Consider the following 144,179-nt stretch of genomic DNA (forward strand, 5'->3'; position numbering starts at 1 on the left):
GTAAATTAAGTTGGAAGTTGATCATTAATGATTAATGATCACTGATTCTGAATGGTAATACTTCCAACAGTGTGGTTTTCCAGAGAAATAACTTGCAAAGCCGCAGATAATGCTCCCAATTACTGGCGCAGCCCACCCTTAGCAATAAGGTTGCCACGGAAACAGCAGAACTCTGATTGGGTGAGAGAGAAGGGGCGAGAATGAAAGGGAGATGGGGGCAATTTACAGCAGTTTGGTTGGTTTTGGTTTTTGGGTTTTTTTTTGTTTTTTTTTTTTAATAAATCAACTAGAATTTGTTTAAATAGTTTTGGGTTCTTTTTTTTTTTTTTTTTTTTTTTTTTTTTTTTTTTTTTTTTTTTTTGCTAGGGAAGAACCATAGCCTTTGCCTGCAGGCTTTGGGGTTTTTTGTTGTTGTTGTTGGTTGGGGTTTTTTTTTGCACAGGACAGTAAGCTGAGGTCTGACTCAAACACCCAGTGTGGAAAAAAATCTAAGTGATGTGAGCCCAGTCTATGGTTTTTTTCCTCCAAAATGTTTTGAAGGAGAAATATATAGTCATGGCTCTTTTTAATGACACTGATGGAAACTTCAATGCCTTTCAATATTTCTATCAGCTATGTGATGATTCTCCCTTGAAATCACAGGAGCATGTAACTGAGCTTTGTGTGCAGGTATATCAGAGACACAGAGGAAGACAGAATATGATGTATTTAAGTATGTACAAATAGAAGAGATAAAGTTATTTAGAAATTTTTTTCATTGAAATAGCTACATACCTTAAGAAGGTTAGATCCTAATGCTTTTTAGCTTGTCTTGATGTTATCTTGCTTGTCTGTAACTACATCATCGGAGGTTGTCTCACATAAATAAAGCTGGATTAGGCTGATTAATACACGGATAAGAGATTTCTGGTATATATCTAGCTCTTGCAAAGAAAGCTGGTATTTTCCCTTCTCAATTAACTAATCAAGAGAATAAATGTCCCCACAGGATATTAGAAATCTTTGTACTACTGAAATGCTATCTTTTTACGTGACCATTTAATATCACAAATTGACCATTTGTGATATTAAAGATTCTGCAAGATGTTTTACTAAAGCAGAGCATTAACACTTGTGTCTATCGTATTACAATGTGAGGAATAGCATCCTATTTGCTGATCGCTTAATGCTGCATCATAGTGAAGTTAATTGTTTAGGGCATGTAAAAAGGAACGTCAACTACAATAGCCCTATGGCTACTTTTTGTGTAATGCAATTAAAACTCATAGCAGCATCTATATTTAAGTTTGTCTGACATATTCACTGTTTCTTACAACTTAGCTAACCCAAATTCAGTTTGGAATTTTTTTTCCAAAGTCATTGTCTTTCTCATGCTCATTTTTTTAAAATTCAGTTTAGTCCACAAGCAATTTTACTGCCACTGGGCAGAAGCTGTTGAAATGCAAATAGTCTTTCAGCAGAATTTTAACAGTTTCTAGCACTTGTTTGAATAGAATACATGTTTAACCACAGTATGTTACTGGAACTAGATATTTTTGCCAATTCTTATTATATGATTAATATTTCTCTAAATATGGGTCACTGAAAGTCACCTTTTTTGCATTCAGGAGAGTTTCTTACTACAGGTCATGGAACTTAGCATTTGTGCTGCCTGTGCTTCCTCTTTATGGTGATCAAACCATATTACCTAGTCTAGCTTGTGTATCGACGTCTCCTACCTTTGCATCTGCAGCAATTTAAATCCTTTTAAACCTCATCCAACAATGGAACCCAAAATGTAGTTTCTCCCCTTTCCTCCCTTTAATTCTGCCCCCCGCCCCCCCCCCCCCAGTTTCCTTTTTTTTTTTTTCCCTACCCTTTGCTGTTTATAAAACTTACTTGCTTCTGAAATATGGACTTCAGAGGTAGTTAAAATACAGCAGGAAAAAAGGTGGCAGCTAAGGGTGAGCCTCTGAGAGCTACTTGGAGGGAGAAAGGGAAGAACCGTCACATGAGACGGAGACTGCATCAGGGTGAGAGGAGGATCCATGAGAAAACAGAACTGAAAAAAAACCACAGAGGAAAGAAATCCAAAAAAGAGGGAATTGTCAGAGATGCCAAAATTACCAGTAGTCCATGAGAAATGCTATACGTTGTCAGAGGCAGCGTACTCCCCCTCACTGTGTATGTGTTGCTAGGCTTATGTATTATTTTGCATTTAGCAACACTGAATTTCCACCTGCCATTTCATTACTGACTCAACAACTAACTCCTTGTTCCATGGCCATTTATTACTCATGGTGGCAGTGTCTGGCTCATATCCCTGCAAAAGGAAAAGAAAAAGGCTCATTTTCAACTTGGATCCACTTTAGTAGCTGACCTAGCATAGGTACAGATAAGGAGATTGGAAAGAGCGAGCAGTTTGAATGTCTCGCTGTCAGTAGTGCTATCATGATAGTTGTAACAAGCTTGTTTAAGGCTAGCATGGTGTAGTCAGTGTGCAAGCTACAGGAATGTTGTTGGAAATGCCTAGAATTAACTAGATCCTAATTGTAATTGCAGTTTATGCCCATTACATGGCCTCCTAATTTCACTCATTATTTCCTGGAGTTGGATTTGAACCTGTTGCCTGCAGGGCAAAATTACCTGCCTTTTCTAGTCTCAAGAACTATAGAAGACAAGGTTTTAAAATGTTCAGTTCTCTCAATTTAGGGCCAGATTTGTCAAGGAGACCAGACACTGAAATGAGCACCAGATTTCAAGCACTGGGTAATTCAGCGGCTATTATTCCTTTGCAACATCTAATGTCAGGTTTCCAGGAGAGCCCAACATCCATCGGGTGTCTTAGTAGCGTTTCTGTGTCCAGTGAAGCAGTGTCAGAAATGAGTCCTTTCGCTGGTGCTCTGGGGAGCTTTTCTCCCCTTAGCTTTCCCTCTGCCTCTCTTTCAGTGGACTGACGGTCATACTGTTTTTAAACATCTACTCTGCTAATAGGGTAAGTAAGTATATGTGGGTTTTTTTTCCAGCAGCTGTTGGTTTTGGTTTGTTGGGGTGGGGGGTGGGGTTTTTTTTGCTTGTTTGTTTGGTTTTTTTGCATCGGGGGTGTCTGAAGGCAGACCCGTAAGACCTGTGAATCTGCTGGTGCACGCAGAGAGCAATCGAACATGAAACAAAACGCGCACATTCACGCTCCCATCCTGGCTGTCAGTGAACCGTCCGAATGAACACGTCGGGGAGACACCCAGAGCCGACCCCCGCCGTCTTCGTCACCTGCCCCCCCCCCCCCCCGCGGGCAGCCCGTGCATTTCTCCGGCAGCAGCCCCTCGCCCTCGGGGGGCTTTGCGACCCCCCCCCCCCCCCCCCCCCCCCCGCGCCTGCTCGGGCACCGGCTGCCTTTCCCGCTGCTGCCGCAGGAGAGGTGCCGCCTGTGCGCGGAATGGGATCTTCCACTATCGAGCGAGGCTTTGCTGAATGAGTCATCAGAGCCGGCTGGTATTGGCTGGGCTGGTGAGCACCCAAGGGATTGCCTGGCAGAGGCTGCGAGGCCTCGCTTCATTCACAGAAACGTGGGGATGCTAGCCAGCCCTTTCATTCACAGGCACAGAATCTCATTCACATTTTGCAGTTTCGCTAGCCGCTCCTAATGAAGAGAGCCGTTGGGGAGCAATAGGGTTTTCTGGGCAGTAGAGACACGTAAAAATAGCCTATGGTGTGTATATTTGCTGTTGCTATGCTAGGAGGACGAAGAGAGGAATGAATGCTGTGTGGATGCTGTAGCAGGTTCGCAGTGTGGTGGTGAAAGGCTATTCTGCAGATCTCTAGAAACCTGCTTTTACACTGACTAGGACATTGCCATTGCTCATCACTGCTGGGATAAGAGGTGCTGACTTAATTTAATGTGTCATGAATATACTAATTAAATACCTGCGTTGGAGCTGGCTGTTTCACTGTATTTGCACTTTGTGTACTGCAGCTTTTAGTCATGGGAGAGGGAAGGAATTCCGCAGGATTTTTTCCTTTAAATTGTGCTGCGGTTAGTCATTCGTTTAAAAAATAACTTTGCACTATGCAACTTCTCTGGTCTGAATTTGTTTATAATGCAGCGTATTGTCCTATATCCAAAAGATATTTTTCAAAGAAGATCAATTTATAGGAAAGAGCCATATGGCTTGTGATGGGCATTGTGTATCACAATGCTGTACACATTTTGTATTTTTCAAAAAAAAATGTAGGAGAAATGAAATATCTGTTTTCTGCATGTTTTGCTACTTCTCAGATAAAGTGTTTGTGGCTGACATTTGTGCTTAATAAGACCTGGTGCATTTTTTTTGTTTTTTTTTCACTGCAGGATGTCAGTTTGCTGCTACCTGGATTTTAGAATATTCTTCTTCTAGGGGTTTTTTTTTCAGTTTTTCAGAATTAAACCAAACATTGCAGTGAATTGAAGACCCTCTTCATGTTTTTCTTCGGAGTGAGTATCAGTGGTGAAAGAAAAAACATCTGTTAAGCCTGTTGTTGGACATCAGAAAAATACTTTTCTTCACACATAGGTACTTACATAATTCCTTCATTAAAATAGAAGGTTGTTGTGGAGTAACAGGGGAGAAGGATTTCTTTCTCTGTCAAAAATGGGATGTAACACTTTCCGTGAGAGACAGCATTGACATAAAGGCACTTGTAAAGTCGGTTAGGCTGCTTTTGTGGAAGAAAATGTGTATATTCTTTAGTTCTGTCATCTGTTCTGAAAACCTTCAAGGTGTCTGTGTTTTGGGGGGGGGCGGAGGGGGGAGAGGGGGAGAGTATATATGTGTAAAATTTATACAGATATTTGCTATCTAATTGTGACTTCTTTATAGATTCACAAATATGTGAGGTGGAAGAACATTTAAACAGAAGAATAAAGTGTAGTGTTTCGTAAAGGCTGTTAATTCAGTTTTAAAGGTAATTGCCTTTGGTACCAAAAGGGGGGTGGTGGTGGTGAAGAATTAAAGGTTGGAAGGAAATATGTGTTTGAGAAGATAGGAAAAGGAAATTTGAGAATTGATTGGTGCTAGTGTGCTGTAAGTGGGTGGATGGGTTTTTTTAGTCTTTTTTTTTTTTTTTTTTTTTTTTTTTTTTTTTTTGCTACAGGAAGTGATTTGCAGTGTTCACTGAGCCTTTTGTTGAAAAGGGTCCTTCTCATTTGTGTGAGTCATGCTTTTGCTGTGAGCGAGTTGGCAGCTCTAAGCAGGACTGGGATCTCTGTCACAGAAAACTGTTACTTCACCCAACCTTAACGGGGAACCATAAGAAATTTCTTAAAAATATATCTTTTTTTGTTCTTCCTTATACTCTTTTCTTTTTTACCCCCAAATCCTATTATCCATCCATGTTGTTATGAATCGCCTGCTATGTTAGCACAGGCATCTCCTGCGTTGGCATCAGATTTGCCAGAACATATGCAGGAAACCAGATAGAAGGGCATGCTTCAACGTACCAAGTATAACCGCTTCAGGAATGATTCAGTGACATCAGTTGATGATCTTATTCACAATTTGTCCATGAACAGCAAGGTCTCAGCAGTTGCCACGACTTCAACAACACCTTCATACCTGGTCTCGCCAGAGGTTCTCCGCAAGGACCAAGAAGATGGACCCACCACCCTGTGCACCCTCATCCATAAAGTGTCCCACTTGAAACTCTCTAACACGGGCAGCCTTTTGGGTATCAAAAACCTCTCCTCTGCAGTAAAGGAGCTTGCTGTGTCCAAGTTGCAGGGAAGCTCAGGTGCTTCTAGCTCAGCAGCAGGGGCTTCAGACAACACATGTAACCTTGTCTCTGCCACTTCGTGTTCTCAGCAGGACACCAGCAAGATGAGCATGGGGAAAAAAACACGGTCAGAGGAGACACACCCGGGAGGTGAAGACTGGAATCAAAGTAGCAGCTTTGTCAGTAAACCCTCTCGAGGATGGCTGCACTCGAGTGAGAAGATCCTGGGACCTGGTGTGACGTACATTGTGAAGGTTGGTCTGATTTCTTCCATTCTCTGTTTTTATCAATGAAAAAATCTCTGCTGGTTTTGATGACAGGCTAGACAGGCTGAAAGGATCTCTATTTGTATATTCCTTTTTTTGTGCATAATGCATGGTATGTAAATACAGGAAGGCAGGGTTGGGAAGCTGTGCTAATTTGTCAAATTAGAGCGAACCTGCAAATAGGTTCTTTGTCAGATAATGTTCTACAGCTGTGTAAAAATACTGTTCCTAAGCTAAAAGCTGGTTTTCTTACTTTCGGGGTTGGGGTTTTTTTCCTTCTTCTGAAATTCGGTTTTCAGTGTTATCTGGCATACTGTATATATCATGGATACATAGGCTTTCAATATGTCTGGTGCAATATACAGGAGGAAAGAAGGACTGCTTGATGTGTGAAGAACTGTTAATCTTGCATGATACTTCAGTTTGAAAATACCTCTAAGGACATGTGTGTTTTTAAAGTGAAATTATATTTGAAATCTTAGAGCAGTAAGGCACAGAGTGCAATTCTTACCATGTTCCACAAATAGAAATACTGTTGTGGGTAGAGCAGGAAAATGCAGCTTGTTTTACATAATGAGAATTCAGCCACCTTAAATGTTACTGCTCTTTTCAGTTTGTTGATACAGCATGTCAAAGAGCAGAGAATCCTAAGATTACAAGGTAATATTTCCATATGCTTTTAAAGTATTTTGAAATGACCTATTAAATTAGAGCCTTTGAGAGAAGGGTATGTGCAATTTTTTTTTGTGGTCAGGAAAGATGCTGGTTACACCTTTCAGCACAGTGTGCAGAAAGTATAAAAATAACATTATTGTCTAGAATTTGTTCTTCAGTCACCATGTTTTATTTGCCAAGTGGCTTTTGCATCTTAAGTGTTAAACTCTTTTGTGGCAGACTATTAATAGAGGTCTATTTTTAATCTCATCTTATTTTGGGTATAAAAGTCACATTGTGACTTTACATCAGGATGCTTTAAAACTGAGTAACAGCCTTGTTGCTTAACTCTCTCCAGTTTTTCTCAAGTCTCATTATCAAAAGCAGAGTGCATATTTAACAGTTGGAGCACTAGGAAGCAGTTTTCGTTTCTTTCTGTTAGTGGTGATGGTAGATTTTGCAAGTGATGGTAGACTGAGTAAGTTGGCCAATTCAGAGCATTATTGAAATTCTACTGTCTTTTTTAGTACTCTGAAATTCACTGGATCTACAAAAGAGTCAGTGCTACCTTTCAGAACACAGACTGCTGCTCTGTTACTCTTCGAGAAGTGTCGTGGTAAAAATAACCCACTGATGCTAGATATAGTGGTGTTGAGACGCTGTTGTTCTTTTGCACGGAAATATTCTGGTTAACGGAAGGTCATTTACCATTTTCCCATTAGCTCAGGGAACTCAACTATTTTATTTTTTATTTTGCTTAGGATGTTGTAAGTAGACAGATAATGACTATGAAAATTCACTGCTGCTGTTTGTTTTACCTGAAGTGATCATTATGAAGCAGAACAAACACAGTATTCATTTTCTTAATTTTTTCAGAGGTTGACCTTCTGTATCCTAGAGGAAGGCGATATCCTTGAATTGAAAAGAGAATTAAAATTAAATAGAAGTGGACTTACATTTGAAGTTAGTAATTAACCCATATCTAACACTGATAGTAGAACAAATACTTTAATTAGCACAGCTGGTGTCAAATACATGAAAGTGTATTTATATACATTTTGTGTGTCAGAATTTTCAAAATAAATCATTAGCACTATACAACTTACATTTTAGGTGTTTGTTAATGTCATTAAAATGTATGGAATCTAGATTATTGTTTCTGTTAAAAAAATACGGTGATATCTTTAACTTCATGCTCTCTGGCATATAGAGTCATAGAACAGTGCTCTAACTGTAAAAACAAAGATTAAAAATAAATATCAAAATTGGTGGTTAATGGATGAAAACAAACTGGTCCTGGTTAGTTCATAATTTGCCTGTTCATTAAGTATCTCAGAATTTTCCTCAGCAACTGCAGCATTCATATAGATAAGAATAGAAGTGCAGTTCCCACATCATTAAACATTGTTAGTTCCCAGGGCTTTTATACATTCAGACCATCAAATCAATACATAGATAATGTACACTGAAGGGAAACATTCCTTGGATACCTCATGGCTATATTGACTATCTGGGGGACTTGTACCATGTTTAATTAGTACCATATGCCTTGCAGAAAATTCCACATGCCATTAGTTAAATGAGACAAAAATTAGATTTGTTATTAACCAGCAAAGCTTTTATCATTTTGTGTGTAAATGTGCACTGGGTTACTCTTTTCTCATTAATTCACATTCAAAACATGAAATTATCTATGGGACAGGGTAAACTGTAACCACTGGCCAGTTTGATAACTCACATTGGAATCTTCTGAAGTAAGAGACACAAAGTTCCTATATGCAATGTATGACAAATCTGTAACTTTACTGCTGTCCCCATGTTTTCACGTATTACCCATTTTTTAAATGGGCAGTGTAACTCTGATGCTTAAAAATGGATGTAGGATTGTGGCAAACAGGAACTGTGTTCTGATCTTCATGGTCTGCTGTGATGGAATTATTTTCAGCCATAAAAATACTGGCATTTTCTGTATTTTTTTCTCCCTGTGGATTTCACATTGCATTTTAATCTATTATTTTAACAGCAAAATTTTCACAAAAACAAAAATATTTTTGTAACAAATCGGACAATGACCATAGCCGTATTAGGGACATTAAGTAGCGAGGTACTAATATTTTACTGAACACCACTGCTGAACAGTTTAACAGATTATGGATTAATGAAAAAAAATTAAATCGTTTGCTGTGATGGAAGTCATTGAAGAGCTCAGCCTTTTCCCCACAGAGGGAGTGATTACTATAGGGAGTGATTATAAGTGTTCATGTTGTCAGAAAAACAAATACATGTAATAAAAAAGTGTAAAACTGTGTAATGGAACAGTAGTTAAATGTTTCAGTGAAATCTGTTTCCAATGATAAATGTTTACTTATGAGTTTTAGTTGGGTAATGGCATAAACGTTTTGGGTTTTGTTACATTTAATTAAGAGCACAATCAACAGGCAAGAGGCGAATGTATGTCTGTCTAGGTGACTCGTGGTTGGGTTTTGTAACAAGTGTTGATGAGCTTAAAAGGCTGTTTCTCAGAAGTTAAAAACTAAATAATCTGAAAGTACTATAGCATAATTTTATATCCCTGTGTACAGTATATCTGGAAGAGCTAATGAGCTGTAAAACCACAACAGTGGTATGGAACAGACCTGGGCAAATCTAGTGTTAAGAAACAGGTATAAAGATAGTATCTGAGAGATAGGAAGGAAAAAGAACTTCATCTAAAAGAAGCACCGCAAGCCAGGCAAATAATATTTCAGTGAGCAGCACATTAGATAATTTGCTGTAATATTAATAATTTAAATAGTATAATCCTAACTACAATTATTTCTTTAACATTTTAACACTTATATGTCTTGGGAGGGGATAACAGCGTTTTACATCTGATGAGGAAAATAGACATCTTCCGTGAAGCTGTTCAAACATATCACCGAGTAAAGGCTTCAGTTCTGCAAACATTTCTGCATGACACTATTTATGGGAACATTCTCATTGAAATAATTGAGGCTACTCCTGTATGCTGGAAGTTAAGTATGTGCTAAAGGATGAACTGAATTGCAGTGTTGCATGCTCTTATTGCATCCTTTTATTTTGTACTATAGTATTCCCTTCGGTGTATATGTAGGGCAGCTGTGATTTTAGCAGATCTCTGCAAGTAGACACAGAATTTACAAAATTACTTTTCTCTTTAGTGGCTAAGCCAGACTGTGAAGCACAGCCTTAAATGGAGCTAACATGGTGGAAACTGCAACATATGCGGCCTTCCCCTAGAAGACTTCAGGGCTCTTTGGAAAAACGTTTCTCTTTTTTCCTTTCTGTGCTAACTAGAATTGATTTGTTGCTAGTTTCACGTAGGAGCAAGATACCAATGCTTTGTGGCTTTGTGGTGGTACCGTTTGCCTAGCTGTTTGAAAGGTATCCAGCGTAGCCTGTAAGAAAAAAAAAGAGGGTTTCTTGCTTCCTTCTTACCTCTTTAAACAGACATAAAGTAAAATTTACAATCTACCTGTTTAAAAAAAAAATATTAAAAAAAAATATATTAATGTTACAGCAAGACTTGTTAGTTTCTCTTTTTGGTCAATGTTAAATTTCTCTTCATGATAGAAGAATTTGTGCAAGGTTTGTTTGTTTGTTTTCCTTTTTAAATCAGATTTAAATTCTGCTTCTGTCAGTCAAGCTGCTGTAGCGTTAATGGTTAATCACTCATAGTTTGACATGGCCTGAGTAAAACCATACTCGGTAGGATTTCGTGCATGTGATTCTAATAATAAGGAACACAGTCTCAAAGTGTCCTGCTGTAATGAGGTTTGCATGTTTAAGAAGCGGGTTGTGTGTTTCGGCCATATGGTGATAATAAGGACTGAATATTGATCTGTTAGTTCAGAGTCTGCTATCCTCAACCCAAGTACCCAAACAGTGTTAGACAGAGCTTAAAGACTCATGAAACTGGCTTATCACCGTGGATTTTAAAGCTGCATGCATGCACGTTAGGGGATAGAGAAGGAAGTGACAAAGACAGCATTGGTTAATCCCTCCTAGTATGCCATATTCCTTTGCAATCAGTTAGTATTCTTCGCATTTTCTTTCACTGTTGTTTGGGCTATGAAAAAAAGATATTGGTGCCTGTTGCTCTGTCAAAAACCTATTTTTTGAGCTCCATGGATCTGAAACACTGTGGGTCTGTTTTACAGCCCACTGATAGGAAAAGAGCATTTCTCACAGAAATTAAATCAAATTCTATAGGAAGAAATCATACAGTAGAGTCTTTAATTATGATATTATTCTAATTACATAACTCAAATACTATTACTGTACATTTGCACACCTTTCATAGAAAGCAAAGCATGTAATGATTTCAGTGCTAAAGGATTCAACTCTCAGCATGAATGTCTGTTCTGCAGTACATTTGGAGTGTTTGCAAAATGCCTTGGAAGCTTTGGCATAAATTCCACACCTAGGGTTATTTAATAAGTGACACAATTTGGGCACTATTAATGTTGATTTAAATAGGTAAAGTCAGAACTGTTTTCGTTTAAAGCAAAAATTATACAATCCTGCTAGTTATTTACAGCTTTAAAATCCACTGTTGAATTTAGCTGGTTGGTTTAGGAGGTAAAACTGCATTCAGCCAGAATTCCTTCTCTGTTTTTCCTTGGAAATTGATTTATTGGTTTCTTTACTTGTCTTCAGATAATGATTACGGTAAGAATACCATGTGCCCAAAGTAAATATCTGCTGCTACAAACATAAAGAAAACACACACATGAATCGAGATCTTGAGGGAAAACCAATGCCTTTCTTGGCTGCTGGAGACAAGGCACTCCTTTGTCCCAGTGACAGGGCATTCCTTTGTCCCCTAGCCACATAACCCATTGAGGAACCTTGTCTCCACTAACACACTAGCTATACTTGTGCTACAGCCTGGCTTCATTTTATGGTAGAAAGTTGCAGTGAATGCACAAAGTATCAATATTAAATTTTCACATTGTTTGCAATGGGAAAAAATGCAGATCTGCCCCGGGACCATGCCGGAGACAACAAGCCTTCCCAGCTACTGACACTCTTTCAGTGTGATTGCTCCCCTAAGCAATGAAACCAATTCCATAGTCATAGGGGAAGAGGGGATCAGTATTGCTTCTCGGTAGCTCTACATAGTCATGCAATATTCATATTTCATTTGATTCTATACATTTATGATAAAATGCGATGCAGCTCTACCTTTGGCTGCTCCAGGCAGGTCTGAGGCAGAGACTGTCCATTTAAGTTGTGATGGAAATAATGATGGGACTCAATGCAACCACATTTCCAGTCATCACTGGCTTTCAGAGGGGGATTCGATGCAATTCAGTAAGGGTAAGCTAGAATGTTTGTTTAATAAGTGATAGATATTCCCCTAGATTTTTCAAATAAGTTTTCAAAGGGCCAGGAAAGTTTTCAGTCTCAAAATGTTGACTCAGACAATCCAAGTCACAGCTAAAAGTTTACAGACTGAAAAAAGCCCTTTGAAATTAGACAGGAATGGCAAGCAAAAAGATAAAAGGTAAAAATAAACAGGTTATAAAGAGGTGCAAAGAAAATGATGTGAGGTAAACAGAAAAAGCTGTCTAGGCCTTTTTTTCCACAGCGCCATCACATTATATTTGTTGATACTGAATTTTTTGTCTTTTTATCTCAGAACAAACCCTGAAATTTGAGACATAAGTTGACCAAATACCTGAAATAATAAGGACAAGACTGAAAGAGAGATATTTCATCTTAAGATGTTGTCTTAACTTGCTCAGCACCATTTCCGTCTTTCTGGATATGTTGTTGTACTAATGTGCCTTTATTCCCATTTTTGGCTCTTACTAGCACAGGAATTATACAAGGGAGTCCGTGTCTCATTGGACACCAGCATCCTGACTGACATTTGACACTGTATACCTCTGATGAAGTAATTATCAGAAACAGTATTTTTTTTTCTTAGAGACAAGCTGCTTTAACTAACCACAGGACATTTTAAAAGTACCCTGAACTTCCCAAGAAATTACAATGTTTCAGAAATACCACCTTTGCCACCAAAAGCAGGGACCATGTTTTGTCGCCACATGTTGAGCGCAGATGCTACAGTGTCATTCTTTTTTACTTATTTTTTCTAAATGCGGAGCAGGAATGAAGAGAGAAGGCCAGGTAAATAAACTGTGCAGAGTCTCCTTCTGAAAGGAAAGGATTAAGTGTGAAGCTGCGCTGCACACACCACAATAAACTGTTAAAAACATATCAGCCAAGTGTTTGGAATCTACCCAAAGTCTTTTCTTGGGTCAGAGACAGAAACTATGAAGGCAGTCCCCAGTATGGTCCTCCTGTTCCTAGATGACTGTTATCCTTAACAACACTCAGGCATGATAAAAACCTTCAGAATTAATGAGCTTTACAAGGGCCTGGTATGAAATCAAGCTGCACTGGCAGATGCATTGAACCTGTTTCTCTTACAGCACTTCAGCAGCATTAAGAAGGCAATGAAGTCTGGCTCACTCTACTCTAGGACTAATAATAATATTAATAAACCCTAGTTCCTATGGAAGACTCGTTGTTAATAGATCCACATGCTCTACAAATTGATGTTTGTTTACAACCTTTAATACAAAGTACTATTTAATGCAAAGTATCAATCTTTCGATTTTACTGAAGAGGAAATAAAGATGTAGAGGATTTAAGTAATTTGCTTGAGGGTGTCTCCAGGAAATGATTTACAGAGGTGAGACTTACACAACACCCAAGTGCAGTGCTCTTCCACCAGACCCAGCTGCTCTGTAAAGTTGCTAGAGTGAAGGTCTGCTGCTGTAAAAGGTCTCTAGCTGGCTAGGCAGAATAAGCAAATCGGAAAATATCTTTTCAGTTTGCAAACTGAGTGCCTTTAAGACAGAAATTAGAGTAGAAATTTTGGAGGGACAGAAAGACAGCCTTTCCCAGGTCAGCAGATGCTACCTTTGAATCATGGTCTTCTGTGATGCACTTGTAATAGTTGTCAAAGGTCACCGAGCACACAGTGCATGCAACAGCGGACAGGGAAAATAGAAGTTTCACTATGAAATGCATACCTAAAAATGTTTTGTAAAAAACAATAAATTGTTTATAAGCTCAAAGTTCATATGATGTATGAATGTTTTGCAGGATCAGAGTTTTGGCGAATACCCTGGATACAGTGAGATACAAGATAGGTTTTGTTCATCTTAGAAACTTAGTCTGGTATATGTTGTGAGGCTGAAGTGAGCAATATTTATGAATGCATTTTTTTTAGATCAGCATTACGAATTGCAATTCAGGTTGCTCAGTGATAGGCAGAAAGAGTAGTAAATTATGAAGACGTCTGAAGAAGTAGAACTGATACGCAGCCTGTAGAGTTAGGTGCAGCAGACTTTTCAAGTTGAAACAAGATTGAGAGTACTTAAAATACTCTTATTTATGTAGTGTAGATTACCTGTATTTGAGACTCTTCTGTAACCATTCGTTACAGTACTAGTTACACTGGATAAATAGCCTGAACATGAAGCAAGCCAACTCTGGAAGAGAAAACTTAAAATAGTGATTGTTGAATATGTATCTTTCTGTCATTTTGAACCTTTTGTGAATCAATTTTATAGTCATAAAATAAGCAGAAAGCACTAACTAAATAGAAATGTTATATGAACCCACTCCTGCAATATATTGATTTCTGCCAAGGAGCTGGACAAACAGGGATGCTCAGCGTGGGAGCACAAGCTGGGAGCTGTGGGTGCCCATCCTGCTTTTGGGCAGTGGTGGTGGGGAGGGGTCCCAAGCCCACCAGAGCTGCTCTGCTGGGATTCTTCATGGCCTTTACACTGCAAGAAGACATTTGAGAGATTTTTTTCATGCTTGAAATCCATCCTGGGACATCTCTCACCTTATTCCTCTGTTCTGCACGTTGGAGGTCATCTTTTGGGCATTCTTACTGTGAACATAAGTGACTATAGCTTAAGCATAAGAAGGTAGAGGTTGATAAAGATTAAGGAAAAGGATGTGTTTTAATGGCTGGACTCTTGTGATGAAGACCAGAGATACATGTGGCATTCATATAAAAAAGGACTCCTTCTCCCTCCCTGTGTGTTTTGGATTTTCAGTGTTAAGAGTGACAGGTCCTTCCTAAATCACACCTCCAAATGTACAATTTCAAAAGTGTAGCCATATAGCATTTCAGATACTTAGCATAGGTTTATATTCGGCATAGTGGAAGAGCACCTGTTAGATCTTCCATCTTCTGGGTCTGTGCTTTAATAATACTCCTCATCAAGCAGTTCTACTTAATGACTGAGGTAGTATAAGTTCTTTAATAACTAGTTATATTTACAGTGTCCGTATTTACAGTTTCAAATGTCTAATTATAATTTTCAGCTATTGAAGCATAATGTTTTGGCTGCAGAAGCTTTTGCATGTTTGTGTTAAAGGAATTCTGATGCAGAACATAAGCTGCTAGAACTAATCTGCATGGTGCTTTAAGGGGGAATATATCTTAGTGGATATTCAAGGTAGCAGGCAAAACAGTCTGGAAAGTGTTCAATGAATTAAAGTATGCCACTGTGAAAATGAAACAATTAATCTGTGATACTGCAGTGCATAAGTGGTTCACACCAATTAATATCACACTGCAATAATTGCATTCATCTGGTATTATATATTTTTTAAATTAAACCTCAAAAGTATAGAACTACAGATTTTTCCAATTGTAGTCTTTTTTAAAGAAAACTTTTGGCACATACAAAAAATTGAGGCATAATGCAGAATGTGTTTACATTTAAAATAATAGTATAAATCATTGACCAATGTGTGCACTTCCGATTCTAGCATTTCTGAGTTTTTGCATGCAAAACCATACATCTGTAAAGTAAGAACGTAAGAAATATTGTACATACAAAACTACTGATATGGGATTTTTGTGCAATCTTGTGAAAGCCCAGTCCATTTAGCATCTGTACTGTGTGAATATTTTTTGAGCATGATGTTGGCAATCTTATTGCATCCACATACGAGTGAGAAATAAGAAAAAGGTATTTTCTTTGAAGATGTGTTGTTTTCAGCCCCATTTGAGATGTAGATTAGAAAATTGTCAGAAGCAAAATTTGTTTCCCAGTGGTATCTTTCCCCTTACTAGCAAGAAATGAGACCTTAGAGTTGACTTAAGAAATTGCTTTTCGAGATAAGATAAAATATATTCTTCTTCCACTAGCTGAATCCTTCGACTTTTTTTTTTTTTTTTTAGGGGTTCTGAATCCTTACCATATGATTTGATTGTGAGATGCTGCTGGAATGCTTTCACAGGGGACAAATGTAAAACCACTATTAATATCTAGTGAGAATTGTCGATGTGTCCCAAATAGAATGGATTCTTCTTTTCTTATGGAGGTTTATGGTATAGACTTTTAAATTGTTTTCTTACTGGTAAGATGCCCCATATTCTTCGGTTGTGTGGAGATTTCTACAGCTATTCCTGTCTGCAACTCTGATACCAGAAAAATAGAAAAAATCCAGTTTATTCCAGTAAAATCAAGTGAAAATGCATTCTATCAACAGAGGGAAACTATACTCTGAAATATGGTGAAAATATTGCATGTAGTCCCACAGCTTTTCTACAGATGCCTTCTCTCCCCAGCAACTGATAATATTTAGTCACGTAAGGTCTTCATCATACTTCACAGATGTGTTAACAGACATGGAAACTATTGCTTAGTATTGCTCTACCTTCTGTCCTGATATCGGTGGCACATAAGTATATTTTCTTTTGCAAATGCTGTGCTCTCTCTGTGCCTCATCACCAGCAAGATTTGGAGCTTCATATTTTCTCCAAGGTCTCTTTGGTTATATGAATCCCTAGCTACTGAAGAAGAACTTTACAGGTTTTCTGATCTCTGTGGGAGAAAAAGGAGTAACTTGTTTTCATCTTTTTCAGCGTATTGGCAAATCTTGCTATCTTTTTATGTATAATCAAATTTGCCAGTTTGTTAATAGAAATACACAGCTGCCTGCCGAAACTTTAAAATAGTTATAAATATTTATATACTGTGTTTCAAAAATAATAAAAATTGATCTTTTTTTAGACTTAAGGATTCTTGATAAGCATTCTTAATAACAGTGGCACTGTATCTTTGTGCATGCTTGAAGTAAATATATAGGATTTCAAGGTCAGTGTATATATAAAAATACATACATGCATATACATAATATATCTAAAATAAAAGTAGGTATATATAACTAAAAATTATTTTTTGTCATGTTAAAGTGGATTGATTCTTTTTTATCATTTAAGCAGCTCAGTGCAAGGAAGGCATGTGAAATAGAACAATATAGTTGCCTGCCTTTGTTTAGAAGATGATTTTTCTACTGGTAGTGGGTTAGACTTAGGATGAATTTATTTAGATGAAAAAGTTTCTCAGCCTTTCACTATTAATTAGTCAATGCTAGGCACTTTGTTTTATAGCTGATCCCAGAATCCCTTTGGAAGTTAGTCTTGTTTTACTTATGACTGAAAGCCTTTATGAAAATCTTCAGGAAATTCACTGTAAAAGGATTTACATGATGAAAGCTAGACGTCTAGCAAATATGCAGTGACTCACAGTCATGCAGTGAAAATTTTAAAACGTGACCTTTCTTTTTGTTATTTTGTACTCTCGATGCTGAATAAACACTGTTTCTGTTTGGTGCAGTGAATCAAAATATATCAAGGCACAGATACACAGAGAAGTCTTACTTCCCTGCAGACTCTTATGAAAATGTTTTATAACTCTACTATGATAATTAGATCAAAAGCTTATGCAGGTTACCTCTTTTACCAAAATAGTTTAATAGCGTAATTTTAGCAGCATTCCTGTTACTGAAAATCCAAGCGTTCAGTTAAAAAAATAAAATAGAGAAGCAATACCTTGTAAACATCATAAGTAGCCAAAATAGCGTTGAATTATACTAAAAATAATGTGTCAATTAGCGAATCAAAGTATATAAATCATAGAAGTAATTTCTGGGAGGTACTGATCTCATGCACAAAATACATATGTTTGCCTCCTAAATCCCTTATTATTACAGTTGTGCACACCCGAGCCTTGTGTTCAAATAGGATAAAGCAGTTAGTTGAAAGAGTAAGCTAATGTTCACCAGTTGAGAATTGTTAAAGTCTGCATATATAGGAATATTTGAAATATTTTTATACTACAGAAGCCAGTTATTGTACAAGAGGACATAGGAAAGAGCTAGGTGTTGGCCAAAACTGGAGGTATTCTTGGGAGAACTGTGTTCTCCTCTCACCTGTTATTGAAGAAGCAAACCACCTATTTCCAAGAGAAGTGCAATAGACAGTCATATCCATCACCATTTGTACTAGTTCAGAAGCTTTGTTGGTTTACTTGTCTCACAGAACAATTTGTGATGATAAATTTACAGCTGAAGGGTCAAGGCTTATCTATAGTTAAACCCCGAAGAAGACTTGGATTTAGATTTTCTGTTCCACTTCTATTCGATCAATCCTTACTTAGAGTTTTCTGTCTGGATTAGAACATGCATTCTTTAATGAGAAAAAAAACCTTTGGGGGAAATATTGATTCACTGTAAAGCTCTATACATGATTACTTACTGGTGTAAAAATTACCGACTGCAGAAGTATGAAAGCACAGAAGAGTGCCTGTCTGTTTTTCACGGCAGCATATGTTTATGACACATTTTTGGTGTTACATTCTGACAATGTCTAAATATAGGGCCTTTTCCTCATTCAGAACAAGGCTGCCAGTGTTTCTTTCATGCAGGATTGCTGCTCCCTCAAGCAGGTGTGCTGTTGTGCAGATGCTGGGGAAGCATGGGACAGAGGTACAGAGCGGCTCCCTCAGCATATGCGAGTAGACCACAGTCATCAGGTACCCTTGGAGATCTGCTTCTTCCAGTAGTCCTGAAGATGTGTCTTGCCCCAAGGGGAGGGAAGGGCAGGAGACTATGGCATGGCTGGGAGTGTAACACTCATGTTAGGTGAGATCTCAATATCATGTTACTTGATAGTGAAGCAGAGCATTTAAAAGCAAATATTTATATCCCAAACTACCAGACGAACTGAAATCTCTAGCAGCTGACTTAAGGTTCTGTGACTACTGCTCATACAAATTTATTTCTCTCTGAATATCCAGTCTTGCTTCTGCCCACAGCTTTTTCTAATATTGTAACTCACCCTACATTAGAAATGTCATGGAACTAATCTTCCATTCCATCCCTCTCCTTAAAATATCCAGGTACACTGACATAAATCTGCACGGTTGTGTGCATGCAGGACCTTCTTCCCACTGCGCTATCTGCTCAGTCGATGGTAGCCAGCATTTGCCAAAGGCTGCCTTTTCTGCTCCTTGATGAGTGCTTTGTGTGATCAGCAACACCTGCCGTGAAAGGGTGTCCTGCAGACTTCTGTTGTGTCAGAATTTGGGTGGGGTGTTTGCCACAGCGATGTCAGGACAACATACAGCGGTTCTCCACCTACCAGGAAAAGGTTGCCTGAGGTTGGCAAACACCCTCTCGGCACTGGGCAGCTGTTAAGGTTAAAAAAACCCAACCAAACAAAAAAAAGTTTATTGCACATTAGAGTGCAGGTCTTCAGAAAATGCTGACTTTTTGATGAGACAGAAAATTACCTCCCTATAGTGCTACTTTTTGTTCTGGTTTGGCTTCGGAAGTCATTCCTGCTCTCCAGTGAGCTAACTGACTGTTGAGTCCAGAAAGATTTACTGAGCTGCCACCAAGACCTATGTCCCAGTCAGGTAGCTGAACCACATTCTTAGGTCAGTGACTAGCATCATATGTATAAAGTCCCTTTACATATACTCTTTTTCAGTATTTAAATACTTATTCAAAAGATTTCAAGTGTAAACTCAGCCTTAGGAGCTTCCCACAGTCTTAGGTCCTCATAACTGCTCATGACATCAGCTCATATCCTACCTCATCTTGCTTTACTGATGGAATATGCATGACAGCTTCAGTCTTTGCTATGTAGAGATGTCTTCAGAGTACCCCTTCTTCTAAAGTGATCTTTTTATTCAATGTGAATTCAAAACATAGGCTGCCTCCATATTTAGCCTGACTAAATGAACTGTTTACCTGTTTTGTAAAGGTTTGAAAGTCTTTCTGGGAATGGGTGAGAGGATTTATGCTTTTCAAGCTGCTGCATATGCACAGCGTATTTTATATCAGTACTACTGGAAACAAAATTTTATACAAACTTACATGAGTGCTGTAAATACCGGTCAGTGTGAACTGTTGTTAAAGGCTAAGCATTATTTAGCAAATGATTGCAATTAAAGGTAACTGTGCGTAAGATGATAGCCCCTGAAGAAGCTTGCTGAGTTTGTGGGTAACATGCAATGCATCCCCACCGTTATTTAGCACACTCTCCTTCTTTCCCTTCCTTCTTTCCTTTTCGTTTTGCTCTGCTAACGGGCGAATCTAGGTGAAAAAGAACTCGGGAAGGTCTGTTTTCTGTGTCTGGGCCATTTGTTGTCATCAGGATGAGGAGCCACTCTTTCATATTAGGAGGACTCACACAACTACCTGGATGCAGAGCCATGCCTCCAGACCCTCTCTGCCTTTCACACAAATCTGATGAGCTAGTTTGGTACAGGGGTGTACACACTACGTCAGATTCCTTCTTGTGGAGGCTTTATGTCCTCCTTGTATAGGCTGCATGAGGATAAATTTGTCTGCAAAAATGCCAAGCAGTTATGTTTCCTCCTGAAGATGTGGAAGGAAAGGTCCTCCTGCCACATGCCAATATCTTTACAGCCTTCTGTGGAAGTGCTTTACCATAGGGTAAGGGATTTTGCTATGGGTAACTGAAAGTATAATTACGTATTTTGAATCCTAGGTATAATCTCTACTCAGTTTATCTTAAAAAATAGCAAGGACTGTATTGCTACTGTATTTCTTCAGACAGCTTTTTGTCAATGACTTCTTTCGGCCTCTGTTAGTGCATGGATAATATGACTGGCAGACTGGCAACTGCCAATCAGAGGGTTATTTTGTGGATTGGCAAGGATTTTGTATCGCCAGATGTGCCTGAAGTATTTCAGAAAAATGTATTTTTTTCTCTTAACATAAGAGTTTAGTGTTTTTGTGAATTTATAATGCTTCTAAGATTCCACTGTCTTCACAAAATTAATGAATATACTGCTACAGGATACTATGTAGTTTAATCAAATACATATAACTATGCTATGACCTCCTTATGAAGTAAAGAAGCAAATGTATGTTGTGATAAGCTATCTTAACTTTTTATGATGTTTTCCTGCTGATTAGCTGAGTTAAGTAATTTGTGGTGCATGTCTCAGTCAAATTAGTAAGGTATTCAAGGTAATAAATAAATGTTCAGATAAAGCAGAATTTTAAAAATTAGGAAATATTGTGGCTTTTATTATTTTTCTTTTACTTAGTTTATTTTATTAAAGGGAACACCTTCTGATTACAGTTCCTTGTTAATTACCAATTCTACAGTCTCTGGCTATGACTTGGGTTGCTTTTGTGCTTTTTTCTTCTCCTTTTCGTGCATCAGTATGGATATTAAAAATCCTGACTGCGTCCACAGTTACTTGTGGACAAACTTACTATCTTGAAGTCAAGTCCTGGGCTGCTACTATGTTTGTATTATGCCCTGCTTGGTAGGGTGTATCTGGGCTTGAATCTTAATATGATTTATGGTAGATGGCAAACTTGAAAATAAGTCGTAAGTATTGTGGAACATTATGGAACTCTCAGTGCTCATTTCAGAAGCCCCTTTGGCTGTTAATGATGATATCTGAAGTTAGAAGGAACTGTCATTTTGATGCATAAATAAATGCATGTTGCAATAGAAGCAATATAATCTGAATTTGAAATAAAAGCTCTTATTTTTAAATAAGGGAGTCCTCAACTGGAATTAAGTAGCATTAGTCAATTCATACTAACTACTCATTTACTTTAAGGGTATACTCTAATTCTGGACTAGCTCTTTGGCCAACAAGAATAAAATGCAAAACAACAACAACCCCACAAAAGCGAACAAAGAACACCCCCCCCCCCCAAAAGAAAAAAAAAAAAAGAAAAGAAATAATGAAATATAGGCATATGACTTGAGATACACATGAGGAGCAGATGCAGCAAGTAAAAAGATGCTCACTTTTTCACTTGCCAAGTAAAAGCACAGCCTAAGCCTGTGGGTGAGAAACTTGCAGTGAATTGACCAGTTTATTACAGGTTATCTTATAATATGCTTCAGAGATTTCTATTTTCAAAAATTAGGTCTACATACACCACCCAAAACCCCATGAATCTGAATCTATTTTTTGAGCCTCCTAGGCTATTATCAACAGCTATGTAACGTTAGTGCAGATTTCAGATACATCGATATTTGAAGGCACTAGCTAATTTTTGGCTAACAACGCAAGTGCATGTCTGTTTACTGATGTAACCATGTTATCTCTTACCTAACTTGCACAAGGCTATGTGTGTTGCAGGTACAATCTGCAATGTTGTGAACTACTCAGATTTGATGATGGTCATCCAGTTACACAGATTAAAACCAGTCTAGCTTAATGTACTAAGAATACCCATGCAGTTTTGGTGAGCTAATGATACTCCAGTAGTTCAGACTCAGAAATTAGGAGTCCTTATTTTGTTTGAGAGTAGGTGATGGGCAGATATTCTTGCTACCCATGTTCAGGGCAGACACTCATCTGCTATTAGATATGCATATGCCACTCAAGCATTCAAGCATTTGTCACTCCAAGGTTGGACCGCTGCAGTGCTGTATGGGGCTACATCTTGCTACATTTTTATAAAAACATTTGTTGCTGTTGTTACTACTAGCTTCTGAGTCAAACAATGGAATATTTCTTCCAGTAACTTGGTGTTTTGAAGAGCTTGTTAGGAAACACTGAACAAGGTTGTTCATATTCATGGAGCAAAAAGGCACATCTGACAGTGACTACCCTCATTTGCCTTTTCTCTTCACTCCAAGCACATGAATGCACTCAGCGCTCATGTGTTGAGCTGTCTGTTTCTGACAAATGTTGGGAGAACTCAATACCCTTTCTTGCACAGCATACAGTAAAAATTTTTAGTTGTTAAACAAGAATTTTCTGACTGAGTCACAGAGAAGACAGAGGTACTTTCGGGAATATGGAAAAATCTTCACCTATGGGATGAACCAGAAACTTGGGTTATATATGGCCACCTCTTACATATACCTGGAAGAATTGTAGCTAATAAGGATGTTGGAACCTCATGCAATGACAGAGGTATGGTCCTAGGAGTTTGTGGCACTCTGCGTTTAGATTTATACGAGCTTCCTGCAAGGTGCTGTTTAGCATGCAAAGTGCTACTTATGAATCTAAAACTTCTGAATGGGAAGGTATTCATTCATATGAAAGACTTTTTCCTTGGGGCATTCAATGAAGGTATACAAGCTGGAAACTCATTCAAATATCAGAAAGTAGACAGAAGGCAGAACGTTACCTGAGAGAGCTTGGAACTGGTAGTCCCAAATCTTCCTACTTCAAGGTGGGCTGCGCCTCGGTATATTTGTTTCCTGAGAAATGTGAGGGAGGATGGTAGTGGGAGCTCATAAGTATCACAGTGCACAGTAGATGATTGGTTAGAATATACATTAAGTGCTGGGTGAAGAGGAGCTTTTTTAGAAGTAGACTGTTTTATAACTATAATTTAAATGTTTCATAGAATGCCTAAAGCAAAAGATAGCATTTCTTTTTAATCAGGATATTTATTTGTTGAAATAAATGAATAATTTATTTACTTGCTATCTTGGTTGTATGTCTCCTTTCTGTGGATCCTTGTCAGGATGTACTTCAAATGGATATTTTTAGAGAGCAATGTTGGTCTTGGGGAATAATTGAAGCATAGAAGTAGGTGAGTTATATGTCCCTGTAGTTGGCCTTTGGACCTTTTGAATGTCAGTTTTTATAGTAATTTCGTTACTTGCAAACATGCCGTGGTGATTAAGTGTTCACATCTTTTATCCCAGAAAATCAGTTGCCATCTTTGCCTTGATCAGTCAGGAATACTGCAAACCTTACTATGTTGTGTTCAACTGTCTCTGTGCTATACATAAAACAAGTACAGGGTAATTTTTCCATCTGACCTTCCTTCAGTCTGGTTTTGTCTCCACTTTTGTTGATGCAGATCAGGTAGTATGACTCAAAGGAGTCTAAATGCACGCCTTCTAAGTATGCTTATGGGTATTTGTCTAATTATTTGTGTGTTTATTTTGAGTGACTTGTGTGCACATGTGTTTGTGTATTTATTTGCACGCCTGCATGTACTTGTCAAACTACCTTCCAGAGTTTGCTTCTAAAATGTTGGATCTGGTTCTCAAACTTGTACAACTACTTTGCTTTAAAAGACTTGTGGCAAGTGTAGATAGGAGAAAGAACAAATGCAATCCAAGAGTGTTTTAGTATTGAGTGGTCTAAATGAACAGGTTGATGAAATAATGAAAACCAAGTATTCCAGTAACAAAAAATCACAGGGGTACCTTTGAACAGTTATACCATTTACAGCTTATTTAATTATAAAAATATCTCATATGAAATAAATATTTGGGAAAATTTATCTATAAAAGCATCCTACAAATAAAACAAAATGACACAAAAAGAGTACAGCAAAACATCTTTCATTGCTGTATATTGGCATAAGTTAACTGACTTCAGCTGATTATCTCAATTGATGTTTAACGAACTTCATCCCCAAGCAAATCAAATCACCCTCTGAGATCTTAAAAATAGAGTTAATGGCTCAACTTCCTGCATCAGAGCATGAAAATCTTGTTCTAGATGCTTTAAATACTCAGGCAGAAGTATATGTAAAATAGGAATCTACTTCTAATAAGATATGAGGGTTACCTAATTTTGCAATGATAGAGGAGTGATGATAATCTAAACAGCTTGAGAGTATGACCCTTAGTTTGAAAGCTTGATATGCCAGGATCTCTATAGAGAAGACATTTTCCATGAGGATTTTACAAGCTTTTCAAATATATAAGATTGCAGGAGATTTCTAAAAAATCCTAGGAAATCCACCCTTCCCAGAAACTGTGGGCTATTATAATCCAAGTTTCAGCAATTTAATGAATAGGAGTCACCTGATATTCTAGTTCATTTTGTTCAGTGTTGTAATGACTTCAAAACATTTGATAGCAATAAATTAAAAAATCATGGACATGGGAAAACAAACTAGATACTCCCTCGGCTTGTAAACAGTTTGTCACATGCACATTTCTATAGAAAAAGCATTGTTGAAACTCTAGATAGTACAGTTACTGGTGTAATGATTCTCTAATTAAAAGACCATTTTTTCAGTATAAATAAAATTCCCAAACAGACAGAAAATAGTGGCCTCACTTGATTTTTTGCACCAGTTTCATACCCAAATAGATTGCATTATGTATCTGTAGCTGAGAATAAATATAAAAACTGATATAAGACTAATATAAAAGCTGATATAACCCCACAATACTAGAATAGCATTATCGGGCTCATTATGTAAAGACTCATCCCTGTCTCCCCTGACTTTCAAAAGTCAGGTATGTGGTTGAATACTTAACCTACATGCAAGATACTGCCATGGGATATGCCAGTCATGGGTCAGTTTGTACAAAGCCACTATCCAATTATCTGACAAGAGCTGTAGCTGCATGTAGGCTTTAGCACCTGTAAATTATGCCCACTTTTGGAAGCAAGTCTAGAAGATTCACCTGAGTTTTTCTCAATCCTGTGATAGATACTGTTATACTTTAACATATTTTCTAATGGTACTCCCTCTTTTTCATAGAGATGCAGGGCAGAAATCTGGGTCAATAAGTCCAGTCTTTTCCTAGTTACTAGCTAACCTTCATGTCATTCCTCTCTTGAATGACCCTGTTGAAGCCATCTCCCAGCATGGGTTATTAGTATATTTTGTTAGCATTTTCCTATATCTTTATAGTAGTGTCATTAATGAAAATACTAAATCCCATCTATCCCTGAGCTGGTTATTAAGGAATCCTCTTCGGATTGCTGGTGCTCTTTTCATCTCGCCCTGCTATAATTTACCTTTTTTGTTCTAATGAGGCTTAGTTCTCTCCCTCTTAAATATGATTTTCATGCTGATCAGTGCTAGATGAATTTGCTTTACCACACTTCCTTTTTCATTAATATTATTTTTTACTTTGATTAGCTTTGTATCTAAAATGGAACATTTAAGATAGAGGAAAATTAAAAAGCACATCAACACATTATGAACTAGGTATATTACGGTGATTAGATTAAATGTAAAAAGATATGTTGAACCAAACTTGAGACTTAAATGAAATAAAATGTTTATGGAATAAATCTGTGACATACAAGAACGTAATCATAAAAACCTACCTGACACATAGGATAAATCAAATGTAAAAATAAGAATTGTACAATGCCTTTTAATGATTAGCTGCATTTTCTCCCAGAACTCAAGAATAATTATAATATCTTTTCCAACTGTTTCTTTTTCCTTACAGTACTTGGGGTGCATAGAAGTCTTACGCTCAATGAGATCTCTTGACTTCAGCACTAGAACACAGATTGCAAGGTAAGACTTTGTGAAAGTATGGTTTTTAAAGTAACTTCTGAATTGCGTCCCCACAGTGGAGAGGCCAAGAAGATGGCAAAACACGTAGTAAATAATTTTTTGATACCATATGTCCACCTTTTAATTTTGCTTTTAAGGTAAATCTCTTAGCTGGTATTAATATAGCTCCAACAGGGCTTAAGGAATATTTTCTTCATGGTCTTTTGCTGTGCCAGGAATTGCTTTAGAAATTTTTTGCCTGTTTGTTATGCCAAATAAGGCACTTATCTTGGTACCAATCTCATGACATTTAAGCCACTGAGAATTACAATATTCTTAAAATCTACAATGCATTTGTCAAAATTAGTCTAGGGAGCTGGTTTGGAGCAGCATTTTTATAGTTTTTTGTAGTAATTTCTTATGAAAAGATGTCAGATTACAAACTGGCTGTACAAAGGATATAAATGAAAATATATCACCACAATGGTACCAGAGACAAATGAAGAGTGTTGTCTTTTCCAGACTGTATGTAAGAAGCTTGTATTAGGTTCTTATTACAATTCTTTTAAACCTGTCACAGTATTTTTGCAAGAGCTACATAAGTACAGCACTGTCCCCAAGGAGTGTCCATGAATAATTTTTTTTCTAGAAGAGTATTTTCTGAGAACTATAGGAAATAGTGTTTTGCAAGCATCTTCGCTTCAAAAGCTGAGCTCATTGATTACAGAGGACTGTAGCACTGACATCTTCTAGCAACTGGAGACCATGTTTTCAAATTCTGGCATTGAAATAATGAAGTAATCCTTTCCAAAGGAACACACATAAAGTGGTATGACTGGATACAGTGCTTGCATTTCACCTCTTTGAGGTGTCTTACAGTTGCTGATGGTCTACCATAAACCGTTTGTCATACCATAGAGAGCTAAGTATTTGTTTTATTAAATGAGAAAAATTACTTATTTTTACGCTTGGATGCTGGTCGTATGGTATATGCATTGACTTTGAGTTACACTTGCGTATAGCAGCTTTGAATTGGAGCCCGTAAGTCGTTACAAAATGTTAATCATTAATTTGTCAAGATACTGCGTTGATGAGAGGTGTAAAAGCACAAGGACACGTAAATAACAGAATTCAGGTTTTTAGGCAATGTGGACTATGGAGATATCTGAGAATTTTACTACTGTACTTTTTTAAACTCATCGTGTACATTTCTCTGGTATTTGCAGCAGTGACCTTTTAAAATGATTTCATGTCTAAGAAGGCTTGTAGTTCTAATGCAGGTGGCACATTTGTGTTTACCACTTGGAAGTTAAATCATACTGGCTTATGAAACAGTTGTGATAAGTTATTGTTTTTGTATTCTATACCTGAAGGTGAACTGAATTCGGCTTTATTTTTCTGCACGGTCTCTTTCACTACATGTCTTCATTGGAACAGTGTTACACTTTTCTTATTACCTAGCTTAAAGGCACAATTCTGCCATTAATACTTAGGCATGTTTGCTGATCTAAAGCAATATGGTCTGCACAAACAAAGTATCTTTATCTTATAGTTCTTTCAATACAAAAGTGAATCTTGGCTTTTACTGTGAAACAGATCTGGGATTATATTTTTTTTCTGTTGAAGTTATAGCATATTTGACTACATGGTGGGCATTTTCTTGGCTCATCTTCCTCTGACCACATCTAAAGTACATGATATTTTTTCAAGGAGGAAGCTGTATCTTCCTGTTTTGCTTCTTATTTTGCATTTGCAATTTTCTGTTTATCATAAACCAATGAAGACTCATCATTCTGATCATGAAGTTCCTGATCTAAAACTTTTTTGAAAGTAGGAGTTTTTAGGTGATTTTTGAATCAGGATCTAGCATCTTAATCTGCATTTCGTTAACTCATCTGCCTCTAGAAATCCTCATGTCTTAAGTACCCACATGTTTTGACATCTAGCATTTCACATACAAGCCTATTCTTTATTAAGAAAATATTATAAAGGAATTATTAAAATTCACATTTGCTGATTAACTTGCTTGTGTGCATTAAGAAACATAACATAGGCCTTAAGGTATGCACTGAATTAATAAGGCTGATGTTCTGATATTACAGGCACCAATTCCCTTTTAAGAAGACAGCCGGCACCAAATGGTCTGTGCAGCCCTTTGATTACAAATAAAATAAAAGCACCTGAAAGTTACATTTATGTCTACTATGTCATACATTTATATTTAGGTATGTCCATTGCTGATTTCTCTGCAGCCTACCACCAGTAAGAAAACTGTCCATGTAATGTCATGGCTGGTGATGGAGTGTGACTGAGTCTTGGGTCTGTAGATTTAGTAAAGTTAACTGTGCCTGCTCCAGCTGAGGAACCTAGAACCACAGCTGCAGTAAAGCTTCTCTGTGCGTGGGGCTGTGTAAACTTCTCTGTGCTGTTTCCCACAACTGGAGAAACACATGTCAAGGCAGCTCTGATCCCTTTCTGACCCATAACTTTATAAATTGATCCTACTGCATGCTTCACACCTGTTTAATCTGTTATTTTTTCCAAGACCTTGCAAAACCAGTCATAGGAGAAAGTGATCTGTCTTGGGCCAATATGACTTCTGGTATTATGTGGTATTTACTAAATATGATTAAAAAACAGAAAAGATGAGCCAAGTTACCTGATTTAGCGTGGAAGTCTGGATGCATCTCTTCCTAATAAAGACACATACAAAGCACTTACTCCCTCTCTAGCACTGCATCACATCCCTGTCCCTGCGTGCTTTCTTACCTTTGCTTTTTCTCCACATTGCAGAGCTCAAACATAGGAAGTCAGCCATTAGGAATCCTACATTTGCCTTATTTCTGACTTCCAGTTATTGCGTATGTCATTTTACCTTTCTGCTAGCCTTGAGAAGGAACAAAACCCCAAAGTAAGACGAGCAGCACCAATTCCTAGAAGAAAAATCTTCTGTGGCTCAGTCATGGGAGGGAGAGTTGTGTAGTCTCTGGCTCTGCTGCAAACTTTGGGCGGTATTTTGGAGAAACCATTAGCCTCAGTCACAGACAACTGTGATTAAATGAATTAGTGCTTGTAAAGGGCACTTAAATTGTTGGGTGAACATTTAGAAATTACTTAAAAATTGGGCTAAGATTTCCAGTTATCTAGTGGATTAGACACCCATTTTAAAAAAGTAAATGGGAAATGTTGTCCAGATATTTTGCATGGCTTTGAAAATCACAGCTGTTATAATTAATACATTAGGAAAGCATGTACATCATTGTGTATGTATGGACCAGTCTGACAAATGAAGAACTGTGACTTCAACTCCAGGAACTGGATTGAAGCCCCAGTGTAAACAGTTTGGCCAGTGGTCTTTCCTTTCTTGTCAGACATGTGAAAAATCAACCTGTGCCATCTAACGCTGTTGTACCTGGCCTATAACTTGTTTTTGGTTTGCTTTTTCACTTTTTGTAAATTAAAATGCTAAAACTTGCAGCAATACATTTATCTTCATGTGAAAGCAGTGAGCAAGCACTTTCACTTGTCATACTCCTCATCAGATCTTAACAATCTTGGTGGTGCCTGACAAAAGGTATTGTTCACCTAATTTTGGATCTGATTTGAGGAAAAATGAACAGCTATGTACAATTTATAACAGATTTCCCCCTTTATCATTTCACATTTGAAGTCTCAAGATTCTTTCACTACAGGAGAAGTAGGAGAACTAGAGTAGTATTAATCAGCTGTACTGTATTTATTCTTTTCTGTAATGAATGTAATGTCATGTGAATTCTTGAGCAAATAAATGGATGTGCAAGCCAAGGGTCAGCAGTTATGCATAATGATAAATAAAAGCCAGATGAATCCACATGTTGCATCATTAATTATCCAGTGACAATTCTTGTAACACTTGTGAAGTCAAGATCACTTTCTTGGGCAGCAAGACGAACAGAAGCATTTCATTTTCAACATAGTGGAGGAACAGGAGGACTAGCAGGCGAGACTACTGAGCTAACTGCAGGTGACAAGTGGTCCTAAGTTCTTCTGAAACCTACCATCATCGTCACAGAAAGGGGCCACTCTTAAACTTGTGTGGCCAGGCCCTTTGTGCCCTCAGGCTGTTTATTAAAAAAAATTAAATAAATCAGGTAAAATTATTTTGCAACACGTGCAGCATTTGCAGTTCATATAGTATGTTTGTGTGCTTATTGTTAAATCTGTTATAGTGTAGTGAGTCTTCACTACTGTGTTGTATGCATGAGTATAGTTATGCACTGGTTTGAATTAGAATAATGTTGCATGCACTGTTTGTCCTACAGCAGTGTCTGGACTAAAAGGCTGCATGTTCCTTGGTATTTAATTGAATGCAATCAGTTTACTGCACGCAGCTTCAGAAAGTCACACCTCCACATGCTGAGTAAAACATTATACTGCATGCTGTGTTAATAGCAAGTAGATCAGAGGACTGAAATACTTTGTATCAGCAGTGGACCTGAATCCAGACTCTGATCCCAATCCTCTCCATGAACTCTGTGGGGCTGAACAATTTGAAAGAGATTCCTCTCCAGATCTGGGGCCTGAACTTTATTAATCTTGAAAACCAAATCCATCTACATCCATATCCCAAGCTTCTGGAGGGGAGATGGTGGAAATCCAGATTTAGAGCTGGGTTTGAGTCCAGTGCTAAACAGTATGAATGAAGTTCAGTTGACGTAGTGTTTATTTCAACCACATCTGTATTCTTTGCAGAAATTCACTGTCAGCAAGCATCACTGAAAGAAGGACGGAAGACATTGAAAAGGAAGAATGTTTCCCCTGTGATTTTTGAAGGCGGATAGGTAATGTATTATCTGCAGTGAATTCTGTATTCAGTCTTCTCCTTAATGTGCTTTCTTGCTTGGGAGGTGAGTGTGGTTCACCCCTGCTTTCTGCTGTATGGACTCTGGATGTGGGGTAGTGCTTAGGGGGCGGCAGAACACGCATACCCACACCACCATCTGGATACACAGCTGTATGCAGGAAGGGGTGTGAACAAGAATCCTCTTTCCTTGTGCACAGTTACTTCAGGGCCAAAGCTCTGGGAAGCATGAGCTGCTGACTACTACTCAGTTCAGCAGGAAGCAGGATTCTCGAAAGTGAGTGGGGACATCCTTATAATTCATACCGCACACCTCTAAGTGGGGCAATGAAAGCTATAGTGCCTGATACTGTCAGAGGATAATTTACATTTGCTAGTTTAGCTATCATTAGCACTGAAATGGGTTAGAATAAATAGGATTTTGTATGCTTAACATTGAAATCTTTCACTTCAATGTAGTATTAGTGGGGAAAATGTTAGCTAGTATTTGGATTAATTCAACTAATATATGGTAATGCAAAGCCTGAGTGCGAGTAGTTAATTGAGCTTCCCCATTCCACTTGCCTTTGTGAGAAAGCAAAGAGCCTCTCAGGGGGAGGGGAAGGTGGACAGTTGAAAGTCAAATGGTCAGGGAAGCAGTTACGGGTATAGCTGTACCCTGCATTTTGAGAAAGCTGGTGACTCCACGTGGTTCTGCAGAAGCAGAAAGACCAAGGCAGAGTGGGCTTAACATGTTTTAAATGCAAGTTGCAATGCAAAGTTAGCAACTGCCTAGCACCTTGGAAACAGAGATGCTTTCAAGTTCTTCTGGTAATAGCACCTAGCCGCTTGATCACACAGAGAAAATAAGGAATTTGAGTGTCTTTCTTATGTCCAGACAGTTCATCACCACTGGATGGTCTTTTTTGGCAAATACAGCTTGTATATTTATAAAATGTCATATATCTTATGGTGTTATTCAAAAGGGCAGTGTTAGAACTTTAATTCTCTAATAAAAAAGAGGTTTTGTAAGATACCTATCTCCAAAGTCCTTTTTTGGGCATGAAGACAATTAGTGGTTACAGGAAAATATTCGCTAGACTGAATTTTTTCATTTTGCTTTTGTAAGGTTTCCTATGCCTTCCTTTGAAATACGTGCTATGGGCTACTCTTTGAGAGAGAAGATGCTATAGCAAATGACCTGAGTCTGGACTGAGTTTGGAGGTTACTATGATCCTGATTTAGCAACAGAAGACAGTTTTCATTTCTCTCTCTCCATCTCCCTGACCACTATTAGGATAAACAGCTAGAGACCAGGCTGAGTGGAAAATACCCTGAAGGTCACAAAAGAAGTTAAAGGATTGAGCTATCTGACAGATCTAAACCTTCAAGTACATTTTTCTTTAGTTTTTTGGTATCATTGACCTTGTTCTTGACAGATGGAGGGTTGTGCAGAAGGAAGGCTTTTGTAGGTGTGCGTTCAACACCAAGGTTTTCTATACCCCCATTTTATGTTCATAAAAGCTGCAACCAGTATCTTAAGGGGTTTCCTCTTTGAAAAGTACCCCAAATTTTGGACCAAGATTGTCAGAGTCTAAGTTACGGTTAACTGCAGGTGTCTATGGCTGTGTTCTCAGCAGTGGAGGAGCGGCTGTATACCTCTGTGGCATTGCCTGTTGGGGCATACATTTGCCATAGCTGTAAAGAAAAAATGTGTATGTTTGCTCCAGTTTTGCCAAGCACAAATGTGACTGTCTGTGCATGCAGAGTGAAGAGATGCATCTAAATAAGATGTGGTACTGGATAATCACTCTAGTTTTCTAAAAATAAGACCATTGTTCAGGACTACTGTATTAGAAGTCATCATCAAAATCAGGTAGATTTCTGTTACTGATGAATGAAACAGAGTTAATAAAACTTACTTGTATGTTATAAAAGAAGGTACAGATTGTACTGAAATTGCAAATATTCCTTAAAGTTAGATGATCTATAAATACTGAGAACAGAGCTGTCATTGAGCATAGCAATGGATGAAAAGTTTCTTTGGCAGTAAAAGCAAAAGAGTCCTCTCAAGTGCATTGACTTCTGTTAGCAGATTGATGTAGGTCTCATACTGAAGCTGTAGGAGCACAAGAATAACAACCATTGGATAGATTGCATACTACATATCTAATAGCATGTGGTACTCTATGTCTAACAGTTGTCAAAGCCAACTCTTATACTGTATAAAGTTTATTCAATAAACCAAAAATGAAGTTGGCCAGCTTCCTTTCATTTTCTGCTTGTAGATTTTCTACACGTGAAAAAACTCCGTTTCAAGAAACAAAAGGAGGAGCGGAAGGGAAGAAAAGGAGGGATCATCATCTCCTTGCTCCGCGAGTGACAACAACTTGCGTGCCACATCTGCTGATGTCGTCTTATTCCACAAACCTTTTCTTCCAGGCTTTCTGTCACTTGTGCGGTCAGGACAGGCTTCACTTCAGTCAGGCTGGTGTGACAAATGGCATCGCTGGGTCTCTGCGCTCCTTCCTGGGGGGGCTCCTCTGCAGGGGTTCTCCCTGCATGGTGCTCTGAATTCGTGACAGTAGGTGCATCCACGCCACGCAGTTGCCTCCCCTTCCTGTCCATAGTCTATGTTCTGTTTTCCTCAGCTACTTCTCCAGCCTTACATCTTCCAGACATGGTCAATTTACCAGTTGATGTTTAAAATTCCGTAAACAGTAATATACTGCCTTAGTCTTCAGAGCCAGCGAATATCCCCTGTGCTACTTCAGATAGCACACGCACATTTTGACTGTTTTGCAAATGAACAAATAATATTTCAATTATTAAATGTATTTCTAAAAGTGTATTTTTGGTCTCTGTTTTTTATTTTTATATTCAGTGTAGACTTTGTTTCTCCTCAGCAAATACTGGTACAACACTTGGTAATGATTTATAAATTATTAAAAAAAAAATAGCAGGACTATAATACTGTTAAGAAATAACTGGGAGCCTTCTGTACAATTCTTCTAGACAGTCATGCTTTCATTTACAAAGTCCATCTTTTGGTGTCTGTTTTTTTTAACCTGTGCTTTGGACATGGCAAAGATAAACTTGGGAACTGTAGGATACTAGAAGACATTAACAAGAGAATATTGGTAGGTTTTAAGTATTCTCATACAAAACATTTCAGGCTTAAAAACTAGTCACAGTTTCTCATCTCAATATTTGAGATGGCTATACTTTTTCCAAATATGTTGAGAAAATCTGTGCAATTTGTATGTGCTGTCATTTTCCTGAAATGTGAGTTCCAGAATTCTGTTTTTTAATCAATTAAATCATATTAATTAAAACCAGCAACAACAAAACCTAGCATCACAGCCAAAAAAATCTTTGAAACCACAAGAAGGGAGGGTATTTTCATGTGATGGTGTTTCATAGAGGAACAGATTTGAGCTTCCTGAGTGGGCTACTTTATATAACAGTCAGAGTAAAATATGACTAAAGCTATGAAAAATATCAGGTCATTAGCCTTTTTAATGGAACAAAATGGCAATGTAAAATGTCTTTTTTTCTATCTCAGAGAGAAAAATTCTGCTTTAAAGCAGAAGAGGTCAGCCTCAGAAAATGCATGTTGGTAATTTTTCACTGGATACATTTGCGTGCTGAAATTATATTCAAGATACACAACATGTTTTGTGCCAAGAAAATGACTCCACAGTATGACCATCTGCAAAGCAGAAAATACTCTTGGACAGATTTGGAACTCAGCATGTGGTCCCTACTGCAGACAGTGCAGTAGCTAATTTTACAAGAGATCAAGATAACTCTACACTGGTATTTATCTGAGCCTAGCTAATGAAACAGCATGTGGCTTAGAAAGGTGTAATATGCGTCTGTGTCGAATAACTTTCTTATTGGAAAGGAAGCAAATGTAGTCACCTCTAACTTTTCCAGACTCTGTGCAATTGTTTAGCCGTGCAGATATGTCCAGAACTTCTGCTTTTGCCTTCCTTAGACAAGCATTTGCATGCACAAGTCAGGAAATGGCACTCTCAACCTAGCAGCAGTATCTATTTCTGGGCTTGATTTGTGGCTCAGGTGTTGTGCTGCAGAGGCATTTGCAAAATTGATTTGCTGCAAAAAAAAAGATTACATCTGCCCTGTGTGCCTGGCAATTCAAGCCAGAAAGAAGTCTTTAGGATGTCTTTGCCACATCACCAGGCTATTTGTGTAAAGACCCCTCCAAAAATGATCTAGAATATTCTGAACAGAGAGATCCGGGAACCTTCCCCAGGAAAAAGTGCATGTCAGTGTGGTGGCAGATGCTCAACCATCCTTTTTCTTCTTGTTTTCATCAGGTACTTCTTTAAGACTCCCTAACTCCCAGGTGGGAAAAGAGCTGTGCCTTTTGTTTCAGGTACAAAAAGAGTTGCTGCCAGGTCACTCTGACCTTGCCTAGGCAGAATTGCTCTATGAATATCTTTTCTGAAGTTTGCAACATTTTCACCAAAAGCATTGGTAACTTAAACCCTGCAGTTGCTTGAGTACATTTAGTATTCACAGAGTTTCAAAAACCACAGTTAAAAGAATTGCCAAGTTCAGACGTCCTGCCTCATCTGACACGTATGTCAACAAGCCGTCACCTTTCTCAGGTCCTTCCCCCCACTTCCAGTCTTTCTGCAGACTTTGGGAACACCGGGTTCAGTAACACTTGAGATATTTTGCTAAAAGGAAGACAGGTAGTTGGAAAATCTGTAGCATTTTGTTACTGAGGGAGAGGATGTATATCCTAGCTTTTCAGCTGCTTGGTTCTTTCCCCACTCTGCCGAAGCAGGGTGTACAAACAGCAACGCAGGCAGTCTTGCCAGCTCTCAGCCCTGGGCTTCAGCCTTTTCAGCAGGTGCATTTCCTCTTCTACGCTCAAGTGGCAGTTTTGATCAACAAGGTCCTTGAGTTAGATGGGTCTATTAAATAACATGCTTTATGTCTGATTGTTAGGAGCTGGCTGGCAGAAGAGGTAATAGCAAAACCACTACAAATTCCAGCCCTGCACCAGAAAAATAACAAGCTTATTAATGTTTTTTTGCCAGGTGCGGTAGGCTAAAAATTGCCTTTTCTTCCTACCTGCTCCATGTTGCTGCTAGAGAGAGAAGATGGTGGAGGCAAACAGGAAGAAAAAGGAGTTAGAGGTGAATTTATCCTCACAGTTCGTACCTCTGAAACACAAATCCCTTTTGTGAGAGGCAAAATCTATGAGGGGTCTCAAGTGAAAGAGACAAGGGCTGCCACAGGCCTGGACTCCCCACCCCATTGCCTCCAAGGGATTTGGTTCAGTACAAGAAAGAGATGGGAAACCACAGGTTTGAGCCCAGTAGCAAGGCTGAGGGGGATGGCAATGTATTAACATCATGTCTGTTTGCTTTTCCTGAGTCAAAGAAAAGCATTTTTGGTGAAGAAGAAGAATATTACTTTTTCCTGATTACATTTTCAGGAGTAACCTATGTCTCAGTATCGTGATGATCACTGTGTGTGATGCTTGCTGTGCTGTATTTCTAAGATGCATCAGGGCTGCTCTTTTAAACCAGATGATTTTTACTTGCTCTGTAAGAAAAGTTAGTAACTACTTTCAACTATAACACTTGTTTGGAGTCAAAGCAGCACTGTGGTAAATGTGAGAACTAAATGCAAGCGCTGAACTGTGAAATGGAGTGCGGTTGTGGCTGTGATGGTCTGAGGGCATATGCAAGGCAGGGTTTGTAGCAGCAGGTGATTTTATTAAATGAGCAGATGTAGCTGGGGAACAAAAAAAAGAAAAAGACAAGCTATGGAAGAAACAAGCTCTCCTTTAGACCTGAAGAAAGGATTGTGTGCCTGAAAGCTTTTTTGACTATCTCTTGCTGTAAATCTCACGCTTCTTCAGAATGACATGACTTTGAACCTGCTGCAAGGCCTGTTCCACCCCCGCAACCACCTACCCTCAAAAAATAATAAATTAATACAATTCTTTCAGGTGATTCAAACTTTGGATTGGGCCTTAGGTAAACGCACCCAAGGCATAACTATATAGTTATTACTGATTGCAATCGGATAAATCTGTGACATTTACTGAGCCATTATATGTTGAATGCTGATACGTATATGACGTTTCTCTCCCGACTTACTTGTTGATCCTGTGAATTCACCTAATGCACCTAATATCATCCTGCACATGGCATAAAATTAAAACAATTTATGTTTTTATCAAGGTGATGTTTTTAGGTTTTGACTATTTTGACTGTTCTTCAGCTTGTGGATCATTGTCTCCCATTCTGTATATTTTTTTGCATAAGATACATGCTATTTGCATGTTTTTAGGTATAAATATAATGTGCTGTTAGTCTCAATCCATATTTAAAGCAGTTAAACCAGGTTAGGAGCCGTCTTTACTGGTAGCTGTGCAATGGTTCTGTGTTACAGTATCAACAGGACAGGTCTGTTACAGCTGTGTAGCTAATGGTCACAGGAGGGTCTCTGTGTGCATGGGAGCAAATTCTAAATACTGACCAGACTGACTATTCAGATAATAAGTTGTTAAAGACTGAAAGGATCTATAGAAGTTGTTTGTAGTAGTATGATTTCAAGAGTTTTTGTAGTATACGGTTACTGTCCTATGAGAGAGAATGAATTCAAATTCATTTTCAACAGGCATTTCTTTCATTCAACTTAAGTGTGGTGGGAAGAATGAAAGCAATATTAGAAAACTGAAGCAAAATGTTAATGGCATTAATTTTGCTTACAATATATGACACAGGGCCACAAATAGATTATTCAGATCATATTGAAAAAATATAAGTAAGTTAAATTTTTTTACGTCACATGTGTTGTATACAACGTGCATATTACCAGGAATATTTTAGGGTTTTGCTGTTACCTAAAGCCAGGTGGTTTTGCTCTGACTGGAAAAGCGCATAGTATAGTAGTGAGAAAAAATGGTAGTTACTACCCTTTACATTAAAAGAAACATTTTAAAAAAAGGTGTAAAGCAATGTTGATTAAAGACATGTCTTATGATCAGATTCCTCATGGCTTAATAAGGTACAAAAATGAGACTTGGAAGAAGGTATTAAGAAATATACTCTAATTTGCAGTAAGAAAAGGTCTTTTTAATAGAGTGAGAAAACATTTTTATCCTTTGTAGTTTTCAAGATACTCTTCCTTACACTAACATTGACTATTTACTATCTTCTGCTTCACTCTGAAATAATCTAAGTTTGAATGGCACCTGTTTTAGCCTTGAGAAGAGAGCTAACTGACCCACTAACTATCCTTACTTGTGAACAGAAATATGGTATGAAGCTGTTCTCTCCCAGTGCATTTTGAGTATAATGAAGAAACCCACACATACATTTGCCATAAAGCTTTTTTCTGTCTCTTCAGGGAAGCTATCAGTCGTGTTTGTGAAGCCATGCATGGTGCCAAAGGAGCCTTCAAGAAACGAAAGGTATTTTTCTTTTCTTGTAGTGCAGTTGACAGTATTTTCTTAGTTCAACACAGATGAGACCAGGCACAGCAGGCAGGTGACTTTAAAGCAGCTTTGAGAATTGCAGATCATTAATCATTTAAAGTATTGGTTGTTTTCACCTGCTGTATGTTGCTTCTTGCCCTTTTGGTCAGGATCTGCTTTTATAGGCATCTAGAAGTATGAGTACATCTAGGAAAAAGATTGTGGCTTGCCTTTATGTTCCTACTGTAGAAACTCCCTCTTCCTTTTCTTTCTCTTGTAGATTGCAGGCAGAAGGATTAAAACAAACAAAAAGGGATGCCTTTTCATAAAATGCATGAGTACATTGTGGAAATAGGTGCTGGAAGCTATTGCAGAAGCCAAAAATATATGTAGTTTTGAAAGTGATTAGATCTGTTCTTGGAGCATAGCTCTACTGGTGACATTTAATGAGTTTGGAAATGCCTGATTTCTGGAAATGGAGAGAACGTACCAGCTGATCCTCTGTTTCCTATGCTCTTTCCATAATCACCTGTGGCCAATGCTCAGTGGCCAGCACTGATGGTGGGTCCAGTGGGTGTTGGCCTGACAGGGTTATTACCTTGCTTTTATTCTTATTTTTGTGGTAGGAGTTAGGATCTGCAGGCAAGGAGTGGAGGAAGCCTTGGCTTGGCTCCCGTACTCATGGCTCTCAACAGTCTTGCACTGCTGGCTCTTCCAGGGGCCTGCTAGCAAAGCTGGGCTTTAATGCTAACTCTAAGGGAAGGAGCACAGAAAGCAGTTCATTCTAGCCCTTGTATGTGTTGTTGGGTGCAGGAGGAGAAGGGCAGGTGAAGGAAAAGGTCTGCCTGCTTCCCCAGCTGCTCCACCATCTAGGCAGGATCCCAGCAGAAAGGGATGGGATGAAATGCCACTTGTCTGCAACGGAGAATCTTCCCGTGATAAAAAAAGGCATATGTGACAACATATGTCACAGAGTAATTGGAAATTGTTGCAGAAATTAAGGTTGTGGTTTCCCCACCACTACCACCAAATTTATCTCATTGGCATTTCTAGGTTCTCTGGCTTTTGTTTTTAAACTTGAAAGTAAAGTGGAAAATATCTTTTTCCTTGGAAAGCAAAATGATGCAAAGTATCATTGGAAACGGAGGTTAAACAGAGTCCCAGGTGCCTAGTGAGACACCTTGCTGTATTACTGGGTTTAGAAGCAATGTTGCTTATCAACTATTGAAAAGAAATAGTGTTTTTAAAATAAGTGTAGTGGCTAAGAACAATATTTGCCCAGCAACAGAATTTCAGATAAATGTTGAAGACAGGTATCTTTTGCCAGCCTGTACTTTCACCATGTTTTTTCCACTAGTAGCTTATGAATTTGGTTAAGATGACATGCACTTCTTGAGGGCAAGTTTTCATGCTTTACCCATGCTGTGGGCAGGTGATCGTTAGGCATGAGCTGGGAATCACGAAGGCTTAAGGAAAGAAGAGAAGCAAGCAAGAATATTCAAAAGGGCTTGTTTTAAATAGAAATTAATAAAGTACTAGCTCTGTAACATGACAAAATATTGCAGCCCAAATGTTACATAAGAGCAGTATGTAGGTAGTGTGTTTTTAATCAATTAAACAGAAGGAAAAGAAGTTAAAACTGAATATATGTAGGCTTAAAGGAGTTAAGAAGCACAAGTGTCTCCATCCTGCTAGGGACAATGCTTTCCAAGCTTCCAGGCAGCTTAGGACAAATGCAAATACAGTGGCAGAAGAACACTGCCTCCCGTCACAGCTTTGCTTTTATATCCTAATGACCAGCGTAAATATTCACCAGTGCAAGTACAGCAAGTGGAAGGACTTGATCTGTTATGGCTGGGCAGCCTGATTTTCTACAGGCTGTGGTTACCTGAATCAGGCTGCTGCCATGCAGCAGTGTGGTTCCATGTAGCTGTCAAAGGTGAGAAGTTTGTAAATTTTGCTTTGGCAGCATAACTTGCATTGCTATAAAATCTTCTAACATCTAGTAAAAGGCCTACAAAAGTTATCAATATTATTACATCCTCTTTATTACATTGCAACACTTTGTACTTATTCTCTGAGTTAGGAGGAATCTTTAGCTGCATGTTGTACCCCAGCATATAGAGGTTTTAGTCTATGTCTGGGCTTTTACGTACTGCTGAGAAGTTTACAAGCATAATGACACTGTGTATCCCCTTTTGTGAGCATCCCATGAGTGTCACTGGAGTCCCACTTTACATGTGGGAAGGGGGTAGAGCGGTCAGTAGATGGAGAGCAAACAACAGATTTCTCTTCATGAGTTGAAGCTGTTTTTACAGAATAGGAACATGCCATTTTAAGATACTGACCTAAGGCATTCATCTTAGTCTGCTCACTTGGTCTCACTTGGTGAAGATGAGACTTCGCCATCTCACAAACTCCCTATTTTCTTAGGTCAAAAGTGGATGAATACCTGCCTAGCTGCTGCTATTATCATTATCATCATCATCATCATCATCATTATTATCAGTAATGATAATACTAGTAGTACTAGTATAAATAAAAAATTATCTCCAGAGGAAAACAGCTGTTGCAATGAAATGATCTTTGAAAAGTCAGCAACTTTTTAGAAACCTTTACGATAACAGCTAATCCTGCATACAATGAAGGTCATCCCAATTAAACAGAGAACAAAAATGTGTTTTTTCCTCCCATCTCACAGCCACCAAGCAAAGTTCTTTCTAGCATCTTGGGAAAGAGCAATCTTCAGTTTGCAGGAATGAGCATAATGCTGAATATCTCCACCACCAGCTTAAACCTAATGACTCCTGATACAAAACAGGTGAGTGTAACTGCCATATTAATTTGTGAGGCTTTTGATGAACAGCCTACTGCACAATTATTTGTTGTCTGCCAAAATACTGAGTTGCTCAAAGTTACTATTCCTTAGTAATAACTACAAAATGAAGGAAAACAGGATATAAAGCATAGTAGGAGTCATTGTTTATTCCTGTATTCAACACAGCTTTGATAGATTATTTTCTTCTTGCCATGTTTCAGGTAGCTTGGTTTTGCTCTTAAAAGACCTACGACGCGAAATGGCATTTTCTGGTTGTGGGAGTTCTTGTTGGGTACAACTACAAACTTTCAGAGTGTTAAGGGATGCATTTGGAGTAAGTAACTACAGGACTGAATGTGCATCCTGAATTTTCTTGTCGTTCTTACTATTTAGAGCCTTAAAGGGAAATCTGTTCCTGAGGTACTGCTAAAAATACAGCCTCAGGGATTTTGCACTGCAATGTAATGCCAGTCTTATAGAGATACAAGGCAGCCTTTTTCAAGCAGCCCATTTTTTCTTCTTCATTGTGCTGAAGGTACAGACAGACTTCGGGGAATCACTGCAGTGGATTGTGAGTGATGTATGAGATAAGAAAAATCCTTGCTCAGGGTATATATAAAGAGAAAGTAGACAGACATGCATAGTTACTGCTGTGCTCTTTGCTGTGAGGCACATACTGTGTTAGGGCATGCAACTTTCTGCCCAGATACAGCTAGAGAGAGAGAAAAAAAAAAATAATCCTGCTTTCCTTAGAAGCCTCAGGATTAAAGAATAAGGAAGAATACATACATTGTCTATTCAAAAGCTTGCTGTTTATTATTATGTTTTCATTGATTTATCTTAATTCTTAAGCTTATTTAGAAAATATCATAATCTTCTGCAGTGAGCACTGAGACTGTGGGAGCAGCATTATGGCTGGTTGCAGCAGTTTGGAGCCTTATATGGAATATACACAGCAGTGTTTTTCATAAGGACAATTGCCCCAGGTCAGAAGCATAGGAACTGGATGTTAATTAGATCTACCATGAAAGTGCCAAACCCTGAAAGTTGCCTTGTCTTCAGCTGACGTCATGGTAGAAATGGAGTTATACTGATTTATCCCAGGGAAGAATCCTCCCCAGATATTTTGCCTTTTCTCTGAGTCGACAAAACTGTTTATCTTCCTCTCACATCATTCTTTTTGAGATAGACTTGGTTTGGGTGCTGCAGGCCTAGGAAATGTCTGGTTTCTCAGAGATCCCCAGTCTGTCTATGGTCTCTATTGTTCCTTATTTGTGCTAAGCATTTGATTTGAAAGGAAGCATGGCCCAACAGTTTTGCCCTTTGAGGCTGCGCGCAGGAAGATGGCTGTGAACTTCTGTAATAGCCTCTTCTTCTCAGAGGAGCTGGAAGGAAAGAAAAGACAAGACAGTGTTGTTGGCCCTTGGGGCAGCAAGAAAGCAATTGCATGGATCCCTGCACAGCAGTTTTATGAATATGTTAAGCAGGCATGGGTGGAAGATAATTTTCTTTTGTTTTGTTTATTTGTTTAAAATGCAGATTTGGATAGACTGAAATGTGTCTAAACTATGTGCCAACATTAGTGAATTGTTTCATTTTAAGCAATGCAAGGCATTGGTAATTTGCTATGCTTTGTTTCAGTATTTGGGGGGGAATACCCCTACCTCAACCTAAACTAAAATGTTTAGCCGTGGAATTAAAAAAAAAAAAAAAAAAAAGTGTCTGACTTGAACTGATGGTTTCAAGCACTTTTCAGTTTTCTTAACATTTGGAAAAATAAGTTTTGAGGCAATCTGAAATATTTTTTGGGTTTTTTTTATGATGCCGAACTAAAAGAGTAGGTTATTTGCACAATTTGAGATAGTGACAATATTAAATGTGTAACAAATCCTCACTAGTTCGTCTCTGTTGTTAGGATCACTTCTTCTTTATGGGAAAAAGAGAAGGAAATCCTCCCTGATGAGTAACGGAATGATGGTTCACCACTGAACACTTAAAAATTAACCACATCTTCAGAGGCTGCTGTGGGACAAGCAGGAGTATTGAAAATGAAGCAGTCTTTACATGAAAGAAGCACTACAAATAGTTGTCAACTCTCGCTGACTTAGTGAAGCAGCAAGATTCAGGGAAACTCATGCTGGGCTTTTTTCTTTCTAAGGGAGATAGGAAAGTTCAGGTCTTTAAGATGCAAGATGGGGAAAACAGCCCAGAGAATATCTTTTTAGCCTCATTTTTCCCCAAAATTGTTTTCTGAAATACCTGGTACCCTCTTCAAAGTGAGCAATTAAGATCCAAATTACTATTATCACTTGCTCTGAGGCACTAAATAAGGGGCCTGTCCTGTACCAGACAAATTCCTTGGCATGGTTTCTGTGACTCAAATGATCAAGTGAAATTTTCTTTCAAATGACCTTTTCTTTCTTGGTTGTAACACGATTTCATTATTAAAAGATTTCATAAGTTAAATCTCAGAATAGCAATGGAGCAGAGCTGTTCTCCTTGTGTTAGAAGTTCACGACAATTTGTCTCTTCCCAGAGAAATATCATATTAGTTCAAATTGTACATAAGCAAATTGATTTTCAAATGCCCTGGAGTATGCCTGAGATTTTGCCCACAATGCTACATTTCAGCTGGACTCAAAATTCTGTTTGCATGTTGCAAACATGTTGGTGTTTGAAACAAAAAATGACACAGTAGGTATTGAAAGCAATATTAGGATCCTTAGCTGGTGTGTGGATTAGCATGATTTCATTGATTCCACCAGAGTGGCATCAGCAGAAAAGTATTTTGATGAATAGGACCCTTTGCTCCGTTCATCACTATCTGTAATAAAGAAAGTGAGCTTTAGCAGATTAAAATTTCTCCAAAGATACTGTATGACAGATCTATATGATTTACTGGAGTTCTGAGCACATATAGCAATTTTGCTGTGTCCTGCTAGGTTTTAAAGAACACGAGAATAGATACATTCATCCTTAAGTTTGTTTATATTATCATGCTACTCTTTGCACTTCTTGTAGGTGAAATGCAGAGGTCATTTTGATCTTGATTTTGGATTTTCACCCCTATACAAACCAAAAAAGAAATCAAAAGGGTATACTGTAAGAAAACCCACTGACTCACACTTATTCTTTGTGATCCATACAGATCATAGCGAATCACCATATGCAGTCTATTTCCTTTGCATCTGGAGGTGATCCGGTAAGCATTTCTTTAAAGCTTTCCCCCACATAGATATTGCTTTATGAGGACAGTGTGACAAAATTTATTGCACAGCTTACTGAAAGAAAAATATAAGCGCAATAGCTCCTGTTTCTTGTTTCATAAATTCTTCTTGATTGTTGCCATCAAACTCTTCTTGAGGGAAACGACTGACAAGCAGTCATAAATCCTCCTCTTTGAATGACTGAAACAAAAAGTATCAAAGGGCTGTGAGCATTCATATAATAACTGATAAGCAGGGCTCTGTTTTTCAGAGTAATGTAGTACAGTCATATGGGTATTGTGTGAATTGTTGTCCTGATTGTTTTTTATTTTGTACTTTTTATGGTAATAGACTATGTTGCAGTTATATTTATAGCAATGCATGCATTTATTTTTTTTTTTCTTTTTGTCTTTAAGCCTGCATTGAGAAGACTGTGCTAAATACTGCCTTCAGATATATTTGCTACACTCAATGCAGCCTGAAGACTGGCTTTCAGGAAAAGCCCAGATCTTTCCTTCTTGTTTTGCAAAGCTTTCAGATACACCTACACGTTTGGTTCATTTAGATCAAAGGGCAGAGACCTGCTTGTGCTTTTCCCTGTTTTTATAAGCAGTCCATCCAAAGGCATATTAAATGTGTTTAAAAAGTATTTGTCACCCAGGAAGCAATGGGAGAATTGTAAAACAGGGACATTGCTCACCTCTTACCTTAGACGTTTGTAAGCTTTTAAGCCTAGACTAATTGAATGAGTCTGCCTTTTCCTCCATCATATGATTATCTGTCATTTATCAGACGTGTACTACAGGTAAGGCAATTTCTAGCCTGCTTTGTAAGTTAGTTCTCCCAGTTCAGCTCTCTTAGGTTGAAGATCCTTTCTCTGTTCATTTCACTATCCTCAGAAAACATAAAGGCAAACTTCAGTCTTAGTGTAGCTGTGCTGAGCTCAGTTCAGTTCCAGAAGGGAAAAGGACACCGTATCATAATAATTTGGGGAACAAAAAATGGATCAACAGCAGTTTTGAAATAGAACAGATTGCAATGGATGCTGTAAATGAACAATTCCTAAAGTGGGCAGAAGAGTGATTAGCACAGTTCCCTGCCTCCGTAAGAAGATTCTTCACTCTCCATCTGCCATCCCAAATGCTAAGTCCTGGAAACACCATTGCACGCTGCCCACTGATAGAGTGATTTACCAGGAAAGAGGAGAGGAGCAGCAGTAGAGATTGGATTTGGAGTAAACAAGCTCTTCCAAATGTTTTAGAGAGGTAAAAATCATGCTACTGAGTCAGTGAGCTACCCGAGAAATAAAATTGTATGGTATAAGGGAGCCTGCAAGAGACAGTGAAATTATAAAGTTGTATTCCCAATAAGACTGCTGCATGATGATCTCATTCTGGAGATGGAGAGGGTAGGTATGAGTATCTAATGATGTTCTACAGGCTTGTCTCAGTGTGTTAGTATCTGACACAATTTTAAATCAAAAGCTTGTTCATAAAGCAGGTGGTTCCTTTGTCCTGCATGCACACGGAAGAAGACAAGGTGCAAGGATATGATTTAAGGCATAACTTTATTAACCCATCTGAGGGTCATCCAGACATAACTTTCATCAGCCCTTGATGATTTCCACTTGGTGGAGGACTGCTACCACCAAACCATATCCCCCAAACACAGCTGGGCACCAGCTGATTTTTTTTTAAATCACATGAGATTTAAAATGGAGGGAGAAAGGCCATACTAAACTAGGAACCCAGATCTATGCCCACGTTTCTTCAGGAAATACTTCCCTTATTTTGACTTTTGAAATTTGGTTCTAAATAGAAGTAAGACAGCCCCCCCCTTCTCACCGCATCCACTTTTATGCTCTGGATATCTGCCACACATCAGCGCCAGCAATTAGCTTTGCAAATTTCCTCCCACTCCCTAAGTGTTAATTACCTTCATCATTCAAAATATATCCACTGGAGAAGTGTTCCACAGTCTTGGAGAACAGCTTGAATACCATATATATTTTTGCAATATTCCCCTTTGCAATGAGTCAGACAGTTTCTGGCTGTGTCAGTACACGGGAGCTTAAAAATCTCTCCACCAAATCCTTTTACCCACCATTTCAGAATAATTTTTAGTTCACTTCCAAGTCTGTGTTCTGGATCTGCTTTAGCTCTCTTCAGCCCCTCCTTATGATACACTAAACAATTTTCATCCATAGTCATTTCAGGTAGCTGTTTCCAGGCTGCTAGACAAGACATCTGTTTTTGAAGATGCCTGCTGAAATTTCAGAGAGGCAGATCTCATAGGGTCTAATAAGGCAGGTCTCTCAGAGGTTCCTGAAGGCAGTAGTTTTTCAGTTTCAGCCCTGCCTCCAAATTGTAGCACCACAATGCTATTTCTTTGAGGTGAAAATTATAGCTTATTCATACTTGTCTTCAGTCCTTGAATATCAGGGACCACTTTGCTGCATCAGCCCAGCCCTGCATAGCCTTTTGATGGGAGTCTTCTCATTTAGTGGAATGTGAAATGTGCCCACCTTAGGTCCTTAATGGTTTGTCACAGCTTGAATCTGAGAGCTTTAAATGAAATAAAGAGTTGGTGGTTCCAGTCTCTCACACCCACGCTAGCTATGAGACAGAACTTACTCAGGCATAAATGTATCCATTACCTATGTCTGTACTAGTAAATAAAATTATCTGTGGCCTGTTTTCTGGCCCTGAAACTAAATAGCATCCACACATTCATTCTCTTCTCTCCCAGTGGTCTCTTGGAATTGATGCCCAGCGTGTGCTGGTGCCTCAGATTGTTTCAGAGCATGGCGTGGGAAACCAGCACAGCCAGACAAGGGAGACTAGCAACAATTAAACAGTATGGACAACTGTGGGACAACTCTCAGGCCTTTACCTTGGTTCTGTTTTATTTGCTACTATAGACATACCCACTTTTCTTGTCCCATTACTTGTTAATATGCATCATTACTTCCACTCAAGTCATTGCCCAGACACTATGTCACTGGGTGCTTAAGAAATTACTGGACAAAATGCTAGCGCTATTCTTCTCTGCTCTGCTTTTTTTACAGACCAGCCTCAGCTGTGTCTGAGTGCCTTCTGGTAGTGCATTAAGTGATATGGCTACACATCTGTCACCAGAACCATGAATGTGCTTCATCGTTTCCCTTGCCCTCTCCTTAGGAGGGAAATTGCGTAGACATGCAGCACAGTGATTTGTTTTGGGTGGGTCATGGTGGGGTGTGCTTACACTAGAGAAAGCTAAGCTAAAGAAGTCTGTTCTTTAACTGAAGATTGATGTTTGTTATGACATTGGATCTTGACATAATTGTCAGTGGTCTTGGATCAGTCACCTGAAAAGGCTTTGGGTAGATCTATACAGCTATCTTTAGTGTACCCTATATACACTTCAGTTAGGTTTAGCTATATCTGACTAGCCAGTCATGTCAGGAAATATCAGATCTAACCAGATGTGACTTCCTGATTGCATCAAGGATATATGGCATTTTCCGTATGTGCCAGCAGGCCTCACGTTTCCTGGAAGCACTGGCCTTTCTGTTTCATCTGCACAGTGATAAACATCTGAACTGCTTGTGCACAGGAGCGTGAGGGTGGCAGGAGAGCAAGCAAAAAATCCAGAAAGAAGGTGTCAGCCTGCTCTTGCCAGAAAATCCACCTGGCATGTGGCAACGGGGATGGCTGGGAGCAGCCCATGGGCTGGGGGAGAGTATCCTGGGATGCTGCTTGTCACAGCCAAGCAGTGGCTGAGCACCTCTGTGCTGTATGGCATTGTAGTCAGTAAAGTAAACACACCTGCTTGTCACACATGAATAAGTGCTATTGCTCAGTATTTCTGGGAAGCAGGGCTGTTACTCCCACTCTTTCTGCCACAGAACCAGTTGATTATCCATGTTCTGAACCAAAATCTCTGGGTAGTTTGAAGATGAGGACTTGTAATTCTACTCTTTTCTAAATGAGGCCTGATCCAAATCCTACTAAATTTGTTTAACTGATTTTCAAAGCCCTTGGAAGAGATTTTTAAGTTTTGCTGGAATAGATCACACTCTGGAGAAAGCAAAGGGGTGGGCTCAGTACCAAAATCCACAAATATTTCTATGGGGTTTAACTAGTATACAACTGTAGAGCAAAACATGTCATTTGAAGGTCTACCCACAGGACTGTGCACACTCTGGACTGTGATCTTTTGCTATGATCAGTGCAAAGATTTTTTGTGTTCACTGTAGAAATCTTAATTTTTTGACAGGATACAGCTGACTATGTTGCATATGTAGCTAAGGATCCTGTTAATCGGAGAGGTAAGTGAGAAATATCTATTTGGAATCTTTTTTCCTTTGAGAAACATGAATTGTTCATGGTATAATTCAGTTGATTATTCCCCCCCCGAAAAAAATACATGCAGCCCAATAAAAAGATTGCCTTTGATAAAGTCATGGAAAGATTGGGTAGCAATAAGGAACAGCCATGCAGAAGTTGCTTCTCAAACTTGGAACAGGTCTTGCTTGTAGTTCATCTCCAAATATCACTTTGATTCTCTTAATCTCTTAAATCAAATGCTCGCTTTACTTGGCTGTGTGAGCTTCTAGGCAACAGCTAACTCTCACCTACACCCAATCACTATACAAGAACTAAGCAGTCCTTTGCATAAGTCCTCCGATGAGGTGGCTGAATCTGTTAGGCCTTCTCAGTATATGCCTAATTCTTCCTGGCAGAATCAGATTCTTTACCAAACAGAGAGCTTTCGAGCCAGCTTGCTGGAGGCTCAGTGAAGTTTTATTCAAGGTTGTATTGCTTTGTGAATGACCAGTCAGGAACAGGGAAACTCTTGTTGCTTGTCTTCAAAGACTAAGATCCAGTTCAGATTTTCAAAAATAAATCATAAAAAGTGTAAATTACAATCTGAAATAAGAAGTACAGAAAACATTCCTGCTTGTAATGCAGAAAGCATCACTAGGTCTTAATGCTAGACACAAAGTATTATATAATGTACCTGAGAATCTATTTATTATTCATAGATTCATAGAGGAAAAAGGACTAGCTCCAAAAAAAGACTCAAGCAGTTCCAACAGGATTTCTGCAGAATTGAGACACTTTAACTCCAAAGTGCCAACCCTGCAAATGCTGAGCTGCCACCTTACCATGGCCACAACTAATTCTGTATTTTGTCATCTTTAATGGTTTTAGATACCTCAGCAATTTGCGGTGTCCATGTGCAGAGATCTCCAGACTCAAGAGCATTACCTTATAAACAATACCTGCACTAAACATACTAATATGCTGAATATTAGTGAAACACCTAGAACGCTTATGGGGAGTGGGAGATATGGAGATAGTCCAGTTCTTTGCCATGGTAGTTATGTTCCAAAATCATGTGTCCCCCATTACAAAGGCTCTGGCATCAGACTGTAGCCTGTATGGTGCAGAGCTGCTGTCCGCCTTACCTGCTTCAGCAGTACCTTTCTGCTAAACCAGAGACTGATTTAGTTGTTCTGAGACATCTCAGTGGCAATGTAGTGGACCAGCATTGCAGACCAGACTTTTGCACTGTAGGGTTTGGAGGAGACCTGTGCTCTGTTTCTTGTTCCTGTGTGAGTAGATTTTACATAAAAACTGTTTCATGGACTATGTTCCTTATATTTAAATTGAATGTATTTAGCCTTAGCTTCCTGTTGCTGTTCTTGTTGAGTTAGTCTATCCTACATCCAGGAGTCATCTAAGCAGCTGGTACTGTCTTCTTGTGGTGTATTTAGTTCAAGCATTTTCTTAAGAAAAAGTTTAACAAAGTGAACTCTGTAGGTGTTCAGCTGCAGTGCACGTCCTTCATCCTTCAGATAATTTCTGTTCTTCCTTCTTTCATTTTTCTGCATTGCTTTAAAAAAGGTAGATGATGCCTGTTATTGTTTGGAGTAATCTAGCATTAATGTCAGCAATCTCTAACAGAGGCTGCACCTTCCTCGTCATTAGCTGGTTTCTCATAAGCCGTTTTTGCTGCAGTGAAGCACTATTATCTCACGTGAAATTCTTTCACGCTGTGATCTTTAAGCCTTCTGTGTTACAGCTTTCCATGGGAGCTTTCCCCAATTGTGTGTGTATATCAGTGGTTTGCAGATCAGTGATTTTATAAGTGACCAGTATTAAAACACTTTTTTTTGGTAAGGTGTAGTTTACCAAGGGATCTGGATTGCTGTCTTTCACCATCACTGGCCATTCTGTCAGTCTTTTGTGTTATCTGCAAGTTACTTTAGAGTTGAGCTTGAATTTACATCTGTATCTAGTAAAAATGTTACTCTTGCTGTTACTGACACTAGCACCGATGCTGTAGTGTAGCTTTCACTTGCGTATTAGACTCATTTCTTCTCAAGGATGGAAGAGCTCTTTTCATGCTTTATATTCTGGATCTAGCAAGCTACAGGCTGCCTGTCTTCTGCTGTAACATTCACAAGAAATCATCTCTCTCTGAGCCAAACCTTCTCATCCTTTTACAAGAAGCACATCTCCTACCTGCAGAAAGTCCATTCACGTATCCAAGGAAACAGGTTACTCATTATGTCACCTACTGAAACTACTTAATGACTCATACTTCATTTCAGCTCCAGACAGGTTTAGCAGTGAGCAATATAGCCTCTTTAAATCCCCATTCTAGTTATAGAGTGAAAAAATTATAGCTTTGTTTGGCCTAACTGCTTTTGGTCCATGCTCATGGAAGTACGTCTGCACCTTATCTGGGGGCTGATTGTTCACCGCCACCAGCAATGGTGCAGAAGGGGTAAACAGCAAAGATCCTGCTGCTAGCCAGGGGTGTCTGCCTCTGTCTTTGAACACATGGAGGTCCTGTTTTTGGCTGCCAAACCTTTCAACATGTGGCTAAGGACATTTCCTCTGAATCAGGCATTGCCTCAGCATGCTGGTCGGCACAGCAGATGCTGTAAGGTGAGAAGAGAGCATCACTGGATCTCTAAACCACTGTTTAGCAGGGCAGCACTGTGACCGGTGCCATCTCATGCTGCGTGAGGTGCTGCTGCTGCTGACAGAGACAGCTTGGTGCCCTGAACATTCCGTATCTGCATAACTGCAGGTTTCTTGCTCTTTATTCTGGCCTCTTCAGAAGTCTGTCTAGCAGATCAGCCTCTGAGAAGTCTTTGCTAAACCTTCTTAGTCTCCCTATATTGCTTTAACTAAAATTATGTCAGACAAATGTAATGACCAACCTTTATTTGTAGGACACTGGCATTCAAAACACTTGATTCCACTGAGCTGGACACTGGCCATATACTAAAATGCAGTTTTTCAGCTGAAGAATTTATAGTCAGGTTAATAAAGCAATCAGGGGTGATAGAAATTAGTACCTTTGAACAAGGTCCCACTGTACTGCAGCAGGACTTTGAGAAGAACCAGGGTTTCAGATTCAATCCAGGCTCTAGCCAGTAGGCCATGTGCTTGTCCAGCACTGAGTATGGAAAATAACTTGTCTAGGCCTTTCTGAATATCACTGAGGTATTGTTCACTCAGATCTTTAGCTTTCAGCTCTGAACACCTATCTATGTTCCTGCAGTGTTAGGTGAAATCTGCATGAATTTGCCTCTTTATGTTGTCACATAAAATGATACCTCTAAGCCACCCTCTTATTTAAAACCAGAACAGATTTGGCTGCTTAGACAGCTGATAAAGGTTTCTTGGTCTCCCATAGGAAGAGAGCTTGTATTGCCAGTCTCTCTCCTTACTGCCTGTGTCACAGTGGGTTCAGAAAGATGGCACATGGGGGAATGCTGGAGTTAACCAGGGTCCTGGCTATGTGCTCCCCAGTGATCCCACAGTTTGCTGGAAGTGTCTCCATACAGATAAGCAGGAAAAGGTACCAGCCTCCGTATTACTGGAATCAGGTCAGGGCCTGGGATCTAGGAATTAGCCTAGTTACTGTCCCTCCCTCAGCCTGTGATTTGGGAAATTCTGGAAACTCGAAGTGAACAGCTTGGAAACTTGGGATGATTAGACATAAAACTGAAGTGGTAATAAAATCGAGGAAAGCAAAGAAAGCTTTTTTTGTTGCTACCATCTACTAATATTTTTGTAATTTCAATTTAAATCTTATAATTCTCATATAATCTATTGCATTCTGGTAATAACAAGTGAAATTGTATGAGATTTCCTGTCTTTATGGACTTGTTAAAATTGTGGAACTGATTTGTGGTCTTGCCTATTGCAGTTACACACTGGAGAAATTTTATTTAGCCTTTAAAAAGACCCCATTGCCTGAAATTCACTGTGCCAGAATTGGGTTTTATTGAAACATGGACACCATGAATAGGGCAACTATGCCTGACATGTAGGTGTTTTGTCATAGGTCAGTGCATCCCACCATAATGTAAACAAAGATTTGCATGTGCATGTGTCAAATCTTTTTCGTTTAGCTTGTCATGTACTGGAATGCCGTGATGGCCTGGCCCAGGATGTCATCAGCACCATAGGGCAAGCATTCGAGCTTCGATTTAAGCAATACTTGCGATGCCCCTCTAAGATACCTACTTTCCATGATAGGTGAGTACAATTGCAGAATACCGCTAAAGGATCTTTGTTAGCTTTGTATTTACTTAATAAAATGTGCTGTGGACAAAGGTGCTGGAGATGGACAGGATTTAAATACGTGAAAAAGATTTCTGCTGAATTAGCAAAGCAGTGTTTGCCTACTGAATATGAAAGGAGCACAGTCGTTTTAAAAGAATGGGCTAAACATGGATTTCACAGTGAATTTATTGAAATGATCATGTGTTTTCTGTTGTAGTTAGTAGGCAGAGTTGTATGGCTGAGAATGGATGTTATTTGTGGCATTTCCTCATTGTTACTGTCCTAGCAGCTCTGTCAATTTAGATGAAGTAAGCTAGGGTTGCTGGGCTTCCAAAATGACTAGTGATGTTTTACTATTTCTGATATTAGCCAGGGTGAAGTTTTTAGGAATGTGATGTATTGTACACAGGCTTTGACTGCATTGTTCTCTGGAGGATACAAAATCTGTCTGCTTGTATATGTTTAAAAGGCTGGGATATAGCATTCTGTTTTCTTTGTTGAGCTGTGTTTTTTAACATAGATTGCTATATGCTTGCTAACATCAGTATAAATCCCATTGAGCTGGTACCCCGTGTAATCTCTTATATCAGAGTAAAATGAGTGTATGGTGAATACAAAATGCTACTATCCTAATCTGTAAGCATTCGGTACTCACTTCAGACTAGTGGAAATGACTGTTAAATGTAGACTGAAAGCACAGATCCAGTCTCTTGACTTAGTGAAGTTCTTCCAGATTTATATCGGTGATAGAGCAGCCATAATTAAAGAAAAAGTTTTGGAGCTCAGTCAATCAATCAAGTAATAATATTAGAAATACTACTGTAAGGTTAAATAAAATTGTTTGTTAATGCAGTTTATAATGGTCTTTATAGCTAAGTTAAAACATCCTTTACTCAGCACAAAGAATTTCATCCCCTGCAAAGCAGGTTTAGATTAGTTTGTCTAAACAGAGAAGCTCTGCTGCATGATCCATCATTGCTTGCTGACTTATAATGGTAGCTGAATTGTCAAAATAATATGCAATAGTGATCCCCTGACAGGCAGTCTTAACATGCTGGAAGTATCTGTGAGTGCTTTGCAAGCGAGGGGAAAAATAAAGCACTCGCTTTCTTATAGGACGCAGAGTTTTGATGAGCCATGGATGGAGGAAGATAACGAGGAAACAGAACATCCTTATTACAACAACATCCCAAATAAAATGCCCCCCCCTGGCGGCTTCGTGGATGCCAGGCTCAAAGCAAGACTTCCCACAGCTGCAGATACAGCTCAGGTCAGTGCAATTGCATCCCTGCCCTCCTGCTGATGGATCCAAAATTTTTACAAAATGTGTATTTTAAGATGGATACATCGGGACCATTTATAGCTCATAGCTCTTCGTGTGTGGCCAGCTTCCTTTTGAATGGGCATTGAAGATCTAGGAGGCAACAAATTAGGCAGGTTCAGAACAAACAGAAGGAGGTGAGTTCCTCATGGTGTTAAAAAATTACACAGGTTCAAGGAAGAGAAATCCACTGAGGTTTACTATGTTTGTAGAAACCATGTCTGTTTCAGGGAATTATCAAATAGTGCACAGTAACTGGGAAAGATTTGGTGCAGAATAATTTAAACAGTCTAGTGCAGTCATTGCTAACCATTCATTATGTTAATAACTCAGCAGCGATCTGTATTCAGCCAGGTTCCTAGGCAGGTTCGTCACCTCACGTTGAACTGAGGTCAGCTTGGATATTTCTACCAGCGTTGCTGTCAACTGTTTGACTCCAGTATCAACATAGCTACCTAAGAGGAGTTTTCAGATCCAGCACAACTCTGCTTAAATCCAGAGGGGCCTTGTCTGTAGACAACATCCTCCCTTCGGTACCTGAGTGTGTCCCCTGGTACCAATGTGAGTCTCTCAGCTCATGCTTTGGAGGATGCTGGGGGTGTCTTCTTGTCCCAGGTGTGTTTCTGTGGAACGCTTTTCCCAGGCATGCTTTGTCAGGCTTGCTACGTGAAGACAAATGTACTACAAGAGATGATGCATCATTTGGGGTTGAGGGCGTTAATGAAAGCAGGAAGCAGGGTAGTTTACATGAAGGTCACCGGTAATATCTTACTCCTACACAAATGCATTTGTGAGACATATATTCTGACACCATGATGAATCGGAAATGAAGAGTGGGAGTACACAGAATACAGCCAAGGAAATTGTCAGAACCACTCACAATGTATCTGAGCATTTTAAAGGTAATTGAAAATTTCTCTGCACATGTGTCCATTCTAGTCTGCAGCAGGAGTGGGAGGAGAGCAAACTTATTACCAGAGTCGTCACTTAGGAGACAAATTCATTGAAGACTGGCATCATTGGCCTGTTAAGCAAGGTGAGTTTTGCTAGTTTTAGCTGTAATACTGCAGGAGGTCTTGGGTGGGCAAAGCACATGAAAGTCTGATGCCTCAAAATCTTAAGGCAATGAACTGCACTTTGTTGCTAGATTCCCTTTGTCTAAATTTTAGCGTTGATATCAGTGGAAAGCATTTGGTAATTACCTCTGAATAAATTATTAAATGCACACCTTCACAGAATCTTATCTTTTGCAGAGCAGTTCAGAAATAGAGTTGCCTCACACCTTCAGCTCTCTAGCTTGCCATGTCTTAAAATTCCATGGTATTTAAAGACAGACTGCATGGTCTGTTCTGAAAATCTGACCCACTAGGTTATGCAAGATGGAGTTTCCAAAGGAAGAGTCTAAAGTCAGAAGTTTTGTTAAAATGTGGAGCAATGCATTTGTTTGCACATGATCTCTGCTCCACGAATAACAAATAATGCATAATGTTCTTTTTGTGGTTGTCTATTAATTTTAAGCAAATGACATAGAAATATGTGTGAAATTTCACCCATCCACCTTTACGTGACAGCTTTTTTGTGTTTCTGGGGACACTTTCTTTTCAAATGCTAGAATATGTTATCTCTTGTTAATCTGCACAGATTTGAGGATTTTATTCCATTTCTTCCTCCCATGACTCCCCAACTGAATATTGTTTTTGAAACTGGCAGTCTTTATTTACAAAAGTTTCCTTTCTTCCTGAATAATAACACCTCTGCCCCAGCCCTCACTGGAACACAGTTCTGAATCCATTCTTAAAAAAATTTTTCCACTAGATCCTGCATTTATTGACTTTACATCTCCCATTCCGGGGAATTTTAAACCTGTGGTGATGGGGTGTCATGTTATTTGCTCATTATAACAACACTGTTCTGTCAAATACAAAAAAAGAAGAAAAAAAGTCTTGAATTTTCTAGGATCTCTGGATATTTGTAGTATGCCAGAAGGGAATTCACAAGTAACCCCAACAACAGAGATGCCAACATATGTAAACACCCAGCATATAAACATAGAAGCTCTATTGGCACTTCAGGCAGATGCTGAAAGTACCTTCAGTGGAACAGCAGATGATACCAAAGAGAGCAGCCCAGGAAAGGATCTGTTTGACATGAGTGAGTTCCCTTCCTATTTACTCCCTTTCTAACAAGCGACCCAATATGTTTTTGTGTATGCATTAGTTCTGTATAAAAATAATTTTAAAATTCTCAAAATTTTAGTATTCCTGGTGGAATTATGGTGAATTTTAGAATTCATGGTGGTTTTGTACTGGACTGAGTTAAAATAAGGGTGGCTGAAGATTTGAATCTAATTTGTATTATATCTGAGTTAAGGTGAATTGCAGTCTATGTTATCCTTAGCATCACAGGCAACTAGGTCAGAAGGAAAATAAATGAGGAGGCTTGTCATGCAGGAAAGTGAAGGAGTGAATGGCTGGAGAATTAGCTCCAACCTGTCCTGTGAATATGTTACTAGGAATTCAGTGCATACTACAAAAACTGTGCAACAAGGAAGCTGGGAGGGAAATCAAAAGGCTGAGTTATCCTTTGCTCTGGATAGGCCTACTGTCCTATCTAGCTATCTGTTCCAACTCTGAAGTCAGATTTTCTAAAATCAGAATCTTGTCCATAGCTGTAAAACAATGGTTGTAATTTGATGTTGGTGCTACCAATACACGTTTTGAGCCTTGAAGAGATACTTAACAGGTAATAATGGGGAAAGCAGTTTGATGCACAGAAAGTTTTCTTAGTTTTTCTACTCTTCCTACCTCCAATGAATTGCTGACACATGATTTATTTAATTCAGTTCACATAATTAAAAGGCAGTGAGACAAAGCAGTTGGTGCCTATATGTTATTTGTAAAATAACGTATCTACATTTCTGTTATCTCAGTATACATAAAACTGTCTTCCTGGCATGTTTTGCTGAGATATGGCTCTTATTTCCACAGCTTAGGGAGACTTTGTATTGAAAGAAAGGGGGAGGGAAGAAAATTGAGAGAGTATCTGTCTGTGAGTATAGATTTGAAATGAGAAAAGTCTGCTGTCTGAAATCAGGGATGTTAACCTTAATTTTTAACATGCCATGCCTTTAAAACATGCATATGTTTAATTCTATTTTATATGCATTCTTTTCCTAAAAACAGATTTCTCATCTTCCAGCCTTTATTAAACTTTATTAACCATTGGATCATTGCGGAAAAGTAGTATTAGAAAATGTGTCAACTAGCCCTAAGTTAGTGGTTTGTTGAGCTAAACATGTGTTGGGCTTAGTGCAGACTGCAATGTAGTGAATGTGTATATAAGCTGGTTTTAGCTGAGGTATCAATAAGCTGTGATGGCACAGTATTTACCCTATTTCTCCGAGCTAAATTAATCCTCTGTGGCCCCATGCAAACATGGCTGTGTACTCCTCGCATCTGAGCAGACTATTTAGAGCTGGTGTATTGCTTCACAGTACTGCTCTGCAGATGTCCTTTTGTAAGTCTAGTGGGCATAGAACAGTATCTCTTTTTAATACACACTCGTTGGCCGGATGAAGGTCTTGCAAAAGAAAATAGCTTCCAATAGGTCAGTACAGCATTTAATGAAGCATGCACTGACCTATTTACTATTTCTGTAAGGCTGTTGGGATCTGTAATGACACATCTTTCTATTCCACTCTACAGAAAGTAACACTGAATTCAGGATTTAGCTGAGGTTTAAAAGATTCTTCCCCGAGGCTGATTTCAGCTTGGTAAATCACGTTAAAGGTGTTAGCCTGTGCCTGTGTTGCAAAGTCCTCTTCCTAGGTGGAGGCTAGTGGTAGGCTGAGTGGTAAGGGCAACTGATCCCTTCTAGACATACCCTTGGGCTGGGGACTCAGTAATGGATAATTTTAAAATGAATATATTGTTTGAAGAGAGACCAAATATGAGTATAATGACATTGGGTACCCATATTACGCAATTTATTTGAAATTAAACTGTCTGACATACCTGGCAAGACAAAAGGAGACCTCTGCCCAGTACCAGGGCATATAAATGCAACTGTTGACAATAGCCATTACTGAAATAAAATCAGTCCCTTTCAAAAGCTCCTGCCAAGGTTTGCTCTGGTTTTTGTCAGCATCTTTCTCTCCATAACATACATTTTTAACATATTACACTCCTCAGTCTTAATATAATCCATAAATCAGTAGGCCTAGCAGTATATCTTCCTTCAGTTTTATCATAAAGACAAAAGGAAGTGGCTATAACACAGAATAAATCCAGTTAAAAATGACTGAAATATCACCATTTTGTAATATGATTTACCTCTGAATGTTCTTGCCCTTCTTTCTATTTCCATAACCAGAACCATTTGAAGATGCCCTCAAGAACCAAACGTCTGAGGCTGCACTGAGAAAATCCACCTCCACGGGATGCACCAGTCCTCTTTTATCCAGAGCAGCTGACCGGACTGTAGCCGAACAGCTGAGTACAGAGCCGTGGTATCAAGGAGAAATGAGCAGGAAAGAAGCAGAACAGCTGTTAAAGAAATGTGGAGACTTCCTCGTGAGGAAGAGTACCACGAATCCCGGCTCCTATGTGCTGACAGGCATGCACAACGGCCAAGCCAAGCATCTTCTTTTGGTGGACCCAGAAGGAACTGTAAGTGCTGACTCCTCAGTAATACAGGAGGTTTCTGACTCTAGGTATTTTCTCTAAATGTGTTTAACCTTGTTTACAGCTTATTCACAACTGATCGTAAGTACAGACCCATATCTCTAATATGCCATCACATCTCTAATTCTCTCCCTGATGCCTAGCAGAAGGCCCACTGCATGATTTCTGTACATTGCAGGGAGCCTTAGGGACCTGATTCCCCCCCAGCAAGGTCAAGGTTTGGCCATGGCAGTACAGTCTTAGTCAAAAGTGCAGCTAAGCCACTTCTTTAGCCTTCCTGCTGAGAAGCTGCTGGTGGCTGTGCAAATTTGGTCAGCCTGCATGCCAGCAATTTCCACATGATATCTGTCAGCCAGGGTATGGACCAGGCCCTCTGTGTTTTCCTGCATGTAAGCCCAGGAGAGAACTGAGGTAAACCTGCTCCATCTCTTTGCTGCCCAGGGACTCCCTTAGTCAACAAAGGGATGCTCCCAGCAGCAGGATGGAGAGGGCAAGGGAGCTCTAGTTTTCTGCAGTTGTCCTCTTGTGCTTCTGAGGAGGCTTAGTCTCACCTGAGAGAATGAAAGCATTGCCACATGTTTTATTCTTGGCTCCTGGTAACTGAGAGTGGGCAACTCCTTCTCCTCTGTAAAAGACAACTTTAGATGACAAGCCCCAAAGTAAATTGAGAAATGCCTGTAAAGTTTTCCTGTTGGCATCTTTTTCAGCTGAGGAACCTGTGGCAGAATTATGCTAGTCCTGCTGAGGTTGTAACACTGCCGTGAGGAATGCCTGTGGTACTTGTTGTAATCACATTTGCCACATGAGGCCAGTCAAAGAATGGTTTTGCACTTTTTAGGTGCCAACTGCCTTGTCCTGGGCTTGACCGGGACACCAGCCTGGGGAAATGGCTCCATCCCTCTGGGGACGCAGCCTTGTTCGCTAAACTTTTGCCAGCAGTTTTGTGGCTTCTGCAGCAGGGCCCCCTAATTCTCCCTTCAATGTAAACCCACAAATTGCTGTTACAGGCTACTGCAAGAAAAACGATCCTGTGTGACATGGCGAGTGCACAGATGCTATGTGCCGTTGGGAACTCTGCTGCTTTGCTGACTGGCATAGAGTACTCGGGCCCTGTGAGGACTCCTGGGACATTTTCCTCCTGCAAAGGATGGAGGGCCCCCCCCCCCCACAACTTTTCTGCACTGCCTCTAAGTGCAGCACAATTTGCTGACCTCCTTGTGTAGAGACCTGCTTGTTCTCTGCACCTATCCCCTCCCTCAGCTTACTTGTGATGTGCCATCATGGCCCAAATGGCTCTGAAACTCCTTGCTCAGGAGGCACTGCTTGAGAACAACAGCTTTTCTGCAGCTGTATTTAAGTTAGCTGTGCTGTCTATATGATTTGTGGGACTCTGACACAGCTCCAGAGCAGCCCTATTTGCTACTTGTCAGAGCAGAGAATTGTCAATAAAATGCCAATGCGTGGCCAGCCAAAGCAGCACACCAGCGGCTTGCATTTCTTCCACATGGCCTTGGCGTGATTATTTGTAAAACGATTCACACAAAGCCTGCCTGAAAATTCATTTCACACACAAATTTCCCAGTGACACGTTAGAGCTCTTAAGAGTGTGTTTTCAGAGCGGAGTTAACTGTCCAATTCCTTCTGCTCTCATCCAGCTGACAAAAAAAAAAAAAAAAAAGAGAAAAAAGATCTCTAGTTCAGGCAAGGGATGCTTAAAATGGAGGATTGCAGGATTTTTGCTGGATTTGGAACTAGGGCTTGAACTCTGGTGATGACAGAGCATATTGCTTAGGGTGAAAATGTGTTAATCTAAATATAGATAAGGAAAGTTACCGCTGTTTTAAAGATATCTTTTCATTTTGAAAATACAGCTTTGAATAATTACAGAAAGTGATGTTTCAAAGCAGTATGTTTCAGAAATCAGGAGAGCATGCTGGATTTCTTCAGTGATACAGCTACATGTGGAGTGAGCAGATAGCATCATTCGCCATCAAAGTTGTTTGTTTCTTTTTTTACCCTGTGCTAAGTTTCTAGCAGTTTTGCCAGAACTTATTGATGAAGACTGAAATATTTCAAGCGAGGTGCCCACCACAGCATAAGCTGACTCTGCAAAGTTTTAACAAAAGTTGTTCTCTCTTTCTGAGAAAAGTTCCAGGAAAATAGATGACACTTCAGAGCCATGCTCACAGGCTTTTTCTTGAGGCCATGTAGAGCCATCCCAATACAAAGCTTTACACCAGCATGACATTCGCTGAAGAGGACCTCTGCTCTGCCAAGAAGACAATTTGATCTAAAAATCTGACTTATAGTGAAACAAAATGTTGTACAGGAAGTTTTCAATCACACCTATTCAGAAAGTAATAGTAGTAGACTGGCCCATAGGCAAATTACCTGTTTTGGTAGAATAGAGGGAGTAAGAGACAAAACAGAAGCATAACTCCAGAAATGCCTAATTTCCACTGATTTCGATGGGAGAAGGATCAGTCTCTAAAACATGATTAATTGTGTTATTTTATTCGTAGTGAATTTTAGTGCGAAGTTAAGGGAAAAAGTATTTTTCTCTTAATCTATCTTCTTGCATCCTTTTTTTGAAGGTTCGTACAAAAGATCGTGTCTTTGACAGCATAAGTCATCTCATCAATCATCATCTCGAGAATAATTTGCCAATAGTTTCTTCTGGAAGTGAACTCTGCCTGCAGCAGCCTGCTGAGAGGAAACACTGACGCCGGATAACTATTTTAGTTTATGTAATTTGCAAGCTATAACTGGTAGAGATTGCAGATCTGAAAAAACATGTACATTATAAAAAAAATGCATATTCACATATATTTCACCAGTATGTTTTCTTTAGGTTTAAGAAGCCCCATTTCACATGGTACACTTGAAAAATCTCAATGCTTTATGTAGACATGAAGTCACAGCAGAAGGCTTTCTTAAAAAGTAATTTCAATAAAATTGTTCAGATTCTCTAATGTGAATATTGATAGTGTATATATACACATTATATATAAATACAGTATATATTTATATTTTTCAAGTCAGTCTGTTGACAGTATAGAACTATCTTCTGTGCCATGTGTTTTTACCAGAAGAAAAATGCCAATTGTGATTGTCCAGATAAAAATAGAATTCAGCAGTCTCAATTTCTTGAGAAAATGAATATTGGGAATCTTATTTCTGATTTTACCTAAGAAGCACAACTATGGGGATTACAGGTGGATTACGCAGGTTAACTATGGAAGGAGTCTGAATTCAGCTATTAGTATTCCAACTCGGAAATTTAGCATAAAATGTTTTTTTAGGAGTGTTATTCAGTGTCACTGATATCAAAAACATTTTATCTTTCTGATGTCAAGTTTGAATTCTTATATGATGCTACTCAAAACATTTGTATCTTGCTTTAACAATGATTTGGTGTGATCTTTCTGTGTACAAGGTGTGTGCATTTGATTTTTCTAATGATAATATAACAATATTCTGTAACTTTAATTTATTAATTTGAGTGCTAAGGTTGTTTATAAGTAGTTCTCTGCTTATGGTGAAGATCTAGGTGTCCTTGACTACCAGTCTCCAATGAGATGTTACCTAACGGTTAGGCAAGTTCAAATAACTTGTGTTTAGTAGGTTTAATGCAAGATGTACGTGGTTGTTCAATGACATATCTGAAAAATCTTTTCTTCTGATAAACAGTGAAAACTATCATGACTCTGTTGTCAGTTCTGCAAATGATGCCATTTGCATTTACCTACCAAAGCATAACTTCACTTCGGCCTTCAGCAAGTGATAGGTATTGCAAACATACTGCTTTTCTCTAAATATCAGGTTGAAAAATACACATACACTAAAGATGCCTTTCTGGCAGAAATGTCCTTGGCTTTTGATACTGGGAAATGTTTTAATGAAGGTTTGTACTATTCAAATGCAAGCACTATATGAAGTTATTTTCCTATTTTATGAGGCTTATCAAGAGCCAGATTCAATAGACACAGTTTCCATAAAGGCAAAGTTTGTGCCAGAATCAGGATTTAGCCTTCAGCATTCCAAGGTCTTCTCTAGCACCAGTATCTCAAATCAAACCTTCAGACTTGATTCATAAAGGCCAAGACTCAGCAGGATAAGTCTAGGTTAAGCACCTCCCTACACTGAAATAGTCAATACTTAAATCTACTTAAAATTAGATTTGGTTTTAAGAAGTTGCTAAACTTAAAAATTTGTCAAACTACAACCAGACTGACTGAAGTATTCCCATAGAATACATTCAGGTAGGATCATGATATTAAAATTCTGAAATAATTTTCTTGTACCTTCTGCTTTGAAATATGGTGAAATTGCAATTTGGGAAGTTTGGGTTTGATTGATCCCAAGAATGAAAATGATTGAGGCACCTAAGACTAATCATACAATCTGTGCAATAAAACCACACTTGATTCTGTAATCAAGACATTCAGAAGCCAAACTAAGACATTAGTGAGCCAAATGCTTGTGATTAATTTTATTGCAGATAGATAGTTATTAGTTGATAGTTCTAGGTCTGGGTGGGAGCTGAGAGCAAAGGAAAGAAATTAAATGCTGCATTGCAACCCTAATTAGTATGGCACTGAGGTCAGTGGAATTCTTAAAATTTGGGTTGTCCTTTTACCAGGTTGGAAATTGCAAGGGAATGTGAGGAGATCTTATACCCCAAAGCAGTAACCATCAAAATGACTTTATTTAAGAGCATCCATGTCTCTCCATATTCCAGTTCGAAGTATCTCAGTTGCCACCTTTTTTGTCATATGTAACACTTGTCATTCCATGCTCCCTATAAGCATGTCTTAGAAAGTTTTAAGTGTGCTATCACTAACTCTAAGAGAAGGCCTCTTTCGTACTTCGAAGGTTGTATATCATTTCAGTAAGAGCCAGGTGCCTAACTCCCTTAGATGCGTCAAAAATCCCACCTGCTGCCTATGTCTGTTTTGGATTAAATACCCTGTCAGTGTATGCCTGGAAAAATGTGACAACATACGGGTGTATGAATGAAGGCACTAATCATACACTGAAATAAGCATCTAAAATTTTTTACCATTGTCCTAGCTGTAACTTTAATAACTTAGCAGTGGCTTAGTTGCATGTTTTGGAAATTAAAGCAGGTGGCAAGGAGACACAAAATGAAACAGCTTGACAGAAATATTAAATTCCCCAGACTACATTTCACAAACTCTGCCTCCAGAAAAATGTGGCTATTTTAAGATGCTCTGTCAGCACAGCCAATTTGCCCAGCTCAGCACACCCATTGATGATGCAGAGGTTACACATAGCTTGATCAGATGCAGTTTGGTCCTAGGTAGTGGTAGCACCTTTGGGCTGTGGCAGTGCCCTGCTGCCGCAATGGGCCAGCAGATCCTGTCTGTCCAGGTGTGATGATCCAGAGGCTTTTCTAAGTCCCTGGGAACCAAATGATCTCAAAGCTGTCCAGGAAGGAGGGGCATGTGGGCCAATCAGTGCTCCTTTTGTGGATCCTGCCATTGCTTTTTGTCACTGTCACTCTGGTAGATTTGGCTTTCCCCTATATAAAAATGATATAAAAACTGTATAGCCATTTGGATAGCAGTTCCAGACCTGTTGCTGTCAGAGTCAAAGACCATCTTACACTGAGCTCAACAAGACCTAACTGAACCTGCTAGAGAGGCAGGGTTCATTTCTGTGAGGAGCCAACACTGCCAGCAGTTTAAGACATGTAGAAGTTATGAGATAGATAGGCTCAAATGCTGTGCAATTGGCTGAAAACCAGGCAGCCGACAGCATAATAATTTGAGCCTTTTAATGTTTGCTGTTGGTTTTGAGTCCCCTCACCTTTTCTTTTTATTCTCTTTTATGCAATCCCAAGGGCTAGACACTTGCTGGTGATAATTCAGTACCATGACTTCAAGAACTGGGATTTTACTGAAAGAACAAATTTGCTAGACTCAATAGAAATCACTGAGATTAGACATATTATGGTTTCCTTTGATATTTTCCCAGGGGATAGCTGAGAAGTCAGAACTGGAGCTCTAAATATCCTGCAAGGCTGTCTACATTGCTTTTGAGTCCTATCAGATTATCAGTTTTGATTCCAGTTATGCTGCAACTATGTGAACTATGGGCAATGAAAATGCATTTGATTCCTTTAAACAAAGAACATTCAGAAGTGAACCAAATGTTCCTGGTTCATTTCACTGCAGATCTAGAGTAATTATTAGGATAATAAAATTATCTATAAAAAGCAGTGATAGACTGGACATTGAGGTACAGTCATGTTCCCAAACTTTCAGTTATTTCAGGTGCTTCAGAAGCAATGAAACCTCAAAGGTAGAAAATGTGATTTGAAAACTGAATTACCTTCTGACTTCAATGGGAGTTTGCTCAGAGGACTCCTACGTTCCCTTCCCTAGTGCAAGAAGAGGTTTTTCAAACTGGCCATGCCTGGGTGGAGACCATAGGAGGAGATGCAATTTCCATGGCTTGCTGCCTGCCTCCCTGCCCAGGGCTTTTGCACACACAGTGAATACAGTAGCTTCCCTCCACTTCACATCCTACAGGGTTCGCAATGGGAGATACCACTGGCTCTGCCAGAAACCTCTCTGACACACATGATCAGTAAACGCTTGAACAAAAGACATAGTCCTGGGGCCGGGATTCGCCTGCAGAACGTGCACTGTCACCAGAAGAAAATGTTTACTAACAGTCTGGCAAATGTCACCTGCCAGCACTAAATTTTCCATAGCCTGGATTCATTCTTTTTCTCCTCTGTGGAATAATATGCTCACATTTCTTATCATCATGGTTCCCAGGCATCATGTTGTGCAGTAAGATGAGGAGAATTTAAAAAAATTTATACCACAGTGCGATTGCTTCTGGCACATCAAGTGCCAGATGCCAGCTACAATGTATTCATAATAGAATTGATGCATATTTAGATATTCGTAAGTAGCAAATGCTCCATTTGAAAACTAGCAGAGTTTTGCAGCCTCCAGGAAATTTGCAGCTCTAAAGGGGAAATTTGGAACTTGTGAATGTTCTGACAAAAGGTTACAAATCCTGCTTCCAGGCCTTTGTTCTTAGCATCCAATGTCTATCCGAAGTAAGTGGTAGAACCAAGAATTTATATTAAGTAAACCATATTTGCATAAACAAAGTCTAAGCTGAAGTAACAGACACACTTCCCTTTTTATGTCTCAGACATTTAACAAATATGCCTGCATAAAATCCAAATTCAGATTTACCTTAGTGTACTGTCAAAAATATGTTGATTTGCTAGGTCTTTTTGCCCAAACCCAGGCTTGCACTTTCCACAAATCTATGCTTTCTCAAAGCTGTCAGGATATGGGCAAATTCCCACTAAAAGCTCTGTGCTCAGCTGTACTCACTCTACTCATTGGCACACAGTGTCCGCGGACCTTGCTCACAGCTGCATTGGATGCAGCTGGAATGAGGGCAGGCCCGTGGAAAAGATAACACGGACGTACAATTGGCCTGCAGTTCACCAGAGGCTTGGACAGGGCGTGAAAAGCTGTCTTGGGAGACAAAACCCCAGGGATAAGAAACGTGAAGCCTGGAAACATGAGCCAATAGGCTTATAAGCCACTGATGAAAATAGAGAGCTATTGCCAAATTATAAACATGTTAATTGGTTGATAGAGTTAAAGCGGAACCTCTGGGGAGGGGAACTGCAAAATACTTGGGCAATGCCTACTGATTGTCTCTTTTTGAGACATTTATGTTCATAAGCCCTGATCTGTTCCTCTGCATACTCCAACATAGGCATCTTGTATGGCTTCCACTGAGAAAAAACAGGGCTTTTTTTTGTCTCAGTAAAGGAAGGGGGTAAGATTTCAGAGCTATACATTTCTAGCAAAAGCACTATATAAAGAGTGTTTAAACCTTGTTTGTCAACAGAACAAGCCATGGAAACCAAAGGAAGCAGGAAGCTAAAGCTGGGTGACTCGTTCAGCTATGCCACTTTGTGGAAGACAGCACAGATAACTCAGAAAAGGAAGGTAGCCTCAGATTTTGAGATTGAGATGCAGATTTACATTTTATGTAGCTATTGTGAAGGTCAAATAACATACAGGTCAAATGACAGCCTTTTCCAGCAGTCCTCCTTTCCCTTCCATGAGGCAAACCACACCAAACACACCCAGGCATATATTCATTCAAAATCAGTGAAATTTTTTATTAAGTGAAGAATGTAAAGATTATAATTGGTATATATTTGTGTCTTTCGTGGCTGGATTGGTGTGATAACTGCTTCTCAGTGAAGTTCTGCAGAGTTAAAGCTCAATCCAGGTTTCTTCTTTTGAGGTAATTGTTTTTCTTTGCACTGTGTGGGCAGCAACAACATAACAAAAAAGTGCATATTTTGCTGTAAAAGGGAGTTTGACTGTACATCTGTTACTTATTAATATTTATCACTTTTAGAAACATTTTTAACTGAGAATTGCAGGAAAAATAATGTATGTGGAAATATTGTGATCATTTATTTTCCCAACCACGTTTGTGAATCTCAAGTTTTTGCCTGTCCGCTGATTGTGGTATTCTGGTTATAGAGGCAAATTTTGTCTCTGAGGAAGTCCTTGAGCAACAGAATTTGGAATATAAGTGTCATGCAACTGTTTTCTGACTATTCAGTTTGTATATGATTAACCAAAGTAATAAAATAATGAGCACTACTATTGGGTTGAAATGCATGTAAAGTGGGCTTGAGTCTGTCCTGCTATGCCCAGGTTCCCCAATGGCCTACTTTTTTTTTATCTACCTGGAGGGATGCCCGTTTTGTAGCAGAAGAAATGAAATTTTTCAAGGTTTACCTGGATATTGAATATTAGTTAGTCAATGAACTACTCATCTCAGTAGAAACAGGGACGAACAATGTCAGAGGACCAAATGGCACATGAGGAGTTTGACCTCGGTTACACTAACTTTACATCAGAGGAGCTCCATTTACTTTGACGGAGGCAACACTGATGTCCATGGGTTCATTTTTGACACATACCATTTTCACCATGCAAGTAATTGCTCATACGAGCCCTCCTTCTGGGCCAGATGATGCCCTCTTCTGAAAAGGTAGCCTTCCTGCTCGGCACACTGAATAGGTGAGGGTAGCCGACTCCACGGTCTTTCTGTGGAGAGTGACTGCAAGGACAAGGCCCATGCAAGAGCAGCTATTCAGTGTACTGTGCAGAAGAGAAAGGCTCCACGCCAGAAGGAAGCTTAGCTGGGCTGATATTCCCCAAACCCCCTTCCTCTGCCGCCCGAGTGTCTCCTTGCAAAGGCCCTTCCCTCTTGTCCACTTGACGAAAAGTTGAGCCCGGGGATGCCCTGGGCAGTTATGTTGCTCTTGGGGAGAAGAAATGCAGCCCTGAAGGCAGCATGGGCACCGGGATGCCTCCACACGGTGCCTCCAGCCCACTTCAGCTGCCAGGAGGCTTCAGGGCTGTGGCAAGCCTCAGGGCTCAGTGGTGGCCAAGCAGAAACCCATGATTGCTGCTGCCGTGCTCCCCCCGCCCCGAGTTTTGCCTTGAGAAGGGAGTGTCGCCAGGCCTGGGATGGCCACGGGCTCCACAGCTCCCAGCAAAGCCAAGGGGCTGGGCTGCACCCTTGGTTGGTAGATTAAGTGGCACCACCCGGGGCAGACGCCAGCACACCTCCGCGCAGCAGGGGCAGAGCACCCGCTCTCAGGACCCCAGCGTTTTGGGACCTGGCACTTCACGCACCAGCCCGTTTTCCATTTCCTTGCTAGAGCAGGTGGAAACGACAAACCTCGTAGGCAGCGCGACACCCTAATTACAGTCGCTCCTCATAAAATGTGCCTTTGCAAGGGAGCAGCTGTGCGCGGTGCTGCTGGCGCAGACAGCCCTCCAAGCAGGCAAGCCAAGGGACCGAGTCGGCTCCCAGGAAAGCATGGGTGAAGCCTGCCCCCGACTCCGGGACGGTGGAGGCAGAGCCTACCGCCTTTGGCTGCACAGCGTTCGTTCCCACAGGTACTGCTTTCAGGCATGACACCCGAAGTTTAAATGCATGTTTTCCACAGAAGGCCAAAACCTTTTTTTACAATACTTTGAAAAAATGACTACTACACAACAACTTTGGTTCAAAGGTTTGAGATTTAATTAGAAGTTTTAAAAATGTTTATGGTACCTAATCACTTGAAAATACTCTGTAAGACTGTTGGCAATAAAAAACTTTTGGAAAGCATCTTGTGTGAAAGCTTTTTTTTTTCCTCCTTGGGCCATTTGATTTGCCTTTCTTTTGTAATCCAGAACCAAAACAAATATTCCAATTAATGAAATAATATGAATGAAATGTTAGTCTCCTTTGTAGCTTTTGCTCCATGTAAAACCAACTGGGAAAGGGAGACCTGATTCAGTTTCTTGTATGCTCAAATCAGCCTAGGCGATAAAAAGCTTGGATTCCGGGATGTATTTTAAGGAACTTCCAGTATCTTAGGGTGAAAGAAGCTATCCTCCATCTTTTTCCAGCTTCAATGATAGGACATCTTCCTGGTTGTTTATGGCCTACTGCTGTTAAGCCCTTCACTTGCCCTACTTGAAAATTTTGCTCTGAAATCTTCCGGAATCTGTGCTTTACCTAATACCCAGTGGGATGTACTCACTGAAGACTGCATCCACAATAGTTTTTTCTTCTCTTCAGTCATAAGTACTTTTCAAATTACATTATCAGTGTTATATGTGAACCCATGAATCTTAGGAGCCTGCCTCAAGTACAGCAGGGTAGTGAACTAACAAAATATCCCCACAGCTCCAAAACAAAGAGAAGGAAATCAGAGTAGAGTGAAAGGTTTTTGTAGTGACATGCAATCACATGGCCTCCAACAGTGGAGTTGCTTGCATTACTTGTACCTTGCATCAACTCTGACAGTAGCTAAGGCTAGAATCCAATGTTAAAACTCACTTTTATGTGCATATTCTTGGACTTTGGCTATTAAAAATACTCATTTTTTTTTCACCTAAACAGAGAGAATCATGTAACATCCTTGACATGAGAGTTGGTGTGGGGTCAGCCACAATGTTTTCTCAAACCATTGTGTTGCGAAGGCCTTTCTGCTCTACAGTAGCAAGGAATGCTGCCACGTGCCACCACTTCGTGAACTAACATTTAGAAGCACACAAATATTTTAGCTGGCAGTTTTCAAAGACACAACTTCAGGGGAGAACTTCCATACTGAAAATACAGCCAAGTAGCACTGTAAGATCTAAAAACCTAAGCAAGCCATGGCAATGCAATGTCACCAGTTCTATTTCTCACAAAGCTACAGAGCTGCTGACCCAGACTGTATCTGCAGTTCATATAGTTATATCATGCTTAGCTTAATTTAGCTTTTTCTTTTTCTCTAAGTGCACTGCTTTTCAACATTTTTGGTAGAAATTACTTCACACTAACTACACTCTTTCACAGTTATTTCATTCAAATACAGTTTTTCTTTGTTCTTACACTTTTCTAACACCATAAAACATTTACAAGCAGACCGTTAACTTGTAAAAGATAATCACAATGCAAATCTCTACATTTTAAAAGGCTTCTGCTACACACATTACACAACTTAATACACTGTACACACTTGGGAAGAGTCTAATGCTGCTGCTTTAAAGACCAGAGTAAAGCTAAGGATGAGCTCTTTCAGGCTGCGTATTAAAAAAGCCTCAACTACTACTGATTGTGCATAAGGCAAGGTGTGATTTGAGACACTAAACACAAATTTTTGAAAGAGCCCAATAAAGTTAGATGCTTACATTCTTACTACAAGGCAATAGGAACTAGTATCAAAATGTCCCATCAGCCTCCACTGAAGCCTCCAGCCATAAAGTACTATTGATGGAAGTACCACGGGCCACTTCCATGCGGACTGGAACTATTGATGGAAGTACCACGGGCCACTTCCATGCGGACTGGAACTACTGATGGAAGTACCACAGGCCACTTCCATGCAGACTGGAACTACTGATGGAAGTACCACAGGCCACTTCCATGTAGACTGCAACTATTGATGGAAGTACCACAGGCCACTTCCATCCAGACTAGAACTATTGATGGAAGTACCACAGGCCACTTCCATCCGGACTAGAACTACTGATGGAAGTACCACGTGCCACTTCCATGTGGACTGAACTACTGATGGAAGTACCACGTGCCACTTCCATGCAGACTGGAACTATTGATGGAAGTACCACAGGCCACTTCCATGCACACTTGAAATCAGATGTTTATGAAGTCTTAACTGCTCTAGGTCTCAGGGAATCCCTCTGATGCTGAACACCATCCTGTACTGAGGCTGGTAAGGCAGTAATGAACCGTAAAGTTGTTTTCATACAGGTTTCTCTGGAACAGCCTCTCAAAAAAGCAAGTCTGGGGCTCCAGGTCTTCCAAACTAAATAGGCTTTCATTCCAGATCCAAGGCAGGGTCAGGAATAAATGGAGATATGCCCTTCAGCATGATCCTGTTGTACCGCATCTTCCCTCTTGTATCTGCAAAAGTGCCTGGAGATGGTAGGATCGTAGGGTCCTGTTGCCAGAAAATGGGATCTTGTCTCACTGGGTGAACTTCTTCCCAGGGAGAATTTCTAACACAATCCCATGCTGTGGTAGTGCCTAGAGAGAAAAGAAGGAACTCCACAGGCACCCGTTGTGGTTCATTGATTTCTGAAATGATATATCTCTGTTTTAGAACTGAAGAATCTCAGCTTAAGTAGTGCATTCACAATGTACACAGGTTTACATTAAGTTTGACATACAATTTTTAAATACATTGGAAATAGTAAGTAAAAATATATGCATTGAAACAGTACATACACTTGATACACATGTATTGTTGGGTCACATTTTAACTACTTCAAACAGTGAACACATATAGCCTCTCTCAATGGTTATTTTACTACTCCTTGTTTAAAATAAGTTGTGAAATGCCACAGTGACAACTGTCATGTTGTCTTTCACTACACATGAGAAGTTTGAATAACAGCAGAAAAAATAAAAATACTGCATTGATATGACATGTTGAAGTTCCTGTCAGTTAAAAGCTACTACTTCATATATTTTCAAATATCCCCATTGAAACACATCTATTTGTATAATTTGTCACCTTACACTGTACACTGCAATACAATGTTTAGCATATTGTAAACTTTTACCAAACAACAACTTTGTAATAAGGAATTGTACAAATATACAGCTATTTATACCACATACATATAAGGCCATTAACATAACAGCAAGATACATATAGAGAACTATAATCACCAACATATGTAATGAGCTTTTCTCCCAGTTGGCAATAATTGGGCTCATTTTCTGTTCATCAGCAGTATTTAGTGAATGCTTAAGTTTCTAACAGGTTTTATTGATGTCTTGCTAGATCAGGCAGTGCCAAATGAAGCCTCATCATGCAATGCCATTGTGGTGCACAATGTCACTAGATGTGCATGGACTCTGTCCTGGTTGTTGGGTAGCATGAAAGGTTTTTTCTGAATCAGGTGCGTTATTGAATGAACACTCAAAGCAAATGATTGTTGATAAATAAGTCCTCGAAGTTAAATAAGTGATTAGTGTTTTGCCCTTTGACTTAAGTGCATGAATACTTAAACCACACTTGTGGTTTAAATCTAAAAGCCACAGAAAGGTACTTGTCTCGAGGAGTCCTTTACTTACAGAATTTTCCGTTGTGAAATGGAGATTCATTTCTCTCAGCAATATATGAGGCAACATTCATCGGTGGGAAATCTTCCTTTGGCTTCTGGGTATTGCTGCTGCTGGATTTACTTCGACTGTGATCTGGCGTGGCCTGAATAGGCAAAGATCTGGCCACCCTGGATTTCATCAGGCAGCCACAAACAAGGCGAAAGAAAGCCCTACGCATTTCCTTACTGGCCAGAGTGTAGATGATGGGGTTCATTGCAGAATTGATGACTGCCAGAGCAATAAACCAATGGGCTTTGTACAAGATAGAGCACTCCTTGACTCTGCAGGCCACATCAATGAGGAACAGGATGAACAGAGGAGACCAACAGGCAATGAAGACACTAACAACGATCACGACGGTCCTAAGGAGTGCCATGGACCGCTCCGAGTTATTGTGATTAGTGACATTACGACTGCTGGACTTTACCAGGATGTAGATACGGGCATAGAGGATGACAATGGCAACCAAAATGGCTATGAAGATACTAACACAGAACACAACATACTTCTTGGAGTACAGAGGCAAAATTGTTGAGCAATCTGGTAAGTTGTTTATACAGTTCCAGCCAAGGATGGGTAAGGCACCCAAGGAAATTGAAATAAGCCAGCATGTACCAATGAGAAGGAACACTCTGTACTTTTTATTTGCATCGTAAGGCCTCATTTTAATCATGGTCAGATGCCGCTCAATAGCTATTGCTAGTAAGCTGAAAGTAGAGGCTCCCAGGGCAACAAACATGCTGCCTTCCCTAATGAACCAGATTGTGGAGGACAAGCTCAGAGTTTTCTTCCCAGACATAAGAATGTTTACTTTGTAAACAATCCCAGCTAAAAGATCACAGAGAGCTAGATTGCCAATAAAAAAGTACATGCGGTTGTGAAATTTATTGTTTTTCCATATGGCAATCAACACCATCAAGTTTTCCAGGACTATGAAACTACATATGATCAGAAATGCTATAGTGGGCAGGTCTATGTTATCAGTTGCCTTCTCCCTTAAAATAAGCTTTCCTGTGTAATTATAATGCAGTACGATCAGGGAGTCCATCTCTTCATTTCCTTGAGGGCTGACAAGAGCATCAGGTGGCATGGTAACTGCTGCCATCGTTTGCTCACCGATTCTGGACTTTTCTTCTTTACTATCACGAGAATCTAGTTCCAATAATTTTCCACAAGAGGGAGATCAAGCCACGTTTCTCCAAGCACTCCTCTGGGCAGGTGGTGTGTATCCCCAGCTCCAGCAAGCCTCGCATATTAATTTGGGAGAGTAGCTTGCACACCAGGCTCTGAAAATAAAATCAACAAATGCAACATAAATCTCACTGTCTTCTCATGTCACCCTTGGCCCACGCAGGTGCTCAAGCTGCAACATAAACCCAGGAGCTGAGGGCAATGCTGACTACAATGGGGCACCAAGGTCTAGCATGGCTGCATGTTTATCGAGGTAGCTGTGGGTAAGCCGTCGGTCATGCTCTGCACACATGCATCTCTGCTGGAGAAATACCAGGGCAATGTGGAGAACTGCTCATAGGTGTTTCCCCCTACAAAATTTCCATGCTGAAAAAAACGCAGAGGAGCAGTGAGAGGACTAGAAAACACTCCCAGCAAGCCCCAGTGTACACAGCAACCAGCTCACTGCTCAAAAAAATCTATGTGTATCAAACCACAACCCAACCATCGCTGCCTGAGTAGCAGCAGGGCAAACTCACTGCTTTCAAAGCTTGTCCCTGTTCCCCCTGCAGACCTAAGGTAGCAAAGACTTTGAGAAAGTTGGTGTCAAGTCTTGATGCCAATGCCTAAAATAACTTCCCACCCTTAATGGTACAAAATTATGCTATTTACAGTTAAGGAGATGCTCTGAAAGCCAGTCGTCATAAAATCAATCCTACTATCCATTCGAATTAGTTGGATTTCTGCTACCCTTTCTTAAATAAACAGCAAGTCACATCTTTATAAGTATTGCTTTTCTTTATGGTTCACTTTACTTTTTTTTTCCTTTGCATATGTATACAAGACATACATTTAATGTTGCTGGTTTTTTTTTAAATAAAAAATAGTTATACCAACTTTAATTGTCCTTCTCAATATACTTCTGTTTTTCTTTAAGTTATGATTTAGATTAACTGGAACATTTTCCCATGGACTTTGATAGGTTGCATTTGCACAGCAGATCCTCCTAGCTGTCTTTTTTCCACTGCCATATATAAATATTGGAAGAGATCTGCACAGCTTTGTAAAAACATCAGAAGATGTCAGAGGCACTTACTGTTTTACCAGAAATATTATAGTTTAGTTGCTGCACACTCCAATGAGAATCATTGCTCATGACCCAAACGTATGTACTGAGGATGAGCAGATAGCTAATTTTTCAGCTTGGTAACCCAACCAGAATGGGGACAAGGAGAGAATTGATTCCATTCGAACCAAGTGTGTAAAGATTTAAACTTTTTCTGGGAAAGGTAAGAAAATAAAAAGTTGTACTGGATGGGAGGACACTTTCCACTCACCCAAAATTAAACAGCTTAGTTTAAGGAACTCTTTAAGTGCTAGAGCTCCTGACCTTACCATTTATTTACTCAAGGGTCACAAGCATTTCCCAAACACGTGAAAGACACTTTCAAAGGATGGGTATCGAGGGAAGGGGGGATGGAACTAGATGATCTTTAAGGTCCCTTCCAACCCAAACCATTCTATGATTCTATGATTCTATATAGAGGTTTCTTAAGATTACAAAAACATGTGAGCCACTGCTGTTCCAGCACTCAGTTTTGGGCTCTTGAAAAGTGGGAGATCCATTTTCAAATGCCTTCTGGAAGAGGGGAGGAGCAAACCGCATCCCAGATGAACGTGAAGGGATTTAAAGGATGACCCACACACTATCCCCCCCCGCCGCCTTTTCCTGGATTCCCTCCTTCAGAAAAGAAGTAATCTGACAAAAGCCTACAGTGAATTGACTTGAATTCTTTAGTACATTTGAGATGTTTTAAAATTATTTTGTGAGAAAATAATTTACTATTTACTTATTATTATTATTAATATTATTATTATTATTTCCCCATTCTAGTTCTTAGGTCCAAACTGCTTTGGTGAAGAGACTCACTGGGAGAGACGTATTATCCAAGAAACACAGTTACTGCTTGGTGTCCTTTCTGTCTTTCTTACACTAAAGATGACAGCAACCACCTCATTAATTTCCCAGGAGTGGAACTGGTCCCTTGAGTGGCTGACCTCTTTTCTGAAGCATGGTAACAGTTAAGGTCTTCAACAGAACAACTTCACCACAGCTAAGGTTCAATCTAATTGTAATTCAGTTGCCATCTGCACACTGTTATCACATAAACTATCACAGTCTTTCATTGTATTGGCTTATAACAAAATGCCACTGTGTCCATATGAATTGCAAATGCTTTCCACTGTAAAATAAACAATTACATTCGACTAGAAAAGTATGTGTTAACGATGGCTCAACTAGCAATACTGACCAGACTGGCCGATGGCTGCCTGAGAGAATCATATTCATATAATTTAAGAGCACCACATGCAACAAAATAAATGTTTCTATAAGTCTTTTCCAAGCAGAGTTATCATACTGGTCTATCGAAGGACAGATACATTTCTTTCTGTGAAGAAAATTATATGCCAGACTCAGGACTTTATCAGCCACAACTCAGCACCTGTAAACCATCATGACTGTACTAAAGGTAATGGTGCTATTCCAGTTCCCCTGGCTGAAGGCATGGACAATGCACTCAATCAGCAGAAATCACACAGGGTCTCTTCCATTGTTTGTAATTACTTCTTCCCTTAAAAATTATTACAGCAAACTTAGTATCACAAAAGTAAATCTTTGCCTCTGACAGGCTAGTGGTAAGGGAATGGAGGCTGTAACATTATTGCTTGTCAGGACTCTCAGGGAATTAATATCACTCACAAGCTACTTCAAAGTTAATATAAATAATAATGTAATAAATTAAAATTTATTCTCTTCTGGCAGCAACATTTCCAGATAATAACTTTCAGCCATACTACTTCTTTGTTTCCCCCCTGCTTTGTAGTCAGTAACTCAGAAAGCACATTCATTCTTTAACAGTTAGAAAAATTAAAGTTGGTGATATGTTATAACAGACAGCAGCAGCCAGGTCCAGGATATCTGTGTCAATGCTTCCTGACAGCTCTACAACTTACTCCTCAAAACACCTTTGTCCCAGTCACATACAGAGGACTAGCCACTAGCTGCAAAGGATGGACCTCAGCTCGAAACGTTAAAAAAAAGACCTGAAGAGCCTGCCTGTGGCATGTTGTGTATTGAGCATTGCCTTGGTTACATACCTCAATATGCTGAGCTCTTTATACCACTGGAAGTCAGTTTTATTCCCTCTAAAGCAAACCGGAAGATCCCTATCACTGCACCACCAGGTACCACTAGAAAGATAAACTTATTGGCAGTGAAGGGGCAATCTGGCTATGCTTCCTCCCGGATGTGATGGCCAAAACAGCGTTTGCTAAATTACTCAGATAAAGGCTGCAGTACAATGGCAAGAACCACAGTCATGTGGAAGACAGTTCAGTTGCCTCCTTCAGCTATTTGGCTGACCTTTGTCCTCCCTGCTCCAAGGATGGAGGGAGCAGTTGGGGTCAGCAGCAAGCACCATGACTTCCCCCTCCTGGGCAACCTCCCTGCCCACCGCTGTGCTTTGGGGTTTCCACAGTGATTAGTGTGGTCTCCTGCTGAGGTCAAGGATCTAGTAGGGTCGAGTACCCTTCCAGGTTGGAGCAGGGGTTCTCTACCATGGCTTACATCCCTAGGGTCTACCAGGGTCTGTATGGTCCCTGTGCCACATGTGCCGTGGAGAGGGCAATGCTGTGCGGTAGGCCGCAACCCCTCGATCTGCCCTATGGCAAGGCACACGTCCACTGCCCTCTCCAGCCCCACCACACAGTGGTACAGGCAGAGACTGGGGGCCGTACCTCCAACCAGCTCCTCACAGATAACAACCTGGCTAAGGCAGCTGGAGTCAACCTGCAATTTTCCTGTGGGAACGTGTAATTCCCAGTGCCAGGAGGCAACAAGGAACTTGTGATAATGGGGATGCCAAAGCCCTTCAGCAGCCATCCCCAGCACATCTCCGCTCTCTGTTCCCAGCAGGTGCTCTGGTAAGAGTCCCACAGGGAGCTGAGGGCTTTTACCATCTCATGATGAGTCACTGGGTACTTTACAGCTGGAAGATTAATAAATTTATATTTTCAAAACAGTGAGCCAAACTGCTCTCAATTTTCCTGATATTCTGAAACCAAAGCAACAAGTGAGAATAAAGCACAAGTGAGAACAGGACTTAACTTTCCGCTATGTACTTTTGCCTACACAAGAACATAAAATGCTACGCGTTCAGTGCACTTACTGTAATTCAGCTGGAATCATACTTCCTTGCCTTCCAGATATCCACAAACAGACTTGACCAAAGAGACCAGTCGTCCCCTTACCAGCACCACATACGTTGCTGTTCTCCCTTCTCTTCCACACACAGCCATATGCTTTGGCCACCAATGACAATTTTAAAAATGGCAAAGGGAAAGACAAGAGTGCATATCTGAAGCCAAACTTTTGTGTATTTTATTTATTTGTAAAGACTTTCCTGATGAAAAGTAAACGTGTAATTTATCAGGCACGCCCTGATAGTGTTAAATTTAAGAGCAGAAGAGGCTTTTGAGAACAGCAGCACATTTCAATACACATTTCCACTCTGAAATTAAGCTGTGCTAGATGCAACTGAAGTTTAGACAACAAACATCTGCTGCAGAACAATATCTTGGACAACTCAAATAAACTTTCAAAGGATTTTTTTTTTTTTTTTTTTTTTAAGTGAATGCGCTGGCAGCTTGCAGCCTCAGAAAAGCCTTTAATAAATGGTTATTTTTCTTGGCTTCTTGGATTTTAGACATCAGTTTGTGTTTTGTAATTCCGAGTAGCCCACATGCGTCTCTCCCGCAGGAGCTCCCGGCTGCTTTAATTCCTGCACGTTACAGGAAGGCACATCTACTTCTTCCCCCTCCCCGGCTCCCAGCCCTCCCGACCCATATTCCCCGCGCTCCAAACTCCAGCGCTCCCTTCGCAAAGTCGCCCTGCTGCCGCGACCTGAACTTTTGCGGGCGTCAAACGTCTCGCCTAAGGTACCTCAGAGCAGCCCCGACGTGTCCGCGGCGCGGCCGTCCCGCACGGGAAACGTGACTCCACGCACAGGGCTCGGGCTTTTTCCTCGACCCGCCGCCGCTCCGCGCCTGCCGCTGCGCCTCTACGTGGCGCCCCGAAGGCACCGCCTGCACGGTGGCTCTCCCGCTCCCACGGCACCGGCACGGCAGGCGGAGCGGCGCCGCTCCCCCCGCCCGGCCGCCCGGGGACACCTCGCCCGTCGCTCGCCGAAGGGCGGACGGCGCGGCCGCGCCGACGGCCCCGACGGGCGGGCCGCGGGGAGGCCCGGCACCGGCAGGGCGCAGCCCGCCGCCCAGGAAGCGGGGAGAGGGCGCAAGGGGCCAGACGGGGTTACGGGCAGGGCTGTCCCGGAGGCAAGGCCAAGTACCTGCTGCGTCCCCGCCGCGTCCTCCCGGCGCTCCGCGGCCGCCGCATCCGACCTCGCCGGCTGCACGGCGCCGCTCGGCCCCCGGGGCTGCGCTGGGCCGGGCCGGGCCGGGCCGGGCGGCGCTGGGATCGCCCCGGCCCTGCCCCGCCGCCGCCGCCGCCGCCGCTCCCCGCGGCTCCGCGCTCCCCGCCGCCGCTGCCCGGAGCCGCCCCGCCTGGGCACCCCCGCCCGACCTCCCCTCCGGGCTCTTCTCTGCCCCCACCCCCGCCCCACGGCCGTCCCCCCGGCTCCTGCCTCCGGCACGCTGCTCCCACGCCGCCGTCGTCGCCGGACGGGCTTCGCTCCCTACTCCGGCGGTCCTTGCCGGCCCCCCGGCCCGCCCCGCTTCAGCCCGCCCCTTCGCCCCTCGCCACCCAGCCACTCGAGCCCCGGGCCGGAGGGAGCAGAGCAGCCCTGCGGGGCTGGCTCTCTGCCGTTAGGGCAGGGCCGGCTCTCTGCCGTCAGGGCAGGGCCGCCGGGGAAGCCCCCGGCGCGATGGGCAGCCGGGGTGCGATGTGAGACGGCTGAGCCCGCTGCCGAGTATTTGTAATGTCCACGAAGCGCGAGGGGGAGGGAGGAAATTCTGGGTCGTCCTCACTCGGCTCGGGCTAATAGCCGTGCTTGAGCGAGGTCCACCGCTCCTGCATCTGCCCCTCTATTGTGCTGTGTCTAATAATGGGATCTTCAGGGAGCTTGACACGGGTGACACAGGGTGAAGCATTCACAAACTCCGAGTGAAAATACGGCTGGTTTGACCCAGAGCTGCCAATTACAGCGTGCTCTTAGTAAGGTGCCTCTTGACAGAGTTATTGACTGAGTAATAGCAGCAACTCAAGGATAGCGATAGGCACGCAGATTGCCTCGGTAATGGAAGCAGCACTTTGGAAAAGAGTTTGAAACCCGGATCCTACAACCAGCTAATTTAAACATACTTGTAAGATGCCTGTGGGTACAGCAAAACTTTCTGTCAGAAAGGGATGTGGTGAGCTGGCAAAGAGGAGCCCTGCAACAGCCTTGCTAAGCGCAGGCAGGCGTGTTGGGTTGCCTAGCTGTCTCGCTCCAATCAGTGCTTTTCTTGGGAGCCTCCTGTCTGGAGCCGAGCATTGTCACGCTGGGACTCATGCCACGGGCTCAGCTGTTGGGTCGCCTGCGCTGCTACTCCATAGGGAAGAAAAGTCCTGGAAGAAAGCAGAACTAGGCTTTTTATAGCCAGAAGTTTCAGCTGATGTAGCAGAACAAGTGGTGTGTTTCTGTGACTGCTTTTTATCTGCTGAAGATGAGTAATAAAACCCTTCTGGTTTAGGACCTTTATAGGAAATAAGGACTATGTAGGGCAAAATGCTGGTAAAATTGCTTCAAAGCTGATGGACCCAATGGATGCGGCCCCGCTTAGCTATGGATAGGGCTATTCTGCGACATGTGGTGGTCCTGGCCGTATCTCCTGTCCTCCCCTGACACGTGCTGTGTGAAAGCTGCTCTCTTCTGCGGAAGGGAAAAGGAGTGAAAGACTCCTTCCATGCCACATAAAAGCACACACCACTTTGTGGCAAGGGGGAGCCCGGCCCTGTGAGTCGGTGGTCTCCCATTGCACAGAAAAGCTTTGTCCGACAGTTTTCCTGCAAACCGCCCTGGGAGGCTCTGTAGTCCTCCTGACAGCTGCTTGCCGCATGCCATCAAGGCCCAGTTCTTACAGAGCAGATGTTTCAGTAAGCAGACCCTGGCCTGGCTTCGTGGCCTGCTGCCTTTCCTTGTTCTTTTCCCTATTTCCTTTGTAATTCCTTTACTACCTTTTGTCTACCTGGAGAGGGGAGCCAGAAGAAAACAGTCATTCTGATCAGACTGTCATAGGTGAGGGGACAGGATACTGCCACCAGAGAAATTTTTTGGCAATTGGTGCCAAGAGGTGGCAAACTGTGCCCTGCTGCCTGTGATGGTTTTGATGCGCCTTCCTCAGCTGGACTTGCCACCATCCCGTCGGAGCAGCCCACAGCAAGGCCCCACTACAGCACAGAGAAATTACTCTCCTCTGCAGAGGAGTATGCATGGGGAGTGGTGTATTGACGGTGCAGGCCAGATGTTATCTCTGACTGAGGCCTCTGATGGTGGTGTCCGAAAGCCTTTCTGCTGCAAAGCGCCTTGAGCAATGCAGTCCCACCAGTGAGTGCAGGGATCTCATGCCCCAAGTCACCTCGCCTTCATGGGAAACAGACCTTGGCCACAGTTGGGCTGGAAGGGAATCTGGCTTGTCGGCGGGCAGTGGCTTCCTGCAGCTGCCTCTCAGCCCCTGTGGTTGCAGTGGCTGCTGATGCCGTCGGAGGCGGCAGGTGGCAGGACACGGTGGTGCAAGCTGGAGAAACCACCCAGGAGCAAAGGGTGGTGGAGAGTCCTTGCACAGAGGCTGCTGGGAATTTGCCTGAGGTAGCATCTCGGGCCAAAGCAGCTGCCTGCAAAGACCTTGGGGGAGCTCAGCCTGTTCGGCAATAGCTGATACAACCCACCGGTTCATTTCCAAACATCATGCAACACCCTGTGAGACACACATACTGTACCCAGGTTTCCATGAAGCTCTCGACCTTGTTGTAGTACTCTTGAAAGAAATTACATTTTTGTGGGGTAAAAAGATTAATAATCAGGTAAGAGATAGAAAGTAAAGGCCAGGCCAGGAACAATGATCAATTTTCATAGCAACAGGATGTTAACAACTCAATTTCCCATAGTTGAGGAGTGAATTCTGCCCTGGAAATTCCTGAGTGAGTAGGCAAACAGGATGAATAATGGGAGAGCAGCATTTGCTGATGTTATTTGGGGTACTTGACAGCACAACTAAAACTGAGAACAAGATGTTGCCAAGACCTGGAGGTCCTGAGTGACCTGCTGATAAAATGTTGTGCTTATTTCTCTGCATAGGAAAAACAACTCTAATGGTACATGCACAAATTTATGTGAAGTGTTATTAGTCAGAAGAGTGGTCTTTGTGGATAGTTTTTAAAAACATCTCACATTCATTAACTGTCAAAGGGAAACTGAATGCTAGGAATGATTAAGAAAGGGATGAAGAACAAAATGGCAAACACAGTTAAGCCCTTCTGTGAGCTCTGCACCTTGAGTACAGAGGGTGCTTTGGGCTGCTTTATCTCCTCATGAATGCAGTGAAACACAAAAAGTCAAAAAAGGCAACAGAATGGTTATAAAAGTTGTCCCTGCAGGGAAGACACAAGTTGGCTAGGTCTAATCAATGGTCTGAGGAAAGGGTTAAACACAACAAACCAAGATGGAATAGTTTAAAACAAAAGGACACAAATTTCTGACAATGAAACGTTCAATTGTGGAACACATTGCTACAGGAGAGAAAGGGAGAAAGTGATTAAACAAACCTGATGGAGTAAAGGCCTGTCAATGGCTGTTAAATATAGCGAGAAGGCAGGGCAGGGCACAAGTGCTGGGGGACCCAAGCAGGGGCTGTAGGTGCCCTGCATGCTTCCAGCTCCAAAGTCAGCATGGGCCAAATCCTGTCTGGCCTCTTTTCTCCTGTGTTGCAAGAAGGCACAGTCTTGACCAAGAGGACAAGCTGTGGCACGTGTAACCAGCATGACTGTTGCCCACTTGCACAGGTATTGAAAAAAGGACAGGTTTCTGTAGAGGATTTATACAAGATATGGCAGAGGAAGAGTTGGCAGAGTGACTCAGAAAGAGGTGGCTCCACCAACGCAACAGGCTCAGAACGTGTCCTCATGAAGTTGTCTGAGTGGTCCTGGGCATCACAGCATGCTGCAACAGACCGTGGCTTTGATTTTCTGTCGTGGGTAATACATGGAGAATAACTGATTAAAAAAAAGTTTTTTTACTTCCATGTGTGGCTTTTGGTCCAATGAATGGAGTGAAAGATGGATGCCATTGATATAAATAGGTTTTCAGCACATGTTTAAAAGTTAAAAAAGTCATTAAAGTTATTTCTATGTATAGATAAAATTTATAAATATACAATAAAAGCTGAAGTAACCCTCAGATGAAGGATATTGTGGTTTCTGTACAGACAAAACAGATCATGGTTTAAGATTAATATTCTCCTTCTCATGTAGTAGTTACAATTAAGTCCTTGAAGTATCTCCTCTTTCTGTTAACTGTTTAGGGCTTGAAATTACGTAAAATTTTTGTAATTTCTGTCTATCAAGATTAAAAAATCATTCATGCAATGTTTTATTAATGCATTAGTTATAATTTCTTCATATTGACATTTGTCCAATGCTTTACAAGTCTGTCATTGATTTACTTTCCTGGAGTTCCTGAAGGAGTGCTCCATCATTTGGAAAATTGGTCATTTATTTTTGACTGTCTTGGTGTGTAAACAAAAGAGCAGCAGGGCAATTTCAAAATTACAATTCAAAGCAGTATGATATTTATCTGACTGTCTTATAACAAATTTTAACTCTCTAATTTTCTACTGCTGCTAAGCTATCTTTTTTATATTAACAAGATGTATTATGCATTCTTATGTCTAGGTGATGAAGTGCTGCGACATATTTTTGTTTGTAAGACCATTTCTTTGCTTATTTCTCTGCCTCCAACTCAGTTTTAAGCCAATATGGAATGCAATATTGTTTAATTTAGAAATGATTAAAAGATAAAAAAAGATTTAATTAGTGTTTTGATTTAATGTAAAATAAAATAAAAACAACAAAAAAAGAGAACATTTCTTTGGAATGCTGTTGAACCATAATCTGCAGTGATCAAAATACATTTGGTTACTACATCAAAGAAGTCATTTGTCAATCACTGTTAAGTATAAACAGAGAAGATTTTGGAAGCTTCAAAAATTATTACTTTTTTTGACATCTTCACACACTTGTATGTGACGGCTATGTATTTGCTGGATTCTTTTGACTTTGTCTATTTGTTTTAAAGATAAGTGTTCTCCTTTCTTTAGCAGCAGTAAAGCTGATACACTAACTCTGTAAAACCACTACAGGAATGACTGAGGCCAAGATCTTGCAAATTCTGCTACCTCAACATTTCTAACATTTTATCGATATTGGTTGAATCACAGCATCTCATAATGTATTAGAATTAATATGTTTATATTTGGTATCTTTGGAAAATAATATTACGATTCAAAGCACCTTAAAATTGCTTTAATACACCATTTTGGAGTTCGTCTTAGAAATGATCAATAAACACAGCAACCAAGCACATACACTTCTTACATTCACACCTACTTTCTGCTCCCTCTGGTCATTATTTGGGATGACAAAAATGGAAAGAATTTGACTTTTTACAAGCTGAATACGAGCTTGTATGGAGGCTGTAGTTTGGACAGTTTGGTCTTTTTTTCCTTCATCTTCTTTCCAATAACTGTACTGGCATTTTTGAGAGGTACAATCTTGTACATATCATGTATAAATACAATATATGCCCACAGGACATATTTCAGCTGCATGCTGTATATTAACTACTGGGATCACGTGCTTAGCTAAGCTGAACTCTGTCTGCTTCTGCAAGTGACACCTTCCTCGAGGGATAACGGGGCAGATGCTCAGAGCATGGCCAGGTTATTTATTGTTACTATTACGTTAAGACAGACTCAGCTCAACGTACAGTGCTGTGCAGATTGCACATATTAAAAGTAAGACAGTTGTTATCACAGCACTTCCAGCCAGACATGATGTAAAAAAGTGAAATGCAGAGAAAGGAGAAGGGGAAATGAGTTCAGTGAAACAGCTCCTTGGGTTTCCCCATCTGCATCCTGCAGCTCAACGCTCCAGGTTCGACGACTGTATGCCTACATCACTGTCTGGAGGCTCGAACCCTCCATTCTTTTCTGCACATTACTCCCATCCTTCCCCAGTAGCTGCGGCCCCCTCCTGTGCACTGAGCCTCAGGACACCAAGGGGGAGACCCTCGGGGTGACCTGCGCAGCTCACATGAATGCCACCACTGCGGTGTCACGCATCACCCATGGATCCTGCCGAGCTCCTGCTCCCTGGGCTGCCTCCGTGGGACCCCGGCCTGGCCACAGATGTTTCTAGCCCACCGAAAAGGTGGGCAGAGCATGGCTGAGGCACGGTGCCCACCACCAATTTCATGGCCATGCACTCCATCCCTGGGGCAGTGCTACGCCTCTCTAACACAGTGTTGTGTGGTGGAATGTAAACGTGCCCTTTGGAGCAGACTGCCTGATTTTGTCTGTCTTTCAGTAGGTGTGTACGGTTACAGAGGGACATATTTTTTTCTGTGGAAACCAATAGAGACAGCTGAAAGAATGGAAAAACTCAACTCTCAGCGGAGGTGGCAAAAAGTGGGGATTATTTTGTTTGAAGAGAAATATAACTAAAACTGTAGGTGGTCTGATCGAACTCCTTCTAAACTAGCCAAGGACTATTGTATAATTAAAAATCAAAATGTATTTGAGTTTCTTGAATAGATTGTATAGTAAAGAACCAGATTTTAATTAATAGGGAAAGTAAGCAAGCAGAGGCTAAGCAGATGTTATCCAATGAAGATGGAGATGCATATATGGATAGTTTCACTGCAGGGCAAGGGTCTTGTTTCAAGTAGCAGTCACATTTGCAAATGAAAATGGCACATCCACAGAACACAGATTAACACATTCAAACTTTTTGAATAACTTCAGTATTCAGAAAAGGAGAGTAACAAAGGATCATTTTGAAGCAGCAGGAGATGGGTTTTGCTTATTATTTTTGCGAGAATTTTAGCCAGTGGAAAAGAAGTTCTTTCCATCTGAGATCTGATCAAGAACTGAGCCAAAGCAGCAAACTTGAATCTCTGGCTTTCAGATTGAAAGCTTTCAAAAATGCTAACAAAGTGCCTGCCAAGACCCCGATACTGGTGGTAAATGTCTTCAGAGTAAATGGGGCAGTTTTAATTTCAGAGACAATTGGATCCCACCGTGATTCAATGCATTTGAAGCACAGTTCAGGAACGTTTCTTTCCACTGAAGCAAAATGCAGAGCTAGTTCCCTGACTGCCATCTGCCATCATGTACCGTGGCAGGCTTTGTTCACTGAAGCATTGCTGCTTTGCATCAAGGAAGGATGCAACTGTTTAGATTAGGAGTCTTGAAGCAAAAAAATGAGGAAAAAAAAAATGAATTCTGCAATGGTTGGGGTCTTGGGAGGTCTCGCTGAAAATGGACCTCTTCTGGGACAGCAAAGAAGCACACAGCAAGAAGGTAAGTCTTCCCCCAAGTTCATACCGATACGATGATAATATTTTTGCAGTGCTGGAAAAACGGGCTTTGTTTCACTGTGATGCTTGATGTGCAGCATGTAAATGTCATAATACTGGGGGCATGGACTTTCTAGCCCTGTTGAATTACGCTGAAGCTATTGCTGCCCACAGTTGTCTTATCAACCATTTTACTGGAAGTGGTTACCTCCTCCATAAAGACGGTCTACTGCTTGTTCTGTTGCTTTAAACCATCAGTGACCATATGGTACCCTGAGCTGCAGAGTGCAGTGAGTTAGGGTGGGTTTAGCACCAACCTTGCTGCCTCCAAACTTTGCGAGGGGCTGCAAGAGCTGTTCAAGCAGGTATGGTCCAGCTGTGTTGATAACATCTTTCATGTCTGTTAGACTGGAGAAGGGCTGCCCTGCTGGGGGCCAGCCCACGTGGCTGGGCCCTCACCCACGGGTCTGAGCAGGGGGCAGAGCAGGGGCTGGTCACGGGGGCTGTGGCCACCCTGGGCATGGCCAGTGGGCAGCAGGAGATGGGGCTGGAGATGAGCTCCTGCAACAGTCAGCGCCCCTGGCTCCCTGACGTTCAATCACCTCTACTGAAGCCCATGAGGCACTGTGAGTCAGAGCTCTGTGGTATGCCATGCTTTAAAACAAGGTGGTTGTGTCCCGCACCAAGTTTATTCAGTTAACAAGTGGCATTCCCACTAATTCAGTTCCCTCTATTAGTCTCCAAATTCAATCAAAGCTTATTCTGGAAAATGCAATCCAAGTTGTGTTTTGAGGCTCACCAGCAGTGCGCAGGGACTGTATGGCTAGTTACATCTTGGCTACCACCAGCTGTGACAAGTCACTGCTGATGAAGCATGTCAGGAGCTAGGAAGGAAACTTGTAGCAGGACATCTGGAACTCAGCTGTGGAAACCTAACACCTATTCCCTTAACAGCAGAAATAAATAAACACCTTGGCTAGACCTAAGCTGTCCAGGTAACAGTGGGTTGCAAAGAAAGAGGCTGTTACAGTTCCCCATGCCTGCAGAGCACTGTAGCATATCTGCAAGTGTGGGCAGCCTGGATTAAGGCTACCTACACCCCACCTAAGACCTGCTTGGGAAGATCAGAACCTCCTGGGAAACACGCGTTCCCTCATAAGCCGGTTTGCCTATTCCACAGTGGCCATGGGACATGGGCACAGGGAGAAAGCACTTCAAACAGAGGCCGCTCTTTGTATTAGTAGCATGCTAGGCTAAAACTCTTACCTCGGCTTACATCTAAACAGGTCAGTCTAGGCACTGAAATGCTGGCTGTTTCTGCCGTGAGTAATTTAAGTACTTAGAATGATTACAAGGAATTAAAAGAGAATTGGAAGAGGGGAGGAGAAGAAATATTTTAAAAGCAGTAATGGACCTAGTTTTCAAAGCCATTGAGAAATTCTGACTCTTACCATGGCTAATAGGGGTTGAGAGTGCTCAGAAATGTTAAAAATCAGGCTTATGTATTGACTTTATAATAATGACTCAACATTATCATTTAGAAAAGTATAAAACAAGCACTGTTCAGAAAAGAACTCTTGACCTCTCACAGCAGCCCCTTAATGAGCTCATGTCCTGCTTCCTTTGACATCTGTTTCCCTTTATACAGGAGATGAATTCCTCCCATTCCACATAGTATTCTTAAGAACTGTTATTACTCGTTGAAACAAGACGTTCCCCAGAAGCACTATACCCCTTCTGTGGATCAGACTTTAAGAGCTTCTTAGGAGCTAATGGATGGTGTGTTTGTTGCTGTTTCATGGAACATGACAGTTGAAGTGTCACAGTAAGGGTGTCTGTAAATAGTGCCCAGATTACTGCAGGACAGAGTGAGGATCACCTGTCCCAGATAGTGTCACTGGATGGAACGGGACTGCTGGTGGAAGAAGACCTGAAGGTGAGTGAGGCTGCCCAACGCCTTTACACATACCCATATGATGCGTTACCTGCACACAAAGTAGTGGTAAGTTGTTTTAAAGTTTTGAATATGTTTTTTCGTGTTCCACTTGGGTCTGTCTGTGTGTTGTGAGGCAGTGCTGTGTGGTAACACCCACACTGGCTTGGTCAGATACTGGAAGCCTTATTGCTACTCTGGCATGGGACACTCCTAGGTGACTAGCTTTGCTATGCAATGCATATTTAGTGACATCCTACCACCTTTTCTGTCCTGTCTGTCGCATTCTCAGGGTCATAACTCAGGCTCATGGACTTACTGCATGCTTAACTTAAGTTTTGGGGGGGGGGGGGGGAGGGGGGTTTCTTGGGTTGGTTTGCTTTTGTTTGTTTTTTTTTATCATGAAGCCATTTCCTGGGGCTGCTGTATCAGTTGACCCACACTAGCAATCGCCACATACTGTAAGAGTTTTCCACCCTTTTTGCCAGGAGGACCTTAGTAAATTTACTGGCTGGGCTCTGTTAGCAGACATCTCTGTCATTAACCTGCTGGCCACCTCATTTTCTTTCATGTATCACCTACCAATTAATGCAAATAGGGTGAAATATTAACTTCTTTTTTTTTAGCCAACAGAAATATCCCCATTGATATTAATGGTTCTTGTATTTTTCCTATTTCTTAAGGGTCCTCTTTATCCACACCTTCTCCTTTCTGTTCTCTCTTACACTTCAGCTTTTTGTATGCCTTACCTTTCTCAGAAACCCAGGTTCTCCAGCTACTGAATCTTTTCCTATTCAATTTCCTATATTAATTATTCCTATATTCCCACATATTCCTGTAACTCTACTTTCTTCTTGTAGACTTGACACCTCTGACATGGATCTTCTTTTGCCAATATTAAAACTCTGCACACCTTCTGCCTACTCCTTTCATTTCTCTTAGCTGTTCACGGCTACTCTTTTAAAAGTCTTCTAAGAATCACTGGGACAGCAATATTCAAAGCATCAGTGTTACCAAAAGTTAACATCTTGTCAGTTTTAGTGCTGCAGCTCATAAACTCCCAGGTGTCTGCTGGAGCAGGAACAACTTGCCTAAGTGTGGTGGTGTCTATCAGACCTTATCTTCTGGGTCGCTAGCAGTGCTGAAGGTAAATGGATGCAGAACTAGATGTAGCTCATGCATCAGCTGATGTGTGAGGTGGTGGATATGTATCACTTGAGGAGAATCATTGCTCATAATAATTTCTCCCACCTGCAGAGGAAAGTAGGAATGTATGTCTCCAGGCCATGTTATTTTCTGGGACGCTTTTGGTATAGTGTTATTTATGCCCCACCCATTGGGAAGCCTGGGAATAAAAGGCATAATCAAAGCCTTATTTAGTTTAAATACAGAGCTCTGTGGTTCTGGAACAGCAAATCCTTCATTTGCATCTCTGCTGATGGTCATGTAGAGTATGTGGACACAGAATTGTTACCAGTGGAATCCTTCCAGTCTTTACTGGGAAACTCTGCAAGCACTGGGGAGAGTTGTGAAAAGGAGAGGTAAACACCCTCACTGGCACCAGGGCCATCACTGCTATTACACTGTAAGTTGCTGTAATACATTAGTGTAAAAGATACAAGTATATGTCTCAGCATCCATGACTTTCTGCTCCATTAAATTTCCAATCTCCACCTAGTTTAGACACCCCCTCCACCCACCCCACTGGCACAGGAAAGGGAATGAGCCCGAGGGCAGAAGACTCCTTGTACATTTACATCTCAGCCCCAAGCGGCTGAAAGCCTCAGGAGCTCAGGCTAGCCGTCAGGGAAGTCCAGAAAGCAGAATCCATAGCTCAGCGTGAGATTCAGTTTAAAATGTCATATTTCTCTGTCTTTTCTTTGATGGTCTTTCAACTTTCCCTGGAGTTGGTTAAAGGCTTGTGAATCTTGCTGATGCTGGCACTTGCTCCAAAGGGAAGTCTCCTAAAGAAAATCACCAGAGTTATATATAGGAGAACATTTTACATGATGTGATAAAGATGTAATAAGCTGTTTACATCTGATTCTGAAAGCTGTTCGATGTTTGTGGTATTTATTTTTGGGGAAGTCCAGAAATACTTTTACAAGCATCTGTCATTGTTCCATTTCATTGACAAAAATCGGTTGCTGCATTGATTTTTTTTTACTACTATATCACTTTTCTATGTATATTTATATTTTAGTATTCATTTTCAATGACCAATGGATAAGCTGCCATTGCAAAATATGGAAGGGTTTGGTGTTACAGTACTCCCAAGAGCTGTGGGACCTGGATGAGCACAAGGTAGCAGTAAAAAACCAATGTGCCTAGGCGTGGATGTCTACACATGAAGATGGCATTGAGGTTGTCCACATATAAAAAAAGGTTGTGCTGCTAATAGCATATCAGGACATCTGTGTTATGGTATTTTGTCAAACAGTGACATAGTCTTTCGGGCTACAAAGGCTACCTGTACCAGACACAAAGAGAAAGAGCAGTAAAGTCAGTAATTGTATTCTGTTCTCATTTAAGGCACCTCGGCACTATTAATTCTGTATGTGCACAGCAGCCATGTAGCTAACCTTTGTATACAGATATAGCTGTGTCTAAACCAATCACCCTTTGTCTGTCAATGCTAGTTTATATCCATTCCTTTTCTTATAGGTCATTGTCTTGTGCTGCCTCCAGACACAGTTGTCCTTGTTCTGGAAGACAAAGGAATAACACGTGATAGTGGCTATAATGGAAAATAATTTACAGATTTCCTTTTTATGAACAGACTTCAGAGATTTGTTTGAGATGAGTCCTGTCAGTTTTGCACATTTAAATCAATGTGCAATTTTCACTTAATTTCCTCACTCACTTTGTAGAAACAGAAAATGAAGTGTTCTTATTCTCAGCTACTAGTGTGATTATGGTCCAGAAATGATGGGCCATGCATTCCTGCTCTGGAGTGATTTAAAGCTGGTCAAAACTTCAGTCTGAAGACACTAAAACTGATAGACATTTTCCTGTCTACTGAGGTCCACACTCTCTGGCTTCAGCACCTAACTCTTGAAGCCTACTTATGCATAAAAAAAGAAATCTTGTCAGTGGCATCACCCTGTATATCCTGTGAATCATAAGTTTTGAAGGGCAGGACAAGATATAGGAAAGACTGAAATAAATGTCTGATGCTCTTTGTGACACCTTCCTTCAACACGTAACAGATTTCCAAGGACTCTCTGGACAAGGAGAAATACATTGAAAGAGTATTTCCTCCTAAGAAATCTCACCCATAATGTACGCATGCAAAAGTTTATAGGTGAGCTTTGGAAACAATACCTGTGTTATTTTGACTGCTGTTTGGCGATTTCAAAATCAGCTTTTTGGCCATATTTTTACAAGTGTTGGTTTTGTAGTCTCAGTGAAAATAGCCACATTATTGAATTTCTGTGTGTGCAACTTATAGCTTTTGCATTCTTCTCTTAGTTTCCATTCCCCGTGGTTAGTCAGTGGGTTACCTTCAGAAGAGTGTGAAAGCACCAACTGTTGTGTCACTACGAAGTTTGTGTGTTACTTAAAAGCAGTTTCTTAAGATCTCTGTAAACAGAAGTTTTTTGTGTGAACAATTTAAAAATCTTTCTATTAAAGTTCAGGACAGGGCTTCAGCTGGATCTCTGCATAAACTTGTTCATTTGAAAAGATTTACGTGTTTTTTTGCCAGCCATTTAATGAGAAGAAAGGAAGAAGTATACTGCTTGTTTTGGAGTTGAACCTGATGGACCTTGTACCTCTTTGTCTCCAAAGAAGTTCAGCATATTCCTGCAGTTCTCAAGCGATGTGCATGTGATAAGAAGGTGCACTATAATAACAGATACCAGAAGTGTATGAGGTGAGGCAGCTACCTAACATGGTAAGCTCTGAAGAACCTCATGATTTTATTTTGGAGGATTTCTGTGATACGTATTTGTTGTCCTGCACTAATGGTCATACTGACAGTGGCTTATGTTTTTACAGGCTTTTTTGGTGAGTTTTCTGTCGATACTTGGTTCTTGTCCTATTAGTTAATGTTCTCAAATGTATGGCCAACTTAAAATAGTGTGTCTTAAAATAGTTTGTTTGATATGAATTCTTGCTGTTACAAGAGTGGAGAATCAGGCATGATCGCCTAGCATGGAAGGAGGCAAAATGACACTGTCTTAAAAGTTGCTGTTGAATGTGGCGTAATTCCAGGTATAACCGTGTGGCTGTTGGTTAGAGATAACGGAGTCGAGCGCTCCCCACAAATGCTGTTCTGTGGGTCACGTGAGGCTGCAAAGACAAAGCTTCTGCCCATACTTCTTGTACAAACCTCTGTTCCTTCTCTCCCTGTTCCCCAGGAGAGCTGGAGAAATGCACCTTGCTAATTTCATTTCATCAGATACTGTAGTCTCAGCAATATTCTCTGCAAATGTCTTGTAGCAGTGAAGAGGTCCCCGCTCAGAGAATAAGGACTGGAGTATCTGGGTAGATTAGATCTGTTTCAGAGAGGGGGAAGGCATGTGTGCTGACCCACTGAGCTGTGTATTTATAGCTCTCATGAATAATCACAGAATGCAGGGGGAAACATATCTCAAGAGATCACTCACAAAAAGAGTGAATTAATAACAGAAGTGCCATAAATATACAGGGGGTGGATGACTTGCGTGAAAGTGGCTGCTTTAATGGTTGAACTGTGGCCGAACTGCAGGAGGGAGATGTGTGTGTGAATGCATGTGTGGCAAAGCAACAGGACTTTTCATGAGCACATTGCCTCTCTCTTAGAGACAAACCCAGAATGATTTGTTGGTAGGAAGGTTCTCTTGAAAGGTGTTGGGTTTTTTTCCCCCTTTTCTATAGAATACACTGTTAACTCCTGTGTTCTGCTCTTCCTTGAGTTTTGTGTTGCTGATCTTTTCCACTCTCTGTGGGGTATCTTCTTCATCACAGTCATTCATTAGTTCTTCATGTCTTTCACTAAGAAAGCAGTGCAAAAGCAAATGGATCCTTTCAGGATCCTTCAGAACCAGTGTGCTATGAGTGACATGGAAGAGGAGCTTGAAACCAAAGGGAAAATTCTCCCAGATCTTCCCTGAGTGGCTGCACTTTCTGAAGAAATGTTTCTGTGCTCAGCTGAAAAGAAATGGCATCTGGGGCAGGATGAAGCCAATGACCTGGCACAGTGAGCCCGAGCAGGTCAGTTTCTGGATGTCAAAGGCCACTTTATTAGTGATGTGCAGAGCTGCTCCCAGCACTGCCCTAATGGACACTTTAGCAAGAGGCCTACTTTCTGTGAAGGAAAGTGCAATCATCATCTGGAAATTTACCACCTCTGTTTATCATTATTTAGTTGCTAACTGGTTTGGTGTGAGTAGTCCATACTGTGTTTCTGTGGGACTAAGTGTAAGCATTGCTGTTGTCCTGTATAACAGGACTAGCCTTTCACCCTAGGGCCTTAACAGTTTTTCACAGTGGGAATTACTGAGTAATATTGGGACTATTGATAAAAAGCATATGGCTATTCTTTGCTGAGAAACATCTGTTTATGTACAGAAGAGGTTATTACCCCTCCTTATTTTAAAGTCCGTTTGATTGCCATGGAAGATGTCCTAATGTTTATGTAGGACATCCTAAAAGATCTATGATGCCAGGAACTTTAAAAGGCCTGAACTGCTTTTTGTGATTGCAAGTGGAAGCTTTGTGATCAGAAACACCTATGGCATTGAGATTCTTCCATTCATTTTGGGGCAGCAGACTTACATTTTATTTCTGCAGCTTATGAATTTTTTTGCTGGGCTCTTGGGTGGGCAAAAGGAGCTGGTAATTCCCACCTGAGTAGCTGCAGAAAAATATGCACTTTTGGAAGATGTTCCCGCTAGGGTTCTGTGCTATTCAGAAATATCTGCCTACTATGAGTGCTGCTTCCTGTAGCTTGCAAAACTTTTTCAAAAGCAGGGGAAACTGTGTGGCAGGAAGAGGTGGGCTGGCTGCTGAGCAATTCCATCAATCACGTTGAACATCAATCACTGGAAAATGCTGTAACAGCTCCTGCAAACAGAGTCCTTGATGCTTTGTGCCCTTCCTTGTATAAAGAGGACACCTGGGAACAAGGTATATGCTTCTCTGACAGGCTTTAGTGGTGATTACTGCAAATATCATGTTCTGTGTAACTTCTTTCTTGGTGGAGATGTCAGTACATTGCCTGTGGGTTTTTTACATAAAGCATTTTCACAGTTTATGCAATTCAAAGTGGGAGACAAAGAATTGCTCAAGATTCAAAGCTACAGATGTAAAGATAGCTTCAAAGATTTAAAAATAAACAATGAAGACTACATCAACTAAATGTTATTAGTAATAGAGGAGAAAAAATGCTTTGCTTGGATAATAGTGGCATGAAGAATATAACCCAATGACAGGGAAAATTTTGTTGGAAAAGTGGTATAGCAGGCAAATAGGATGTGGTTTTGTACAGCAAAGAGCTGCAGAAGTGAAAGTGAATCCTGTGCTGCATAGACAAGCTGAGCAGATGAGTCTGCTGTATGGTTTCTGGGACACTTTGGGTGCAGGTTCTCTTTTTTTCATGTCTGTGTATGGTATCCAGCACTGGATCAAGGCCAAAGTCTCAACAACTGTCAGCCTTGAATATAATCTTGACACTGTTTTCTGGATTTCACTTTCCTTCCAATCCTTTCCATTTTAGGACTTTGCATCTTGGCTTGTGGCAGGTTAGTCAGAGAGGAGAAGGTGAGATGGGCACGGTAGCAGCCTTCACTGTGTTTTGTAATTTGTTGTATTTGGAGATGGAAAGAGGAGACCAATTTCTGACACTGCTGTCATTTTGAGGAATGAGGAGGGGAATGGCTTAAAAAGAGTAGTTTGAGAAGGAGGTCCAACATGACAGTCTTGCAGACCCTCCTCAGAGGCACATGGTGGCTGGCCCCCCCTGGCTCAGAAAGGCAAAGAGTGGCCAAGCCAGGGCTGCCACGGTGGCATCACTTTGGGTACCCAAACTCACTGACATATTGGCGTGCAAGGGACAGAGCAGGTCTTGGTGCCTGCCGGTGCTCAAGTGGTGAGCGGGTGTTTGGAGAAGACGGTAAGAGGGGTGGTGGGAGGAAGGCAGGCGGGATCAACCAGTGAGCCAGGAAAGGGATGAAGCAGACATCTCCATGGTAGGACCAGGCAGATATCCACACCGTTTTACCACGTACCTCCACGTAAATCTAGTTCTGAAGTGATTTAATAACATGCATTAAAACACCAGCTGATTTGAAATAGAAAAAAATAATTGTATCTCGATACATTTTTATGCAGAACACCTCAGACTGACCAGGCAACAGAGTAGAAGTAAGCCTTAACTCTAAAGTTTGTTTAATTACTGTTTGTCTACAGTGGATCAGGAGTGGTTCCTGTTTAGTTGTTAATCTGAGGGCAAAATTAGCTGACGATATTTTACAAACTGTTTTATTCACTCAAAGTATTTTGTAAATTGTGTTGAACAGTTGAAAGGTGCCAGAGTGTTTCTATTTGTGGAATATTTTATTTTATCTTTGTGATTTCCTATATGACCATTGGATTCCTATTGTATCTAAAATAAAAGCACAGGCAGTTCCACTGAGCCTTTTTAGTTTTATTTAAAAAAAAAAGATATGTATTAGCATGCAAGTTGGCTGAGGTGGTATGACAGATTTTTTCGTTACAATGTGATGCAAAAGATTGATTTACCTTAGCTCTTGTCGTGCAGCTTTTGAACAAACAACATCAAGCCGCCATAATCAGGGGTAAACATCTAATGTGTCTTTGGCAATTACAAGAAATGCTGTAAAAATAACTAGGATTAAGCATAGCACAATTGCTTGCCTGGCACAGTGCCTGTGCAGGGAGAGCTGCACGCTGCTGCAGGACAGGGAAGATTTTCGCTTCTTGGGTCCATCGCATCGTGCTGGGATTGTGGAGGGAAAGTGCTAAAGGTAACGCTGAGGTTTTTGGGGTGGAATAACATAGCGGCAGCATAGCCAGGGCACTTTGCCTGGCCACCCTGGGAGTGGATAGCCAGGGCTGGCCCCAAAGGGGCTGCCAGCCCAGCCCTCTGTGCCTCCTTATGCAGGGAGAGCCAGAGGCATCTTCAGACACAGTCCAACAGGTATCAAATCTGACAGCATAACCCTGGCTAAAGGGTGTGACAGGTAAAAAGCAATCAGCCAAGCAAATCTGTGTTAAGGCTTGCTTTCAAGGTTTCTCCTTTTTACTAAACTCTCTTTAATTCTGCATACAGCTAGCACACACCAAAGGCAGCAGGGAGGCCTGTGTGGACATGCAATGATACCGCTTTGCTCATCGCTGTGATCCTTGGCACAGGAAGAAATCTCATCTGATGAAGAATAAATATTCAATTTTTGTTATTAGGGGTTGTCTGATTGTCATTTTTAAACAGCTTAAAGCATAAAAAGAAGTAACAATCAGCAGCCATGGGGCTGCGAGGGGAAGCTACAACAGATTGCTAAAGTTTCTCTGACATACGAATTTTCATGTTGTGAAATACCTTTGTTATTTTTTCGAGAAATACATTTTGCTCTTGCAATGAGTGTGCAGAGTGTGATTACTCTGGACTCAGGCATTAAAAAAGCAATGTGAAGTGTCAACCGATAATAGATTTCAGGCAGAATGCAATTACAACCAAGTCTCTTGATTCCTGGGGATGCGCTTGAAATAAATAGTTAAGGAATTTGATTTCAGAATGAGCCACAGATGTTACAGGCTCCCCTTTGTGCTAGAGCCAGCTCTGGACACAGGCAGGTTGGAGTAACTCTCAAAATATCTTCAAGTGACAGACAATTGTGGAATGAGTAGGGAAAAAGCGTAGAAATCCCTGATGTTACATAAATACTGGCTGGAGTGTGCTTCATGGCTAGCAGGCAAATATTTAACAGGAAACCCCAATGACTCCTTCCATGGTGTCCTGGCAAGAAGAATTTCCTTTCATATTTTTTGTAAGCTGATCTGCCCCACACATAAATGAAGCCCCCAGGAGGCTTCCTTCCTTCTCTTTCGGGATTTCCATGAGGAAAAATTGCAATTAATGTGATCTAAAGCAGCTACACATGCGACTGCAGCCTCCCAGCCCTGGTGGACTGGGTGGGGATGTGGTGCCTGGGCACTGTTAGCTCTGGGACATGTTGCAGTAGCGCAAGACCATGCAGTTCCCAAATCACTCCTATCTCATGTAAAGCAGCCAGACCCCAGTACCAGGATGCCTGCATTCTGCATACGTGCTATGCTGGCCAAGGGCTACATGAATCTGTTAGTGCGGCACTGACCTTCAGCTAACCAACCCTACACAGAAGTCCCCACTGGCAGCTTTTTTTCCAAAATTTTCCTTTTTTCCCCTTTATTTTCTCTTTTCAAGATTAAGATCTGTGTTTTGATGAAGTGCTGTGTGGACTTCTGAATTCATGGCAGCCTGAAGAGATGCCCATGAGCACAAGGATGCTGGGGTTGGGGTCAGAGTCAAGGCAGCCTATGGCAGCAACGCCCTCTGAAATTAACCCTGCTGCTACTTCTTCTCCTATCATCCTTCACACAGCATGCCAACACTGGACTTGCTCTCTGAGTAAGTTACATCAATTACGTCAGCATAAAATATTGAGCAAAATCCGTGTCCAACACACTGTTCCTCTCTTCTGTGCGTGACTGTTTTCTCCACTGGCCTTTGGGATTCAGAAGTGTGAAACTGTCTGCAGTTGGCATTGTGTTTGCTGCCCCTGAAAGGAAATTGGTCAAACAAAATGTTTCAAATAGAATCTGGTCCTTCACAGCATCACAGAGTAAATGTGTATGTAATACACTTTCTGGCTTTGATGCACTGCCCTTGAATTTCTATGCCAAACCTTGTGGAATACATAGATGCTCCAAAGCTTTCACATGCTATTTTGTTTTACAGGACATAATATATTATAAACTGATAAATAGATGGACAGCAATATGGCAGATGGAAGAAATTATAACCATCTTTCGATTTTGAGTCTACGTTGAAAACTGGGGAAGTTGGAAAGAAAGGACAGTATTTTCAAAGTGCTTAAGTAAGATGGGAGCTTGTGTCTTGGAATTCACAAATATTCAAATGGTAATGGACAGTGTCTGTTTCTCTTAATTCAGTATACACTGACGCTAGGGCAAATATGCTCCTAACTAATATATCTGTTAAGTGCCTGAAGCTAGGTGGGATGACTCTGGGCTTTAGGACATACTTGTATATAGGAGACTGATGAAAATACTGGCTCTAACATTAGTCTAAGTTGGAATATCTACATTGGATGGATACTAACTTGTTATGAAAAACTGCATCTGATTTGTTAGGCTAATCAGGCTTATTGAGCAGCAGCACTGATGTGGTTACATTGCTTCCAGTTTCAGGTCTGTCTGAGCTTAAGCATTTCTGTCATGCAATATAAATAAAGCACTTGCTCCTACATGGTGGTGCTGCTTTTGAGACTTTGAAAGGTTAAAGACATATTGCTCTTGCAAAAAAAAAAAAAAAAAAAAAAAAAAAAGAAAAAAAATACAAGAATGAAATTAATAGCATGGGATATCTATTATCCTTCTACTTATTTTGTAGAAATTACAAGAGGGTTGTATTTTATGAAACTCTAGTGGATAGGTAATAAAATAGCAGTTGTCTTGTTGCATAACAACTGCCCATGATCACTTGACATGGAAGTAATATATCCCTTGATGGAGAAGAGTTATCTAGCTCGTGCTAGCAGTATCTTGCAAAACCAAAAATTTTGGAAGCTTTCTGCCATATCTAGTCTAGCTCCTACTTCTACCTACAGTATTTTGGCTAACTGGTTGGTGCACAGCCTCCAGACACTTCCAATTATCCTTGAGCAATCTTGTGTTAGTTTCTTTACATGCTTATGGGGAATAACACAGATGGATGCACCCTAATGATCACATTTTGACTGCTGATTTTAGAAGAAATCCGATCTGGTACTTCTGGCCATGAGGTACTTCTGGCCATGATTGCATGGAAATGCCCAACAGGTTGGACCAGAATGCCTGACTGGAGCACCAAGGCTCATCTTTCATCACGCTCCAGTCTGCTAAGAGCAAAACTGAAGTAAAGGCTTTGGTTACTTACAATACACCTACAGTCATTTGGGCAAGATTCATTGACCTCATGCCATTTGCAAACATACGTCAGGGCTGTGGAGGTTCTCCTGGTATAAAAAGAGGTCCTAGGTTTTTAGTCTTGCAGAGAAATAAATACAGATCTGTAAACTATGTCTGCATCCTTCTGCAGACTCTTAGTGGCTACCGAGCATATAAGTATAAAGCCAATACTTCTCTACATGTAATTCTTAGCCCTGTTGTGGCAGGAAAGCCACTGATATCTCACTGCTGAATTTTTCCCCCACCACATAGGCACTTAGTTGAGGTAGTTGGTTTGGGAGGGCAGCTATTTAATTAGAGACACAGACATACCTACACATGCACATGCACACACATGCCCCAAAAGCTGGTCAACAAGCCTCCTTGTAGGGCTTCTCTATGCCAACCATATAGACAATCTCAGGTGATGATGCATCTATCTTAGGTACCTCAGTTAGCTGTCCAAAAATTAGCTGGGTTATAATGCCACTTCTTTGTTCCTTTGGTCTAAAAAATGTGAAATGTGTTTCTCTAAGGTATTGAAAACCCTAACATAAATTATACAAATTGGAAAGTATAATTTAGGTGCTGGGCAATGGCTTTCTCTCGTGCCCCTCACTGATGACCACATCATCTGGCAGTAGAGCAGAAGATTTTTAAACATAGGCTGGCTGCAGACCAAATAGGGTTGGAGGCACACAACTACCCTCCTGAGATTTACAAACATCCAGTGGCCTGTACCTCTGTCCTCTTGGCATATGGCCTCATTCAGTTTTCAAAGACAAATGATGTTAAAATGGTGTCAAGCTGGAGAGTATGTACACACATAATTGTGGGTAAAGTATATTATGGGAATGTTGTAGTTTTCAAACAATAATGGTGTGTATAGACAGGATGTTTTCAGCTGAGACTAAGTTTACTAGAAGTCCAAACAACCTTAATCCTTTCTTCTAGGTATGCTTAATAGCTTTCACGCAATAATGCTTAATCACTGATTTTAATGTATTTTCCTTTTTTTTGTTACATGCAGTGTGAGGAACACTGGAAGAGAGAAAAGACTGATGGGGTGCTCCAAAATCTTTTGAAATAAATATAGGGCATATCTCTCAGTCATTAGCAACTAGTTTTTTCCTTGAGTGATTAAACATCTCCTGAACAACTGTGGCTACATAAACCACTGCTCTGAAACTGGTCCCTCTGGAGTGATCTTCCTTCATTGATGGACTATTTTTTTCTGGAGAGGAGAACGGAATGGATGGATGCCAGGATTATTTACAAGCAGTCTAATCTCCCTAACAACTCTCCCAAACCATTCATCTGGTTCAGAATATGAAGGATACTCAATTATTCAATGAAAAGGTTAAGCCTGTGGTAAATATGCATTGTCAGTAATGAAATGTACTTCCCCTGGGTATTTTTTTAAAAGGATGCAGACTGACAGATGTTTACCACATCCTTTCTGGAGATGTTTTCTGAGGTTTTAGTTTGCAACACTGCTTATGCTTATTTTCAAAATGCAGTTCTTTGGTTTCATTGCTTTACTGAAGTTGTAACTGGGTGACAGTGAAGTAAGTCAGCCATGAAAACGTGTGTGCATCCAAGCCAAGACAATACTTCCCATAACATTTGTGTAAGTGTGAGTACCCTGTTGCATGAGAAGGGTGAGGGAACAGCCCATGTAACTCTGCCGGCTCCAGGCTTGCATCTACCCTTATATCCATCCACCTCTTTGTTTTCATTATCACAGTTTTTCTGCTAGGTATTTTGCACATAGCCATCAATATACATTACAATACATACATAGGAGCTTGTAACTGTACTGCTATTGACATATTTGGCTCTGGTTCTTGGATGGGAGCTGTTTTTTGTCTTTAGTAATGGCTGCAGTTTTGTTCTGTTAATACAAGCTTTTTGCTGAAACAGTGGGACACTAAATTGATAAATGGCTTGGCTAAAGATAGCCCCTACCTTTAACCAAAACTATTTCCAGCAGTGTCTTGCCTTAAGTGTCAATATTTTTGATGAATAAATGCAAACACATCATACTACGTCAGTGGGGAGGCCACACACAGATTTCACTGTGGGACTGAGCTTCACGCACAGCACCCATGGTATTGGGGTCTCCGCTGAGGAAAAGTACAACGTCCCAGTGCCCATGTAGCCTAGAGCAGGGGACATGCAGAAACTAGCTCAGAGTGTCAGAGCATTGCTGTGAGCTCTCAGCCGGAGCTAACAGCAATCTGCAGATCTTGCTCCTTTTGCTATGCTCGTGGAGCATATGGGGGCCTGCGGTAGCAGTGACATTTCAAGTGTTTGCATCCAGCGGCCACACATCCACGGACTTGTCTCCAGGCTGTGGGGCTGTATTGAGCAGCTCCTGCTTGCTGCACCCTCCTTGCTGGTCCTTGCCCGCTCCCTCCCTCCACAGCATGGCCCAGCAGCCAAGCCAGTGCACATGGTTTGGGTGGCTGGGGAGTTAACCCCGCTGCGGAAATCATTTAGGTAAAAAAGAAGATATCAAAAAAAGGAATTATTTTTAATGCAATCACTTTTGTGAGACAGTGCCCTGAGAGCTGAATTGGGTTGGATCAGATTCCCCATGAATCAGAAGGCTATCATTTGGGCAGGAGATGGCTTTGGCCAGCTGTGCCTGAGGTATTTGAATAAACCTCATAGGTAGAGAGACGTGTGGGGTGTTCAGCTAGAAGCAAAAGGTTAAAATTAACACCTTGGCTGAATTATGTTTGTAAGAATTATTCAGTGGTAGGAAGGATGGATTTAAAGAGGAATGCAACATCAGGGAAGTTTGCGTAACAGTTAAATGTTCCCTATATTCCATTTGTCTCTTTAAAGGCATGGAGAAAAAAAGTGTGTATAGAAAAAAGCACTGAATTCAGGTAGAAGCCTTGAGAGGCAGAAGGTTGAAGTCTCCTGGAGCTGATCTGAAGTATAGATAGATATAATTATATTTTTATTTCTTTTTACTGACCTTTAAAGCTTTTGTAATTGTTTTCTGTATTTTGAGTGTGTGTAGCTATATGTATTATTTTTTACTGTGTCTGAGATTTGTGTTAATGCTGGTTTCTAAGTGATTAAATACTATTATTGATTAATCCCCATGTTTTAAAACTGGATTCCAGGCCACCTGCCTGCTTCCCAGTGCTCCTATGTGTACTCTAAGCATAAAAGGAAGCACAGCATTCCTCCACTGAGCTGCACGGGAGTTGCCAATGCAGAGATATGTGTGCTGCAAGTGTCTCTGGGTGACTAGGTGTCAGCCAGGACCTCTCTGACCTACGGCAGGACACTGGGAAGAGTGGCCAAAGCCCAAGGGCTCCGACAGCTCTGCAAATTAGACCCTACTCTCCCTATGTACCCTCCTGAGCTCTCACGGACTGAGAGCAAATCTGCAATATTGTGTCTGATTGCCAGTGTACAAAGGGGCAAGCAGGGTCTGGAGTTAGTGCGAATGGATGTAAGACCCTTTAGTCTCCCCAGAAATCCACCACAAGGAAGAAAAGAAAAATAAGGGAGAAGTTTGTAATTAATTCAAGCTAATCCCCAGTCCACAGGTTTGGAAAGTTGGGTGGTTTAAGGAGACTTTTTAGAGTGCCTTCAGTTAAGTAACACCTCATTTGCCGCCTTAACATTTGCAAATACTTTCTCTGAGGGGCCAGTCACCAAGGTCTTTGGTTTCATCTGTTGCACACTAAAAAACTGAAATGCTTTTAATGCTCATTAAATTCCCATACAAACAGAAACAGTTCAATTAGACAATGATGTCAAAATGTTGATGATTTTTCTTATTTCCTGTGGAATCTTTCAGTGGGAAAATTTCTTTCTCACAGTGTTTAAAGGATATTAACTGCCTTTGTTGTGGAGGGAAGAACTTATTATGTGTGATTGGTTTTTTATTCTCCTATTGTATTCTTATCATTACCTAATGTTTATGTTGCAGTAATGCTGAAAGACTCCAAGCAAACTAGAGATGCCATTGTGCTAGGAAAAAAAAGGGGGCAGCCTTTGGCCTGAAAGGCTGGTGAACTACTTTTTGTTTGCTTTTTACCATCTTACAGAAAAATAGGTGTTTGAGAGCTCAGCTTCAGTGTTGCTGACAAATGCAAGAAGTCTGGACAGCTTGTAGGCAAAGGCCTGCCAGTGATAACAAACTACATTATGCGTTCCTCCGCAGCTGCGGGATAGTCCAGAAAGGCCTAAAATACATGTATATACTAGAATTTCCTATAGATCTACAGCTAATATAAATGCCCAGATATTGTAATGAGCATGTAATGAGCACATACCTAGGAGGAGAGATAAACTGAGAGAGGTATTTAAATGCATGTTATTGGCATTTTTTCCAGTGAAAACTATGCAACATGAAATTGGACTCCATTTTACAATAAAGCTGAGGTCAAAGGAATTACACTATTGCAAAAGAGCAGGATGTGGTTCCAGGCAAAAGGAGAAATCTATGGAAATACAGAGAGTACTACATAAGAGGAACAAAATTGGATAGGTTATGTGTCTGAAATTTACCATGCTTTTACTACTGTCTTTTTAATGGGTGACATGCCATGCCATCTAAATTGTCTTGTTTCTTGGGGGGAGCATACAGATGGACATTTACACAAAACCAGTGCTGCTGCATGAGAGGTTAAAACAGCCTCACAACTGCAGCAATGGAAAGCGCCATTGTAATGCATCAAATTAAATATGAAAGGAAATTGTTCTCTGAGCACACCCTGACCAAAGCAAGAAGTTGCTAGCTTCCTTTTGCTCACAGCACATCGGAAAGCAGCAGAACTCCCTTAAATAGATATTGTATGCTGCCAGTGGAAGACTTAAATCAGGAAGAAAAAGGTAAGAGGGGAAAAAAAAAAAAAAAAGCAAACCAGCTAATATGTTATCTGCTGTGGGGAAAGTTTCTTGAAGTACCGGAGTGCTTCATCACCACATATCATAAAGTATACAAATGGAGAACAACATGCTAACCAAGCAGTGCTCAGCTGGAAACTCTGTTTGGTCTCTCTTTGTTCATGGACGCTAGCCACATCTTCACAGATATAATAACCCTGTATCACAACTCGACCGCCAGGTGTCCAAGGGCCAGGATCAAATCTGAGGGATCACTGATGAAAGACTCGTTCAAGATCTCACCTGGATGTTTAGGAAAATCAAACTACTTGCTGCTTAGTTAATTAATTTTCCCCATTTACAAAGAAGAATCAATTGCCTTGCCAAAGAGTATTTTACTAGAAATTACGAGGCCGAAGCAGTGGGAAGATAAGGGAGCAAATACAGCAACACCGGATTATTCTTCACCTAAAGCACAGTGGTAGCTGTTTCTAGTCCTGCTCTTCGTTTCTTGCTGAGGCATTGGCCTGGCTGCATCCAGAGAAGCAGTCCCTGCATCCTGCACAGTGCTGGTGGCCAGGACACGAGGCCCTGACCCACGCACTGCCCCATGCACTCCTCCACAGGCCGATCGTCACCCAGCTCAGATGCCTCGCTCTGGTGCTTCAGCAGCGTCTTTTTTTGTCCAACTATTTCAGTTCTTCCACAAAACTCACCATAGCACTGACTCTTTTTCTCTTTTCAGTCCTCCGAATACTCCTAAATGGATTTTCTTTTTGTTTGGTTGTGTTTTTTCTTTTACATTTTAGCTTGTTTTAGAGGCAAGGAGCTCTTCCCCAGAGAGAGGGGAACCATTAACGTGGGGCACACCTGTGCATCTGCTGGTTGCCCAGGCGTCTGACCGTGGCTGCTGTAAACTTCCCACTGCTCCATGATGCGCCTCCCTGCTTTTTCTTTGCTAGAAGTGCCTCCCAACCTCAGCTCAGTAGCTTTTGTAAAATAAACTTGGGTCTGGCTGTTGATCCTTTCAGCCGTGTCTCTCTCTTTGCCAGATGTGGACAGAGAGGTCCTCTCCTCCAGGGCAAGCTAGTGGGGAGTGGAGGAAGGGGCGAGAGAATGAGCTCTCTTCTCTTTTAGCCCCACAAGCTTTTTTTTTTTCTGAAGATTTACAGAGTCTGTAATGTTTAAAAAGTTTGAAGAATAATTAAACATTTCTTCTCCCTTTGACTATTCAACTTGTGAATATCACATTGATTCAGAATGGAAAGTCATGTGAGCTGGGATTTGCAGGCAAAGATATGGAGACCTCAGACAAAGCATCTGTGCATGAACCGGAGTAGCAGAAACTTCCATCCAGTCGCTTTGCCTCAGATTAAATCTATACAAAACAAACTTTACAAACATGCATGCAACCACAGCATTACTACCAGCTTGGCTACAAATGTCCTCTATTCCTGGGAGTATTAGCAAAGGAAGTTTCCCTGGGATCAACAGCTGAGGTAGCTGGGACTGCAAAGTAAGTACAGGCAAAGCATAGGTGGTAGAGGGGGAAATACAGCAATATGTCCCAGCTTTTAAAAGAAAACAGAAAATGAGGACCACCGGGTTTGCTGCTCCTCACAGGGCCTGGGAGAGTTGGACTTTGTTTAAATACAAAAACATGGGAAATTTAGAAAGGGACTGGTTTGGCTGGAGTGGATAAACTCAAAGCCCCATTACACTGAACCACAAATGGCCGGGATGCCAGTTATTTTATGGCTGCCCCAGGCAAATCAGCTGCTGTATCCCATTTCACTGTAGTGGTGCCACAATAGTTCAAAGGTTCTCCAAGTTCTCCTTGTATTCAGCTTTCATAAGTGGAACAGCAGCTTAGGAAATATATGGATATTTATTTAAGTCTCAGCTTTCTCAGCCATGGCTTAGCTATAGTACTGACAAAACCCAAGCATTTGGAGCCATGAGTTAAAAGCATGTGGTTTATTTATATCACTTAAACTATCAGGAGACTTGGGCCAGGGAGGTTAAAAAGTCCAGGCTGGTGTTTCCTAAAAAGCCAGGAACACAGAAACAACCAGCCCTATTTTAAGATAAAGGGGTAAAGGCTGTCTGGAGGACAAAGGTTGTTTTCAAGTTGTTAACTTATTAGGAGCTGCTGTGCTGCAGGGAGATAACTGTAATGTAGTGACTTCTCCATGGGTATTTACCTTGACACCAAGTCAGGGGGGTTGTTCTTGTCGTAGTCTCCATTAAGGGTGAGTTTGGGGGCATTTCAATATTATCAATCTTTGCAATGGTACTGAAGTTCCCACTGTTAATGGTGATTTTTTTGGCCAAAGTCTTAGCCCTGTCAGTCAGGTTATTATAGGGTCTTTCCAGATCTAGCTTTAAAAAAAATGCAGTTTTAACCCATATGGTTACTTGGTATGCAATCAAAGTGCATGTGAAGTATTAAAGAATGGCAGAAAAATAAAAGCAGTGCAACATTCATTATGTTTTTCAGAAACCACAAATTTTAAAGCTAATCTCTGGGTTACTCTGGGCATGACTCATGATTTCTGTATGTCTGGGGTTAGCTATAGCACATCCTGATTTACCGCTTTCTCTCAATCTGGGTATCTACACTAGGGTACATCTAGGCCAGCTGGTTAACATCATGGTGGGAACAGCACTCATGACTATATCATTTTGTGGGCATGTGCTGTGCTCCTCACTGTGCTCCCTGGGCTGTATAAGCTCTGCATTTTCCATGGGTGTCCAGAGCAGCTCACGGGCTAAAATAAAAATAAGAAATAAGGATATTTCCCACTAATGCACCCTCTTGCAGTGAGCATCTGGCATAGTGGATGTGTGCATCCCTGGTTATATCTGTGCAACTCAGGAGCCGTTTGTTCAAAATCTCCATGGTGGCAGGGAGACCCTCATTTCCTCACCTGATAGTATTCCCGCCTGGTCTGTTCTGACTCAGGGTCAACAGCTTCCCCAGAGCAAAAGCTGAGCCTGTCTGTTTGGTGGCTCCCTTCTCGCCTCCACGCTAGCTCAAGTGGCAGGTAAGCTTGGCGCACCTCTGGGTAGTTGGCATCTCTGTAAAAATGCAGTCCCTCCTCCTGGGAGAGCTGCACCAGGAGGGTGGCTGGAGGCAGGAACCAGGCGCTAATTCCATCCTGCCTACATATTGTTGTGGTGCTAGCCTGCTCTCCTCTTATTTAGAGTGTAAAGCACTTTGGTTTTCCCCGGGTAAAAAGTCGCTGCTTAAACACTAGTAACGGTCACTTGGAAGATGTTTCTGCCAAAAAAAATTTCCTCCATAAACACTAACATCTGCTGGTCCCAGGAGTCAGGTCCATCCTTAGAGCAGATACTGCCCGCACACCCCAGAGGAGAAGGGCGAGCTTCCTGCAGCGCCGGGGTGCGAGGAGCACGCCACGCTGCACCCCGCTGCCCTGGGGACAGGGTCTTGCATTAAAATGCCTGATGTTTGATCACCCAACACGAAGTGAGCCAAAAATAAAGCTTCATGCTGTGTCCCACGCTTCATGCAGCAGCCTGCCTTGCTGCTGCTCGTACTGGCTGTGAGCACGTGCTGCGGGCACGGCCTGGGGCTGTGCATCAGTGTAATAAGCAGGACAGCTAGTTGACCTTGTGTCCTTTGGGTGACACCAGAATGGTGTTTAGAAGCTGCAGCAGCGCAAAATGTCTGATCATTTTGGGACGATAGAAGAAAATGGTGTAGGACTGCAAAGTTTTTTTTTCCCTGCAGGATCCAAGCTATAGTATAGAAGTGTCAATAAAGTATTGAAAGGATAGGTTCAGCTCTCACTAATTAATTAAACCAAAAAGTTTCTGTTGATGATTAAGTACCTTAACAGAGAGTCACATGCTTGGGGGGGGGGGGGTCCTTGGAGGGGCGATCCTAAAGTAAGAGTGTAATTTCACAAGGCAGGCAGTGGAGAGAGGCAGAGACCTCTGCAGACCTCTACTATGTGTGGAGACCAAGAGGAGATATGAAGAGCTGATAACCCCTTGGGATGTAGTCCGGGTGAGGAGAGAGTGGGTCCTCTGGTACCTACAGCAGCACGCCCTGGGTATGCCCAACAAAAAATTAGTAGTGGAGCCCCAACCTCTTCAGCACACACTATTTTCTGCTTTGAGCAGATTGTTGGCTGAATCAGTCTAACATAGCCACCAACAAGATGTGTTTCAGCTATCTCCTACAAGGCAATTGGCATGGTCTTTTGCAGAAAATGAGAAATCATAAGGCTAGCATAATGGAACTTACTTTCCATGGGATTTGAGAAAAGGTGCTGTGGAATTTCCCAGTGAAAGAATCTAATCTGAGCTGACTATCCTCAGTGTCACCGCTGGTGCTGCTTCAACTGCTTACAAAACTGAACTCCAAATTACATGTTTGTAATGGAAATAGTACCTGCCCTGATACACTTATGAATTATGGCAGTAGTCTGGTGGTAGCGGGGTAGAGCAAGGCACAGTGACAGACACAACCACCCTCTGTCCTCTGCTGGTGGCTGCCTTGAGGTATGGCAGCTGCTGCAACCTCAGGTTTGTGGGTCCTACAGCACTGAGTTGTCACTGGGGACAGTTTCGGCCAAGAAGGTCACAAGAAAACATCTCCACAAGGTTGGCTGGAAATTCAGCTTCAGCAAGTCTTCTTGTGTTTGAGATTGATTTCAAGGTAACTGCTCACTTGCTAGTCTTTAGGACTTCCTATCAGCACTGCTCTCTGCTCCCTTCTCCTGCAGACCTAGTTCGGTTTTGCTATTAATTCTGCCATATAAAGGCCTTCTGAAAGTTCAATACACCCTCCCTTCTACAGCAAGCAAGGGATGATACCTGCAGTTAAGGGAAGTTTTTTTCATAGAGCTAACAGAGAGGCAGAAAATCCATATAACTTCTGGTCTACTAGCCTTGTGTACTTTAGGAAGTTTCTTCACGGTCTTCCAATATGTTCTATTTTATGCTCTCAGATACCCTGTAACCTCATCTGCCTCCTATGTTTGTGTTAGCAAACACTCAGGGGTTCTTCAGGCTCCAGCACTATCAGGATACCTCAAGATTTATAGAGCAATTAATGGCCTTGATGAAATACATGATGAAATACTGAGTTTTACTGAAACAGACTAAATCCCCTATTCATAAGTAAATGACCAAGTATTATATAACTGACCAAACGCAGTTGATCTGATGCCATTTTTCTGTCCTTCATAGAGAGTTATTCTCCATCCTTTCAGACCCTTAGTACAGCTCATGACCTGTTTCTTTCTCTGGTTTATTGTTTCTTATGATTCCTGCCTAGGAATGTTTTTGCTTTGGAGGGACATAACTGTGTATTGGTAAGCCCAGTTCTCCCAAGACAACATGTAGGAGAAGAGAACAGCCACCTGGCATCAGTGGAAACACTAACAACAAGAGTAAGTAAGATATGTCTTGGGACTTGTGAGGGCTGGAGGCCAGCTGTGGACAGAGGGACTGTGTGAACTTGAACATCAACTCATGTTCTTTTTTTTTTTTTCTTTTTTTATTAATTGTTTTTAAGGGAATGTAGGCTAAGGTTTGGAAATACAAGAGAATATGTGCTTTGGTCTGAAGTAGAAGGGTCTCAAGAATGACAGAATAGGTTGAATTTATTTGGAATCGCTAGGTTTCTATGTATTGCATTTCAGAGAGCTGTAGGAGAGAAAAAAAATATGTAATTCCAACCAAAACAAATCATGAATAGTAAGTTGTTCACAAGTTCAGATGGTCTGGGCAGAAGAGATTTGGCAAAGCATTTTGAGGAAGGGAGAAGGATAGAAGTGAGAAAGGCACAAATTTCAAGAATAGAGAAAAAATTTTCAAAACTTCTGGAAAAACACCAGTTTGGCACTAAATAAAGGCTTGACAAAGGACAATGGGGTCAGATTTCTCTTAAGGAGGCAGGAAGCCATCAGCTGGAAAGCTATTCCTGGATGTTGGGTCCCCTGTGTGCCCTGGAAAGCATGGATTTGTTTGTTCTTGTAAATGGGGGTGTGTGTATGTGTCCAAAAATCCCATGTCCTTTCAACAATTTTTCTTTCTAACTCACGTAAGTTCCAAACCTACAAAAGCTAAGCAAGTCAGGGAAGTCAAAAAAAGTAACATTAATGTTTCACAGTAATTGTACTGCAGCCAAGAGGGGGAAAACCGGAGTATTGAATGTGTGACAGTAGGGAGGGAAAGCATGTGTGGGGAACTGACGTCTTGGACACCTCCTCTGCCCCTGTCCACACCATGTATGTCTGCATGCAGATGGCACGTGCCAGTCTGGGACACAGATCCTGCCTCCAGACATGGCCTGAGCCGGGGGCTGCCGGCTGTGCTGTGACAAGGCAAGACTAAGAAACATAGACACGCAGTGCAAGGAGGATATTTTGGCTGAGGGTACTGACAGAGGAGGCTGTCACTGGTTATACCAGTTTGCTACTTCTGGTTCTCCTGGGTGACTTGAAAAGAAGCTGCCTGAAATGTTACAGCCCAGCTTGCACCATTTCCCAAAGCAGGGTTTATCTGTGCTTGCCTGGCTAGTTGCTGGATATGGTGTACCTCAATCTATGCTGACTCAGATAATTTCAGCCTTGTGTCAGGCAAGTCAGTTCACAACTGTGTTCAAACAGAAGTATTATGTACTGTTCTCCAGACCTGAGTATCTTCTTGTTAGCCCTTATCTAATGCTTGTGTGCAGTCTACAGAAATGGAAATATCAGTCTAACACTTTAAGAAAGACCTTGCTTTCAATAGTTCCAGTTCAAATTCAGGCTCACTTTGGCATCTGGTACCACTTCTTGATGACAGCTTTTCTCACATTCAGGGAAGAAAAATGATGTAAAAGATCTCTACTTCCATGTAAAGAGCAATAGATTAGCTTGGCCCCTCCTGATAAACTTTTTTACCGTTCCAAAAACTCTTTTCTCCTTCTTCTGTGTCCACGTACCACAACATTATTCTTTTTTTTCATTTGCTATTTCCATTACTTGGTTTAACCCTTCCCTGTTGTGCAGCCTCATTTGGAAGGTTTTCTTGTGGAAGACCAGTGTGATGCAGGTAGGAGATCGCTGTGCAGGTGCCATTAATAGACGTTTTTAAATGTTGTCCATCTGATGCATGAAATATAGCATTTGGTATTCATGACAGCTAAAAAGGGAAGAAAACACCATGAGGCAGAACAATGATATAGATGCACTAACTCACAGTGGAGGGAAGATGGTAGACACTATATGTATGCCATGTATAAACTGATATTGCTGCTTCTTAATGCTTGCATCTATATATGAGTCTTTATAGGAAAGATGAGTAGAGGCTGAATATTTACAATCTCATGACTTCAAAACAATCACAAACTATTTCCAGAAAGACATGGCAATAATTTTTCAATTTTGTGAAAGTCCATGTTCTATTTTTTATTTTGAGAAAGCAATCACAAGGAGATCTCTTTACAACAGGATGACAAGTACTAAAAGAAACCCATCAAATCTGAATAATCCACTTTTTAAAGAAGTTGAATAAAAAGTTTTGTGCCACAAAATCTCTGTGAGGTTTTCACATGCTGGAAGCTTTCTCTGTGAGCATTTCTCATTCGTAGACATTTGACTGAGAGTTTAATGCAGAAAACTATTTGCTCCTGAGGTACAAACTAATAAGAACTCAGTAAGGATTTGACAAAGGAAAATGAATGTTGTTCGCAACAGAGGACTTGACTCTCCAGTTCTCTTCACTTTGTGCAGTTGTCCAAATTACTGCAAAAATGATGCAAACCGTTATTCTTGCTGGCATTATTGCATACAAACCCAGCACTGGTGATTTAGCACACAGTGATGCAGAATAATACCAGAAGAGTACGCAGGTATTTGCTGGTTTGTAAACACGGCTGGTAGTTTAGTCTTCACATGGTGTCTAGACAGCAGCAATTAGTAGTAATTAGTAAGTGCATCTGCTGTCTGCTGAGTCCATGGCAGCTCACGTGCTGTGGAAGTACAGGATCAAAGAGTTTTACTTCGACATTGATACTCCATAAAATAGAGTTCTGCCTTGGATTTCCATATGCTGAGTGCCTGCTTTGCTCTGATGTTCTGGTTTAGCATTTTTGAGGTGCTCGTTGCCCTGCTCAGGAGCCAGCCTGGGAAATAAAAGTGATAGATTAATAGTAAACAATTTGTTGTCAAAAGAAGACCTGAGCTGAGTTCCTGGCATGTAAACAAAATGCCACTTCTAGTTAAGACCCAATTCAGCAGGCTGGAGCTTCACAAAACATACTCCAAGGCATAAATTCATGCCTCTGTTAGGTACTTGCACTCTGCCTTTACTTGATTTCACCTGGTAGAAGACAGCCTTCATCATACCATCGTGCTACCATGTAGGTGCTAACTGCATCCCTGCCTTGTCTCAGGGTGGAAGGGAGGTGAGAGTCAGTTGTAATATATTCTGTGTCAGAAACAGTGCAATTAAACAGGAGTCTCTACTACTGTTATTGCAGCTTCTTTGCTATCTGGGAACAGCCTTATGTGTGACTCACTGAGTGGAAAGCCACTGCTAAACAGTTGTGTAAAATGCTGTTATCTACTGTTAATGCAAAAAAGAGAGAAAGAATGTAAAAAAGAAACTTCTTGTTGGTTGGTTTGGTTTGGGGTTTTTTTCCCCAATGTTTTCAAATGCCTATATGTGTCTACATGCTCCCACAGGCGTTGCTGCTAGTGGCTCATATACTTCTAATAGCATTGACTTGTAATACAGCTGCTGCTGACGATACCAGGTAGTTGCAGGATTAAACCAGCCTTAGTCACAAAGCCTGTCAGCTGTGCTACATACAGCTGTGTGGCATCACAGTAGTGGAAGGGAGGTGGCCAAGAGGCTTAGAAACCTGGGTTTTTCCTTGACATTGACACCTATCTCTGCATTTCTCTCCCTTAAGCCAGGAGCTCATGCTTTCAGGAGCTCCTTTAACACCTGAATATTGTCAGCCCTAGCAAGTAACATTTCTGTCACATATGAGAGGCAGAAGACCCCAATGTGTTTATTACAAACTATTTTATGTTCAGTAGTCATGGCCACTCACAAACAGTCAGGACCTCTTTACTCAGGGAAAACATCCTATACACTAGCTTACAGAATGTTTTTTTTTTTGTGTGTTTTTTTTTTTCTTCTTTTCTCTCTCCCTCTTTCTCAGACTTTTAAAATAAATCTTATATGATGATTAGAAGAGTGTGTCTGTTCCAGAACTGCCCCAAGTCTGGTGCCTTGGACATGCTCCAGGATGAGGAGCTGTAGCTGCCACATCGCAGTTTTTGTCTCTTTGTGTTCCTGCCACATTGCACCTATTTGATGAAGAGTGTTTGGTGGGATTTTAGCAAGAACTTCAGCTAGCTATATCTCATGTCCGCCAAATTACTGGTGGCCCAGGAAATTTTTCCAGGGTTTGGGAACCCGATTGTTCTTAAACCAAGGGCTGAGAGGGTCTCTTTGCAGGAAACTTCATCCTATCAGCAGATTACTCTGTGGAAAACCCAGAGAACTGTGGTGCTAAATATAAGACTACTTTTTAAAGCAGACAGAGGAACAAGAAAAAGAGAAAACTGGGTGAGATTTTTCCAAACAATAAAGGTTTGGTTTATTGCTAATGTTTTGGTCAGTCGCTCTAATCGGCCTCGGGGAGTACGGTTTCTGAAGCAACTGCAGTCTATAACGTATATCAATGTTTTAACATCACAGTTAAAAGGCCTCAATTGCATTGAAACCGCAATAAAATTCAGATCCAAATTGCGATACACATTTAGGGATTCCCAAAGTGTCCAGAAAGGATTTTCTGCTCTTCAAATAAACATCAAGCCAAATCTGTAAGTGTTTTGTTGCTCTTACAGGGTGAAAGGGTCCAGAGAGCCAACCCACAATAGGTCGATGCATTCCATGAAAAAGAGTCTTTCCATTGTATACAAACTACAGTTTCCTAGCTGATTTAATGGCTAGGCTAATTCAGGGTGCAGAGCAGTAATCCAATCTCAAATTGAGACATGGGTCATGTGAAACGGTCACAGTGTCCCAGTCTGACATAGATTAAAACCCACTCATCCTGATCTTTGTTGCTACATGAATATCTAAGAGCATTTTTGCATCCAAAAGTATCACCAGATTGTGAAATCTCCTGAAAGATAAATAAACATATTTCCTCAGTCAAAGAGGCAGAGACAGTCTTCACAAGGAAGTTCTCTGAGTTTCATCCTTTTCCTGTGCTTTGTATACACAGCAATCTGAAGCAGAAAAGGTTCTCAGTGGAGAAGCTATGCTTTCACTTACATTTACTTGCTGAATGTGAGAAAAGCTCATGTTTCTAACACTGACAAGGATATATGAAATGAACTTACATTTTCAAAATGGGACAAGTCAATTTTACCCAAGACTCAAAGGTTCAGACAGAAATATCAGGGTTGTAATCTTTTGGAAATATCAAACATGTAAAGGAGGAAATTGTAGCTAGTCCACTACGGAAAATCTTCAAGTTTCCATTTAAAGAAGCAAACACCGTTGAGAAGTACTTAATCTACACTAATGATTACAATTTTTATTACCAGCTACTCCTTGGAAAATCTCTTTAAAACCCATAACTATATTCTGTGCAAAATTAATTGCTCAAGTGGCAAACATAAACAAACTTGTCAAAATTAAAAGTGGAAGGGCATTCTTCAATATTTTGTCAAAAAATTGGCTGGCACTGGAGATGCAAACATCCACAGGCTGGAAAACATATGGAGTAGGAACATTATTTTGAGATGTGTGAAATGTGCTGTATAGTCAGTTTAATATTCATAGCTCTCTTTGTAGCTAATTAGTGATGATGACTCTCTCAATATCTCATGAAATTTAGCCTTATTAGAGGATTTTCCTCCAAAGGCAGTTTTGGCAGATTACCCATTTCCCTACTACCCTATTCTCCTATTATCCTTTTTTTCAAAGATGTTATCTACTCAAAGACGTGTAATTCCTTTTGTGGGACTGGCATACTTCTAAGTGGCACCTTTTCTAAGCAGCTAAAAGCATTTGTTGCTTAAAGCATGAATAAAGATAGCTAATTCCACTTTTGCTTTGTTTCTTCTGTGTGACTCCTTTTATTCTAAGCAGTAGGGATGCAGTTCTTTGCTTCTCCTGATCTGGTCCCTTTGGAGACAGCTGGAGCTGTGCACACAATGTCTTGACACAGATCTTCAGTAGCTGAATATACCTTGCCTTTGTCTCAGTCAGTAAATGCAACACAACTTTGGCTGTTGGCAAGATTCACTTTGCAGTGGTCTTATCTACAAAGGTATTCTTGGGGCCGCTTTTTGAGTAGATGTTGATGATATTCTTCATTCTGGATATTTGTGTTCTGCCATTTCCTTCCAAATAAAATTGACCTCACATCCTTATCACCTGGCGTGCTTCAGTCTGATACCTTCCTCTCCTCAGCACCACTAGCATCTCTTTATTTTCTGTCCCACGCTAAATACTAGTGCTCTGTATGCTTTAAAACCTTAACATGATGCAAAATAAGGAGCTGGTCCAAATGAGTGCTTTATGGCTTCCTGCTTTGCAAAGACTAACCATGGGGCTGAGGTTTGCAGCCCATCGGACGCAGGTGCAGCTAGAAGGGGTATCCCCTGCTCGCAGTGGGCATTGTGTGGCCAGAGTCACTCCACGTCCTGAGTGGTTTATCTGGCTGTAAGTAGTGGCAGCTGCTTTTGCAAGGAGTTTTGTCTTTTTGTACCTTGTAAAAATTCTCTGAGTGTTAATGAGAAGACATAGGCTTTCTTTGTGCTATTTTCATTATTTAGCTTTATGAGGCTATTCTTTCTCGGACTCAGGGGGTCCCAAATCTTATCCTTCAATAAAAGAGCAGTAACTGTTTTTACAGCCTATAAAACTTAGCATTTCAGTGTGCAGACACATCACTGTTTGTAGTCTCTGTAAATTATGTTTCCCATGTGCGTCACTTTGTTGCTGGAAGGCTGAAAAAGGAGATGTACAACAGTATTAAGTTCTTAAAAAACAGCCTTACTTAGTATGCTGTAAAATATGCACGTAGTGAAGGTTAACCTTTGATTTATACCAGCCCCCAGCACTGTTCATACTACTCCAGAAACAGTAAGGAGTATGTTTTAAAATTCTTTTTCTTTGGAAAGCTGGGGCAAAACTCCCTATGCACATATACATCCCAAGCTCATCCTTTCCCTCAAATCTGAGGCACATAGCAGAAAAACAACCCCACATGGTCTGGGGCTAGCTTGAGGGGTTTTATCTGGTTCCAGTTCATAGTTCATATTTGGCAGTCCTAGGAAATTTCAGAAAAGTTTTCTAGGTACCTGGAACTGTTACAGTTTGGATTGCTTAAAGAAAATCCATTCCTTAACTGACATCAGGGTGATGACTGAGTATAAAGAGGTTGTAAACTCTTACAGCTACACAGTTCTCATCCTAGGGCTGCTTTTTTTGCCTGGTCTCTGATTGTGCAGTTGGCTTGTTACACACAGATGCTGGAAGAGTCTGGGACCTAGTTTTCATGGATTCAGGATATATTGCTTCATTTGTAGAAGAAAAGAAAATATGACTAAAAATTTAATATCCCTGTAATGAAAAGGAGGGAAAACCCCAAACATTCCTACTCCTCCATGGAAGCACTCTATTTTATGCCTTTTTACTTTCTTAGTCACTTACTTATCCCAGCATCTCCTCCAGCTCAAGGTCATGTATAAGAAATACGGTAAGGGAATAATATACTGCCATTGCTGCACACTCTTACACCCAATGTCTCATCAAGTTATTACTCCTGTTTGACCTGTGGGTTGGGAAGGAGCAGCATAGAAGTCTATTCTGAACTGGGGACATTGCCTGATTTCAGCCTTACGAAATTAACATTGAAGTTACCCGCATACTGAATGAAGTCACTTCATTCCCTGCTCGGCCTTTTTCTCAGGTCCACTGCTATGTGTGTGGGAAACAGTGCATCTCAACTAGCTCCATGTCCAGTTTATCTTCATCATTGCCCAACATTCAGCTGCAATAAGAAATCTAATGAATTTCAGCTTGTTATGGTTTTTTTCTAGGTTTTAAATATTTGCTGCTATTTTTTGAGGTCTTTGCCTCCAGTTTGACTTTGACAGATTTTCAGGGATTAGCATCTCCCATTTCCATTCAAAGTCTTCTATAACTTTAACAAAAATATCCCATTCAAAGATGACGTGGAGAGTTTTATTTAGTGGTTAAACAAAAGGTTGGACTTTGCCAGGTTTTCAGTTCAGTTGTGCTTGGAATGAAAGCCATTCACCTTGGTGCAATACTAGTGTGTTTTTCAATTTACCCTTAAATTGCTGTTTCTATCTTGCTGTATACATTTCTACTTCCATTTCTCCTGTTGCAAAAGCATTACGGTAATGTTTATCTAATTGTAACTTGCATGAATCTTAATTCATGAACATTTGTGAAATACCTCCAAGACTCTCTGAATGTCGAAGGCAGTAGAAGCATCACATTTTGAAAGTTTAACTTTTCAATGAAGTTACTCAAGTGACTATTTAGAGCAATTGAAATAACAGCGAGACTACGGAAGCAGAACTTTCATGGAATAATTTTTTTAAAAACTTACTCTCTTCCTGTTGCACAGAATTGCTATGAAAATCCTGATAATGAGTGCCACTTCGCAAAAAAGCCCCATATGTGAACATAACATTAATCGGGACATTTGAGAAAGGCCACAGGAAAGTTGTTAAAAATCCAAGGTCAACACAAAGGGAAGCAAAAACCAATTTAACCCAGGACTTTTGTGATGAGTAGGAGTGCATTTTAGTACAAAGTGCTGCTACTGTTTCCTTTGCGACCTTTTCTAGTAGTTGTCGTGACTGCATTAGCTGCCACTTTACTGAAGTGTTTGTACGCCCAATACAAACATTGCAGTTCTCATCTGGCATTCATTTGTGTGAGTCAGGACCAAAGCTTTATGCCTTTATATAACCCCTTTGTGAGTTCTGACTCAAGCCCAATATGCTTAATAATTCCATAACTCTGCCTTATGTATACCTTTATGTGCACCGATAGCATCTTATGCTCATTAAGAGTTTCTCTGAAAGCATACGGTCCTTCGTGATATTGAAATCGCTAAAAGCAGAATGACTTTGCATCTGAGAAATTAAAATATATCCTTAATGCTTCTGAGCAGGATCCTGGATAGATGAAATGTGCTATGTGTGATTGATGGATTTTTCATCTACCTTCTCAGTCTACTTTGTGGGTGCCTTATCCAACAGGGATGCTGCTGAGCAAACTGGCTTTCGTCCACTAAACCACTTAAGCTTATACTCATCTTGGGACACATGAATGTCTCCACTGAGATCTCCAAATAACAAGGGAGCACTGCTCTTTTGAGCCACCAGTCCAGAACCTCTCATGAGGAGAACACAGGAGCATTTCTGGAAAACCAATGAAAAGTAATATTACATCTTTTTACTCCAACTGTTCAGTACTGAAGAGCATATCTCAGTATCTCCTGAAGCTGGTGGGAGTTTGGGAAGCTGCTCCAGAGTTTCCCACCCCCCCAAGCAGTTAGGAATTGAGAAGAATTAAATGTTCATTACTGAATGGAAGTTGTTGGTGCCAGTGTGAATGGTCAGAAATATGCCCTACACACAAAACCACAGGTTCCAGAAAGGCACAATATCACTCACTGGTCCAGCTGCGTTGGGTGCTGTCTCAGAAAAAGCCCCACCAGCCAGCAGCACCATCTCTGGTGTACCTCAGCCTATCACCCTTGTTTAAGGAAAACTTCTCTGAATCTGGAGACAGCTTTCCCCACAGGGACTTGGAGGCTCTGGGGGCAGTTCCCGGCAGTGTGCAGGTATAGCAAGCACGTTGCCATAAGGGGAAAAAGGATGCTGAAATACTCTCCATGTTTCTGCTCAGTCCCACTTCCTCCATGCTTAGTCCAGTCCCTCCGTAACCACTCATGGCTCTGTCTTGTTCTTGGAGCGGCTATATTGACAAGGACCATTGGTTAAAATCAGTTTGGAAGCACCTGTACCTACACTTAGCCATGTAAAGAGTAATCTCTAGAGAATGGGCAGTGAATGTGGGGGAAGAAGGAGAGGAAGCAACTTTTTAACCCAGGTTTCCTGCAGTCTGGTCAGAGCCTACCTCGACTTGCACTGATTTAGACTGAAGGTCTTCAAGTGCTTGGTCATATCATGGAAGGCTGTAGGACAAAAACAATTCAGTTTTTACCAGGAGCTCTGAAAAACTGGGGGGGGGGGGAGGGGGGGGGGGAGTGTGTCTTGGAACTGGGTTGGGAAAACAGCTTTTAATATGTAGAGAGAAACTGCTTTAAACAAAAAGCTTGTAGATGGGAGGACTTATCTGCAGGTGGCTCAGAGTGTTCAACCTGTAATATTGCAACAAGCCAGACAATGAGAATTTGTCATATTAATTACTGAATAGATGGTAACACCCTCTTGTGAATAGATATAGATAGGTATTTCCAGGAATTTTACTTAGCTGAATACTGTTGTTTTAAAAGTTGTCTTTTTTTTCTTTTACTCATCTGTGAGAGAAATACACTTTGTGTCAATGTAGTATGAAACTTGTAGATGCTAACCTTCAAAAAGACCTGTTAGATTACTTCTGGTCCAGGTCCTCAAGGTCCTCTTGGGAGTATTACTCACAGTCTATATTCCAACATGGTCCCAATCCTTTTTAAAGTGATTCATTGATGTTCCTCCCTTACCCTTGAGATCATTTGCTACCCCAGTCTAACACATCTTACTATTAGTAACCTTTTTGTGTTTTCACAGCTCAGTATTCTGTTGTCTTTACCGTCAAATTCCTCTTAGTAACTCTATGAGCACATAAAATGGGATCTCAGTTGATGAGCTTAGTTGGAGTCCCAGCACAGAAGCATGATGAATCATACCTAGACCAATCCCAAGTAATGCTTCTCTGAACACCTCTTAAAAATTTTCAGTGGTGTTTTTTTTTTAAAGGGCTGTAAGATAGGTGGAAACACCCCCATCCTGCAGCAGGCTGCATGGTGGGGTCAAGAACTGGGACGGGAGAGGTCCTGACATCTCCCTTGCTACGGTGCTGGGAATGATTTTGTTCTCAGGGCTGCAGCTTGACAGGAAGAGACAGGGAAAATCTGGTGTCCTGACAAAACTTCAGGAAAAAAATAACATCCTTATATTTTGTCAGAGTGCCAAGAAGGCCCCTGTGCTCTGGGACTGTCAAGACAAGCTGGACATCTGGGATGGGGATTCATCTGATGGAATGAGGATGACTACATTGGAGTTAGTCACTCCAGGCTTTCTTCAGACCCCATGGGGAGAAAAGGGTACTTCCAGGGCATGATTCGTTTTATTCTAAAGCAGTTGTCCAAAACCAGATTATTTGAATTGTGCCCCAGATATGCCCAGGTTTCTCTACTACACTAGTTAGCTCATTCCCATGTTCTACCATCCTGACACCAGAAAAAACCTATAACGTCTATTATAAATCTCTACTGTAACAGTTCAAGCTTGCTTCTCACCTTCCCCCATGGTCACAAGAGAGCAGTAGCCTTTAAGTATCAGGCAACTGTTGTCATGTCCCTGTATCTTCCAGATGAAGTAAACATTTTTTTCTTCTCAACCTTTCCTCACAGGACATTTCTTAATTTCTTATCACTTCCACTGTTTTGTCTGGACTTCCTCAAGCTTGCCTTCAACATGTAATATTTTCTATACTGTTTTAATAACTTTAGCTAAATAATATCTCTTATTGTTCACAACTCAGCCTCTACTTCAGTTATCTCCCTTTAGTCTCATACTACAAACATTAAGTCTTTATAAATATTGAGTCTCAAAATAGATTTTGAATTATACAGATCTCTGGTCTTTCCTCATGAATTTATATTCATACAAAACTTAAAAATTAAGCCAAACTGAAAAACTCAGTTATTCCTTCCTGTGGTTGGCGCTTGTACAGTTGCAGTGCTGACACTGCCAGTCCAGCAAAGAGGAGGCAAAATAATAAGATTAGCAGCAGCGGCTTTGACTCCAAATGCCTTCCAGGATATTGGCTGCACTTGGGTTTGAATTTACATCTCAGCGGGAGGCAGATTTACATTTCAACCATTAGATCTCTGTGAGAAACTTCTCTCCTACTCCCTGTGCATCCGTGATTTTCTAGCTCGTAGTTAATGAATACACATAGATTTAATACTAGTGGTAATGAAGACACAGGGAGCTGTAGGATAATGAGAAGCAGGAAGCAGTTCCACACAATTTCCGTGAATGAAAATGTATGTGGGTGTTCATAGTTCTCAGTTGGTGCAGGAAACTATGGAGCTCAGTAAAAATAAATGTTGCTGGATTATCCCTCCTAAAAAAACCCCTTCTGAGAACAAATGCTAGCCAGAAAAGGCCTCCAAAAAAATCCAGGCATGGGTCAAGATTACATTGCTGATCTGTTCTGCATAGCCATGGTGTTGATTTCAATGGGCCCAAGGCTCTGAAAGAGCTAGAGAGATATGGATGGACGGGTGACTCATGTGCTGGGCATTACTTGCTCACCTTACTTACCTCCTGTGTGGGGCTACAAAGGGAGAAAAGCATTTATTAATTTCTGTAAAACCATCCCAGCTCACAAGTAGTTCTTTGCTTTATTTTAAATTCAGGCCATATTTCTCTGAACTGAGCATGGACAGGTTTTTTTTTGTGGTCTGATTTTAGTGTTTTCTCATAGGTGCTGCTCGCCCGCTCAAAACCAGTCTTGTTTTTAACTGCCACTTCCCTGAATATGTTCACCCTGGGGACCAGTGCAGCATATGGCATCAAAATGCAGTGCAAGAAAAAAAGTGAGCTGCTTTTATTTTTTGTGTCTGTGGCCCATACCACATCACATGCGATATGAGAAACATTAACCAGCAAGAACTTGTGCGGGCAAGGCTGAAACATCAAAAGAGGCTGTCAGAGGGTGCCCAGAGCTTCCCGGGCTTGTTTCAGCTCCCGCTATTCAATGCAAATGAGGTCATTTCATGTATGGAGATAGTGGTGTGATCCTAACTCACATCTCAATCTTCCTTCAGGGAGTCAAAACCAGCCAAGTATTTTGAGGTGCCTGGTACCCTGAAGGCAACCACTAACTATCATGGTACAGCACTTTCAGGGTAGTCACTCACACGTGCAGGCATGTGGGCTAAATCATCTTTTCTGTCTTGGTAAGGAAAAGAACACACCCAGCAAAAGTGAAAAGGAGATGTTTGATCCCTGAGAAACAAGCACTCTCCTGCTGATTGGGGAAAGAGAAAGGACAGCTATAAAACAAGATTTCAGAGGACAACCCAGACCAAAAATAAAAAAAAAAAAGTAAAATTTAACCAAATTAAACAGTAACACTTAGAGCAACGAAGCCCTGTTCCCTTCTCCCTTTCCCAGCAACAGCAGCAAAGAAACAAAATGAGTTGGAAGCAAACAGAAAAGGTGCTTCGCTCTAGATTGCTCCTTGCTAGAAGTGTGGTCCTCAAAGGGCAGTGCCTGGTCTTTAAACCTCTGTTCTCACTATCTTCTCTGCTCAGCCCGTTTCTTATTTATCCTTCTCAAGACCCAAGCCACATCTTTTCTTCTCAAGTCCTTGATTCCTATTCTTTTTTCTTCCATAAGTCTTTGCTTTACTTCTTCCCAGTGTTGACAGTTGTACTGCAATCTGTTCACATGACTGACACCTGTGAGGCAGGTTTCCCTATGATGCCCAGGCAGACATTTTCAGGATGTCAGATGGAACCAAAATAGTTAAATGATAACATAAAAGTTTGAGGATTGTTTATATTTTTATGGCCTTTAGCCATGTCTCCATATGTTTCAACATCTGTTGTTTAGTAGACTTTAAATGCTGCTTGAGCAGTGAGATAAGTTCATGGGTTATATCTGTACTTTAACCAAAGGGCCATGTGTTTTTGTACGTATCTTAGAATTCATAGGTGCACTTAATCAATAACAAATCATGTTAGGCCATCTGCTATTTAAAAGCTCAACAACTTCTTATGGTGAGGGTTTTATGAGATTTATCATGTTACTTGAAAAACAAATTTCATCTGCCTGGAGAGACAGCTTCTTCAATAAAGATTCCTGAAGATTTCCTCAAATGCTCATTTAAAGCCAGGGGACATATGGTTACCACCATAATGGCTATCAATGAATGCTGAGTGATAGGACAATTGTGAGATGAGCTACTAAAATGCATATGAAAGACCCCAACTTCCCAGGGATTTTTCCACCTAGTAGAGATACACTATTGGATTTGTGTCTGTAACATTCACAAAAGAATTAGAAGATCTGAGATCTAGGCATCTACAGTGAAGTGTGCTATGTAAGCATACTTTCTGAGTAAAAATTTATAAGGATGCATAGACAGACAGCATCACACTGATAAATGCCCAAGTGAGCACAGAACTTAACCACTCTTTCTAACACTTGCTGTCAATAGTGACCAGTGTACTTATCTGCTGCAATGATTTGAACTTTAAAAATCTAATTTGTTAATGACTGTCATGAAGGCATCAGGAAAACACTCACTGATTTCCATGAGTTTTGTAAGAATTAAGCAACAGAATTGATTCTGACATAATTTTAACCCCAACATCCCTTTTCAGAAGTCTGTCCTTGCAACCTTTAAACTGTCCATGTTTCTATCTGTACCTATTTTCCAATCTGACCCAAGAACTGGAACTATTCCTTCTGTAAAAGAGGTGACATAAGCTCCTTTCCTATCAACTTCCAAAAGAAAGATGGTTATTTGAAAAGAGTCTGCAGAAAAGGTAGGGAAAGGAAGGGAATCTCCCAGTTCTCTCGGTATTTTGATATCCTTTTTCAGAGCATCATTTTCCATGTCATACGCGTGCATGCTATTGCCTCTCTGTAAGTGCACTGGAGGTGTGCTTTGATTGCAGGAATAATGCCTGAAAAGAACATTTTACAGTTTTTTTGGCTTGTAGTTCTTATGCTTTTTTCAACTTTAAACCCTTAGAAAGGGGCGACTCTTGTTCCCTATTTGTTCTGTATGTATCTATGTGAGAAGCAGGAATAAAGCCAATGATTACACCTGGTTACTTACATGCACACAGATCCACAATCTGAGTAGCACACACTGCTCTGGGCAGCTGGGATCTTTACTGTACTTGGCCATGCATAAGTTCTAATCACAGCCTAACTTTAAAAGAAGACATCAGATTGCATTAACCAAAATTAAATATTGTTTTGAGGAGGCTAGTTGGCCTTTTTCTTTTTTTTTTTTTTTTAATTCAAAATATGTAATTGAAATTCAGACATAGTGTTTAATCTGACTTTGGAAAAGTGACAGCATTTCTTTGCAGCAAGCACCACCCTATATTTTTTTCTGAGAAAGTAGAGATTTACAAATTTTTAAAACAAGAGAGAAGCATGGGTGCCTGGAGACTGTCTGTGAGGTGTTTGATAGATGTAAAAATAGTTCCTGTAGTTTCCCAGGAGTATGGAGAGAAAACTCCAACAAGTCAAAGAGCCAAGCACAAGCAGAGAAACAGCACAGTCCCCAAAGAGAGGGATCCTGGGCTGAAGAACTGGCACAATGAAATCCAAAGCACTGAGAAGTGGTTGGCACAATTGCTGTAGGTTTGTGAGAAAAATTCTTGGGGGGGGGGGGGGGTGGGGGGTGAGAAGAACTGCAAGACTATTGTGGTTTAAGCCTCGCCAGTAACAAAGTACCACAAAGCTGCTTGCTCACTCCCCCTCCTCAGGCCTTGATGGGAGGATGATGATAAAATATAAAGAAATGTTCATTGGTCAAGACAAGGACAGAGAGGGATCACTCCCCACTTATGGTCATGGGCAAAAGACAGGCTCAACTTGGGGAAGAAACAAAATCAATTATTTCATTTACTACCAGTCAAATAAAAACAAGGGTAATGGGAAGTAAACCCAAATCTTAAAAACACCTTCCCCCCACATCTCCCTCCTTGTCGGGCTCAGCTGCACTCCCATTTCTCTCTACCTTCTGCCCCCCCAGCAGCACAGGAGGACAAGGGATGGGGGTTGGGGTCAGTTTGGCACACATGGGGTCTGTGCCCCTTCCTCCTGAGGGGGAGGACTCCTCACTAGTCCCCTTCTCCAGCGTGGGGTCCCTCCCACCAGAGACAGTCCTCCATGAACTGCTGCAGTGTGGGTCCTTCCCTCGGGCTGCAGTCCTTCAGGCACAGGCTGCTCCAGCGTGGGCTTTCCCATGGAGTCATGGCCATCTTTGGGGGCATCCCCCTGCTCTGGCATGGGGTCCTCCCCGGGCTGCAGGTGGGCATCTGCTCCCCCACTCCCCTCCATGGGCTGGGGGGGACACAGCCTGCCGTCTCACCACAGGCTGCAGGGGCACCCCCTCCTCCGGCACTCCTCCTCCCCTCCTTCCTCGCTGACCTCAGTGTCTGCAGAGGGGTTCCTCTCACATCCCACTCCTCTCCCCCGCTGCAGGTTCCCCTTCTTAAATATATTATCCCAGAGGCTGGTCCAACTTGGAGCCGGGGAAGCTTCCAGCAGCTTCTCACAGGAGCCACCCCTGAGGCCCACTGCCCTGCTACAAAAACCCCACCACACAAACCCAAAACACCATGGCTACTAAGTCTCCTGGGGGGAGAGAGGCACAATTCAGAACACTTGAGCAAGAGAGTCTGATTTTCTTTACAGTAGTGCTTGTCTCCCTCCATTGGGTCCATTGGGAGAAACAGTCCATAAGGTCTTCTGAACTTCACTGATGATGAAAGATGTTTGGTGCAGCATCTCCCTATCCAATGAAGTTAGCAGCTTTACAAAGTTGACTGTATTAACTAAGATGGTTTGCACTGAAGGATGGGTACAGAACAGCAGCCTCAGCACCACAAAAGCTGTTCTTCACCAGAGCCCTTTCGCAGAGACAGGTGGACAAAGATATGACCAGGGCAGCCAGGATATCTCTGCATTGCAAGCCACCATTGACAGATATTGAGGTGCAGTGTCAGGGGAGGTTTTCCCCCATAGCTCATCAGTCAGAGAAGTGACTCCACATTTTATTAGTATTTTAGCATATTTTTGGATGTAGGGAGGAGTTTTATCATTTTAAGTAGCTGTCATTGCCTCAACTTTACAGCACACTTTGGGTTTTTGTAGAAAACCACAGTTACATCACAAGTCCTGCACATCACCTGCTAATAAGAGTGGCAAGGTGGACTTTCACATTTTTCTGAAATCTAAGGAAAATCAGTGATTTGCAATATAACTTTTGTGTTTTCAAAAACAGTAGAGGCAGCTGAATGGGGAACTACTGAATAGTTTTGGAACAATAAAGGAGATGGTGATCTGCTGTCTCATAGGACTGACCTGCCTATTTTTTTCCAGTTCAGATTTTTTTTTAAATAAATCATATTGCTGTGCCTCAAAGACTTAGATGCAAGATGGCATCCTTTCTAGCTAAACGGTCTTTTAACCCAAGGTCATCTGCCACTTCTGTTGTTCTTGCATTTCTGGGGTGTTTGCTACCTTCATTGAGGATTGAATCAGATGCTTTTGTAGATTTTTGCAAGATTTACAGCTGAAGCTAATGAGTATATCTCTGATATTAAGCTGAATTTAAAAGACATTGTAACCTGACAGGAGGAATATTTGACATCCAGTGATTAGAAGGTTGCATTTTCAACAGTAATTAAGAACGTAGATTCTGTAATGCTGGCTATTACTAAAATATGTTAGATTCAAACATATAAATACAATATAAAACTAAAGAACTGCTGCTAATTATCTGTCAGAACCCCTGCATTAATATACATTTATGCTACATAACATAAATTTAAACATAAATTTATACTGGTCCTAGAAGTCCAAGAAATGACCTTATTCTTGGAAGATCTGTACAATCATTGGAAAGAAATTTTTAAATGTTTAGAACAGTGCTAGCATACTTATTAATTGGGAATAGTACATATCCTTCTTGAAATCTGACAACTGGACTACATTTTCTATAATGTGTGTATTGTCTGTGCATCTTCTCCAAAACTTTTGAACAGATAGCTGCCAGATTTTACATTATCAGCATAAGTGCAAGTCTGAAAGCTGCAGGACAATCATCGACCTGGGTTTCAGTCTTCTTCATGAAATGGTGATTATTTTGATTTAAGCAGGCTTGTTATAAGATATAGTTGTATTTCAGGTGAGATATAATTATTTTACATTTGGAGATAAAAAGACTGAGTGTCCTACTTTCTAATAAAAAAATCTACCTTTTTTTCAGTCATTAGTTGTCAGTTCTCAAATGGACTGGAAGCATCTTGCCAAAATGTTTTGGAAAAGTTTAATAACCTGAAATTTAAGATTCAATTTTACTTTTACACCTCTCTTCATTCAGTATCTCACCATTGTACCTCTATTAACCAAGTATCAACATTTAATTAATTTTGTCCTTAATTTTGCTTCTTCATAAGTCTTCTGGAGGAATGAGCTTGAAGTGAATAAGAATTCTGTTTTCTGCAAAATTATCCTTACAGGTGCCAGAGTCTGAAGGCATTCTGAAGTGCTTTGGATAATGAAAAGAAGGAAGGGGCTTGGCAGGGAAGGGCTATGTGGAAAGATTTGCAATATAAACATTCAGGAAAAGGAATAAGCATTAAGAATGGGAGATGGAGTTGATATGGTGGCTTAAGGCTGAGTTAGAAAAAGCATCTAGGATTTTGGAGGACATCGGTGAAGATCAATGCAGGAAGAGTTGGAGTAAAGACCAGTCAGTTCACGGACGTGTCAGACAAATTTCAGCTAAATCAAGCTCAGGAAAGACTTCACACTTTAACACCAGCCTCTTACAGTGGCTCTGCTTGATAAGAGCTTCTCAGGACAGTAAGGCCTTGCAAGTATTCCAGGGACATTTCAGCACAAAAATACACTTCCAGTCTAAACTACTCCAGTCTCCCTGTTGTTAGTTGGTATTGTAAATGGAGGTTGTGAAGGCTGCCTCCTTCTCATTACCCCATCTTTCCAGAAACTCTCTGTATCAAAGGCCATTAAGGCCGATTAAAGGCTAATACCGAAACTTTTGGTGTGAAATGCATCACCACACTGAAACAGAGATCAACATAACAAAAGTACAATGTTCAACTCCTGTAGATTCAATAAGACAGTATTTCATTTTTTTGTAGAGGTGGCACTGTAAGAACTGCAAGATAAGTACTGTGTGAGGTGTAACAGCTTTCCCAGAAGGCAACAGATGTAAGTGCTCACCATTATGGTGAAGAGAAGAATCTCAAAAGGTGGAGGGCTTTTTGTCCTTTAATAGCCACACCACTTATTTCTAAGTTGGTGGGAACTGGAACATACAGCTTCTTGTATGGTGTGGGCTGGAAGTTAATTTGTCAAGGCTTACGTACCAGCTGATATGCATAACTTGTAATTTAGGAATGAACATTTTACTAACACCTTATGAAAGACTGGAAGAAGTGGCAATATTTAGAACATTAATATTAAAGTGTGTAGGACAGCTTTCAGAAGCAAACAAAACTAAACAAATGTACTTCACTGTCACCATAATTATGTGAGAAAGAATACTTTCCTGTTTAGAAGAACTTCTTCCCATGAATGCAGGACCTGCTGAGAAATGAAAGCACGAACTCTTCAGTAACAGAGTTCAGCAAATGCTGCAGCCCACTTTTAATCATTTCCCTGGTAAGCAGTGACACATATGTAGTCTTGACTGTTTTATGTTTACAAATCAGTATTTAAGTGTACAATATAAATCACCTGGTTTTCTTGTGAGCTAGCTTGCAAATCTTAAAAATTTACAGGAGTTTCCTTAAGGCTTTCCAGCTGCTGCATTTATGTCAATGAAACCAAGGGCTGAGTTGAAGCCAGAAGAAGGACTCATCTTGATTTCCACAGGCTTTGAGTGGTTCTCTTAGAGACCATGGATCTATATTAGGAGCTGACAGGGACCCACCAACCACATGAGTTTATCATCTGTCCCTGAAAACCTCACACCAAGGTCTTCATAGTTCTGTTAGTCTAACTAGGACAGTAAGGTTTTATTGCTTTATATTCTTCATGCCAGATTGATTTGAAAAATCCAGTAATATAATTTAGTTAGGTGTTTCTGTGATAATGAGACAGACATGTATGAGCTGGAACTTTTGACACTCCTCCATGTTGACAGAATTGTCCCCACTCCGTTGATAAGAGTTTTTCCACTGATACCAGCAAACCTCAAGAGTTTTTAGCCAGCAGTGAGTATGTTGAAAAAAAATCCACATCTACCAAACACTATAAGGCTGCCAGCAAACAAAACTTGCGGTATTTTGGCAAAATGCGACAAGAGAATTGGGGCAGGAAGATGTGTGGGGTTTTTGTGGACTTTATAATATGATCTGTCCAAGTGGATGTGATGGGGAGCACTGGGATTTTCCACCACAGTTTTCACTCTAAGCAGATGTCTTCTCTTGGCTTTTCTTATTTCTTCTGTAAACTAACTATAAAGTATCCCTAATTCTATATTCTGGACTGTCCTTTAATATTTTTTCCCATTAACATCCATACCCTTGCCCTTCCTTCCTTATTTGAATTGATTTTTCTGCTTATATGATTAACTAGTGAGAGTCAGTTGGTGACTCACAAGTATTCCCTTTTCCCCTAATTCATAGCCCTTGAAATCATCCCTCCATTTTGGTCTCTGTCTGACATGGCTTCCTCAATACCCAGCTGTCAGATTGCATTTAGCATGGATTGGTTAAAACTCCTGATGTTTTTCTGAGGCTTTCCTTCCTCTCATTCATTCTGGCAGTTGATATTAACATGCTATTCATATTGCTGGACCTGTAGTTCATTTTGTCTCCCTGGTCACTCATATCTAAACTGTTCCTGTCCATATTTCATTTTAAAGGTCTGATCTTGCCTTTTAGACAACACGTGGAAGTCCCAACAACAGCCCAACAATACCCTCATACCCTGTTCTGTCATCTCTTCTAATGTGGTTCCTCTTCTAATTTGGTTCCTCAACGTGTAGGTGTAGCAATGTGATGCAAACATTACCTTTTTTGCCCATGCCTTCATTTAATTCAGAGCCTAATATGTGGAAAGAGGTTGCCCCAGAAGGCAATGAGGACTTAGGTGCTGAAGTTCAGTGTTTTGCCTCTCAAAAGAGAAAAAGAGAGAAAGGGCAGGGAAAGCACCAGTGTAAACAGCTCTTCAGATCCCCCTTAGAGATGGCTGTGTTCTTGGGGGTAACTGAGCACAGCTTCACCTCCTACCTGTTCCTTTCTTGGCAAGTTGCTCGTATACTTAGGTGGTCTTACGTCCACTTGTGTCCACTGGTCTTGTGTCCACTTGTGCCTGTTGCAGCACCTATCAAGCTCATTTGTAGAAGTTTAGAAGAGCAGAAAACCAAGATCACCTATGAGACAAATAGTTCAGAGTGGAGACAGAAGGATTTAATTAAAACTGGGACGGACTATTCAGGCTATATTTGAACAGACCCCAGTTCTTCACACAGACTGGCACTCTTCTGGAATTACAGCCTTTCAGGGGAATGCACCATGAAACAGTGCTGGAAGATTTCATGGTTTGCTGCTTGCACCTCCCTGTCCCAAGAGGGTAGAAAAGATTTCACAAGCGTAAACTCCATGTTAATTAATGTAGGGGGGCATGTGTCATTACATTGTCAGCGGTCCTGGCCAGAAACTAGTCAGAGATGGACAACAGAAAGAAACAAGGCTTTGTGAATTGAGTACAGTGCTGATCACAGATTACATTACTCTGAAATTGAAAAACTACTGCTCCTGAAAGTGTAACTTGTAGAAGGCTTAATCACCACGTATAATTCCTTTATGGAAATGCAATCTGTTTGCAGACTGCTGGAGAATACAGAATATACAGTTCATTGTTTCATAGATTTCAACACACTGACATTAATAAGCTAAATGAATTTCTCCAAAAGCCGAGTGTGGCCTTTTAGAGCACCTCCAGACATTATCCTAATTGCTCGTGCAAAGCAAGCACTTACTGATAATGTGCAAGTTGCTTTGTACATAAAAGAAACAGTTAAACTCTAAAGCATAACTGATGAAAGAACAATAAAATGCTTCTGGTATTTTGACTTTAATACAATTTTTCTGGTTTTACACATGTGAAATCCAAACTGAATCAGATCTTATCATTAAGAAACAAGCAAAATGAATACCATTTATGCCATTATTGTTTATGATTTTATTTTCTGTTGCTCTTAAATCTGGCCTGGAAACCTCTTTGAAAACTGTATCTGATCTGAATTTGTCTCTTTCTCATTACCAGGTTTGGATTAAAAAAGAAAGCAAGCTGGTAGACAGCAGTTTCATTTCTTTTTAATGAGTTTCATCAAACTAATTGGTTTAAGTAAAACATACATGATTATAGGTATACACAAGTGAAATGAATGAAGTCACATAGGTAGACTGCATGTATTCCATGGCACATTCAGCACCAGTTTGCAGAGTTTAAGAACAAATATGAGAACAGTGTTAAAAGCACTCAAAATTACTTTTGAGGTATCGTATCTCCATATGTAGATAGCAGGCAGATTCCATCATCTGGAAACTGAAGGGTGTGCTGTCTCTCTGTAATACATTCAATAGCCAAGATATGATGAGTAGATTTAGTGGGGTCAACTAAGTGATGCCTTTCTGTGAACTGCCGCTGTTAAATTGTGTATTGCAGAATTAGATTCACTAATGTGAATCACAGGTGAGGGGCACTGCCATGAAGAAGCTCCAGATCAAAGCTCTTTGTAATACTGCTTAGTAAGTTTATATCAGGCTTACTTCCTCTGGAGGCTTTTGGGAATCCAATAAATCGGTACTGAATTTCAGAAACAACTGATGTTCCTAAGGTAACACAAAATATTTTCAAAGGCAATTATTTGTTTTCATAAGAGAAAGTTCTTAACAATTGCAGCATTCATAGTATGTCTATGAATAGAAACATGTACATTTTTGTTCACTTCCATCTGACAAGGCCCATTGAGAATAGCAGTTGCTCATAAGGTCCCAGAGCTCCTGTGTGTGTTATTCTACTGCCTTTCCTGTCTTGCTAATATGTGAGGGTGTGGAGGTGATCAGAGAGACTCCATCATCGCTTTCCCTTCTCACTTCAGATACCATTATAACTTCAAAAATAGACAAAGCACACTCAGAGTTTTTTAAAAGTAGCCCCTCATTTTGGATACCTCAGTGTCTGGATGATTTTTTGTAGGTATCTGTGATACCCTGAGAATCTTTACCACCAAATTACACCTCATTCAGGAAAACCTGACTGCAGTACTTGAAAGCCTACCTACTACCTCTATACTACCCTGTGTACTTGAAAGACAGTGACTAAACTCCAATTGCATGTTGTCCATTTGCTGTTTTGCTGTGGATAATACAGGGCATGCAACACATTCTTCTGGGTTTTAGTTTTGCTTGCTTTATAACATTTGAGGTACTTGCAGAAATGTGAGATCAGAAAGGAGACTTCTATCTTTAAACAAATCCCACATTGATCTCATATCTAAAGGTGAAGTGAAGCATGGTAAAAGAATTCGGTCCCCTTCCAAATCTTCTGTGACACATTCAAGTTATATGGAGCCAGTTAGATACTCTGCATGGCAAATGCTGTATTCTAGCCAATAGAGCCGTGCTGCTCAAAGAAGTCTGTATTAATGGCTTTTGCAGAAGTTGGAACACACTATGGGAATGTTATCCTAGTCAATGAGGGGTTCAAGCCTTCCTCAAAAAATATTAATGGAAATAGTTGTCCGGAGAATTCCCAAAAGATTTGAAGACTTTCCCCCTCCTCTAATAAAACAGTTGTTGAAAAACTGCAGACCTTGCAGTGTTCAGAATCAAGAAAATACTCAGCAGATGCTGTTTCTGTCCCAAAGTGAGAAGTTTGTGGCTTTTTTTGGCAGCCCCCTGACTGTGTTGGTGGAGTTCACACAGCCTTTCTGAAAGGATGCTCCGAGGTGGAGTGGGCGCCAGAGGAAGCGTGCGTCATGGGGGATGACGCACTCCAGCCCTGCGAGAGAGCTGAACTTGCCCTGCTGCTCAACGCTTCCCGCCGGCCAACACACGCAGCACTGTTGTGCTGGCTCTCTGAAGAAATGCTCATTTGTTCTGCAGGAAGAAATGAACTGCTCTTATTGTCACTCAAAATTAAAGCAGACCTTCTGGTGAAAGAACAAAAATGCACCAGCTTGATGGTGCACCATAAGCACCCATTTCATGCCTCCCCTCAGCACAGAAGGCTCTGCCAGACCTCAGCAGTGTTGTGATTCAAGTGCAAAGCTTTTGGCAGGTATCGGGTGCAATAGATAAGGAATGGCTCGTAACGGAGGCATTCATGGGAAGGAAACTGACAGTCTCGGTGGGAGGGCAGAAAAGGCACAGAGGGAGTTCCCATCCCCTATGTACCAGTCAGCCCAGTCAGATCAGTTTTGCTGTGCTGTCCCCAAGAACATTTCATGTGAGTCTTCACAGTGGTGACATCAATCCAAGCGATTACACTGTACCACCAGATACACAACATTCTTCCATATTTCCTGTAATCCTGAGTGAGCATTTCTACAAGACCTTGTACTGTGTCATATGGACATACCACGTGAGCTCAAGGTTTCTGCTTTGTGTGGGATAGACACACACAGCAATAAACTGGTGAACAACCCCAATCTTCAGTGGCCTAAATAAGTGCCTGGTTTGTCACGTTACAGCTTGTCCACCTTTGGCCACCTTTGGCCGTTTTGGCAGCTCTTTGTATTCTGATGAGTACTTTGAACCCTCTTTAAGAATATTTTGAGGTGGGAGCGTGGAATGACTGAAAAACGTGCTCTGTATTCTCCAGCGGTGGGTTCCTTGTTACCCACTGCTGGGCGACCTTCATATCTAAGGGCATGGATTTCTTCCTCTGCTCTGATCCAAAAAACCTTACAGTCTAGCAAAGGCTCTAACAGGCATATTTTGTCTTTCATATCTACAGAGGAAGAGATGCAGCTTTTGCTTCTATCAATGTACATTAAAACAAGTCAAGTGAAGCTGAATGGTGTAAATGTGATCAGGACTTTTCCCTTTCCATTTCCTTTTCTTTCATATCTATATGGCAGCTCTGGGAATCTCTTTGCCTGCTGGCCAAAATAAAGGTCCTAGCACTTGTTCGTATGGACCTGTTTTTTCAGGTGTGTCCGTGTTCCCCCCCCCCCCCCCCAATTGTATTCTAACGGCTATTATTCTTTTTGCATTTCTATATCATCAGTGTGAAGGAACAGAAGAGATACACTGTAGTGTGTGCTCTGCTTGAAATGATCCAGCACTGCTTTGGAGGAGTATTTTGCTCTCATTTCACCCAATGGAGGATGTGAGTACTGCCACTAGTCAATTTATTCAGCACAGAAGAAATTAAAGCCTTGCATTACAACCCTGAAGCCAATGGCTAGCCATATAATGCAGCTCCTACCAACTCATGTATGTACAAGGACACACACACGCAGGGAGTAAATTCCTGTGACAGTATTTCTGACCTGTATCCAGGCTTGAAATACTCCATGTGTAAAGTCTGCATCTGAAAATTTGACCTAAACCTTCTTTTAAGGTAAAAAAAGAACAGCAGCAAAACACTGACTGATCTTGTGTTAGGGAAAAAAAGAAATCGAAGTGGCAACAGTCATAGCATTTCCCCAAATTGTGATATTCTTGCTGACAGTACTTCTGCAATGGCAACATCTCCACCTGAGTGTATAAAAAACCTAAACCTTTTATTTAAAGAGGAATACATTATGTAAAACCTAAACTTTTTAAAAGTACTTCAAGAGATAAAAAGTCAGAGTGAAATTCTACTGAAGGAAGAAAATGAAATGAGCAATGCGTGATCCGGCCTTTTTCCTTCAATGCTGCCCCAGCCACTGAGGCAATACAAATACACACTATAATTCCCAGTTTAAGTAGAGAGGACGAGTTCAGAAATGTATCATTTAGTAAGAGGAAAATGGACAGCCATATAGTGCAATCTGGTATACGTTGTCTCTAAAGCTGCTTACAAATCATACATTTCCAAATAGTTATGTGTTGTCGGCTAGTGGCTCATGTGGTCTGGATTAAAACAAAATTGCCTGCGTCTGCATTTTATCAAATCTTTTTGATCTTCTAACATGCAGGGACAACAACAATAACAACAAAAAAAAGATTTTGCTGAACTTTTCAGACTGCTATGGGAGAAATACAGACTGTATGTGTAAATATAGTGTGATGTATTTTTTATTTACCGATATGGTTCTCCAGGCCCAGTTTCCATTGGAGATAAAAACCAATAAGAATAAATATTCTTTCAGCCTGACACGTAAAGCTTAATTGCAATAGAGAAGAGTATCCAAAAAATGTGGAAATAGGGCGAGCTCTAGCTTTTCCTCCAACATATTTGTTATAGTTCTCATTAATTCAAAAACCATACAGAGATTCACCATACCATTAGAAAGATTCACTTATTTTCCAATACTTTCTACTTTCCTTCATAGCAAAGGGAGAGTTCAAATTCCTTTAAACAATTCTGCTGCCCTTGCATTGTGAAGCAAGCACTACGGCCAGTAAAAACTTCAGGTTTTGCCTGCGATGTTTTTAGCCTAAAGCAGACTTGCAATGTTGTAAGCCGGCAGGGGCAGGTGGAGGGTGGCAGTTAAAGGAACCGTGGCTACTGCTGCCCAAGGAGGCGAAGCTCCACGTTCTCCTGTGCACGCAGGGAGGGGGAGGAAGCGCCAGCTGCTGTGCAGCCTCCCATCGAGATCTCATTTTCAATGCTGCTGCTACATTTTTAGGTTATGTTCCCACAAATCACTGTTTTCCTAAGCTCCTGACAACCAGCTATGAAAAAAACAGGGTAAGTGGCATATCTACACAGCACCATGAAAAGAAACGCGGTTTTATGTTGTTGCAGTCGTTTGTGTAGGAACAAGTATGGCAACAGCAGAAACAGCTTGTGAAACAAGCCCAGCACAGGAACCAGGGTGCTCTATTGAAGGTCATAGCCTGAGCACATGTCATGTAGGACATGGCAGTCTCTTTCTTTCATAAGCCTGATTTTCATCTCATTTTGCTTGGGTATTTTGCAGCGTGTTTCTTAGCTGTGGTCATAAACTGATGGATGGCTTATGATTGAGAAAGTGCTGAGCCAGAAAGAAGTACTTCTCACTTACCTTGGGCCAAGGGCACAGAATCTTTATGTATGGCACCATACATACAGTATATATTAAGGTATAATATACAGTACGACATACCCACGTTAACATGTTATCCCTTGGTCCCTTGTTCATGCTCCTATGGATAGGGAGTAGCACAGTACAGCTATGCATAGCAGTCAGGAATTCGCTTCTCAGTAAACCCCTCACGCCTTTTCTTTTACACTTTCTCACACAAGACCAGGAATTCCTTTTATGTCCTTGTCCCTTTACCAAGATGCTATTTGACTAAGACGTCTGGCACTCTGCACCCTGTACACCCGGGGAAACTTTGAAGTTTTACCTTTTAGTGTGTTTTTTCTAGTAGAAACCTTGGCTGATTACATACGTGTTGTTGCCACATCCTAAAAGTACTTATTAGTGACTATTGCTTCATTAATATTACTAGTGCCATTGAATGTAATATTGTGAAGTTACCCTTGCCTCTTCTCACGTGCTGATTTAATTAAGGCATTTGTTTGCTTTACTGTTATTACTTCCTGTACCAGGAAACCAAACACACTTTAAAGATGTTAACAATGGATTCAAAGTTGCCCATATGTAGCTTGAGGGAATAATTTTTAAAAGTCCATTAAAGGCATAGGGTTAGTTTCATACATATTTCTGTTATTCCCCTAGAAGGAAGCAACTTGATTGCCTGGCTTTATCTGCAACATATGCTGATATTTGTTTGCACTGGCTGTTTGCCTAAACAGCTCAATTTCCTATATTTCCGACACAAGAATAAACCTAATGATACTCTACAGTGTGCCCCACTGCAGCCAAAGGAACATCTCAATTACTGAGCTCAGCTGGAGAAATTCCAGCAAAAGTCAAATTCTCTTTGAACCTTCAGAGTGCAGTTACAGAGCCACAGCCACGCAGGAAATCCCCTTGCATGCGGATCCCACAGAAAGCACCTGGCAGTCCTGCAGTCGGAACAGTTCAGGAAAGATGCGCCATTTTGCACACCCTCGCCTAAGGAAGCCGTTGTCCCAGATCTCCAGGTTGGGATTGCTGGCAGTTGTGCCTGTTGCTGAGTGATCTACAGAGAGTTTAGGGCAGGGTTTAAGACAATGTGGCCTCCAGCTCCCATACAACCACTCACAGAGAAAGCAGGCAGGTTAGAAAACCAGAAACCGTGGGCTTTCCCTTGCTCTGCCCTTCGCTGGGGGCTTCTGTAAGGTGGTGGCTGCAGGGAATCATTGCAAACTGCACTTTGTCTCTCCGCAGCTGCCGGCGTGGAGGTCACACTTAGCAGGTGTGGGTGAAGAGCGGGACACAGGCTTTTCTAGCTCCATCAGGGTGGGCATCGGCATAGAAAAGGCGTTAGGACAAAAGGATCAATACTCTGCTCCCTCACAAGAAAACAACTGTGGGAGATACAGCCCAATGGTGCTGACAGGAGCATCAGTGGAAAGCTTATTTTTCAGGGGGTGTCTCTGAGCCTCGCACCACTGAGAGGACAGGGTCTGTGCACCCATACCAAGACGTTTGGCTGGTGTTGCTGGCTGGTCCAAGAGCCCCACGTGTGATGCCTGGATGTGCCACTGAGGTTTATTTTCACAAGGATGTGCTGATCAGATATGAAGGGTAGAACATTGCTCATAAATGAAATGCAGCCTGCAGCCAAGATCCTAATGAGCTACAGCTGGCTGCTGGTCTGAAGGGCTGGTATGTGCACTAATTACATCATGATGAAGCATCCTGGCTGACATGTCACCACACTGCTTTCAGTACACAGAGCACAACTAGCCAAGTCTATATATAGGAAAAAATGAGTCTGCTAACTCCCTAATTCATCAGAATAAAATAAATGGCAGAAGCACAAATAACTGTCACAGTACACAGAGGTGTACATGAGCTCCAACCTTATAACTGGCTGGTGAACTGGGGCAGCTAGGACCAAGTAGACCCAAAACCCCATGGCTGGGGAAAAAGATAGAGGGCAGCAGTTGTCTCTCCCATGTGCTAAGGCAGTGACCCGCAGAAAAAGGTCCCCAGGGATCCTGCCACTGGCAGCTGTGGCTATGTCCCAGTGTCCCAGCCAAGCCTAACCTTCCACCCTATCACAACGTCTGGCCTCCAAAGAGATGGTCTCGCTGCTCCTTTTATCTTTTTCACAAACTCATGCAGGGTCTGTACTGCTACATCTCCTGGGAGCTAAGAAAATGTAGTGGTCGAGAAAAGTTGCCACTACGAAACTTGGTAACAGTGCCAGTTATGCTGGAGCACCATCTACTGTCTACTAAGTATCTATTAACACATGGGTGTTTAAGCACCTCTCTTGCACTCAGGCCAAAAACTATGTCTGACCACCTTCCTCTGATATGAATTTTCTGCCTGCCTCCTGGATCTTGTCTCTGGTATAAAGTACAGCCGCCTTCTGAGAGCAGGCATGTGTGTGTGTGTGTGTGTGTGTGTCTCTGTGACAGGGGACTTGGAGAAAGAAGGTAGAGAAGAGTCTGCCTGCGTGTGTGATCTTCTGGGTACAAAGATGGACAGGATGGAAGTAAGGAAATCCTGGCATCGGATACTGTAGGTGAGGCCTCACATATACCAAGACAGGGGCACTCATCTGTCACCCAGCCCAGACCTATGTAAAAGCAAAAGTTTTCCACACATCTATGAGAAAAAACAGCATTATTTGTCCTCCCCTTCCTGCAGGGCAGAGGGGATGCAAGACATGGAGCAAAATAAAATCTTCTGGACTAGTCTTTCAGACTTTCCACAAGTTCAGGCAAACATTGTTACATCAATTAGACTAGTTGCATCCATTAAAACTGTGCACTAATTACAGCACTACTTTCAAGACTTTTGGCAATGACAGTGGTAGGAGTTTAAGAATGTGAAGCAAAATTTTGATGTAAAGTCCCAGGACCCTTGGTCCTAAATGTGGGCCTGTAATGCTTATCTTTCAACTCCTGATTACAGGAAAGTTGGGAGGGGATAAAATGAAGGTATGGTGAGAGAAGAAAAAGAAGAACAAAGGAGATTGTGGCTAATGGAGGTAAAAAAATAAGTTAAAACTAGAATGCGAGGACTAAAAAGAGCAAAAAGTAAATTAATGAAACAATGACTACACAATAGAGAGAAAAGTGTTGAGGGAAATCTACAGCTGCAAGAGTGGGGTGGAAGGCTGATCAGAGAGAAAAAACTAAGGGATAATATAAAGTAGGGGGAGAAAAAATAAACGATGAATGTAGAAAATTTATTAGAAGTACAAATGCAAAGAGGAGAACTTCTTTTGTATGACTTACCAAATGGACAGGAAGTGTTTAACAACAAAGTATTCTGCTACCCCATTAGGTCAGAAATGCATGTGTAAATGCAAAAATGTAGCTAGGACCACAAATAAAATGTTTACTGTCTTAATCATACATTTCACTGTCTACTTTAGCCACCTTCAGTTAAAAAAATACAAACTTGTTCTTGGGCCTTCTTGAAGCTTTTTTTAAACAAAGTTGCACCCACATGTGTGAAGCTGTAAATGAGTGTGGTTTTCATTGTGTCATATTACAGTGTGACCTCTGCAGTAGATTTCTAAAACATTTTCCATAAAATCTACCATCAGTAGAAACATTCAACTCTGTTCAACTCTGGAAGCAAAAGTCAAGCAATGGGCAGATTTCTTTTCCAACAGTTTTTAAGAGACAAAAGTTCCTGGCCAGTCTCCCTGCCCTGAAGAGCACCTCTGTGCATACTCTGTGGGACAGTAAGTAAGTGCTCTGTTTCCCATTTAAAATGTTTAAGCTGTCCTTACAAACAATTCTATTTACTTATGTGAAACAATTGGTCACTGCTGAAATAAGTGAGGGTTTTATCACTGCTTTCCGTGGATTTGGCCCTTGGAGTGGATTAGGAGAACAAGGTGAGACAAACTCGCTGTTGAAGTGAGCCGAACCAAAGAGCCAGTCTCGAAGATTTTCCAAACAAAAAGAGTGTTTACAAGTCTATTGGAAAAATAAGACAATTTGCTGCTCCTCCAGCATTTTTTCCCTGTATTTCTAAAGACCTTTCTCCCAAATGCCATCAACAGCCTGCTGTAACCTGTGCCATTTGGATGCTGGTCCAGGAACATCATAGGAATTTGTTGGACTGTCTCTGAATGTGGTGACAGAAGACAGGGACTGGAGACGTAGAGGGTGGATGTGGGAAGCTGAGGGTTAGGACAGAATGCCTGAACTTGCTCTGTCAGACAGAGGCAGAGGAGTAATGCAGCAATGTAGCCTTAAGTCAGCGTGGCTCAGTGTCCCTGCTGTGAAACCCTCTGAGTTCAGAGCTATGTGGTACTTGACACAGTTTTTTTCTAAATGTATTTTATCATACTGTAAATGTAATCTGCTTAGTTTGGAAATATGACTATACTGAGTAATAGTCCAAGGAAATGCAATGGTTCTTCTATCTTTGGAAACTTGTTTTCTGTCCCATTAGGGAGAGCCATTTTTAAAGCTCTGAATGTGTCTCGGTTTCTCTCTTACTCTTTCTTGAAACCACCGACACTGCGCCTCTTCAGAGAGTCCTTTTGTGTGTAAACTGGCAACAGAAAATAATCTCACCAGACAAAGGATGTAGAGGTTTAGACAAGATCTATTTGGGGGCTTAACTGATTGTCAGCAGCAGCAGCCACACAAACTGCAAAATCCCTTTTGTCAAAGAAAGGTTATCTGAAGGTCGCTGGGTTTAAAGAAGAGCATGTCATTCTCTTCTTCAGCCACCCTTGCACTCTGCTCTGGCATGTACTGTTGTAGATAGATGTTGGCTTCTTTAGATAACACATCTCTGATCATGCAAATCAGAGAAATCAGTGACTATTTATTAATAATTCTGTTATTCAAGGCAAACCACATGTGATTTCAGCTCCTCTGGGTGAAGAAGTGGCAACAAAAATAAGTCTTGGATCATTAAAAAGTTTTGGGATGATGGAACACGTGAACCAGATCATCTTCTCCTTTTGTATCACACATCTGAATGTGATGAACTTGCATATCTGATGGACATGATTCCACAGGCTTATTGCTCATAATGATACAAAAATAATTTCAAAATATGGTAGTTTTCCAACTAATAAACTAGGATATTTAATTTTAAAATGGAGATAACGAAATGCTTGGCTAGCTACAAATATTCCTGTTTGCACTTCTGAGAACTGATTTTGACTTTTAGTCCAATCACATGGTATGAAGATTACAATGTGAAACTCTGATTAAGGTAAACTGATGCCAGCAGAATTTTCCTCAGCTTGGCCTCGTTGTGCTTAGGGCTATGATATTTCAAAAGCAGTGGTTTAATCTTGCAATCTGATGCTCTTGGGAACACTTACAATGATAATTATGGAGTCTGATTAAGTGGCAAGGACTGGATTCCTAGGTGCCATAAGAATTTTTTTTCTGCAGTACACAGTAGTTATATTACTTTCTGTTGCATGGTTCTGGTGTTCACATTCCAGCTTCTGTGTGGATAAACTTAGGTACTTGCAGAGTGAAGTACTTGATGTGAAGATGGGAGATCAATGTCTTTGTTAAAGAACTGGAGATGACACTACTGAAATCCCAAAATACACACCGTGTATTTAGCAGTGCTTGCTCAGGATGCACATTTGAGCAGGGACTTGACGTGGTGGGCAGGCCCAGATTGCCACAAGAGGACCGAATATCCCCTCAGAGGTGGCTGTGGGCAAACACTTGTGGGGAAGAGCCTCGCTGTAAAAACATGTGGCTATTTTCTCATCTATCCCCAAAGGCATCGTGGGTGGAGGGGCAGGAATAGCTGGCATTGGTGCTCCTTCCCCTGTGCTCTCCCCACAGCAGCCGGTGGGAACTGCAGAGGCAGATGAGTGCATGGAGCTGAGGGGTGGTTAGGCAGATGATCTGTCTCACAGACTTAAAACACAAGAAGAAGGCTGGGGACAGCCGGTTTGCTCCCACGGAAAGACTACATGTACTAAGCTAAAGATCAATGCAAGCTTCACCTCAAAAATTCTCAGTGAGGTTGGGTTTGTCTTAGTGCATTCATCTCCTTCCCGATGTTCTCATGGACATCTGACAGCAGTCCGCCTCTGTTTTCATGACATAGGTCACAGTACATGTCATGGGGAGACAAGTACAGGACATAGTACAAAAATGGTCTTTCAGTTACTCTTCGGGAAGATTATGTTTGTTGTGTGAGTTTCTCAGCTCTCATAGGAAATTGCTACGGGGGTTTTTTTTATTATTTTTTTGTTTTTTTGTTTGTTTTTTTTTTTTTTTTTTTACGAGCACATCTGCTTAGCATCTGAATTTCTAAATAACTTAAAATTAAATAAAGCACAGGATTAACCCATGTGAGACCGTAATTCTGTGGGTCCTTAGGAACTGAATTTTGAATTGCTTCAGCTGTTCTTCACTACAACAATGACTATTTCCATACAGCTCTTTATATATGATCTGAAACCCCAGGAATGCGGAACTGAGATCAGCATGAATTGCAGCTTTATACGTCTCTGTCAACTGTACTTCAAAACAGTTAGCTTTAGAGAGACATCTTCACCAGATGAAGGGAATAGAAATGATCAGTAAGCAGGTATGACCATAGGAAAAGATGCAAGTATGGATTTCTCAGACACACGTATACTAGTGATAAAGCTACACAAAATCCAGGCATGAGTTTGCATATAGCACTCATGCTATTACTGCGGTTTGGAAGATGACAATTATGTGTCTGGACTGCAGACTTGCAAACCCAAGGATGGTCTTGGCTGTGCGTCCAGGCGCTGTTGTGGGTGCTCCCCTACCCTGACACGGAGGCGGGGGTGACAGCCACCCAGCCCCAGGCTCGCATCCCACAGAGAGGCCACAGCATACTCCAACCCCTCCTGCCCACAGCACGTGGGGCTGAGGGATGCACAGTTGCCTGTGGCCTCCCTAGCAGGCAGCTGTGACATAGCCAGTGATTTTTAATCAAATGCATGAGCTGAAAATGCATTAAACAACCTAATAAATGACCTGTTCTTAAATTTGAGGATTGGTTTATTTTTTAATGCATCAGTAATGTTTTTTTCCACGTGGGATTCTTAGGTACTTCTGCATTAGCAGAGGTTGCTGACGAGCATATCAGACTTCAGATTCTAGCTGATATAAACCAAGGCACCCTCACTTATACTGTGAAGCTTCCATAACAATATACACTAATGGAGAATTTGGGCAAAGAAATGTAGAGGAAATAGCTGACAGTGCACTAAAATGCACGCACCTTTCAAAGAATCACTAGCTTAACTTATTTTCTACTTGTTGCCAAGAGTCCCCATTAACTCCTACCTACCCAATAAAGTGCTAAGGCAATTTGTTTCACCACTTTTGCCAGATCGCCAGTTTTCACACAGAATAGTTACC

The 144,179-nt window shown here is 41.0% G+C and overlaps 2 protein-coding genes across 3 annotated transcripts; one reads left to right on the forward strand and one right to left on the reverse strand.

Moving 5' to 3' along the window:
- The first annotated feature begins 2,911 nt into the window (after positions 1-2,911).
- SHC3 (SHC adaptor protein 3) lies at positions 2,912-61,876 on the forward strand. 2 transcript variants are annotated; one of them, XM_049796655.1, is made up of 13 exons: positions 2,912-2,974; positions 5,820-5,981; positions 26,173-26,243; positions 38,443-38,506; positions 41,211-41,330; positions 44,476-44,529; positions 48,794-48,845; positions 52,956-53,082; positions 54,226-54,379; positions 55,370-55,466; positions 56,387-56,581; positions 58,802-59,097; positions 61,707-61,876. In XM_049796655.1, the coding sequence occupies exons 2-13, from the start codon at positions 5,832-5,834 to the stop codon at positions 61,833-61,835; spliced, it is 1,509 nt and encodes a 502-aa protein (XP_049652612.1). In that variant the 5' UTR covers positions 2,912-2,974; positions 5,820-5,831; the 3' UTR covers positions 61,836-61,876. The 2 variants fall into 2 exon arrangements, with proteins under 2 accessions (XP_049652612.1, XP_049652611.1); XM_049796654.1 differs by lacking the exon at positions 2,912-2,974 and having other exon boundaries at positions 5,198-5,981.
- A 9,427-nt stretch (positions 61,877-71,303) lies between these two features.
- On the reverse strand, positions 71,304-73,979 carry S1PR3 (sphingosine-1-phosphate receptor 3). The gene has a single exon (XM_049796656.1). The coding sequence runs from the start codon at positions 73,925-73,927 to the stop codon at positions 72,785-72,787; it is 1,143 nt and encodes a 380-aa protein (XP_049652613.1). The 5' UTR covers positions 73,928-73,979; the 3' UTR covers positions 71,304-72,784.
- Between the last annotated feature and the right edge of the window lie 70,200 nt (positions 73,980-144,179).

The sequence above is a fragment of the Accipiter gentilis genome, chromosome Z, assembly GCF_929443795.1.
Source record: "Accipiter gentilis chromosome Z, bAccGen1.1, whole genome shotgun sequence".
In the NCBI taxonomy this organism is placed as follows: Eukaryota; Metazoa; Chordata; class Aves; order Accipitriformes; family Accipitridae; genus Astur; species Astur gentilis.

What these genes read in the sequence shown, in the direction of transcription:
- SHC3 (XM_049796654.1), top strand. Translation starts at nt 5,442, where the DNA reads ATGCTTCAACGTACCAAGTATAACCGCTTCAGGAATGATTCAGTGACA. An exon ending in TGACTCCTGATACAAAACAG is followed by an intron (nt 41,331 to 44,475) that starts GTGAGTGTAACT and finishes TGATCCATACAG; the next exon opens with ATCATAGCGAATCACCATAT. An exon ending in GGATCCTGTTAATCGGAGAG is followed by an intron (nt 48,846 to 52,955) that starts GTAAGTGAGAAA and finishes TTTTTCGTTTAG; the next exon opens with CTTGTCATGTACTGGAATGC.
- S1PR3 (XM_049796656.1), bottom strand. Translation starts at nt 73,927, where the DNA reads ATGGCAGCAGTTACCATGCCACCTGATGCTCTTGTCAGCCCTCAAGGA.